The 144,179-nt window shown below is 40.8% G+C and overlaps 1 protein-coding gene, 1 non-coding gene and 1 pseudogene across 2 annotated transcripts; 2 read left to right on the forward strand and 1 right to left on the reverse strand.

Moving 5' to 3' along the window:
- Positions 1 to 14,776: 14,776 nt before the first annotated feature.
- TRNAD-GUC (transfer RNA aspartic acid (anticodon GUC)) lies at positions 14,777 to 14,848 on the forward strand. Its single transcript has one exon. It is a non-coding gene; the product is annotated as a tRNA-Asp (tRNA).
- Positions 14,849 to 29,751: 14,903 nt separating this feature from the next.
- ARPC4 (binding protein) lies at positions 29,752 to 91,368 on the reverse strand. Its single transcript, XM_087668320.1, has 8 exons — positions 91,242 to 91,368; positions 62,829 to 62,894; positions 61,560 to 61,612; positions 47,900 to 47,927; positions 47,358 to 47,432; positions 47,164 to 47,268; positions 46,810 to 46,899; positions 29,752 to 30,130 (listed from the first exon to the last, which is right to left on the reverse strand). Exons 1-8 carry the CDS (start codon positions 91,242 to 91,244, stop codon positions 30,041 to 30,043), a joined length of 510 nt encoding a protein of 169 aa, XP_087524446.1. The 5' UTR covers positions 91,245 to 91,368; the 3' UTR covers positions 29,752 to 30,040.
- LOC148013625 (uncharacterized) lies at positions 38,781 to 39,438 on the forward strand (annotated as a pseudogene).
- Positions 91,369 to 144,179: the final 52,811 nt, after the last annotated feature.

Genomic DNA, 144,179 nt, shown 5'->3' on the forward strand with positions numbered 1-144,179 from the left:
TCTATCACCATTCAAATTCAATACTAATTTCTTGATTGAAAAGAAATACATGTAAGGGGTTGTTGAGTCGTGGAAAGTTATTTTAAAGATTGATAGTGTAAGGTGTCAATTGGAGAAAACACATTAAGGCCATAACCACGTCCTCTAAATATTACGGACAAGATAGAGACATGGTTTGATGATTGACATTGACTTGGCATTGCTATGTTGAAATAGTCTTCTTAATCCTCACAATAACATACTTTTGCATATATTACAAATTGTTGAAGGCTATCTGTAAGTGGAAGAGGCTAAGAGAATATTAATTGCCCAAATTCAAGTGAGGGCATTGGGCAATATCTATGGGGGGTCATCCCACAAGTCTTTCTTTCATGTGTTGAAAAACAAGCAATGAAGGGATACCATTATTGCAATTGAGGATGAAGGAGGCAACTAGATCAAGGATGATGAAGGGATTTCCAAGGTGTTCTACAAGCATTTCGCATCAATTGTTGGGAGTAACCCTTTGCTAATTGAGAACTATGAGGAAATGAGTGTCGTTTTTGGGCTCCATGTGGTCTAGGGTGGACCCACCTACATTCATGTAGCTAGAACGTCCCCTTCATAGAGGATCAACCCTACTTTGCTCTGACTAAGATGAGGAAAGGCAGGTTTCTTGTGGATTTTTATTAGCCAGTGTGGAGTTCTTGTGGGAGAGACCTTTGTTGACGAATCAATGCCTTTAGAGTTGACGGAGTCATCCCATCAAAATACAACAAAGTTCTTGTAAAACTCATTCTTAAGAATGATTTGCAGAAGTAACTTAATCATTTTAAGCTCCTTACTCTGTTAGATCTCCCCTATAATCTTATGGCAAAAGCCTTGGTACTCAAGGTGAAATTCTTTTCTAGCTAGAATACTTTCAAAGCAGAAATAGGGATTTGTTCATACAAGGAGGATCCATCTTGTAAAACTCATTCTTAAGAATGATTTGAAGAGGTAACTCAATCATTTCAGGTTCCTTACTCTGTTAGATCTCCCCTATAATCTTATGGCAAAAGCCTTGGTACTCAAGGTGAAATTCTTTACTAGCTAGAATACTTTCAAAGCAGAAATAGGGATTTGTTCATACAAGGAGGATCCATGATGTGATTTGCAACATTCTATTTGGTAGTGATAAGGATATGGAGTTTAGCGGAGGATTTTACTTGATCAACATGGATTTGATAAGGCATATGATAGGATTGCATGGGATTTCATACTAAAAGGTGAAGGCTCATTTCTCAAATGCATTTACAATTATATTAGTATCAATGGAAATTTTATCCCTCCCTTTGACCTAAAGAGGTTTATTTAGCAAGGAAGCCCTTTATACCCTTTGCTATTTGCTAGAGTCACTCAGCCTCAACTAGTTAATGTAAATTTCAAGATACAATGCGATGCAAAGCCTCTTGCATGATGGGAGCATGTTTGTCTCACAAATGTTCACTGACAATAATTTCAACATTGTCAAAGCAAAAAGGGAATTAACATAAGAAGTGATGTTGGTATATGAAGAATTTACACCGCTATTAGGTTCAAAAATTAGCACGGAGCGAACATAATTTCTTATGCTATATTGCATTAGGGGACACTTGAGGTCAAAAAACAACCTTATAAAGGAGTTTGGCCAAAAGATTGCCTAAACAAATGGGGGCAAGGTGGAATTTTCGCAAATGAAGTCGAAACTTGTTGAATATTGCATTTTTAGAACTTACTCTTTAAGTAGGTAAAAATAAATGTTTAGGATAACTCCATTGTTTCACTTACAAACCCTAGCAACCCATATATCAATGGAAAGCTCATAAAGAGTAGGTTTTAAAAATGCAATTTGAGACAAGTTTCAAGTTTATTTGCAAAAATTTTACTGTGCCCCCATGTTTTGAGGGAATGTTTTGGTCAAACTCTCTTGCAAGGGCATTTTTTGACCTCAAGTTTCCCCTAATGGGAGGATGAGGGGAGGCATTCCAAGGCTACAAGATCATTAGGAAAGGGCAAGTCTTTTGATATCTTGGGGCACTTGTTGGACTAATGGTAACCACAACACAATGATTTGAATGGTTGTAGATTCGGAGAGAAATTCTGTGATATGGAAGCACATCTTTGGGTATAGTTAATAGACTCATTGCCCTAAAGTTTTGTATGATGCATATTATGATCTTTAATGCATTTGTTGGTCCTTTGGAGGGAAGAGGGGAATTATAGCCATTTCATGAAAACAATTCACAACTCCTACTGACAAGTTGGGAGAACTTACATGCAAAGGAAATTTGATTTTCTTGTCAATTACTAAAAAGATTGAACGAAGAATAGCCATGGGAATCAATAGTGCATGATTGGAATTGGGGCCACAGGGAATCGATCATCGGGACAAGCTTTTGGGCAAGAAGACTATAATCAAGATTAAGCAATCACAACTTGGACAATTTCTTTGCAATGGGCGACACACTCAGAAGACTCTCATGGAAAGGTGCAACCGATGGGAGAGGTGACACATCACTATTGCAAAATGTGTGGTTGATGTTGGAGGCTTATAGATATGGGTTTTACCCATTCAAAGAAAATTGTAAACTTGTGGCAATTTTCAACAAAGGCATCAACACATGGCTCGACATGTGGAGTTATGCTAATTTGTCATGTAAGTAACTTAATAGTTTTGCAGGGGAACATAATCTCACAGATGTTGAGAGTACAATTGGCTAATTCGAGTCCTTGAGAAAAAGAAAAAACAATGGCCAACATTGGTGCACTATGGGATCAACTGGGACTAATAGGCTAGATGAATCACAGAGGGAAAGATGCAATGAAACTTAGGAAAAGAGAGGATTTTGAATCCTTTGACAATACATTCGTTCTAAAGGCTCAAAAGGATTGGATCATAGATAACTCTAGAGGTATAATAGAGACATGGAAGAGGAGACTCACCAAGCCTTGGAAGGACACATTGTCAACTAAGCTCTGTATGGCCTTATGGAGAGTAGCAACGTATAAGAAGCCCACCAAAGATAGACTGAGCTTTTAGGAAAATACTAGCCCAACCTATATCTGTATAACCATGAAGTCCAATGGTACTCCTGCATCATAGAATAAGGTGTAATTCAATGTGGACTTGGTATAGCGCAATGTACACCACAATGCATCCAAATGTGGCTTCCGTGGAAGCTACAAGAGTAGACTCTTCAAACCAATTGTGTAGTTTAGGTGTGGCTTAGTGATCTTCAAGTAGATAAGGTTGCCCACAATCTTTTGATATATAGTGATGTCCTCAATCAAGTCATCCCCATGTGCACTAAGCTTAGCATTAACATCCAAAGGTATAGAAATAGGCTTGCAATAAGCCATACCATACTTCTTTAACATTGAATGTAATAATACATAATACTTGCATTTTAAAAAAAAGTACACTTTGTTCCACATTACTAAGGCTAAAAGTTCTATAATCTAACTTATAAAGTAAGACAGTTTGAAATACTTAATTCTTGCATGATGTATTGGTTGCAACATTGGGCAGAGCTCTCTAACTACACTTCAAGTGATTAGCATCATAGTTGAGCAAAAGGATAGTGCAATTGCTCGCCTTTGCTCTCATAATTAATTAGAAATAGTACGCTTTGCATGTAATGATGTATGCTTGGTTGGTTTGTAATTGAGTAGTTTCCTTGCAAAGAAAACTTGATTTACTTGCATCTCATTATGAAAGTTGTGCAGTGCACACAATAGAATACAAGATGAAACTTGTTATTTACTAGAAAAACAAAGTGCTACACATTATGTTGTAGGCCTTGCATGGTCTAGATGTTGCTATGGTATAATGCACACTATCTTTTATGGGTTTGGAAACTTCAAATAACATGCAAAGATGGGTTTATATAAATAATAAAAAATTGTGTATACATAAGTCATGCAATGTATAGCCTCTTTTGTAGACTTCATAAGACCATAAAAGCTCACATGTAGGCAATAAAGATAAGGTTTAAGAGAAAATAAAGAAAGAGCTTGCATCTAAGAAGATAGAGCTTAGGTATGAAGGCCATTGCATGCTATGGTCTACAGTCTAGAACAAAAGGAGTCTATGTCCGAAAACAATCATAGTTGGATGTCATTATAGGGATGCATATGTAAGAGTTTCTTCTTGAAGAATAATACTTAGTTGCTTATATGTACATATAAAGAGAGAGGGGGGGAGGTAGGGATAATTTTCCCTAGGGTTTTTGTCTAAGAGTCTTGTAGTCGATGTCATCTTATAGACTAACCATCAATTGCTATTGAGTTGCTCACTCAACAATGAGTCAACAATGATAATAAAAATGTGTGTTGCAACTTATGATGTGACACATATCATGTATATTGAAAGAATATATATAATTGATGATTTGTTAAGTATTTTATTATATGTCAATAAGAAATTGGATGCTTCACTAATAAATATATAGTGATCCACTATGGTGGGTTTAACCATCCTAATATAAGCAATCACAATAACCATATCATTCTCTTTCTATAGTAAAAAAATCAACTTCCTCAAAGTGTACGGCCGCAATGAGTGTTTATTAAAAAAAAAATGGATTTATTTTTGTGATATTCATCACATGATAGTAACTTGTTGCATTTGCATACATGTGACAATGGTGTTAAAAGTGAGGAGAGACAAGGAGGCAAAGGGATAGAGCAAGAGCTAAGAGTAGTGTGCTCTGTGTGTCTCTTCATTCTCGCATTCTTCATTATCAGTCTATCACACTTAGTCTAACTCTATAATAGTGGAAAAGGCTAGGTCAAACTACTTACCATAGGTCTAAATCACCGTCTCACTTATTGACCACACGACATATAGCTAAGCTACAATTGGAGAGTTGGTAGAGAAGAGTGAGCTTGATTCTCAAGACTCCCTCAAGGCCAAGAAAGACATTGTACCCCAAGTGGCTCTCTAAAGCGACTAAAGTTATCTTTACATAGTGACTTGGTAAAGATGTTAGCTACTTGGTCTTCGGTTTTGACATGCAGGAGATCTATCTTCCTTGCAAGTACGATCTCTCGTATGAAGTGGTAGTGTACCTCTATATGTTTTGTTTTGGCATGATACACAAGATTCGTAGCCAGAAGTACACTGCTCATATTGTCACAATACAATGTAACTAGAGCATCTATCTGCATACCCAAGTCTATCAACAACTTTAGCAACTAAGCAATCTCACAAGCTGCTAATGTGTTACCTCTATACTTTGCCTCAGTACTAGAGAGTGCAACTATTGGTTGCTTCTTGCTACTCTAGCTAATCATTCCACTACCAAGGTTGAATGCATATCCACTACTAGACCATCTATCATATGGACAACCTACCCAATTTGCATTAGTGCATCCCATGACCTTTAAGTGCTTATCATTCTCATAGAAGAGTCCATAGTCTACTATAGCCTTGTCATAACATATAATTCATCTCATTGCATCCAAATGGGGTTTTCTAGGCTTCTGCATGAGAACTGACGAATAAGTCCGACTGAGTAGCTAAGATCGGGCCTAGTAATGGTAACATAGATGAGACTTCCTACCATCTGCTTGTACATAGTAACATCTAAAATTTTATGTCCAGTATTCACATCCACCTTAGAGTTTTGATCCAATAGAGTATCCAAAGGTTTGCAATCTGTCATACCATATTTCTCAAGCATCTCAAGTGCATACTATCTTTGCATCAACCAAAGTCCATTGGCTAAATTCACAACCTCAATGCCTAGAAAAAACTTAAATTCTCCAAATCCTTCATATCAAATTCCATTTTCAGCATAGCCATAACATTCTATATCCTAGTGTTATCATCTCCTATAATGATCGGATCATCGACATAGATGACTACCACAAGAGCTACATCATAAAGAGTTTATGATCAACCTTTCCAAGTGCCAATCCAAGACTCTACAACCAAGTAAGTATTAATCCAGGTATGCTACGCTGTAGGAGCTTGTTTTAGCCCATATAGTGCTTTATTTAGCTTGCAGACATCATTTAGATATCGATGGTGCACGTACCCTGTTGGTTGATCCATAAACCCCTCTTTTGCCAAGTATCCATTCAAAAATGCATTGTGCACATCCATTTTCTGTAATTTCTGCAATCACTATTTATCCTAATAGTTGTCATTTGGCAATGGGGCTAAATGTCTCTTCATACTCCAAGGCATACTGTTGTGTATATTCTTTTGCCACTAACTTGGCTTTGTACCTTTCAATGTTGCCATCAGACTTGCACTTAACTTTATGAACCCATTTGCAACTAATTGACTTCTTACCATCAGGCAATGCAACCGATTTCCAACTCTGATTTTCAACTAGTGCATTCATCTCCTCATCCATTGCTTTGCACCAATTTTTGTCCATGACAACTTCACTAAATGTACTAGGCTCTTTGTGTTCCATGACCTTTGTCATGTATACATAATGCTTTGTTGAAAATCCATTGTACATAAGCTTGTCAACATCGTATCTCACCCTTTGCGACCTTCTCGACTAAGGCGGACTACTTGATTCCCCTCTCTCATGAGGTGGTACATATCTAGTTTGCCTAAACCCATGCATGTAAATAGACGGAATCCCAAATTCACTGTCCAAGTGATCAATTGAGTCATGTCCTAAAGTCATCATCCCAGGAGCATCATCAAGAACATTATCTTTGCTTTTGCCTTCTGCTTCATTTCTCCCCCTCATTGACATAGTGCTGTTAGTGGATGGTAATGCATGAATGCGTAACTTGCCAGCCCAAGACGAAATACTCAGAGATACATCACTTGTAGGTCCAAACATAGTAGTACTTTGCTGTGGGATAGCAATAGGTACATGATCTGAAGGCTAATCATGAGGAATAACATCATATGATCCATACCACAAAGCCAACTCATCAAATATAACATCTCTTGTTGATTACCGTTTCCTTGGTAGATAGATCAATGCATTTTGTAAACCTTCCACTCTTGAGCATAGCCAATAAATACACACTTCTATGCCTAAGGATCCATCTTTTTCCTCTTCTCATCTGGAATGTGTACATATGCAATGTAGCCAAAGACTTTTAGATGGTTTATGTATGGCTTATGTCCTTATAACTTCTAATAAGGTGTCATGTCATGAATTCCTGCAGTAGTACGATTCAACAAATACATAGCTGTCATTATAGCTTCAACCCAATAATACAATGGCATATTCTTTTCATTAAGCTTTGCACTAGTTCCATAAGAACCCTATTCTTGCTTTCGGCTACTCTATTCTGCTGTGGAGTGTAGCTACAAATAAGCTGCCTATGAATGCCATTCTTTGCCATGAAGCTATCAAATTCATTGGATACATATTCACCGCCATTGTTGGATCTTAGACAAGAGATAGAGCAATCAAATTCTTTCTCAACTTGTTGCTTATAAGTCCTTAAAAAAGAAAGCACCTCATCTTTATGCTTCAAGATATACACCCATGTATATCTATTGAAATCATTAATGAATGTTATATAATATCTAGATCCACCAAGAGTAACATTATGGGCTGATCCCCAAACATCTGAGCGAATCAACTATAAAGGCTTGAGCTGTTTCGAACATGCTCATAAACGAAAATTGAGATTGCTTGCCAAATTGACATGCATCACAAACATGACCTAAATCCGAATAGGCAAGCCTGTAATCAACTGCTTTCTTTGCATAGTTTGCAACATTTGAACATTCACATGTCCAATCCTCTTATGCTAGATCTCAAGATCTCAAATTGCACCCTATTCATGTGCGGAATACTAGCATCCAAGATGAACATATGACCATGTTTTCTACTTTTAGCAATCAACTTATAACCATTTTCGAAATCCTCAATAAAATGGCCACGCTTATTGAAGTGCACTTGCAGATTTTGCTCCCAACTGGTAGCAGATTCTTAGTAATAGAGGGGACATGCAATACATCATGTAGATTCTCCTTCTAATATCATATATAACCAAGGGAACTACACCCTTATTCTCAATGTTATGTTGTGTATAATCAACTATACAAACATAACCATGCTTATTAGAAACCATGTCAGTGAACCATTATGGAGTCATATGATTGGATGCCCTAGAGTCAATGTACCATACATCATTTGACTTATTTTCTTTAATAGCATGGTTACAAACATATGTCATATCAAACAACCTATTAGTAGTAGCAGCATCCTTAGCATGACTAGATGAAGTATAATGACCTTATTGCTTGCCTTTATTATTTTCTTGTTTCTTCCATCATTCCTTAGCAATATGCCCATATTTTCCATAGTAGTGGCAGTCCTTATCCTTATTTGCATTCTCATGCGTACTCTGTGATTGCCATGAACCTCTGCCTCTTGAGTTGGATCTCCCCCTTGCTCGGAAGTATCCAGCACCTCTAGCATTTTGCACTTGCCTGCTGATTATTCACATTTTGAGGTGCATTCTAATTAGTCCCTCGGCCACGAAAAAAACCCTCTACCATGGTTGCCTTGGCCTCTTTGATTTGAACAAAAAAATACATCTCTACCCTTTAAGCCATTAGAATTGGGTAGCGAATCCAAGCTTAACCTCTTTATGAATAAGTAATGAAACCAACTCATTAAAATTAGGCATCTTCAATTACACTGAGATAGATGTATCAAATGACTTATACTCAGGTCCAAGACCATTTAATGTCACTGCAACCAAATCTTCATCATCTACTTTAGCTTCAATAGAGGCTAGTTGATCAGCAATTGTCTTGATCTTCGTGACTGTCCTTTTCTATCCATAGTGTTAAACTTTTGTTTCAGCTGATTTTTTTGTGCACTAGTAGTAGTGCCATAATAACACATCAAGATGTCTCATGCATCTTTCAATGACTTGCAATTCATGATCTACATGACCGTTGCATCAAAATACACAGAGAGAGACAATGCAAGACTTTGTGAGCTCATTCAAGCCAAGCACGATGTGCTCTTTGCTATTCGACAATGGGATTTCTTTCTAGAAGCTTTGGTTTAGCCTCATCACTTGTAATAAGATCCCAATATCCTTTCCCAATATCAAGAAGTTCTCCATGCAAAATTTCCATATTGCATAGTTGTTATTATTCAACTTATCATCGACAATGTGAGTGATGTTGTTTGATCTATCTGCATGTGCCATATTTGCACCTGAAAGTGTTTACACCTTGGGCAACTACTTTGCATCTAGTTCAGTCCAGCAGTTCATTCCATACATAAAGTAGACATTAATACATTAGACAGAATCCCAAAAGATCTCAACTAAACGACATATGTATACACCTTCCAAAACATGACAATTTTAGTCCTACAATGACCCACTGATATCTTTGCAACAACCAATGGTATTTCAACTAAATAACATGCCAAACATCTCCAAAAATTTGCCAAAACATCTAAGTGTAGTAGCATATCCATATAGACATAATTGACTGCATAGACCTCATACATGCATGGAAAAAAGCTTTCCAAAAAGTAGTGATTATTCAAGGGACTATTATACCAACAGTAGATCAATTCAAAACTGAGCATTTAATGCTCATAGCAACTCAAGGACCATCCCATAAAGATGAAGTATCATCCAAGCATACAGAAACATCAACACAAGCTTCAATGAGTTCAAAAATGTCAAGGTGCAAGCTGTCCCAAACTTATTACATCACCCTGTTTTGCAATATACACCTTCAATCCACTTTGTGTGATCCCAGATGCATGAATATGATGCCAAGTTCATTGCCAAACATCCCTTGATGTCTAAGTGTGTCATTATCAAGCATTAGATGGTTGGAAATGTTTGATTAACACTATTAAAAAAATATGTGCATTTTCCCACAACTCATGTTGGTCAGATTATGAGTTTGGTGCTGTTAATTATAACTGTAGTCAACACTCAATAGTACCCAAGATGCTCTAGAAAAGATAGACAATATAACTACCACTCAATAGCTACTAATGAAGGTATCAACCATTGCTCTATTGGCTATCCACATTGTTAGGCTAAAAATAGGCGCAACCTTGTACTTCATGTTGAATACCCGTCTTGATTGCTGGTCACAAAACTCGCCTCCCATAGGTCCACTAAAAGCCAATGAATCACCTTGAAAGCCTCAATAGGCCTGTCTTGATTGCTGGTCACAAAAATCACCTCCCGTAGGTCCACTGAAAGCCCAATGAATCACCTTGAATGCCTCAATAGACCTTATGCAGCAAATACATCAAGTTCACACCTTTCCGTCGTCTATAGGGGTCTTTTTGTCACACCTCTTGCGTTTTTATTCAAGCTCCTCTAGACACGACTGTGGTACCATGTCAAAAACGATGAGAGACAAGGAGGTTAAGGGATAGAGCAAGAGCTAACAGCAGTGTGCTCTCTGTGTCTCTTCATTCTCACATTCTTCATTATCACTCTATCACACATAGTCTAACTCTATAATACTAAAAAAAGGCTAGGTCTAACTGCTGACCATAGGTCTAACCTCACTTATTGACCACACATGACATATAGCTAAGCTAGAGCTAGAGAGTCGATAGAGTAGATTCTCAACAACAGGGTGCATTATGCTAGGTGGATGGGTGAGATTTAATAAATTTGAAAGTTTGTGATGAGTAGATTAGTAGTTGGAGTGATGTAGATACAATGTTTTGTATTTTTACTAGTGTGTGGTGCCTAATTAACAAGACTATTTACTATTTTCACCCTGTTTATACTATTGCTAGACTATTGCCTTTTTGCAACAAGACAGATATTTTGTACGGTTAGAAGCACAATTAAGTTGTAGAAATTATTAGAGAAAGAAAGACATTTTAAGTCAAGAAAGCAAAAGGTCCACAATGAGGCAAACTTGAATGAGTGCAAAATTGTCAAAGAGAGCAAAAGATAAGCTTGCTTTATTCCACCTCATCCAAGAAATAGAATTTAGAGCTTTAAGAGTTTTTTTGGGCGATTTCACAAATTCTAGAATGGACTATGATGCTAAAACATCAATATTCATCACACATAAATCTTTGTAACTATTACAACCACCTTTAGCAGACCTTCTAAGACATTGCAACGTTGTCTTTTGATTAGTATTTATATCTCTTTTGCACAAAAGCATGATGTATGAATGTATATATCTACAATACTTAATATTTCCATAATGGAGGATGATGATCATGACTTTATTCACGGGGGAGGTTAGGATCTCACGTGCGAATTCTTTATTCTTTCTGGGTTAACTCATGCAAAATTTTTGATGTTTTATGAGGTTGCATGTTTTTGTTTAGGTGCTAGGTTCATCGCATGATTCGCTTTTTAGCACAAACCCATCAATGACATTATCGAAAAATCATATGGAAATTAGAATCAAAATTCAAGCAACTCAAACGTCAACAAAAGCATCAATATTATCTATGATATAAGATTTGGATGGATTAGGATCCATATCCAAATAGCTCCACTTCACATGTCTACGATGCATGGTCCAAAAAGTATCTTAGTACTTCAATATCGTTATATCAAGCACTTGAATATATTGTTGTAGAATAAAATGTCAAATTCTAGCCAAGACACAAGAGGATAATCTTCTCTTGATAGTGAGAAGCACATAAAGAGAGTAGGGTATGTTTTGGATGTTTTGCCAATTGAAATGACAAGTATAGTTAGGAGACACATCAATATGTAAAGTAGGAAAACCAGTTGTTGAAGCAAGGCTCAAGTCCTTTGTAAATATTTTAATGCATTTTAGATGTGATGCTACATGAACCATCCTTATGGCAATAATCCATAGAAGGGTTGTGTGATTACAAGACGGTAAAACTAGCTATTTCCATCCACATTTAATATTGAAGAGAATGAAAATAAGATGCTTATGGGGGAGTTACTTCTCTTATTCCTTGCGATCAATGGAACAACTAATATATGCAATGCTATATCATGCAATTTGTTCCATTTAATGTGATGCTACATGAACCAGCGGTTTGGCAATGATCCATACGAGGGTTGTGCAAATACAAGGTAGTGACTACATCTCTCCATCCACATTTAACATCGACGAGAATGATAATAACACACATATGGAGGAGTTACATTTCTTATTCCTCGTGCTCAATGGAAGAAATTGCTAATATGTGCAATGCTATACCATGCAACTTGTATACTCAAAAGCTCCATCTAAAGGAAAAATCTTGCTTGATCAAGTTACAATAGTGCTAGAAATTGGGACGATAAGAATGAGTGGTGGTATAAATTATAGTTTTTTCACACAAAACATGCAGTCTCTTGCAACCAAATAAAAGTGAAAAGGATCCAAATTGATAATTGCATTGTAGGCATTCTTTAAAAGGATGTTCATAACATTTCCAACATGAAGCTAACCTAGTTGATTGGACTAGCTAAGAGGTTGGGTTGTAAGAGAAAGACCAGCATGAATTTAGAATTTTCAGAGGAATTTGTGGAGAGATTGCTACATCCACATGGATTGGAACAATGCCATATAAATACATGCTAAATTCAACATTCCTAACAAGCATGCTTGTGATATGAGACAAATGGACCTTCAAAGTTTCATACAAAATGCACATTATAATAATGATGATGTTAATAAGTCTCTATGCACTTTTGTATGCAACTATCAATAGATCCCAACATTCTCAAATGGCAACTAAATAACTGGAGATCCCTCCAAATCACAAAGATGACCCATTTTCCTTATCTACCTACTTCATTAATATGATTGATTAATGATAATATTGGCATTGGACAAAATTCGTTCCTTATATGTTCACTCTACATGTCTGATTCTTGAATATTTTTGATGAGTGATTAAGATTATTGTTATTGCAATAAATGATTTCTTATGTCACAGTAATTTAATTATGTTAAATTTCATAGTTATGCTTGTATGCACTTAATTTTCTGGAGCTATTGCTTGCATATAAGTTCAACGATTAAAAGTATATATGTGCATTGGCAACCCTAGCATCTTATATTATAGTTGTACTTGCATTCATTTAATTTTTCATGTATAATTTGTATAGTTCTATAGTTATACTTCCATTCATCTAATTTTGTATGTATAATTTATATATAGTTTGCTTTTGTTAAACTACGAAAACAAAAATGCACGCTTTCATTTTTATACCAAATAATATCATGTCAACTCCAAATCATGTTTTTGAACCATATTGGTGGAGATAAATGATGTAGATGTATGAATGATATTTGCGTTGAGTGAATATAATGTGAACCATTGATATCTAAGAATAGGTCCAATTCACACTCAATATCCTCACATCTTTAAGGTACCAACAAGAACTAATGCTTTGTCAATGTGAATTCGAATTGAAATACAAAGGTATTCCCTTTAAGTTGAATGTACATGAGATGATGCGACATTGCATTTGTTAAGCAATCACAATTAAAGTATGATCATAAAGATGTTAGCACATTGAAGGCACAAAATCTCATCAATTTCAAAAGACTCATCGAGTCCATGAATCATACTTTGCAAAAGACTATGGTCTATTGATTGCTTAAGGATTTTTTGTTCCCTAACTTTAACTAGATGCATATACATCGACCACTTTATAGAAGAGTTAATGAAGTCTAAGAAATTTTTGGCATCTATTGATTGTTTTTAGTCCATTGAGAATAGAGTCATTATATCAATGAACACTCTATTCTAAGGGAGCTTTGACAACTCACTATAAATCAACAAGGCCCCCATCATCCCAAAATCCCTTCTCACAATAATACTCACTTGCTGTCAATCTATACTCATGGCTCTAGGATATACAAATATATTTAATGTAGCTTTCAATTGTCAATTTCAAAGTGTCGATTTAATGAAGAGACTTGACATATATTCCTTATTTTATATTAAAAGCTTTGAAACTATCACATAGTCACATAAGCCAAATATAAAAATACAAAATCTTGCTATCTTTAGAACTTTCCCCATGAGTTTTGAATGTCATGGTCCATAGTTCTTTCATTTAAACATTGTAAAATTGATGCATTAGTATTCATCAAAACATAGAAATATGATTTTTCATACCAGCCATATCTATTGTTGTTTGTCATGGCTAATGGAAAATTGTACCCATATTCGAAAGGAGTAAGTCTTTTTTGCACTTGTCATCTGTTATGTCAATATGGAAAATGTCAAAGTCCATTATATTGTTAATAAACCTTTCTAAAAGATGCCATGGACCTCCTACATATAGCACACATAGATAACCTCACACATTAGCTCATTGTTGATGTAGATCCTTTCCTAATCATCTCAGAGTCATTAGATTGGCCCTATGGCAATGATCACATTGCCCATCAGGCACTACCATATATCTCACAACAACATGCTTGGGTCAACTCATTCATATAAAGCCTTTTTCATCATAGTGACATTATCTTGTCCCTTTGGCCATGCTCAGGTAAGCTATACTCTAAGCTAGTATGTGAATGAGTAGTCTCAGGCTATGAGTTTGATTCCATAGCATACAAAGGCATGGTGCCGAGTTTTAAGGCTCGATAGACGATGTTTTCACAAATTTTATTTGCTGAAATTTCAACCAAACAAGGAAAAATGCATGCATGATTCAAGAGACAAAACACGTAATCTTCAATTAAAAAGGAACAGGTGTAATGTCTTCTCTAGCGTACTTTACAACCGCATTGTGGTTATCAACGTTTTCTCAATCAATGAATATATGTGTGTTTTTGCGTCCCAACACTAATGTATAAAGAGATCAGAATAAAGAGATAAGCTGTTGCCACCAATGTCGTTGTAGTATAGTGGTGAGTATTTCCGCCTGTCACGCGGACGACCCGGGTTCGATCCCCGGCAACGGCGAATTTTTCTATCCCATCCTTTGTTTTTTGGCTTCTGTTTTCTGCTCGTCGTATGGCGTGTGCACTTGTTTTTCTGACACACACAATCATCCTACTGGACCTTACAAACATCGCCTTGTAAATTGTAATAGCAAAATCAATAAATGATCATCTTCATGGAGCGGACAGCTTTCTTTATTTGCCTTTGGAGAAGGTTAAACGTGGATGCTAGCCTATGTGGTCTTCATGCCTTTGAATAAATAGATATGCTGTCTTTTTCATTGCCTCACAAATTCGACATGTAAAAATTACAAACTTTTCAAATTGTTAACCTCTCATAATGTAAAATCTCGCATATTGTAAAAACCAATCTTGACAAAATCTATACATCTCTCTCTCTCTCTCTCTCTTTCTCTCTGTGCTTTACGCGTGTCCATCCTTGAAAATAATGTGCCCAAATTTATTTTTCACACATTACACACCTTGATTTGAGGCGCACTTCGCCTTTGCTTGGCTTGATTTGTCTTCACTTTTCTTGGACTTTATTGTTTTTTATTAACATTAGCCCCCTCCTAGATGACTGCCAACTCCTTGGCACTCTATATTGCAGGTAGCATGCTTCAAATTGCACCATAGATGTAGAATGCCAAGGATGGTCGTGTAGAGATAGTAGGGATGTGCAATGGTTGTTGGTGAGTTGCTGACAATGTGGTAGACGGTCGTTGGTGTTGTTAATGGTGACCAGGCTAGTAAGGGATTGATAGTTTGTAGTGGGTTGTCTCCATAACGGATGTGATTGGGATTCGTATAGGGAATGCTTAGAGATGGCATAACAAGTGAAAGGTTTTTATTCTTGGATTTGCATTGGTAGCTCTTCACATGTCCTTTGTAGGTTAAACCTTGCATGCATTCACTTCCTAAGGGAGTGCTAGCCTATTTTCTGTGTATAGGAAATTTTGGCAGGATTGTAGATGGATCGAGGCAAGTCTGGAGTGTTATCCCACACTTGAGAAGCCCAATCCTTATATAGGTTACTATGCGGTTACTCTATGAGTGCACGTGCTTACATAGGCCATAGTTCAATGATTCCTTCTTGTCAACAGTTCAATGAAGTGAGGTGCTTGTGGGTTTATGAAGATGGAAATTGTTGCCATTACAGAATGGACAAAATGTTTCAAAGAGAATCCTGAAGAGAACGTCAAGATGTGATGGTAGCTTAGATATCGGCCTCATAAGATAGAGAGACAATGTTCTCTTTGGGTAGTAGTTACTAGGAGTTGTAGGGCTTGATAACTCTCCTTTGATATGCCTAGTTGACCTTACATTTCCGATGGTGGATGGTACTAGTGCAAGGAAGGAGAAGAAGAGAATAGTGCATGTGTCTCAAGGAGACACGTCTAGAGTTGAAACTCCCTATCTGTATCTTGCACTTGATGGATCATGAACTATTGTGGGGGGACAAAGAGAGGCTAAGGGGTTAGAAATGAAGTCAATTGACCAACACTGTTGGCCATGCCTAACTTGAGGACTTGTAGGTGTAGTGTTCTGCTCGTGGGCGCATATTTTCATGCTTTCTTTTCTTTTCTTTTCTTTTCGCTCTTGGTTTTTTTTTTCTCTTTTAGAGTCGCTAATAGATTTGTGTCTATCCTTTCATGTTCGCCCATTCTAATTTCTTGCCTCCCATATTTGTGGAATGGCATTTTTTTAGTCATATTTATACTTAGTTCTTGTTCAAGTACAGTCAGTGTTGATTTCCCCTTGACCCTATGTAGGTGGGAGAAGTTGGTGAGGCTCATAGGCATCAGTTCATGTAGTTCATTATCCAATACTACTTCTTATATCTTGGAGATAAACTTGTGCCTCTCTTGCCCAACTTCTCACTTTGTCTACTATCTCCAGCTATTGCAATGGATCGGGGTACTCTCTAACTCTGGCACTTCCTTACTCTTTCGTTTTTAGGGCAGAAGTCTCTGCTTCTACCTCGTTTACTCATTTTCCCTTAGTCCATGTTGTGGCACTACTTGTCTTCAAGGTTATCTTTGCTTTTGCCCTCTTTTTCCAAATTTCCCCCTATTGAATGATGCATCTAGATTGCTAAGTCTAGGCATTGATATGCCAACTTGCTTTGCTTGAACTATACTTATGTTTAGTGATACCAATGTAGAATCATCATCTAGGGCTTTTATGCCAAACAATCCAAACGGCACTAAGGGCATGATTGCTAAACTAGTGGAGGATTTTCATCTAGGGCAATTGTCATATAGATGTGTGACACCACTTTCACAACACTGTAAATCAACCTTGTCCTTGTTGGTTGATTCTCTCTCTAAACATCTTGATGAAATGTGCCTTGAGTGGCCACAAGTCCAATAGGTGAAGTTATTGGGGTTGGGCTCCACCCATGCCTTGACCTCGTCCTTTGGCCAAAGCCATCATTGAAACCAATCTAAAATCCATGAAAATTAGATACCTCTTCTCATCATTGGTGACATAAGGGCTCACATACTTTTTTTCTTCTAGTGGCTCTTCTACAAAGTATAGAGGTGCATTGCTAGGTGGATGAGTGTCGATGGGTCCAAGTGGTCTAGGTATTCCTATTGAATTTATATGGAAACCTCCTAGATAATCAATAGTGCATGGCCTCATGTCCAAATCTTCCACAATTTGTACAAGTGTGTGATCTCGAATCAAGGCATTCTGATGGGAGGTGGTTTTTGCCACAATTAATGCACTTCATATGTGCTCTTACAGGTCGTTTCAATGCTTCCTGAAGCTTTGAAAGCTCCAGTTTAAGTCTAGCCACATCTTGAGTGAGGTCCACACCTTTCCCCTTGTCTTGAATGTAGAGATAGATTACTCATTGTGAATGGCTAATCTCTCATTATGGATGGTTATAATGCATGTTGGTTGAAAAGCCTTGATATTCCTCTCCTTTAGTAGGTCATCAACACGTATCACTTCTTTGAAAATTTTGGTGAGTATGTCCCTTTTCTAGACTTGAATTATTATCTAACATTGTGTAAATATCCTAATGGTATGATTATAGGCTAGTGAACTTTCTTGCTAATCTAAGAGAAATTCCATGTCCTCCCAAATAGTCTTCATCTCATCCTCCCAAGTACCATAGGATTCTCCCTTCCCATCTCTGCTTTGACTATGGCATTGGCAACTTACTCTAGATCATCTAGTAGATCACCATCACTAGGGGCTTCTCCATCTACTCCCATCCTGCACAAAAGCAAATGCCACAAAATAACAATCAAGAAAAAGAGCGACAAAGAGGCCTAAGCACTATAGATGATGGAGCATCAAACAAGTATGATACATAAGACATGGTTTTGCCCACCAAGGCTATTATGAAGACACTTGCACCCTTTCTTCCAAATAGAACCCCTCAAATGATTGATCATATAGTCAAAAAACGATTGATCCTATAGTCGAAAATTGAAAGAAGCTATAAAGGCATCCATTGAAGCAATAGAGTATAGAAAGGTGGCTTTCCCATGTAATACCAAAGTTAACATTGGTTGCTAGTATCAAACCTCAAAGAGGATGCCACAATAGCAACAATTGGTATGCAAGACTAAACCTTACCTACAATACTACCATCCTCACAACAAATAAAGGAACTAAAGAAGCCATAACGACTCAAAGAAAGACCCTTAAGGAGCCAACTAAGGATGCTATCACAACTCAAAAACAACTTAGTAGATTGAGAGTTACAAATGGCAAGACAACCAACAAGCTAGCTCTAAGTTGAGCCCGTATTTGATTAGGCCCAATACAAAAAAGATCTACATTTAGCATGGCTAATCTAGTTTAAAAACCAATGTTTGGGTGCTTTAAAGAAATTGATAATTTGATTTACTTGCTTGCATAAACCTGTAAATGGATGGGCTAGACGAGATAATGCAACCTATGAAAGAGAAGCACAATCATATTGATGCAAGGCACCCACAAATAACAAAATATTTGCTCATGGATCTACTTATGGAGTTGGCCCAAAGACTTGGATTTTTACCATCTATCTAAACACACTTCAACCAAGGAAGAGATGAGCCCACTCAAGGGGAAGATGGAATCCAAGCATCCACCCTTGAAACTATGGTATGCATATAAACTAAAGTTAACACAAATAGCTAGTGGGATTATAGAATAGAAGAGCAAAAAGTATTTTAGATAATGAATCTCTTTAGATAGCTCCAACCTGCCTCTTAGATGAACTATTAAACCACGTCCTTATGGAAGAAAAGCTATGTTTTCCAAGTCCTATTTCTAGTCCAATAATAATAGCAGATGTGGTCATGTACATCATTATGTTGTGCACTAGGCTAGGCATTTTACTAAAATTGGAGAGCTTCAATACAATTCCAATTTCCAATGGTGGTAAATCTTAGAGGAAATGTTATATACATATTTAAAAAACCATGAAATCCATGTAAATTAATAGATTGGTACATTAAATACATAAAAAAAGTACTCATACCCAAGACCTGAGTTAGACAGAAAATGATAAACAGTAATCTTGACACTAATAAATTCCTTCAATCAAGATATATAACTGCATGTTGTACATAAATTTTAATTTAGTAATTGAAGATAATAAGAGTGGGTGGTGACAAGATTATAAACTATCATTTCAACATCCTCTCTCTCTTCTCTCTCTCTCTCTCTCTCTCTCTCTCAAGAATATTTAAAAAAAAGTTACAACTGAGAGAGATCAATTAAGAGAGAGGATATCATAAGGGATCATAAATGGAGGGGATAATCTCTATCCATGGCACAACCACCTTTGTGAAATACAAGCTTGTAGATTAAAATCGTCTAGCACGGTTACTTGTCTTGGCAATGTATCTAAAATATATCCATTGAATTGTCCAGTCAATTATTATGAAATGCAAAGTACAAATTATGATGGCTACTCAATGGATGATTTCATGATGCCACACTTTGTAGGTCAAGATATTTAAGATTACTTTTAATTTAAACATACTTAATAAGGCTTTCTTTTTTAAAACCACGTACTTGATCTTTTTTAAATAACCACACACACACACACACACACACGCACGCACACGCACACACACACACACACACACACACACACACACACACACACTCTCTCTCTCTCTCTCTCTCTCTCTCTCTCTCTCTCTCTCTCTCTCTCAATTTTTCTATATAACTTGAACACTAAACTTGGCAAGGATGCCAAATAAAGCATGAGGAGAGCTTGATGCATTTTGAAAAGGAAGGCTTCTAACTTTATGGGAGGTGAAAAAAGGTGCTTCACCAAATTTCCCTCTATTTTTGCCTCTCACCTTGCAAAGAAGACAAAGGGGAACACCTTGCAAAGAAGACCAAGGGGAATATTGAAATTGAAATGACAATTTTGGTAGTGTATATTGAGCCACAACTAAATATATAAATGAAGTAAGATGGGAAGAATAAGGATTTAGTGTGTAAATAATATTGATGCCATGTCACACTAACATTGGTATAAAAGGAGGGGACATGTAATTTTAATAATCTTTTGACACATTAATGCATTATTGTCCTTCTTCTCATTACCTTGCTCTCAGCTTCAATGGCTTCTTTCTCTTTCTTGTCTTTCTTCCACCTATTCTAGTCTTTCTCTCTCCTCTTCACTCTCTTTCTCTCTTTTGCACTTCTTCTCTCTCTTCTGCAGCATTCTCTCTCCTCGTCACTCTCTTTCTCTCTCTTCAACACTTCTCTCTCTCTATTGCAGTATTCTCTCTCCTCTTTCTCTCTCTCCAGTTCACTTTGTGACAAATGATATCTGAGCATTGGTCTTTGATCCATTTTTCTTCTATTTTAGTCTAAATTTTCACCATAAAAACCAATTTTAAACAAGTACTACATGTACTCGACATAGATAGTGACAGGTAGAGGTTTGTAGGGCACCTACAGTTAGTAGGAGACTATATCTGGAAATCTTCAAGGGTATATATGACTGTGGAAGGCTAAAATAGCAAGTCGTCACTAAATTTTCATGCAATCTGAAGGTAACTAGGTTAAATGGGAGTTAACTAGGCTTAGAAGGGAAATAAATTGTGGTTACTTTTCAAGTGGAGCTTCTCTTTCTCTCTTCAAAGCTTTTGGATGAAGCTTCAATGGTGGTTGCCAAGAAATCCTTCAAGCTTGTTCTCCGGTGAATTTCTTCCAACCAAACCATGATGCAATGATTTCTCATATCTTCTAGATCAGATCGAGCACCATTCTCACACAACTTATGTAGTGATTGGACCAGTAGTCAACCCGAAAATCGCATTGCAATTTGCACTGATTTTATTGGTCAAATCTCATCCTTCTTTTGCTGCACATATTTTCTAGATTGGTTGCTTATCCTTGGCGTACTCAGAGCAAGCTCCTTCAAGAATTTTAAGCAAGAATTGGAGCCCTGATTTTCATTCCCTTTGCTGAAAACCCTAAAACACAGCAGGGTAGCCATAGCCACAAACTTGGAAGCTCGAATTTCTTCAATCTTTGGACCTTCCTGACCTCCAAGACTTCTCTACCATTATTTTGAAGTTGAATATTATTCTATCATAGATATCATTTACAAAGTTTTGATGCATAATCTTGATTTGATTGGATGATTTCTTTTACCCAAGCTTGAAATATTGTGAAGGGTAAGTACTAGTAATCAACGAGTCACTAAATTGCATTAGTAAGACCCTCTTTCCATCCAATCTTTCAAAATTTCCATCCTATTGCATTCCATGAAAGGGGCTGAATGAATATTTTAGAAATGCATTTCACGTTGATCGAATAGAGTAGTATGTCACTACCATGTTAATATACCCACCGAGGAAAAAGGTGGATACCGGGGGAGATAGTGGGATAAAAGAGAGGCGACCCTCCCTTGCTATCGAAGATCCCGAAGGGGTGCAACCAACCGACCCGGAGGGAGCTTTGCCTATCTCCTAGTGATTCGCAACCCGTGAAGGGAGCCTATCTTGCCGTTTTATCCCTCACACAGGTACAATGAGTGGAGAATGGAAGATTGAAGTGTCTTCAAAGACTCAAGTACCTTCAAGAGCAAAACAAGGTAAAATAGGGACTTTATAGGGTACTATAGGGTATTTATAGGTCCTTACAGGTACCAAATTTATTATTGAAGTACAGGTGTAGGTACTATAGGGTGCCCACAAGTCCTATTCAGCCTCCTAAAGGGTTTGGTAGCCATTTGGAACCATAATTTTACCCTTACATATGAAAACATGGCATTTACAGGTTGAAACAGGGTGCATGCCTAGACAGTTCAGATTCAAAAATTGAATTGCAAAATTTTCTATCCTAAACTTGTTATGACGTGCTATAGCTCATCTTAAAGAGGACATTGTTGGCTTCGATTTGAATCAAAGATTTTGGGAATCGGAGCTTCCTAGCTCAAGTTATAGCCAATTTTATGACAAGGAGTACTACAGGATTGCACTATTATGGAAGGGCATAAATGAAAAAATAAGGCCCATGATGAGTATGCTTAGTAAATAAGAGATTCTATGTTGGAATATATCCCAAGAGAGCCCTCAAGAGCCTCAAGTGCACAGAGAAATCAGTGCACTTAACAATATCATGTGTAAACATGAAAGTTAGCATGCCCAATGTTATATGGAGCTATTATCAAGAGTGGAGCAGATGGTCTTGTCTACTAGTCGAACAAAGTTTTCCATTGAGAAGTTAGTGGATTCACCTACCCAGACAAAGGCTTCCATTGACAAGTTAGTAGAATCTAATGCTCAAATAATGGCTCAATTCTCCCAATGGATGCAAATGCAAATGGGATCCAAAGAAGCAAAGGAGAAAGCTTATTCAAACAGTGAACCCTCAGTCCCACTTCAGCCACCTAACCAAAATGGTCAAGGTCATGGAATCATTGGACGAAGGGGTATCCCAAATAGACAATATGAAGTAGGTCAAACTTCACAAAGACATGATGAGTATTTAGGCAGTTTGAATGGTGCCAACTCCCAAGATTTTGGGCTAAATACCCAACTTGCTAGAGGTCCTCTACCAACGGGGAGGTTTCATACTAGTTCTCAGCCACCTATTGGGAGAGTTTCATCTCATTTTGGGGGCTCAATGCCTAACACTCATGACCAGTCAGTCTATTTTGGGATAACAACCCTTCCATGAAAGAGAGCTAAAAGATAGGATCATCTTGGCCAAGTTCAATGGTCAATCATCTTCACCATTTGATCTAGAGGAATGGATTTTCAAATTCGAATCTTACTTTGATATATTCCCTAGAATTGATGATATGAAGATTCATTTTGCTTCCTTGCATTTGGAGGGATTTGCGCATACTTGCTAAAAGTATATTAAAAAGGAAAACATACTTATAGAGAATCGGGAAGCTTTCAAGACACTTATGGCTAAGGTCTTTGTCTCTCCTCTTGAAAAAGAGAAATTGTCATAGAGATGGTATGGTTTAGAGCAAAGTGTAAGGGAGTATACCGACCAATTCCTCAATCTTACCATATATGTAGAGAGTATCAGTGATGAAGCTAATCTCCACAAGTACATGTATGGTTTAGAGCCATCCTTATTAGTTGATGTCATGGCACAAAACCTTACCACTCTTTTCAAAGCTATTGAGCTTGTGGAGCGCTACAAAAGGAAATATAGAAGAGAGTCTTCATTTCAGTCTAGTTATGGACAACTAAGGATTGTTTTCAAACAGGGACAAGTTGGCAATGTTTATGGCAGTAATCATTCGCCAAGTGGGGGCTTAAGAGTGCTACCTTATCCACCATTTAATGCTTCAATATCTCAAAGCAATTTCAAGACAACAAACAGTCCTAGAGTTGATTTCAAACAAGGGGATAGCAAGCCTAAATCTATTTTAGTCAATATGAATCTCAAGTCTATTTCTATGGACCTCTACAAAGAAAGAAAGGAAAAAGGCTTATGCTTCAAATATGGGGAAAAGTATACACTTGATCATGCCACAAAGTGTGTACACAAAAATGCAAAAGCCAAGGTTCATAGTATGTTAGTCTTTGAGGATTTTGAAGATGACATTGATGAGACTAATGCAATTGCACCTACTGCTAAAAATGATGATCTTGAGCAAGAAGTTGGGCAAGAGTATTTTTATGATTCGGCTGACTCTTTTCCTTTTGATCCAGGTGGGAGTGTTCCTTTTGACCTAGGTGGGACTTATGATGAGCCACTAGTTGTTCCATTTCCATGGATGCTTGGATAGGTTCTAAGAGCCCTAATACACTCTGTATGAAGGGTAACATTCATGTCAGACCGTATTCATATTGATAGATAGTGGCAGTACACAGAATTTTGTGAATAAGTCCATTATGGACAAGCTGAATTGTCTTCCCACTGACTAGACTTTAAGTGGCCAATGGTGAAGAAGAAATCAACACCCAAATATGTCCACAAGTTTCTTTATAGCTGGCTGAAAATTATGAAGCAAAAGTAAACTTGATTACCTTGGAAATGGGCCCCCATAGATATTAGACAAAATCACTATGGATTTCTCATAGATGTATATGGAGTTTTATCTTTGATGGACAACTCATCCATTTACAATGGATTTCTAGTAGATCATATTTTAAGCTTATCACCATTCAACAACTCAAAAAGGAGTACAATGAGGCACTCACAAATATTTGTTACACTTGAATAAGATATTGAAGATCAGTCCATAAACTCAGCAAGTCACCCATCCTTGAAAGCTTTTCTAAAAGACTACATAGACTTATTTGAGATACCTACTTTATTGCCTCCCAAGAGAGCAATAGATCACCCCATTGATTTGGAACCCAACTAAAAGCCAATCAATAGGCCACCCTACAGATTGTCCAAGTGTGAGCAGGAAGAAGTAGCCAAGCAAATCAAGGAGCTTCTTGAGATGGGATTCATTGAATCTAATTCTTTACCCTATATGCATCTCTGGTCTTGTTAGTTAAAAAGAAAGATGAATCTTTCAGGATGTGTATTGACTACAGGGACCTTAACAAGATCACAGTGAAGAACATGTGTCCAATACCTAGGATTGATGATATGCTTGATGAGCTCAAGGGGGCTAGATTCTTTACGAAGATTAACTTGAGGTCAAGGTATCATGAGATCTGCAAGAGGGTGATGAAATCAAGACTGCTTTTAGGATAGATCGAGGATTCTATCATTTTCTATGATGCCATTTGGGCTTATAAATGCTCTAGCTACCTTTCATAGTCTGATGAACAAGATTTTGTAGCCTTTCCTCTTTCAGTTTATCTTCGTCTTCTTTAATGACATTCTGATTTGTAGTAAGATCCTTCATGACCATCTATCACACATGAGGAAGGTTTTTGATATATTAAGATATTACAAACTCTTTGCTAAGGAGAAGAAATGCTCTTTCATGTAGACTGAAGTGAAATACTTGGGACATATTGTTAGTGAAAAAGGGATCCACGCGGATCCCAAGAAGGTGCAGTGTATTAAAGATTGACCAACACCTACTACCACTACTTCACTTAGATTATGTGGCTATTGCAGCTCCTTTGATTGATAGGCTGAAGAAGGAAGCTTTCTTTAAGGATGCTCTTGTAGATAATAGCTTCAACCAGTTAAAGTAACTCCTTACTTCTATTCCTATTCTAGTATGCCTGAATTTTTTGAAGGAGTTTACCATATAGTGTGATGCCAGTGACTGAGGCATTGGGGTTGTTTTGCTACAGGAGCATGAAATGATTGCCTTTGAAAGCCGTAAGCTTACATATAAGAAAATGGCTATGAATGTTTATGACCAGGAGACGTTGGCTATCTTGCATGAAATAAAGAAATGGCACCATTATTTGTATGGTAGCCGCTTCAGAGTTCAAAATGATCACAGGGTTCTTAAGTATATTCTCACCCAATCCAATCTGACTTCTACGCAGTGTACGTGGGTAGCTACACTGCAAAATTATGATTTTGACATCACTCATAGGAGGAGCAAAAACAAAGCAGTGGTTTATTCTCTTTCTCGTATGTGGGCTTGCAAAGTTTCAGCAATGACTGAGCTACATAGTGACTGGATTGAATAACTACAGGAGGCTTATCTTTTGGATGAAGAGCTCAGCCACATTTTTCAAAAATTATAGCAAGGTCTCATGGAAGATAACTCACATTATCATCTTTAAAATGGCCTCATCTAGTTAAATGGCAAGATTATCAATCCCTCCACTTCTTCTTTTACACGGAAAATTATAGAGGAGTTGCATTCTTTGCCTTTAGCTGGACACCTTGGAGTTTTCAAAACCTATAATAGAATTAACAAAAGCTTCTATTGGAAAGAGATGTGGAAAGACGTCAAAGACTTCGTCATGAAGTGTATGCCTTGTCAACAGAATAAGGACCACCCATTACCCATTTCTACAAGCAAATGGATGCACATTACCATGGATTTCATTATTGGCTTGCCTACTACCAAAAAGGGATGGAATGGTTTATATGTGGTGGTGAATAGACTCACAAAGGTAGCCCATTTCATTCCAACCAAGACCCAGTTTATTGCTTATGAAGTGGCCAATCAGTTCATAGAGCGGATTTTTAGACTACATGGATTATCACAGCAAAGTGATTGTTCATGATAGAGATTCAAAGTTTATGGATAACTTTTGGCAAGCGATTTTTACATCCATGGGCACTAAAGTGGCTCCCTCTATGACCTATCATCCACAGACTGATGGACAAACAGAAAGGGTAAATAAGTGATTAGAGACTTATCTTTGCCATTTATGTTATGTTGTCCACAATTCATGGGATTCTTGGTTACACTTGGCTGAGTTTGCCTACAATAACTCCGTTCATACTGCTAGCATTGGAGTTTCACCCTTTTATGTATGGCTATAAGGTGCCCTTACCCACAGCCATCTTTAATGAAAGAATCAATCCTCATGGGAAAGAATAATTGAAAAGAATGCAGATAGACCCTTCTTCAACAGTGCAAGATGAATCTTACGAAAGCTCAAGACCAAATGAAGATGTATGTAGATGAGAAAAGGCAATCTTTAGAGTTCCAAGAAGAAGAATTGGTTTTGTTGAAGATACCAAGTCTCGGTACTCTACTTTGAAAGATGGATCAAGTAACAAGCTTGCTCACAAATTTTATGGCCCTTACCGGATCTTGAAGTGTATTGGAGACTTGGCATATAGATTGGAGCTACCCTCTTCCACTAAGATTCATAATGTATTCCATATTAGTCAGCTCAAGCCTTTCTACGGTGATCCTATTGATATAGTTGATGAAATGCTACCTATTGATGATGAAGATCTTATTCAGTACATCCTAGAGGCTGTCATGGGTCAGCGTGAGAAGAAGCTTCAATCTCATTCCATCATTGAATACTTGATCAAATGGAGAGGTCTACCATTTGAGGAAACTTCTTGGAGGCTTGATTCCATATTAGAGGAGTTTTCTTTCCTAAGGGACACATTGATGGCTCACGCTTACTAACTATGGAACCATTTATAGTGCAGACAGGGACTTGACAACAAATTGTTTTAGAATAGTTTTTATTCTCCATAATTTTCAAAATTATGCCACCTACATAAAACCAAAGTACTCTTCAAGAGCTACATTTTGACATGTGGCACATCTCATTTTGATACTTTAACTAGAAGTTATGGCAAATTTGGTTCAACATGATCTGTTTATACAATAAGTTGTCTACTTCATTTTGAGCTCATCAATTGAAAACTTTTAAAGCTCCAAGTACCTTCGAAGCATTCCTGATCGTGTATATAGCTACAACCTACTCTTATTCTTCCATCTTAGTCCATAGGTCTTTTATCTTTCATTTATTTTTTCATTTGTAAAGTTAAAAACAGAATAACACTTTATTCTATTCATCCTTTTCCAGTCTTTGTAAGTTTATTTTTGAGGTCAAAAACCTTTGGAACGAGATGGATTGTAAGAAGATGAGAAGAACAATGATTTAGTGTGCAAATAATATTGATGCCATGTCACACCAACAGTATAAAAGGAGGAAACATGTAAATTTTATCATCTTTTGACACATTAATACATTACTCTCTTTCTTCTCATTACCTTGCTCTCAACTTCAATGGCTTCTCTCTCTTTCCTATCTTTCTCTCTCCTTGTCACTCTCTTTCTCTCTTTTGCAATATCTCTCTTCTCTTTCTCCCTCTCCAATTTACTTCTTGACAACATCAAGCTCAAAATTCACATTGTCTATGTATATAGATAGTGGTATCATTTAAATTTATAGTCAATTTTAGGAATCCTAGCTATTTTGGGCACCAAATGAAACTTAGAATTTTGGAGAAGGTATCAAAGGTGAAATGTAAAAACATACGAAGTTGTGTGGAGGATATCCTAGTATGTACATTTATATGGATATATGTATACTTGTTAGTAATATGTGACAATTTTTATCTTGTGTAAATCTCTACAAAGTCTAAAATCTTCAAGATTGAAATTCTTTTGTAGGTGAGCTAAATTAAGATAATTATGCTTACAAATATATATAAACTTTCCCTAAATCAAAAGTATTAAGTCAAAGTTTACAAGTTTTACACCGTAGAAATGGTGTTCAAAGAATCATGGAAGTTTTATTGAAGCCCAATGTTTGAAGTATGGATAGTTGCATTAAATTATTTTGCTAACAATACTCAACCAAGCATCTCATAGTCTTCTCTAATGTTGTTGGGGAATCGTGATAGGTGCTAACAAGAAGTCAAGTGAACGAGAGAAAAATTGTAGCATTGGTTCTTTGGAGCAAAGCTATGTTTTCATATACTTTTGAATAAAGGTAGAAGTTTGTTAATTATCATCTACAATTCTCTACTTACATGCAAATATGCTCTACACATGGGTATTTGATGTTTGTGCATGATAGAATACAAATATACTTCACAAATGAGCATTTGAGAATTTTAAGAGTCATAATGAAAGAACATTGTATTAATGTCCTTTTAGATGGCTCAAAGGCATATAAGACAAAGAAGTACACATTAAGATTTTAGTTATAAACCATTTCAAGGTTGCCATTTGGCATAAAAGAAATTCAAGACACTATTGGGACAAAAATAAAACAAATTGCAAAAGCTATAAAAGTTGCTAAATTTATTTGGAGCCTAAATCAATTTAGGGCATACGCTTTTCACACTTATATTTGATGATTTAGACACCTCAATAAATTGGCCATTCTTTGCTGTGCTTCCCTAAAGCAACTCAGTGCTCAAGCTCTCTAAGCTACTCATATCATATAAACTTCCCATTTTCCTTCTTTTCTAGCTACTTTCTTCTTGATGATTTCACTTGGTTGTGCTTTGAGCTATGCTAGTGTAAGTTCATTTGTGATTAAGGAATGAAAAAGCTGTTGGCATCAAGGAAAGTTGCAAGGAGTGGAAGCATCAATGCCCATAAACAATGGAGAGTGAATCCACATCAAATGGATGAACATATCTAATATGAAGGTTGCCTTATATTGTCTCCCTAACCAGCCCTTTTTGCTCATAAGCCAAACCAAGAAGGAAACAAGCGCCACAAGGCAAATGCTCTTATGCATAGATGTGCTCTCCTTTAGATGTAGGGTTCAAAGGAACTCCAAATTCTCCAAACCATTTGCTTAATGAGCATTTCTTACAGCACTTTCTTCCCCAGACTATTTGCTTAATGGGAATTTCTTACATTCTCATGTTTTCGTTTCTGAATTTATTGCATCCATGGGAGAATGAGTGGAAGAAGTTTGATTGAAGGTACTCTTTGTTGGAGGGCTTGTAGGGTTGGGGTCTTGGTCAATGAAGATTGAGGGAAGTGAGTGGGGGTTTTACCCCTCTTGCTACAACCGACTTAGAAATAATAGTCCTTTTATTCCTTTTCCTTTAAAATTTTCTACAAACCCAGATAATTTCACAAATTTGTGGATAGACTTTAAAACAGGTCCATAAGGCAGGCTGAAAAAAAAGGAGCTGCTGAAACACATTAAATGAGGACGCATGTTTTTATCTTCAGCCCAACATTTTGGACTTAAAAATTTGAGAGTATGTAGACCTTTATCCATCATTTATAAGAGATATCTTGTAAAGATATGGTTTACAGTTGAAAGAGAAGTTGGCCAACTAACTTTGATGTACTTTGCATGAAGTATCAAATTGTATATCTCAAATCTGTATATCTCAAATCTGAAATACCTAAGTTGCAGCAATACAGCCAGGCACTGCTGTTCAAGCTAGGTCCTCAAGTGAATTGTCTCAAAAACTCCGTTGCCACTAGCCGTCCTCGTGTATTCACAGATAGCTTGAGCTCATTAATCTCTTTGTCTATGTCCTGGTCAATAAAGCAGTTCCATTAGAATTTCAGTAGGCAGACCCCCATTCTGTCATAGATGTAACAAGCACCTATATCATGGGAAGAAGGCAGCATATTCAAACCTCTAGAGCAAACACTAACAAGAAAGAAGCATCTAAAGAACCCATGATAAAACCATGTTACAAAGATGACGTGCATAATTATCACTTACATCACAAGTTGATTGACAAGAGCAACAGAGAAAAGAGACAACACACAAATATTAACATTGGGTGAGAAGTGGGGCCCCACCCTTTCACTACCTTCCTTAATTAAAGGGACATTGATGCAATATAGAAGGCTCACAAACTCTCTATCGGCCAGGCTCCCCATGTCACAACGACAGCCTGAGAGGAGAGCTCCCCACAAAACCTCCTAGACCCTAGGACAGACTCAAACACAATGTCTCTGCGTCTCCTGGATCACACACATTTTGAACATACCACAAGTACTTTTCCATAACCAACAAATTATCTTTGATGATAAAAACATAAAATAAGCTTAGTCCCCAAAGTCTGAAAAAATGCTAAACCGCTTGTTTTGAAACCTCTGTGGGCATTCTATACATTGAATCCCTCAATCAGAAAAATTCTCCCCACCTATACTGCCTTGAATCTCTTCCTCGCTAAAAAGAAATGGGCAAATCTTTTTCAAAGTGAACCATAAAACATGATTCCTTTTTTACTTTCGTAGCCATGCTACCCAAGGTTCATTTTTCTGATTAAATTTGAAGGGAAACATGACCAGTATAAGCCAGTTCACTTACTCCCTCAAGCTTGCAGAAGGTATGTTTTTGGAGGAGATTGTGGGGCTTTTTCGAGAGAGAGTTTAAGACCAGCCTTTTGAGTTGATTCCGGGATTGGATCTGAGTCTAAAGGGTTGGAAATTAGACAGGCACTAGTAGCAATATTACTCCCTTGTAAAAATATATGAAAGGTGGGAAAGAGTACTTAGCCAGCTTTGAAAGAACAAGTAACCCTTCCACAACAAGTCTCTTTGGGTACTTTTCAGGGTGCTGGCGAAAGGATTATCGCACATGCCCCAAATTTTAAATCATTGACACATCCTTTTGTTTTGCTCTTCTCTTGAGGCACAAGTTTTTAGCAACATGATTGGAAATTTAGTACACTTTGGCCGCATTACCTAGAGTAAGATTTGAGTATGTATCAAGTATCAAGCTCCTTAAGCTGTTTCTTTTTATGCATTTACCTTCTTTCTCTAGGCTATGCAATCACCCTTGATGATTGCTAATATTGTGAGGAAATTGTTTAATCCATTTTGTACCACTCATAAATCTCTGTACTTTCAAGTCTTCCTTTGCTAGAGAGGTGAAATTTTGATGCTTTCCTTAGCACTATCAAGTATTAATCAAATATGCAGATGTGAAGTGCACATGTGATGTGTAAGGTTGTGTAAGATGGTTATTTCACATTGATGAGCCAAGGACCCAAAGAAATCAATGGGTGCAATTAATGTCAATGGTGACATTAGGAACTAGGCATTAATTAATTAACTTATGCCGGTTTAGGGGCTAATAAATGCTCTAGTATGCTTGAGTGACAAATTGGCCTAGCCAATTTAATTGTTGGCTGGTCTTTTTTTTTAGGGGAGAGCGCAAATTAATTATTAAATTGATTTTTAGAATTAGTAATCTTAAGTTTTAAAGATTGGAAATTGCTAGAAAATGGAAGGAAGGCTGCTACTTAACAAAGCTTTCTATTCAAAGTTCGGGAAGTCTGAATTGGTGCTGAAAGAGAAGGAAATCTTGTTTTTGCAATTGAAACCTATTGGGGAGAGGTGTTGGACTACTGCTGCTTGCTTTTGGGGCTGTTGGAGACCATTTTGGTCAAGGTGATTGCATACTCGGGAAGCTAACAATTGTTGCTGATGCATTTTTTCTTGAAGATTACAACCTTTGATGCTCCTATTGCTGCTAATAAATCCATTTGGAATTGGAGAACAAGGACAACAACTCAATTTCACCAATTTCTCGTCGACAAATCTATGAATTTCCTCTCTATAGCTTCCTCTCTATTCTCTCAACCACTTTACAACTTGCCTTAAAAGATCTCAGCCATATTCAATCTTAGAAGGATGCAATTGAATAATTGTTGCTCTAATTTTATAGTAGAAATTAGGATTTGGTAACCAACTTGGAATTCCATAGCTACAATTTGGAATTTCAAGGAATTTCAAGAGGCCAAGCTAAAGAAATACCACAAGGGGCACCAATTTTGGGGCCACCAAGGTGTCCAATGTCCAAGAACTAATCGGTAATATTTGACTTTCAATTTATGTGAATTTCGTACTTGCTTTAATTAGTCTTTAATCAAGTCATTACTACCCTTTATCTTGAGGAAGGGTGGTTTCATGTTTCCTTTGCTAAGTCTCTCTTGAATTGGTAGGCCCACAGTACTTGATTGAAAGTTAGAGGCATTGCTTAAGTACTGAAATTGTTTTCAGCTGAGTATTACAAAAAACGCCTTCATATCCTAAGAATGAATCGAGTAGTGATGATGCTTGTCGGTTTGAAAATTCACAAAATGAAGGGGTAAATGCATTGGCTGATCTTGGAGAAGACCAACAACATGGGCAACAAACTGAAAATGTTGGTGTTGACCAAAATGCAAGTCCTTCTAGGCCTCTTGATATTGATAATCAGCAAGAAAGTGAAGGATATGATAACAAATTCAAAGTTCATTGAGGACAGCGATTAATATGTCTGCTCTATTGTTGGCAAAGGATCCTCAATTTGCTTAGTTTTTGAACTCATCGAAGAAGAACAATGAAACACAATCAATTTGATAAAAATCAATATGATTTTTGATAAACAATTACAAAGGAGAGAGAGAGAGAGAGAGATTTATATTATAATATGATGGAGACAAAGGAGCAGCAGCCAATAGCATGATCAAAATATGCACTCTGATCAGGAGCTCATTCCACCCCAAGCTTATGTCATGTACATGAAAGGGATCCCAATCTCACTCTCATTCACAATTACAATTATAATCATATTCATAATCACAATCTCGAATTTCTAGAAGATGCGAAAGAAGAATTGTTTTGATCAGTTGTTTACAAAATGACTCCATGCGTCTGGAAGAGGCTTTTTCATGAATGGTGCGTTTTTCAAGAAAAACACACACCAACAATGATGCGATTTTTCCAAATTGGTACTCGCATGCGAACTTACCAAACGGAAAGAAAGTTCAAATAACACGACATATAGACTATGTATTTATTACATGGGTCTCAATAAGCAAACCATAAGAAACAAATATCCCCTTCTACACCTTGATGATTTATTGAGCTAGCTAAGTGGTGCAAAGGTGTTTTTCAAAGATAGACTTATGATCAGGTTACCATCAAATCCATATAAAGTTTGAAGATATTCCCAAGACTTCTTTTTGAACTGGGTATAGTCAGTACAAATTTATAGTTTTAGCCTTTCGATTAACCAATGCATTGGCCACATTTATGTGTTTGATAAATAACATTTTCTATCCGCATCTTGATGAATTCATTCTTGCATTCTTGGATGATATCTTTGTATATTCTAAAGATCATCAGGAACATGAGATACATCTTAGGAAAACTCTTCAGATTTTGAGGGAACATAAGCTTTATGTTAAACGGAGTAAATGTTTCTTTGCAAAAGATAAGATTGTTGATCTAGGAAAAGTTATTTCTAAAGAAGGTCTCAAGATTAGCTCAGTATGAGAAAATCCATATTTGAGACTTTTCTAAGATAGTGAGTCCTTTGACTGAATTGACTAAGAAGACTAAATCTTTTGTTTGGACATATCATGTTAGGAAGCCTTTGAAACATTGAAACAAAAAGTGGCTGAAAATTGTACTTAAAAATTTCTTGAGATGGAAAAACCTTTTGTATTATCTTGTGATATCAATGGAGAGTAATTGGGATATGTGTTGGCACAAAAGGGAAGAGTAGTGGCTTATGAATCTCAGAAATTTAGGAGGAATGAGCTGAACTATCCTATATATGACTTAGAACTTACAGTTGTAGTTCATTCTTTAAATACATTGGAGGCATTTGTCACCAAGAACAAGCCACCCAGGTCACAAAAGACCAGCCAGTATAAAAACACAACAAAAGTATGAGTCTGTCCACCTGTAAATAGGTCATTCAGCCTGTGTGACAGCTTCCCAGCAGAGAGAAAACAGCCCACATGCAAAACGCAAATGGTGATAGGTCTGATCCGTAAGATCCTGCTGAAAACACAGGTAACTGCAGAGAAAACAGCTACCTAAGAGGGTAGGAACCTGTGGAACACTCTTGTGCATGAAATGCAACAAATATGGAGGTCTGTCCTCCTGCTGAACAGCTTGCTCAGCCTGTACTAGCGACCAAAATGGCTGGTACATATAGAGTGCTCCTCTTCAAAGATCTCCAGCTCCCAACGCATGGCTCTGATACCAGTGAGAGTGCACAATGGAAACAGGAAAGTGAACACGGAGAGGAGGAGACAAAGGAAGAATGCAAGAGAGAGAAGGAACAATGTGACTGCAATGGCTGAAGTTACAAGGCTACAATCCCAAATTGTGTTGTCATGGGTCTGGGTCCTTTTGATAGGTGCGTTGCATTTTTCCTATAGATTTAGTGCATCGGTCTAATGATTTTGCAAGAAGAATGGAAGCTCCACAAGGGATTGGCCATCCTCTCGTGGAAAAGGACATGGAGTACAAACCATTAATCTCTCTACTTCTCTCATCTCCACCTAAACCATTCACTTCTCTACTGCTCTCATCTATGCCAATCACATCTCCTACCCTTGTATATACCCATGGCAGGTCCTGGAAAAGACAGGCATTTGTTTTTGAACTCTAAGTAAGATGAAGAGTAGAAAAGGTTAATTCCTCCACCTGTAAGTCTTTTAATCTTTTTAATCTCCTACCAATCCCTCTTTTTCCACTGCACCTCCTCCATATATCCATTAAGCATATCTCAAATGTCTTCACATATCACATCAAAAGATCCTTCACCCTTAGGCACAACCTTTAGGACCTTTTATTTCCCTCAGTCGGGTGGTGTACCTATGATGGAGACTTGTCCTCCCTTCCACACACTTTTGGGCTTATCACGGCTTGGAATTCCCTTCCACCCATTATCAAGTGTAGATCAGCTAGTACTATAGTGTGTCTCCATGGCATTATCTAGAAGGCCTTTTAGGCATTTTGTTGTGCCCTGGCCGACATTTGGACAAGGCTCACATATCCTAATGCCTCAATCTCCACTAGCACCTTCTAGAAACATTCATGTTCTAGTGCCTCTGCATCAATCGGCACCTTTTGGACACTCACAACCTATTTCTTTCTACCTACCTCCACCTCCTCCTCCTTATCCCCCTTGACCACCACCTCCTTATCCACTTTATCCTTCTTTTTCCACACCTATCTGACACCTCATGGTTCTTCCTCATCAACCAAGCATGCTTTCACTAACAAGACTCATTTTAATAAGTATAGCTATGCTATTTGATCCAATCTAATGAGACATGTCCTTGACTCATAGAACCTATGGGATATTGTAGAGGGGTTAGAACCCCAACTCGATCCCACACTTGTTCCATACAAGGTTATCCGCTCATGGAAGGCTAGAAATGCCTCTAATATTGTTGAGCTTATGCAAGGCTTATTGCTTGAGTTTCATTCTCAACTTCAATATTTTGACCTAGTGTCAAAGCCTCGGGCATAGTTGACTAACCACTATACAGCTCAAGTTAGGACCCATGGCATAAATCTTGGCCATGAGCTTCAAAACTATAAAATCATTGATTGGATGACTTGAAATGGCTTGGGCTTGTTTATAGTCTCTTTTCAATTCCATTTTTGGACCAAAGAGGGGTTTTGAGCTAAATTATCATTAGCCTTAATTAAGTAGTTGAAAAACTCAAGCTAATTAATGAATTTTAACCATTTTTTTAAAACTGATGCGGTTTGAGAAAGTTTCAGTGTCCCATGTGTAAACCCTAATTTAGAAGGCCCCAAACTTACTATAAATAGACAGCTTTCCCTCCCACTTAGTCTAATCTTATATTTGCAAGTTTCAAGTGCTAAAGCTTCGCTACCCACACCCCATTCATAGAGGAAATCTCAGCCGAAACTGCCCCACATTGTCTATACCCATCTGGCGCCAGTTTTCAACCTTCTCTTGGCTATCCTCATCATCTTCTCCAACTACTAGCTAACACCAACACCTAGAGGCTGCATTTACAGCCTGGTGACTGCTTTGAGGCTGCTGCATTTAGTGCATCTACACCTCACAAACATCTCCTTGACTATGTTTGGCTTCATGTTGCCACCTGGCACTCTTTTGACCCTTTGTAGGCTATGTTTAGTCCCATCCATTGCCGCCTAGGCTGTTGCCCATCTCCAAAGGCTGCATTTTCAGCTTTTCTCTCTCCTTGCCTATCTAACACAAATTTGCCATCCATATTGCTGTGTTTGCTACTACCAAACATCTTCAAAGGCCACCTTGTTGCGTTTCACGATCCATTGGAGTATAACACGCTCTCTAGCTCCTTGGTCCTTGAGACAAGACACAAGAGTTTGAGGTTCAATATTCATTCATTGCATAGTGTGTTTGCTGCATGAGCATTGTATTATTCAGATTTAGTCATTCCAAATTATTCACTGTGCTCATTGTCTCTGAGTTGCCCTAGCCATAACTATATTCTATTATCACTTTGTGCTTCGTCGTACAATTGTACTTGTGTTTTTGTGTTAGGGCATTTCTTTATAGAGGTTTGCCATGGGGACATAAAATTTTGATACTCAGCTTAGCATTTGATTAACTCTTAATCAAATGTGTAAATGTGATGTGCAAGGTTGTGTAAGTTAGTTATTTCATATTGACACGCCAAGGACCCGAAGAAGTCAATAGGTGCCAAAGGCAAAAGTTGTAACAAATTGTACTTGATAGATACCAGGTGATAGATACCAGGTGACATCAAGAACTTGACATTAATTAATAAATTAATGCCAGTTCAAGAGCTAATAAATGCTCTAGTATGCTTAGGTAACAAATTGGCCTAGCCAATTTAATTATTGGCTGGTCTGATTTTTTTTGGGTACAAACTAATTATTACATTAATTTTTATATTTTAAAAATTGATTTAATAAGGTTGAAAATTGTCAGAAAATGGGTAAGGAAGGTTGACACTTGGCAAAACTTTCTATTCAAAATTTGGTAAGGCTGAATTGGGGCTGAAGGAGAAAAGGAAATCTCATTTTTGCAATTAGGAGCTCTTGGGGAGAGGCGTTGGACTATTGTTGTCCACTTTTGGGATTGTTTCCCAACCACTGGAGAAAACGACTATATATTCACAACCTTGGGAAGCTCATGATTCTTGTTGATGCACTTTCTCTTGAAGATTACAACCTTTGATGATTCTCTATTGTTGCTAGTGAATCCATTTGGGGCTGGAAAACAAGGACAATAGCTCAATTTATAGTAGCAAGAAATGGCCGGAACGGCCCTCCGACACGCAAAATCGCCGTCCCTGGCATGAAGCTGTCATGGGACGCGTTGTGAACTAGCGGAACGTTCCCTGTCCCGTTTTAGACAGGGAACGCCACGTGGCACCCACTTACCTTCAATCGGCTACTGCTCCCGCCTGGATCATCAACGATAGCGCGTTTCGCCCGGCTCCTACGTGCTGCTCCCGGCCAAGATTGTTTGCCCGTTCTTGTCCCCATGACCACTCCCTCCGCAGCGCCCCCGTTCCGTGTTGCGCCGTGCCAGTCCCCCGTCTCCTCCCGCCTCCAACATCTCTTTTTTCTTCTTTCTTCTTCCTTCTCTTCTTCCTTCTTTCTTCTCTTCACTTCTCCCTTCTCTTATTCCTTCTTCCTTGGACCTTCTCCCTTCTCTTTCTTCTTCTCCTCTTCTCTTGAGTCTTTCTTCTTCTCCAAGTTCCAAGTTCTTCATTCTTCTCCTCTTCTCTTCTTCTTCTCCCTTCTCTCCTTTTCCCTTCTCTCTTGACTCTTGACTCTTGAGCCTTCTCCCTTCTCTCGAGACTCGAGTTTTCACTTCTCTCAAGCCATTTTTATTTCAATTTTCAGCTTAAAATGGCTTCATCTTCCCGCCCTGCTCGTCCGGTTGGTGGTCGAGAAAGAAGGTCCGATAATTGGTCATGGTGGAAAGAAGTAAATGCTAACCGCCCATTGAGTGGTGGAGGATCTTGACCATGGACTTGCAAGCTTTGCCCATACAAGCGAACTAGTGGAGCAAACAAGGTAATCCATTGAGCCGAGCATTTGTATTTCGAATTTTTATTGGTTTTAATTTTTCAAAGTTACTTAAATATTAGAATATGGAATACCAATTGCCACTTGTTCTGTTTTAATATTTATGCATAATCAGGTCCAAGCTCATCTCCTACATGAGCCAAATTCAAAGGCACAATTTTGTCTAAATGTGACCTTCGAGAAGCAAAGAGAGCTTCCTGACCGTGTAGCAGGTCAACAAGCATATCTTGCATCTAGACCACGACATATTGCAGTTGACCCTACAACTTTTGTGACACCATCCCCATCAGATGTATCTAGAGCAGGGTCAGTATCAAGAAGTGCTACCTCCACAACTACTGCAGGCATTGCATCGGCCATGGCATCAATAGGGCCACGTGTTGCACGTAGACAGAGCACACTTGATGCTAGTTGGGATTCCAAGAAGAAGGAAGAGGTGGATACATCATTGGCACACTTTTTTTATCATGACCACGTTCAATTTCGTGCAGCTCGGTCAGAGTTTTTTAAATTGATGTGCAAGAAGATTGGTGAGTATGACCCTTCGTATGTACCTCTATCATCAGAGACCTTACGCACCACTTTGCTCGACAAGGAAAAGCGCCTTGTTGAGCAAGCAACAGTGACTAGAAAGAGCATGTGGGCTAAAAATGGAGTTTCCTTGTTTGCTGATGGTTGGAGTGACACACGCAAGCGATCCATTCATGGTATGGTTGATTATTCTCGTGGGGCAATGTATTTCATATCTTCACATGATGCATCAGGGATAGGAAAGTCAGCAGATGTACTTGCAGCAGAGTGGGTTACAGGTATTGAGCTTATTGGCCTAGAGCATGTTGTGGGATTTGTTGCAAATGGAGAGCCCGCAAATAGGGCAACAGGTGCTATTATCCAAGGATATTATCCGCAATCACAGTTTCATATTGTATGGCTCATTGCTTGAACAACCTACTAAAGGATATTGGTAATCTGTCATGGATTGCACCTGTCATAGAGCAAGAAGCTCAAATGGTTAGCTTTGTTTTGAATCACCAGTTTCTTTGCCATCACTTCTCTTTGCGGTCGAAGAAGACACTTTTAAAATACTCTGATACCAGATTTTCCTTTCACTTCTTGATGCTGGGCAGATTAAGAGAATGCAATGGTGTCTTGAGACAGTTATTTCTTAGTGATGAGTTTACCTCATCAACATTGGCAGATACTCCTATAGGTATCTTATGCTTGGAAAAAGCAAATAACTCCACCTTTTGGGATGATGTAAAGCAGAAAGATGCTATGATATCACCTATTATACATTTATTCACGGTTATGGATGCTATGCAACCTTGCATTGGCAAGGTATATGAGGCTATGGATAGGCTGAATGAAAAGTTACAAGAGTTAGCACCAAATGATGAGGCATATGAGGAGATACACCATTTAGTTGTGACGAGGTGGAACTCCTATAGCTCACCCATGCATGCAGCTGCATTTGTTTTGGATCCTGAGTTCCAGGGTAAGGGTCAGGAGAATGACATTGAGGTGATGGATGCATGGAGACTTATATTGTCTCGTCTAGTGCCTGATCATGGCACTAGACGAAAGATCAGAGATCAGCTTTCATGTTATAGGACCTTTCGGGGTTCTTTTGGTTGTGGGGATGCACAGGAGGATCACTGTAAGATTTGGGCAGCTTTGTGGTGGGAGGACTATGGTTCGGATGGTCCTGAGTTGCAGCAACTAGCCATCAGTATTTTGAGTTAGTCAGTTAGCTCCTCTTGTTTGGAGCAATTGTGGAGTACATATGCTCACATTGCTTCAAAGAAAAGGAACCGTCTTGGTGTGGAGAGGGCAAACGATCTAGTATTCGTTAGTGCTAATTTGAGGATGATATGTAACAATATGACAACAAAGCCCGATCCATTCACAGAGTGGAAGATGCAGTAAGAAAAGAAGACACATACTAATGTTGAGGGAGATGCAGCAATTCATGATATACATGATGATGAGGCCGACACTTCAGGAGTAGCTAGAGCAACCTCAGATCATGATGATGATCTTTGATTTAGTTTACTTATCATGAGTCTTAGACTCTCATGATACATGACACATGTACACTATATATGATGTTATGATCATTGATGCAGTGTGACACTTGGGCTATTGACAGTTATGCCATGCCGATATTATATTTATACTTGAGTCTTGCAGTCTTGCACTTGCCCTTTGGGCTATTTTGACATGCCGCATTTTGCTTCTGTCTTGAGATTAGACTTTATATTTGTAGTCTTTATTGGAACAATGAGTATGTTCTTTCAAAGATTAGACTTCATATTTGTAATGTTTTAAGTTTTTTGGCAATGGAACCATAGGCATGCTCTTTTAGCTTAGACTGTAAAGTTTAGTTTATTGTTCATTGTTTTATCATTTATGACATATGTATTATGCATTTTATTATTTATAATTGAATAGCTTACCTCTTGAGCCTTGTAAGTTGCAATTCAATTTCGAATGAGTAGTTTTAGAATGATGCATGATATCTTAAAGTTAAAACTTAAAATGATTTGTCCTTGTGGATTATATACCTTGGTTTGAAGTTTTAACACTCCAAAGTCCACATGGATTATGAGTGAAATATTAATTTTTTTTCATGAATTTTAATTTTTAAAATGCAATTCCCATTCCCATGTTCGCATTCCCTAGGTTTGGCGTCCTTGTCATTGTCCCCGTCCCCGTTCCCCGTTTCATGTTTCTATGGCTCAGTTTCACCAATTTCTCGCAAAATCTTTGAATTTTCTCTCTTTACAGCTTCCTCTCTTAGGAGGGTGCAATTGAATAATTTCTGTTGCAAGCCCTAGTTTTACAACAGAAATGAGGGTTTGACAGCTACCTTGGGAAGTGTGCTCAAACTTTGGGGTTTAGGACTTGGAATTCAACACCTGAAATTTGGAATTTCAAGGAATTCCAAGAGGCCAGCCAGGCAACATCGAATTTCCGACTGAATTTGTCATACAAGGAGCAAGGTGAAGGCCAATCCCCTATTAGATCAAGGGACAAATTAGACTAAAGACTTGATGTCATTTATAATAGCAAGAGGCTTTTGGATTAGTGGAGATTGAAGGAATCCCACTGTACTCAAATTGCAATACACTGCAAGAGGTGCCAATTTTGGAGCCAACAAGCTATCCAATGTCCAAGGATTAATTGGTAACATTTTAATTTCAGTTTATGTGAACTTAGTACTTGTTGTAATTAGTATTTAATCAAGTCATTACCACCCTTTTCCTTGAGGAAAGCTGGTTTCATCTTCACCTTCCCTAGTTCAAATGACCTTCCACCTTTCCAAGCTAAGGTATCAATCAACCTCCATTTACGGCTTAGACGCTTCACCTCCACTTGGGGCTTAGACTTGAATCAATTTATCTACCACATCTTGCAAGGTTTACAGTTACAATTGGTATAGGTTACTGCTCTAGGCATTCCAACACATTGGTTCAGACAATCATCCTCCGCCACAAACCATCAAAATATTATATAAAGATAAGACATATCTTAACATTCCCAAGGTCTTTTGCACCAACATTCTAGGCACTAGGTGAACCATGGAGTTATGGTTTGGTAGGCAAAACTTTCACAAAATTTATCACATTGTTGGCTCAGCGACTGGCCTTAGGGCTTAGCAAGAAACCCTAGGTACAAACATAGATGCACTTCTAATATGCCAACACTACAAACAACTCAGCGTAAATAATAAAGGATTCACTTCTCACCTCATTGCAAAGCCAATGCATACCAATCACACACAAAGGAGAATCTCAAACATAGCCCAATAGTACCCTTAGATGAGATCATCACATTGCTTAGGGAGGCTTGCATAAAATGATACATCAACCACAGCAGTCTTTCCTCACACATTTGAAAGAGGTGGAGATTAGTCAGGTTACAAATCATCATTCACAAGTTATGTTTCCAAGAGAGCACAATATGACAAGAATGATCCTGCCTATAAGTTCCTAGCGTGCAGATGACGTCAATCGAGGTTTCTCTTATGCTGAGAAGCCTGATACTTCTTCCAAAGGTGAATGAACCTATCTAGCATGCGACAAACTATTTCTTAGTTTACACTAGTGAGAAGGGGAGCTATGAGAAGTTGGGTTTTGAGAGAAGGCATTTATTGCTTCCAGCAGAACTACATTATAATCACACCTTAAGGAATGCCTTGAGATTGGCTTCAACTTGCATGTACATTGCTTTATTTTGTACCCTTGCAAGGGCCATGTACTAGTGCTTGAGATGTACCTTCCTATGTTTTGTATCCTTGCAAAAAAATGTGTTGTATATTAGAAAAGAATCATTACTAGTGAAATTGCTACTTCTAGAAACAAGACGGCTAATTGCTAATACCCTAGAACCCTCAAGCATGAGCTTATAGTCTGTCCATTCAATATGAAGGAACTTTCATGTGCATAGGAGGGTAACATGATCTATGGACTACGGGGAAAATTTTTGGATTCTTTGCTTGCTTGGCAACTCTTCTCTTCCCTAGACTTGGAATGCCCCTAGTAAGATTGAGAAATTAATATCATTTGACATAGCCATATCATTCATTTGCAAGGTCTCCTTCAATGGAAGTTGAGCACCACTGAGTATGCAAGTCATCTTACCATATATGATCTAGCTCCCTGGCATGCTGCCATCTATTTAATCATGTGACCATAAGTATTCTTCGTAATCAATGCAATTACCCGTAATGCAAGCCACAAAGAGAGAGAGGGGGAGGGAGGGAGGGAGGAAGGGTCCCTCAAGAGAGATCCCGAGGGGAGGTAATGTTTTCAAAAACAGATGTCCCGTCTTTCATAACAATAGCAAGTTCGTAACTGATAGGTGCAAATAGGGTAGTATTCCAATAATTCCAACCTGTATTCCAATAAATGATCTCTGGTTCATCACATAAAAATCTGTTTTTCTAGATTTGAATAAAGATATATAACTATGTTTTTTCAAACTCTCATTATCTTCTATCTCATTATCTTCTATATTACCACAAAAAGATCAACCCGTATCACTATAACATTAGGAGGAGATAGCAAAACGTTTGTATTGCTCGTAAAAGAATGATAATTACTCTTCAAGATTAGATGCAAATGTTAGAATAGGGTGCATCAATGGAAGTGTAAGGATCTCTTGTAATAGACTGCATAAACATGAGAGAAGAGAAGCTCTATCAAGAAAGAATAATACAACAAAATAACTCAGAAGATAGATGCTCCAAAGATAGAATCCATATAGCAAGCTAAGAGATAGTACACAATGAGCAGTGAGTCACTAGTTGTGTGGGCACTCGCACCGGCTCCCTCTCTTGAACAGGACCTATAGGTAGTGGTATATACATTGATGATTTGGAGGGAGCAATCAGCCTATAAGTAGGCCCTCATCATGAATTGGTCACCTGACATTAATGGGGCCAAAAAATAAAGTCTGCCACATTAAAATATGCACTTGGACATAAAAAACTAGCACAAAAAATAGGCTTCCCATATCACAATTGGTTAATGGTATCCACCCCACTAGGACATGCATAGACTCACTTGTGAACTAACAATATTTGCTAACACCCTCTCTCAGATCATCTAGCACAATACAATATACAATGATAATGGCTCATCATAGTACATATAACAATGACCATTAGAATGGACCGTGGATACCCAAGCCATGGGTAATCAAGCCACCACCCAGGTGCCTTTGAGAAACCTAATGTTGATGTCAATCATATCAACTCTTGAAAATAGAAATTAGTCATAGCTACCTCTCATGCCTGTCAACAAAGCCTCTACAATAGCATACATCACCATGGATTCTCCACCTTTGGCAAACTGCCAAAGCATCCTCTCATGTGAGTTCGGACTAGGAGCAAATCCCCCTCTTTGTCAAGTAAAACAACTCATCATGAACCTGGATGTCAAACCTAAGTCCAAGGTTTCAAAACCTACCCAAACTTCATCGATGCGGAAGGCAAGTCCCTCTCTAGGTTTTTTACACTTGTATGGAGCACATAAATGAGGCTGAACTGCCCCATCTCTACCAGCCTCTCACATACCCTCTCTTGCACTAGAGAGTCTTGAGGGATGACTACATCACCAAAACTAAAAAGAAGCAAAGGTAGCCACTATGGTCATCCCCTTCAATACAAAAGATGAGCCCTTTTTTATTTTTCCGTGAGAAGATAAGCCCTTTTGCTCCTTGGTTTTTGCTTTTGCAGAGGGTTTGAATTAGAGTCGGACTTCGATAAGGACGAGATTACTTTGAGGAGTCTGTATCCTCCTTCTCCTCCCAATTTTTTTGCAATGTTGGTAGTTACTTGCAATCCTTGCGTAGATGCCTCTTCTTACCATAGTGATAATAATGGGCCTTTTTCTTCTTCTTCCTATCATCCCTCTCTAAAGCTACAAAAGCCTTTTGTTGGCCACCATCTTGAGATGGAAACCTCCCCTATAACTTACAAAGATGCCTCATGCTCGAGTAGCATTGAGGATATATGGGAAAAACCAAGGAGGGGTCGATGATGTCTAGGCCTGTAACACATTGGCCACTCCAATCAAACTCCGAAGGGAGCTTATAAAGCACAATTCCCACAAGGTGAGCTCTTGGAAAGGGAAACTACATGTGCCAAAGTTAAACTTGTACCTATGCAACTCGAAGCAAAAAAGACTAGATCATATCCTTAGGCTCAAAGTGCATAGAGTATGGTTTGGAGTTTACCATAGAGGGTCACAACTTGCATGGTGGAGACGGACCCTCTTATGGCATCTATAACTTCTCCCACATATTTGAAGCAGTCTCGCAGGAGGCAACTGTTGGAAGGATCTCTTTAGAAATGCACCTGAGAAGAATAGATTAAGCATGGGCATCATTTGTCTCCCAAGTAAGAACAGCTTCCTCATAGTTATCACAATGCCAATCTAATGAAATGGGATCTTGAAATCTGGGATACACGATATCCCTCATGAACCACATGCACTTTTGCACTAACCATCCTTTCATTACAGCACTCCAAGTGAGATGACCAGAACTATGAAGCTTATCATCAATTGAACAACAAGGAGGTACCATTGTAGAGAATATGAAGAGAAGACGAAGAAAAGAAGAGATACAAAGAGAGAGTACAGCCCATAAAGCACTTATCGAGAGTTTGCACACAATGTAAAAACGCTAATCACAAGACAACTGCTGAAATGGAATTCAAGGAGATCAGAGACATGAAAAAAGAGCCAACTCAACGAACAAAGGATCAATCACAGAGAAGATGGACCATGTGCAGCCTGAAAGAGTATCGCCCAGCCTGTAGAGAGTCAGAAACCTGAAAATGTAAGGCAGCTGAGCAAAATGCAGAGAAAACCAGGGCTGCAACTGATCGTGGAGGCCTCAAAGAAGTCGTCTAACCCTGCAGCAGACACAAAAGCAGAAAACACGCATTACTGCGGTCAAAATGCAATCAGTACAGGCCATTTCGGTTCAGTAGATGGCCACCCAGGCAGAGAAACAGTTGCAGCAAACCAGAGATAAGTAGATCAACAGCAGACTGCAGAACGCAGACCTGCAGCAGCACAAAACAGCACCATCCTAACATGGACGTCTAATACTATGTTAGAATAGGGTGTAACAATAAAAACGTGAGAATCTGCTATAATAGACTGCACAAACACGAGAGAAACACTGCAAAGAAAGAAGAACACTGCAAAAGAACTCAGAAGATAGATGCTGGGGTCATGGCCAAGGCCCAAAATATGGGCACTCATGCCAACCTGCCCACTGATTAAATGTCCACCCTGCCCAAAATAAAATGCAATGGCAACCTCCACCTAACGCATATAGGACTTATAAAATGACAGACGAACAAAGTGTCAGAGCTCCAAATGTCCTCATCTGATTCAGACCAAGGCTCACATGCAAGAGATGAGGAGACATGACACACATGATTGCTAACGATGAAGCACCACCCCTCTCATGAGCATTAGGCAATGCTACACACTTTCACTCAGTTGAACCTAACTGAGCAATGACCAAAGTTGGCTGTAATTGAAAAGCATCAAGGTAAAGTTATAACAATTGAGGTGAATCTCTGAAGTCACCCTCCATCCGCTTCGCATCAATTGGTCCACAGTTTTGAAACTTCACCAAAGAATGATGGGAAACTTTACCCTTGACCTTCCTTTCCTTGTATACCATGTCAGTCCAGAAAATAACATCTAATCAAGTTCCTCAACCTCTAGTTGTATCTCATCAGTGATAATGTCAGTCGGATATGATGACTATAAAAACTTTTCACCATAATCAGATTATATAATGACATTTCCCTTTCAAGGCACACAGAGAGAGAGAGAACATATTTATGCAGCTGGAATTACCTCCATAAACTGAACAACAAAATCAATCAGCTTGTGCTTGTGCATCTCTTCACAATGGTAATTGGTTATAAGGAAGCTGAGATCATACCCCTGGAACAAGAAGAAATCCAGTCCTCAAACAGCTCAAAAAATATGTCAATTTGAGACTGCAAATACAAGCACCAGAAGAAGAGCTCTGACAATTCTATCTTTTCAATGCAGTTCATATCTAAACTGAAAATATGGAGATCAATGCCCTAGACATACAACTAACTCAACATTAATTCTCACCCTCAATAAGTTTGCCACAAATGACTTTGAAAGAGTTTATAGCAATGACAAAACTTTAAAATTCTCTAGTCTCCATATGCTTACCTGAACAGGCTTACGACGCAGAACCTCAAAGGACTCTGCTCGCATTGACAAAAACCTCAAGAACTTTTTGGCCAAGATATTCTCCAGGTCATCAGCTTGTTTTACCTGTGTAATAATTGTTAGCAGCACACATAGTAAAAGAAATCAGACAGAGAAACTACTACTTAAAAAACTTTAATAATTAATCAGAATACCTTAATGCTTATGCGAAGAGAATTGATTGAAGTTTCTATAAGGCATTTTTCAGCTTCATTTCTGCAGATAAGGACCTGATAATAATCCAGCCTATCACTGCCACTGACAATTTTCCAAATTGGAATAACAAAAGCAGAGTCTTTGGTAACGTGGATGCACTCTTCAAATTCTTTTATTTACACAATTCATCACTTCTAATGTACTGAAATTCTGTGTTCAAATTGTCATAAAAGTTCAGATTCAAATTCTTATTTAAAACTCCTTTTCACATTTGTTCTCCGTTTCTACTGAATTACCTGTTTCTTATGTTGATGAGTAACTGCTTTCCATGCCTATACATGACAAGCTTAAATAGAATTTTAACACATTCATACTTAAGAGTCCATGGTTTCTTTCCAAGACTCAAATAGAGTTTTAACACACTCCTACATACAGTCCATGTTTTCTTTCCAAGATTTGAAAATCCTTTAAAACCTTATAACAGAACCATATCCTTTCTTTGACTAATTCTCTGTCTTTTATGTGAGCAATAGGACCTTACAGGATTTAAGAGCAGCTCAGGGTTTGTCCTGCATCACAAAAAAAAGTATATTAATATAAATGTGCAAGATGGTCTAGAAGTCGACAATATTGACTAGACAGAAAAAACAAAATATTGCCATTAAGATTCACCACAGCAGTGTTACCGTTGAGAGGGGCAGATTAAACAAAAACCATTCAGTTCGCAATCATCTACACACTTTCTCCAAGGGCTAATCAAGTGCCCTAAGGACTACACTAGCTAAGGTAGTAATTGCATCCTCAAGCTCTTGGACTTACGGAGCTACAATGAATTTTTTCTAACTGGAGTTTACTTCTCATCATTGTCATATTATTTGTTTTCTGTATCTAACCTCCCTCTATCCTTTATGATCAAGGGCAATCAATCAATCTCTCCCCCCCCCCCCACACACACATAGAGGTCTCTACCCCATTTATATATCGGACATAAATCATTAAATCCCAGCATGTCACAAAGGTGTACAAAACCTACAATAGGGCAGGGTAGACACGAGCCCTCTTGGCTCCCTACCCCCATGTATGCCATGTTACATCCTGTCCTACCAAGTGGATGGATTTAATGGTGGATTACTCATCAGGATTGTATTATATTGCATGCTAGATAGGGACTAGAAGTGGGAAGCTGACTAGAATAAATTTCATCTTACTAATTTACCAAGTGCCCTGACATCAAACTATCCCTTGGCTATTTATTCATGGGGAAGTCCCATCTTTATGCTGTTGTAATGAAGCAGTGCCGGAGCGGAACACCGCATTGATGAGCATAGAGATAAAACAGCACACATGAATGCATAAAGACAAATAAGAGCAACAAAACTGAACCCACTAGTGTGCCACCAAAGTGAATACAGCAGTCATCACAATGGCAAGGAAGCAATTATGAATCAGCCTCTCTCCACATCCAAAAGCAAGGAGCTCATGCCCAAGGATAGCCACTATCAAATGTTGAAGTACAAGAGATCCTGTAAAAGGGCAAGGGCACATAAATAGAGATACAACTCAAGTGAGTGACCGCCATACAAGAGAAATGCAAAGGCCAAAAGAGTGGCTGCCTGGTCCTCCGAAGGCAGACACACATGAGATGCTAAAATGATATCTAACAACCTCCCATGCCTCACAAGTGGAATACTGAAGAGAGTGTACTCCACCATAGGCCTCACATCAGGCCCACCATCCAAAAAAATTCATTGCAAGAGTAGCAGCAATGAAAGGCTCTCTCTCACTGTAACAACAGCATCAGCATGGTCTCTCTGCACCTCTGCACACGCCCTCTCCGGCCAAAACATAGAGAGGTAAGATCTCAAAGACTAGAAGCAAGTCTCAAGCCCTAAAGCCATTACACTAACATTGACAAAGGAGTTAGAAGATGAATCTGATGAAAATCTGGAAGTGCACTTCTTGGTCTTGCCCTTAACCTTTGAAATATGGCCACACTTTCCACAAGAATAGCAATGAGACTGATTCATTGAAGAACCAAGTAACTGAAAGGGAGAGATGGATCGAAGCTTGGACTCGAGAGCTATGGCGGGAGAGCAAGAGCAAGAAAGAGAGAGACAAGAAATGAGAACTCCAACAGTCACAATGTTTGACCGGGCCTTCCTTTATTCAAACTGTCACTAAAAGAATAAAGAATAAAGTGACGGTGACGGGCGCCCGCCACCTGCAGTGTGCAGTGGCGGTGACTATCAGTGTAGTAATACACGGGCGGCTAGGCAGAGGCGCCTTTACCCCCAACAACCTCCCACTTAAAGGTGAATCGGCCCTAGTGAGGAGTGAAAAGAAAAGGAAAAAGACAGTACAACATGTACACATGTACAACAGGATGAGGAAAGATGCATCTCATCCCACGCCCATCAACCTCCTGAGGAAGGCAAAGCGCTCTGTAGAGAGGCTTTTCGTGAGTAGATCTGTAGGATTCTGATTAGTCGAGATCTTGACAAGATCAACAGACTTGTCCTCAACGACCCCACGTATGAAGTGATACCTCACCTCAATGTGTTTTGTCTTCGCATGAAAGACCGGATTCTTGGCTAACTGAATAGCACTCATAGAATCCAAATGCAGTGTAGGGATAGTATCAATACCATGGTCAGCAACCAAACGACCCAACCAAATGGCCTCCTTAAAAGCCTCAATGGCTGCAACATACTCGACCTTTGTAGTAGAAAGGGCCGTATATTTCTGCACCCTGGACATCCAAGAAACAGCACCTCCAGCATAGGTGAATACATAGCCGGAAGTGGACTTCCTACTATCTACATGTCCTGCATAATCAGAGTCGGTGTACCCCACGATTCCTGTATCCTAGCTGCCATAGCATATGCACATATCTACAGTGCCCTTCAGGTACCTTATGATACCCTTCACAGCATCCTAATGCTTCTTGTCAGGTGTAGCCATATAGCGTGCCACAACACCAACTGCAAAGGCAATATTTGGACGAGTGGCTATCATGGCATACATAAGACTGCCCACTGTGAATGCATAGGGAATCTTGGCCATCTCGGCCCTCTGCTCATCTGTCTGTGGACAATCAGCTTGTGATACCTTCATATAGGAAAGCAATGGACAACCAATAGGCTTTACGTCCTGCATGCGGAAGCGCTCAAGGACTTTATGAATGTATTCTCTCTGTGACAAGTAGAGGAGTCCTTGATGCCTGCCGCGTCTAATACGCATACTAAGTATGTGAGTGGCCTGTCCCAGATCTTTCATCTCAAAGCTCTTCTTGAGCTGAGCCTTAAGAGCATCTAGCTCATCATGAGCTGTCCCTGTTATCAGCATATCATCCACATAGAGTACCAAAATCAATAAAGAACCATCGCGGGCTTTCTTCGTGTAAAGACACGGATCCATAGCACTCCTGTTGTAACCCTATGATTACATAAAGGCTTCAAACTTATGATACCACTCCCTAGGTGCCTGTTTCAAGCCATAAAGACTTTTCTTCAATTTGCACACTAAGTGCTCCCTGCCAGGTTCTGCAAAGCCCTTAGGTTGCTCCATATAAATCTCATCATGCAAGTCTCCATGTAAGAAAGCCATCTTGACATCCATCTGGTATAAATCCAAGTCAAGCTGAGCAACCAAAGCCAAGACTAAGCGTAGGGTGGTCATCTTAACCACAAGAGAAAAGACCTCATCAAAGTCCACACCATGCTCCTGCTTAAAACCCTTTGCTACCAATCTAGCCTTGTATGCCGGCTTGGGGTGTCCAGGGGTACTTTTCAGCTTGTACACCCACTTGCATGGCAAAGTCTTCTTGCCCGTAGGCAAGGAAACCAAATCCCAAGTCTCATTCTTATGCAAGGAGTCTATCTCAGACTGCATAGCCCTCTCCCAAGAGTGACTGTCACCCTTGCGCATAGCCTCATCATAAGTGAAAGGCTCTCCTGCATCTCTAACCAAGACAATGCATCAAGAACTGAAATCTAGCAGGTGGACGTCTATCTCTAGTAGACCGTCTCACAGCAGGCTCTGCTGCTTACCCAGCTGCCTGTCCAATGCCCTGACCATGAGCATTTGCTGCAGCTGTAGGCTGTCTAACTGATTGTGCGGGAGCTCTTGGCTCCTCTTGAAATATGACTCTGCGGATCTCAACAACTCTCTCAGGCTGCCTATGCATCTTGTCTTCATGAATGACTACGGATGACTTTCTGCGCTTGTGGGTCCCAGAGACGGTAACCCATCTCGCCTGCATCCCCATAACCAAGGAAAATGCATTTGACACTCTTAGGATCCAGCTTACTTCTGTTGTCCCTGGGCACATGGCAAAATGCCTCACATCCAAAGACACGGAGATGCGCATAAGAGAGAGGCTTTTCAGTCTATACCTCTGCAACCTGGAAATCCAAACCACTAGAGGGTGATCTGTTTATGACATGCACAGCCGTACTAACTGCCTCGGCCCAAAAGCTCTGTGGTAGGCCTGCATGGCTAAGCATACTGCGTACACGCTCCTGGATGGTTCTATTCATCCGCTCAGCCAAACCATTCTGGAAGGGGGGGTGTAGGGAGCGGTTAACTGACACTTAATACCCCTCTCATCACATAACTGCTCAAAAGCATGTGAGACATACTCACTCCCATTATCTGTCCATAGGCATTTTAGCCTATACCCAGACTAGTTTTCAACCAATGCAAGCCATCTCTGAAACACAGCCAAGACATTGGATTTCAGCTTAATGGGATAAGCCCAAAATTTTCGTGAAAAATCATCTATGAACGTAACAAAATACTTTGCACCACCCATAGACTGACAAGGCATGGACCCACAGACATCCGAATGTACCAATGCCAAGGGCTCACTCATGTGTGGCCTACCAAACTTCTTATGCGTAGACCTAGTCTGTCTGCCATAAAGACAATGCTCACATGAATCAAAACGTGTATAATCAAGGGGCGGTAAGTACTGCCAACCAGAAAGCATTTTCATTCCCTTCAACGACATATGGCCCAAATGGGCATGCCAAAGAGATACATGTGGGATAGAACCCACAGACAAAACATGATCAAGGGAAGAAGGTGATACAATCAGGGGATAGAGACTGCCAACCTTGGCACCTCTCGCAATCACAAGTCTCCCACGAGTAATCTTCCATGCAGAGTCTCCAAAATATACATGATATCCTGTGTCATCAAGTTGTCCAGCTGACATGAGACTCCGTGTCAAAGCAAGTATATGACGTACATCTTGCATAACAAAACTGCATCCCAATAGCAAAAATATTGTCAGCATACAATACCCTAGATGAAACCAAGTACATCTGAGATCCACTACAGAACTGAGCTATCCATCACTAGGGGAGTGGAGGCGCAACCTTCCTATTGAGCATTAGGCAATACTCTAGACCTTTTGTGCTCTGTTGAGACTAAAAGAGCCCAATCCAATATCAGGTCTAACTGAAACACATCAAAGAAAAGTGGATAACTGTGGATGATCTATCAGTCACCCTCCTCCATCCAACTCCATTCTTTCATAGGTGAAATGATCCTAAAACTTTACCAAGAAGCACATGGAAACTTTATCTCTAACCTTACTTGTGTCAAAATCTCCACTAGATTCTAAACCTTTTTCCCTCTTAAGCATTGCGAAGCTTTATACTTACACATTGCAAACAAGAATATCGTCAAGAAGAACAACTATCCACTTTCTAAGATACAAACAAAATAAAGCATTCATCATTTGTTAAAAGGTTGCGAAAGCATTGATCAATCCAAAAGGTTTTTTAAAAAATGATAATATCCATACCACATTCAAAATGCAGTTTTTGGACATCCTCCGAAGCAATCCGCATTTGATGGTATCCAGACCTTAGATCGATTTTGGTAAAGTACCCCACACCATAAAGCCAATAAGGTCATCTATCCTAGTAGACAACAAATATTTATTCTTGATAGTCACCTTATTGGGACCTTTATAATCAAGACAAAAGCACATTATGTCATCTATCACGACGATGTGAAATTTCGAGATGCTTTACTATTGCTAATAACATTTAATTAAGTTATTAATCAAATGTGCAAGGTTGTTTAGCACATGTGATGCACATGGTAGTTATTTTATGGTAACAAGCCAACGACCCCAAGGATGCAGCGTGGGCAAAAGTTGTCATAAGTTATGTCAACTGCGCTTTGGAGTTCAATTAGTATCAGGCTCAAAGTTAGTATTAGTTTTGAGCTTGGGACAATTATTTGGCCAATAAGTATCAGTGGCGATACTAGAGACTAGTATTAATTAATTCATTAATGTCAGTCTAAGGATCAACAAAGGTTGGGGACCACTCCATGTTGCAAATGGCCTAGCCAATTTAATTATGGATAGGCACATTTAATCTGAGGTAGGATCAAAAGTGCTGGAATTAATTTTCAAAATTATTTAATTTTGAAAATTAATTAAATGGCTGGGTAATGCTGAAAAATGGGTTTAGAAGGTTGCCACTTGGCAAAAATGCCCATTAAAGGCTGAAAAATGTCTTTAGAGGCTAGAGAGAGGCATTTTTTGTGCATTCAACCTGCAAGAGAGAGAGAGAGAGAGAGAGAGAAGACATTGCTAGTCTGATCTACAGCCATTGAAGAACCTTCTGAGGAAACGAGGGGCAAGAAAAGACCAATCAACAATAGATGATAGCATCTACATGTTGTTGAGACAAGGCAACAACAGTAAATGACTAATTTTCTTCAGTTCTTCGCAAAGAAAGTCTGAATTTTTTCTCTCCTTAGCATTCTCTCTCATCTCCCAACCTTTCTACAGCCTTGCTTCGAAGATTACAGCATTCAAATCACCAGAGGCTGAGAAATTTCAGATTTCTTTGCTATAAACCCTAATTTGCAACTGAAATTAGGGTTTAGCAGCAGCTTCAGGAAGTGTGCCAAAAATTGAAAGCTCCAAGACTTGGATTCAACAAAGTTGAAGCTATTTTCAATCAAATTCAAGTGGAGGGACTAGCAAATCAATGAATTTGGGGCATTTTTCATCTCCATCAAAGCGAGTGAATGACAATTGACTGCTCGAATCAAGGGGCAATCAGACTTAAGACTTACTAGTCATTTTGGACAATAAGGGGAGTTGGAATACCAAAAGGAATTGGAAAAATCCCATTGTACATCAACTTCTTTTTCAATTAAGGTAAAGAAATACCGAAAGGGGCGCCAGTTTTGGGGCCAATAGAGTATCCATTGTCCAAGATTATAAGTTAATTTGCATTTCTCAGTTTTGTAATAAATGTTGCTGTTATAACTAAGTTGTAATCAGGGAATTATCACCTATCCACAAAAGGAAGACTGGCTTCACCATCCTTCTTTCTAGCAAAAGGGATATACACGCCCCATGGGGATTTACTCGGCTCAATAAAACCCTTAGCTAAATAGTCTTGAAGTTGCCTAGCTATCTCGTTCTCCTCTTTCAAGCTAAACCTGTAAGGTTGTCAAGAGATAGGATGGCTATCAGGGCAATGTTTCAATCCTATGGTCTAAGTTTTTGTAAGATAGCGGGAGACTATCTAGTAGCTCGAATAAGAAAACATCAACATATTCACACTATATCGGATTGAAATACTCACTTACATTTGAAGTTAAATTAAGATTATTATTAAAATAAATTTAATTACATTGAGAATCAAATGATTGAAATCTTTCAATAAAACAAATACAAGTAACACTTAAATCGAAAAAACATTGAGTAGACTCCATTGTTGAAATCATATATATATTGTTTTCTTTAATCTCGAAGGGTAAACAGCTCTCGATCACATAGAAACAACCATCAAGCTCAAAAGAAAGTATATGATTTTTATAATCAATATACAAGGAGGAGCATTTATCAAAGAATCATGAGTTGCCAAGAATAGCATCGACATGGTTTAGGCTTATAAGCTGGAAATCCATAATCTCATGGTATTGTTGGATCAAAAGATCCAAGTTCGGTACCACCTGATCCTAGCCTTCCACAATAGGGCCCTCCCCATATCAGACTCAATAAATTTGGTCAATGTGGTATCATGTGAAGTTGCAGTCCTTGTACCAAACGAGAAAAAATAAAATTATCAGTACAACCATTATCAAATAAAATCATAATTTGCGAAAAAGGCTGAAAATTTATTACTGCCTTACTCAAACATCCATGGAAGCTAACTACTATAGCCTACTAGGACCTCAAAAAGGTTGTTGCCCCCTCCTGTATGCTCACACCTACACCAAAAGGACCTTGGGTGGTTGTCACCTACACCTACAAAGCTCCAAATTATTGTCACCTGCTATAGGACTGGTCCCTAGTGGCTTCAAATTATTGTCATTTATTGTAGAACTGGTCCCTAGTGGCTGCAAATCACATCAGTAGTATCTCCTTGCTCTCTGACAACCTTTTCTTCTCTCACAATGCAATGAATAAACTTCCACCAACCCCAAAAACGTTTTTTCTACTTGCATAGGTAAGTTTTGCCAAGTAGTGACCTTTTAGTCCCATTTTTCAACATTATCCAACTTATTAAATTAATTATTAAAATATTGATTCTGAAAATTAAATATATGATTATTCTAGTGCCCAAAAAAATAATTCGACCAATCAATAGCCAATTTGTCTTTCAAGTATCCCTAAGTAATTATTAGCCCTTAGACCGACATTGATTAATTAACTAATGCGTAGTCTCTAATGTCACCCTTGACATTAGTGGGCAATAAATTTGTCAAGGCCAAAATCTAACACCAAGTACCACCTAGTACCTATTAGATATAACTTATTATAACTTCTACCTTTGGCATCGATTGATATTTCTAGGTCCTAGGCCCCAATGGAAAATAAACTTGCATCTCACATTTGCAAGTCACATCAACACATTTGATTAATTTTTAATCAAATGCTAAGCAAACGGGAGGTGGAGGGCTAGAAACAGACGCTAGACTATAGATGACAGAAGGGACAGCTGAGACTGCGATGTCCTCCGTGAGAGGGGTGTGGGCAGCAAGCTGAAACACTTGAAACCTGCAAAAACGAGATTAAGGGCTGAATGGAGGGCACCATGCTTATTCATAGAAAGTTTGGGCCCTCCCAAGTGTTTTGTGCTTATGGGACACAGACACTCTCCAGGAATGCGTTTCTTTTAAATAAACAAGGTTTCTTCATTAATTAAGCATAAATTGGGGGTATTTTAGTAAAGCTAATGCATTTTTAGCTCAACAAAATGTAGCAGACCTCTTCACAAAGCCTTTGTCTTAGGTTTCTATTCTTCATCATATAAGGTCTTTGGATTCTAAGAGGGGGGTGTTAGCCTATAGTATGTTAGTCTATCATCTCCTCATTGTGAGTCTAACCGAGACATGGGAGCTTTGATTGTTTCAATCCTTTTCTCTGTGTGTTTCTTTTCCAGTGAGTGGAGTGTATTCACACTGGCAAAGGCTAGTTTCCATCCCTTAGCATTTATTTTTCAATGGCTAGAAATCCTATTCACACCACACTAGAGGCAATCTGCATCGCTATGCTGTGATCAGCATTTTATCAGTCCACCTGCATTATTTTATTATTATTATGCAAGTTGGCCAGCATTTTCGCACACTCCCTAATCAGGTTGGCCAATATTTTGGCTCTTTTGCTATTTATAGTTGTCACAATGTTGGCTGCTATCCTACTCCTGCCGCAGATTATTCAGCACACTACGACATTTCAGACTCTCCTCTGCCTCTAGTGCTGCCATTTGTTATCAGCCTAATCAGGTGCTCTTAGTGACCCTTGGACTGCATGCAAGAACTGATCAGTCCACCTTTGTATTTGGCTTTCATTTAGATTCGGTGCAGATTTATCACTTCCATTCTCTTCTTCCATTGCAGTCTTTCTCTTCCCTTCTCTTTCTGTGTTTGTGTTCTTCTTCCATTGCGCACTCTCACAAAGCTCACCTGAGCCACAACAAATGAAACATTGATGTCTCTATGTCTTGTATATGGTGGTACATGATTTTTTATCATACTTTAACCGTTCACTTTGTAACACAAACACAACCATACAACATAACTGCTCATGTCATTGATCCTTAGACAACCCTTGCAAAATCCATCCTCTGCATATTATGGCTTTACCTCATCTAGCTCGTGAGAATATGCTATTTACATTGATAAGTAAGATTTATCTTGAGGGGGTTTTTTTTTCTTGTTTTGGGGGGGGTGGTTTTTTTTAGCCTTAGATAGCATAGTCAGGCCACATATAGCATTAACCTAGTTACAAGTTTAGGCCCCAAAACTACATGTCCATGGGTATAGGGAAATTAGGCCGCTCAAGGCTAGGCTCTCCACACTGTGCCATGGCATGGGGTTGTGATGCTTACACGTGGGCATGGCTTAGGCTCTGCAGCCAAGATTCTAACCCTTGGCGCTTGCGTGAGCCTGAAAGTGCAACATGACACAATGAACTCCCTACCTCTTGGGGGGGATGTCAAGCTGGACTATTAGTCACCCATTGAGGCAGTAGCACTGTCTTGTGAGGTACCTTCTAACCCAAAGGAGGAGCAATGGTTCTCGAGTTGAGATGGCCCATGATGCGTTGCGTGAGGCCAGGACCCACAAGAATCAGCAAAGTAGCAAGTCCACTTGCGAGAGCAAGTAAGTCAAAAGTTGGGCAATCAACTTTTACTTGCCCCTTCTCAAATTTTGTAGAGTTCTTGTAACTTCAAATCAACTTGCACATCTATGTTTGAAAGAGATATCGGCCATCTCGCATGCTATGCATTGATGCCCTTTAACCCATGATCTGGGCTTGGATTCGTTTTGCCAACTTCCCTTAATGAGCAAGTTGGGTGGAGTGGGTTTTTTTTTTTTGGCAGGGGCAGCTGGGGGGGGAGGGTGTTTGCTTTGAGAAACCACTTCTTCAGTATACACACTTCATTTAGGATTTCGCATGGATATCCTCAAAAAGGATTGGTGTCCACATTTTGGCTACTTTTTGAGTGGTGCGCCACCCTAAACAACTTATGCCTATAAATAGACAGTCACCTCATTCATTCTTCACTCGCCACCCCACCTCTCTCTCTTCAATCATTCTTAACCACCTTCTTCGGCCACCACCACCACTTCCCTTCTCTCACCAACCCCTTCCACTGCCCTTATACTCCTTCAAGAGGACATTGCGGTTCGTGGCTCGTGGCTGCCTTCACCCTTCCTCTTCTGTTTCAAGCGCCCTATTCCATCATCAGGCCTTGTGTTTGGAGCATTTTCCACCTGGCATCACCATCATCTGCTTGGATTCAGCACCCTTCTCCTTCAAGCTCCACCTTCACCTACGTTTTTCAGTCTTGAGGCCATCTCCTTGCTTGGCGTTAACATCCTAGCCTTTGGTGGCAGTCTACATCACTGAGCATTAGTGATTTCATCACTCATCTATCACAGGGGCTGCTGGGACCTGCATTTTTGCAACTTGGCTTCTCCTCCATCACCTAGCGCCACTCATCTATCACACGGACTGGTAGGACCTCCTCCTCCATCACTTGGCGTCACTCATCTGTCACAAGTGCTGCTAGGACCTGCGTTTTTACAGCCTGACTCCTCCTACATTACGCGGCGTCACTTGTGTGTCACAGAGGCTACTAGGATCTGCATTTTTGCAGACCGGCTCACCCTCCATCATCTAGCATTATCATTATCCACCTGGCGTCAACATCTTGGCTGCTCTCTCTACGTTTGACAACTTTGACACTCCGAGATTTGTGTTTTGCTGCCCATGTCACTCCTCGGCACTAGAGAACTGCGGTTCGCTCCCTCATGCTCCAACGGCATCAGAGGACTGCGATCCACTCCCTCGACCCAGCTGTCTTTCACCTTCCAATGATTACTTTGAAAGCCCCCTATCCAAAGGATTGCGTTTCGCTCCCTTCACTGTGCTGATTTTCCACGAGTGCTGCCACCTGATTCAAACAAGACATTGTAGTTATCTTTTGAGCTTCGGCTCCGCTATATCAACTTTTCTTCTCATAGCATGATTCAGTGCATCATTACCGTATTCTTCTTGTGTTTTTGAATTTCTCTAATCTCTCAGTGTTTACCGAACACACACTGTATTACTCCCCGCAAACCCTACTGTCTCTCTGCACTATCGCTTATTTTGACATGGTATCAAAGCATACCTATTATTTTTGACAATGCACGTGTGGGGGGGGGGGGGGGGGGGGGCCAGAAGTGTGCCATGTCGTGGGGGAGTTGGGTGGAGTGGGGTTTTCTGGTTGGGGGAGAGGGTGTGTGCCTTGGCATTGGACATGTGCAAGTTGTCTCCATCTAGGGTACTCCTTTGGCATTGCATGATATTCTCTATGTGCCTAGCATCAAGAAGATACTTATTTCCATTTCAGCCATTGCAACTTCAAGGTTTCGTGTCATTTTTTATGACCCCCGATGTGCGGTATATGATGATCAAGTTTCTTCTTCCATTGTCTTGATACTAAATAGGCACCCTCACTAAAGGTTTCTATTTTCTTTATACTTATAATCAACAGCATGATGAAATTTCTCTTGATCATGCTCCTTCAGCGACTGATCTTTTTATGACACACATTTCTTCAGTGCCATATATTTCAGATTTGCTGATTTTATTCCATATATTGATGATTTGCTTATTATTGGGATCAATGCTGTCCAAATTGTAGCATTACAGTATTATTTCCAGCAACCACTTGTTGTCATTTATGTTGGTGTTCTTCACCCACCTATGTTTTCCTGTCCAAATTGCAGTATGACAGCATTATTTCCAGCAAGCACACTTTGTGCCTCATTAGCACATAAGTGTGGCATTATTCAGTTTGATTGCCTTGAGTGTTGTACTCTCTCTCTATCATTCATACACTCCTCATTCATGATCAAGTATCATTGTGCATTGATTAATTCTTTTATTCTCATTCATTTTCTATTAAATTAATCGCATAATTGCTCCACGCCTAGGCCAACAAGACAGCCATAACATTGCTCAGAATCATGAAAACACAAAATAATCAGCAAGATAAGTTTCTTGGGGTAATTTTAACAGGTATCCTTGCCTTTTTCTGAATTGAGGCATGTTTCTAAGAAAGAAAACCATTATCACTGTTTCCGAAAACCTCTTGAGAGGTGCAAAGATCCTTGGAAAAGCTGTTTTGAGTTTATGAGCCATGGGAGGATCCACCCAGCCAAGGTGCTTCGCTGAAAAGCATCAGTTGGAACACTGTACACATTCTATGCTTTAGGAGAAGACTTGCATAGTTGGAGATTCACATCCATTCTTTTTAAGAAGTCTTGGCATGATTATATACATGCTCAGCAAACTCCATTGACATCAGGAATAGCAACACGCACACATGCACACTCAAAGATGTTGCAAGCTGACACAACTGTACAGGGCAGATGCCAAGAAGCTGAATCAAATGAGGTCAGAGATAATCAAATCTGAAGAGAGGATGATGATTGCAGAGGACTGAAAAGGAGTGCAGGCTGTAGATCTGCAGCAAACAGAGGTCCTACACAAAGCAAATAGGGGGACAAACTATTCCAGCATCTTCACCTTGACAGTAGCAGGACTGGAAAACCATTGCAGAAGTTGCGGTCACAGGAGAACAGCCAATGAAATCAAGGAGGGGAAGGCGAGGCCACAGCCAACAAAAATGATCCTAGATATGGTTTTCCCAGGGTGCAGTTGGCCAGCAATCCTAGAAACAGCTTGTCTGACACCCACTCATAATAAATGTTTTCTTTGAAAACAGTGTTCTGATCAAGTTAATGGGCAGCACCACCAAAGATGCATAAAATGTATTGGGAAAACACACATATAAAGGAAATATAAACATCACCAATTGATCAAAAAGTTTAAAACAGAATAGCAGAAATGGAAGAATACATAGTAAAAAATTAACTGTGTCTTTTGAGATTGAAAGTTTTGATTCACTTTCATCCTTAACTCACATACATATTGTAAACCCATGTACCAAGCCAAAACTTTAGATCAATCTTCAGAAGCTAAAATTTATGGCAGACAAACAGCCACAGCCCACGAACAACCCACAGTTCATGTATATAAGCTCCTACTTTATTAGCTAGCAATATATTCTTGAAGAATCCCAACTGATAAGCATTATCCCTTGAAAGATGACAAACTTACGACTTCAACATGTGCAGTTAGTAGTCTCCATAGCACTCACTTGAACTCTACTTCTGGTTTATTGTGTCTTTCCACTTCTTGGCATGGAAAATTCTGGTGCACACACCCCCCCCCCCCCCCCCAAAAAAAAAGACAATTAAAACACATAAATTCATTAATGTATACCTGGCAGCCATGGTTTAGTAAAAACACTACGTGTTGAAGGTAGCTATGACCAAGTAAAACAGTTATTTTCACTCAGCACAAACAGCAACTATACCAGTCTGCCAGACAGGACAACACCTCATACTATTATGCATATGTTTGCAAACATAAATTGTCAGAAACAGGAAAACCACATTTTAGGCTTGTCTAACATGGCCAAACTACTAACAGAAGTTATACTTTATAATTGTGTGCAAGTTTGCAGATTGTTCAAAATACCAGAAGCTGAAAGCTCCAATTGATAATAGTCTAATGTAACCAAATAGTAACAAAGATACTTTCTAGTTCTGTGCCAAATAACAGAAAATACTTTCTAGCTTTATGCCAAATTCAGCCACAGGAGTTCTTTCTAAGATGTCAAACTAGTTGCATTTTATATTTTCTACAGTGCTGTAAGTTCATAATGTTGTGTTTTGCAGGTTTGGAATTCCTGGAACAAAGTGCAAATTTTTGGAGGTACGAGATCTTACATAGCGCTTGTCCCAAAATTTTCAATTAATCACAGCTAGTCTAAAATCAATCACCGGTAATCTTCAATGGGAAATTGAATATGAGTAGTTCTCATTATCTTAAAAACTGTTTGATTGTGAGTGCATCCTATCAGACATAAATGCATTATACAGCTACCTCCCTCCCTCTGTGCTAAAAGCTGGGTACCCAGGAGTGGAGTGGAGAATGGTCATTGTACAATGGCCAGATGAAAAGAATGTACAAGGTTGATAGACATGTGGACGTGGAGCATGCACTAAATGCAAGGGTGGGGGTGGTCCTACAGGTACCTGAATTACTAGCCTAGGAGCAACAACTGCAAAGATGGTGAAATGGAGCTGATATTTCAACACTATCAAGTGGACGTGAAGCATGCACTAAATGCAAGGGTGGGGGTGGTCCTACAGGTACCTGAATTACTAGCCTAGGAGCAACCACTGCAAAGATGGTGAAATGGAGCTGATATTTCGACACTATCGAGTTTCGCACCATGAAATCAACTCAAAAATAATTCCATTGTGCGAAAAATAAAGTCCTTAATACACTGCAAGTAATCCTAATCTACTTTAAAAAATCAGCAGATCTGTTAGAGATAATACAATGGGGCCATGAGCACCTGGAGACACATAGCTGCTGTAAGAGTATTACGTATGCATGTTAGATAGGGCCTTAGAGGATTCGCCTGCAAAGATGCCAAAGAATGGATTAATCACAAAATGTTGATAGTTAGAAGTGGCCTTTCTTATTTATAGTACCAGAAAGTATGCAAAGAACTAGTAGCGTGAGATAACTGCTGCAATAGAATTCCATAATATCAAAGATTCCACTAGATTGCAGTATCTCTAAGTAGTCATATCCAAATGCTGTATATCCAATTAGTCATATAATCATCGATTTCATTCCATTAAAGGCATAATTCATCTGAAATTTGTTTTGTTGCTTGCAATTAACCAGAGCTAAAGTGCACTTTCTAGCAATAAAAAAGGAAGTTCAAAAGTGTAAAATAGAGATCCAAAGCATATGCCATGGCAAAATCCAGCAGATGAAAGACATTCCACTGAAATGGTAGCCTTCAAAGCTGGGCATACCTAGTTATGAGCAACTACACTGCATATGTACCCAATCTTGAGGTAAAGGATGAATACTACTCATAAAATGACTCGCCATTAAAAGAGGCGACAAGAAGTGAAGTTGATTTAGAAAGCTTCCATCCATGATGCAAGTCTCCCCATTGAGGAGAAGGAACAAAATTGGCTTTGGGATAGTGGTGCTTCTAAGCACATACCTTCATGCAGTCATTTATTTGTATTGTTGATCAATGCGCCTGAGGGGAACACTCTATTACTTGCGCCAATAATGCTTCATACACAATTAAATGAATTGGGAAAGTCCACATTACCACACTGAATGGGAACCTTGTTGCTTTGGAAGATGTATTGTTTGTACCTGGCATTAAGAATAGATTGCTTTCAATATCTATCATTGCTACTGTGGCCTTGATGTTTGTTTTGCTAGGCCACAATGTATGGTAAGGGACACTCATGATGCCAATGTTAATGTTATCACTAGCATTTTATGCAAATAATTATATAGACCTGATGTCTATGAGCCACAACCTCATTCAAATGCATTGGCAACGGATGCTTCTACTATGTCCATTTATGAGTTGTGGCATGCACAATTTGGCCACTTGAGCTTTGGGAGGCTAATCCATCTAAATAGACATGATATGGTCCAAGATCTCTCACAAATGCACATTAACGAGCACATTTGTGAGTGACGCTTGCTTGGCAAAGTGCATAGATTCAGTTTTCCCAAATATGGGTCTGTTGGGGCAAGTACCGCACATTATAATTTGTGCATAGGAATGTATATAGCCCTATGTGCACTCCAGTTTGGGGGACGCATCTACTTTGTGACTTTCACCTATGACTATACTTGGCACACATGGGTTGTTCATCTCAAAGCAAAATTAGATGTATTCCTAATTGAGCCACTAAAATTAAGGCAATCACTAAACAGAAATTACTATGGATTAATGCCAATTTTATTCTCCTTAAAACAGCTCCAAAAAGCAATTAATCTAATTACAAAAATAGAAGGCTTTATCTTTTAAACAAAGACAAATGCCCAAAAGTTCTCTATAAATGAAGTCTATTGTGGGCATCCATCACCCTATCCTAATCATAATTATGACCTTCAACGTACAGCCACCTCTCCTTGCATTGCAGCCCAAACCCATCCTGGGTTGCTACCGCCCTAGTTGAGGACATTGCCAACACCTTTCTACAACTGCCCAGCCTATTGCCATCACCGGAGCGGTCACCAGCATTTTGCTCTCATTTCCGACCCACCAAATCTATGTTTCATGTTGCATATCTTGCATTTCCGCTCAACACTAGTTGCCATCTAATGTCATCGATCGTATATGCTATTGTCATCATTGTGACCACCACGTCCATCTGAAATAAGCTGCATCTCACCCCGCGCAGCAATAAACACAGAAGAGCTATCTCCAATGAGAATCTGCCCACGTGAAGGTCGCAAATGGGCAACATCAACGAAAGGAGTCATGTGCCGTGAGTCACCACTGTCCACAATCCACTCTCGAGCTTGAGGAGCTGTCATCGCAGCATCAGAAGTTGTCGGTGTAGAGTCCTCAATGACTGCTAAGTGTAGAAAAGCAGTTGATGAGGGTGCAGCCACCGCTCCAGAGTCCTTCGTGTCCTTCTTCTTGGTATCCTTCTTGTCTTTGTCAGGGCAATCCTTCTTCCAGTGACCAGTCTTACCACAAATATGGCAAGTTGATTCCTTCTCCTTGTCCTTCTTGGATTTGTTGTCCTCCTTCTTCTTCTTTTGGTCCTTCCCCTTCTTCTGAGAGGCTTGACCAACCAATGCCTCCGATTCGGAAGCATTCTGTCCCTTCAATTGTTCCTCCTGGTCCAAGACCATAGGAACCAACTCTTCCCACCGAAGAGTCGACTCATGTCCTGAAGCAATAAGAGCGGAATAAAAAGTACCGAATCGTGGCGGCAACTGGGATAGTAAAGTGATCGCCATGTCTTCCGAAGAAATAGGCTTTCCCGCATTTTTAACTTGCATCCGAAGCTGCCGAAGCTTATTGATGTGTTCCCGAAGCGAAGAAGACTTATTCACGGACAAAGTCCGCATCTGCACCTCCAAAGAAACCCTCTTCATAAGGGTCATCCGGTTGTACATCTGATCGAGCTCCAGCCATATCTTACTAGCCACCGTCAAGTGCTCGATGTGAGCGATCACGGCTGTGGTACAAGACAGAAACAAAAAAGATCGAATCCTGGCATTCAGTTTATCCCAATGAGACTAGGCCTTGGTCAACTCCGCACGAGCATTGGAAGAGAGTTTGGACTCATCTCTCACCGAGGGTCTATTAATCTCCTCCATCACCGATTCCGCCAAATCATAAGACTCTAAAATGGCCAACATCATCACCCGCCAAATGCGGTAATTGTCACCATCAAGCTTTTGATCCGTTGGAAGAGCCGGTAGGACAAGCACCTTCCTGTCCATGATCGCCTGGAACTCCAAATCAGTCTCTGAAGACATGTTAACCTGCAATACATGCACAAACGCAAAAGCAGCCCCCTCTGACTGTGAAAATGCAGCCTTCTAGGACTGATTCCTCCGCTGTCCAAACCTTCTTCACCCGCCGGAGGCGATGAAAAGGTAAGATCTACAATGGAAGGTCTCAAACGCAGCCTTCCTCCCCTTCGAACAGCAATAACCTGCAGCAAATCCACCGATTAGACTCCTTTCTCACACGCCCACACTCGCTTCAGCCTTGATCCGATGCGCAGCCCTCCCGCTCGCCCTCGAAAACTAGAAACGCAGCCTTGTGTCGTGATGAAATCTCCTCTTCAAATAGGTTCAGCCCTCAGTCAGTCCATCCTCACCGCTCTGATACCATGTCAGAGTGCAGCGATGCGGAAGCGTAGGACAAAGACTGAGAGAGAGAGAACACAAAGAGAAGAGAGAGAGAGAAAAGGAGACAGTGTAAACGCAGAAAATCTATGGTGTAGTATGCTGTATAAGAGTGCAGAAATACACAAGGAGGTAGAGGAAATATCTACGTATGTCTCCGACTTAATGACCTCGATCTCCGTTAGCCCAAGCACAGTCTATCTCAGCCAACAGATCTCAAGATCAAAATCTGAATAATGAATGCTGGAATGAGCCACGAAACCGGCTATAAATAGCCGAAAAAATAGGAAATCCCAGCACCAGGTTGGCTGCAGGAAAATTGGCCAACTGCACAGCCCTTCTGACGTGGCATCCTGCCTGCTGCCGTACGCTGCTCGACTGTCCAGGAAATGACATTGACTTACAATATTAAGATTAGGCATTAATTAATTCATTAATGCTAACCTAAGGCCCATTAATGTTGGGAACAACTTAAAGTTCCAAAGGGGTAGCACATTTAATCTTGATGGGCACCAGCCAATTACTGCCTAGGGTCAAAATGGATAATTAATCAATTTCACAAATTTAATTCTGAAATTTAATTTATTGATGCTGAAATTTGCTTTTGAAAGGCTGCCACTTAGCAAACTTGCCCATGCAAGCTGAGCAAAGGCTGTTTAGGGCTCACTGAGTGCGGAGAAAGTCATTCAAGAGGGTGGAGAGCAACTGAGAGAGAGGAACCAACCATCAAGGAACACCCAAAATTAGATGACAACTGATCATGCCATGTGACAAGATAGGGGCAGCAGAATTCCTTCCCCAACTTCGTGAGAGGTGGGGACAAAAAAGGAGGGCTCACTAGTCACCCTATAGTTTTACTTCCCTTTTGAAGCTATTGGCACCATTAGAATCACCATCAGAGCTACAGTTTAAAGGATTCTCCCTCTAGCCGACCCTGTGTGTGTGTGTGTGTGTGTGTGTGTGTGTGTGTGTGTGTGAGAGAGAGAGAGAGAGAGAGAGAGAAATTCTCAACAGTTTACAGCCATTGAAGGTAAACAGCGGAGGTATTTGCTGTCAAAACCCTAATTTACAGCATAAATTAGGGTTTCTCAGCCATCTCAAAGCCCCATTGATTGAAGACTTGGTGATCAGCATAGCAACTCTGATTGAAGAAATCAAAGCTGATCTGAAGGGTTTATCCATTTCCATTTGATTGTACCCACATACAAGAGATTGAAGATCAATTTGTGCCCTAATTGAAGCCTAATCAAGGGGCAAATTGATAATTGTTGCAACAGATCATTTATGACAGCCCATTCTATTGAAGTTTAAAAGATATTGGTCCATATATCGGTGTACTTCAACTTAGTGCAATACAATTTAAAGAAATGTTGTTAGGGACGCCAATTGTTGGGGCCAATCAAATGTTGGCTGTCCAAGATTAATTTGTAAAGTATAAATTTCAAATTTGTGAATTTTATTACTTGCTGTAAGTTGTATTAAATCAGGTCATATACCACCCTATCTAAGAAGGAAGACTGATTTATGGTTCCATTGCCAAGATCACATCCTCTCTCCTAGCTAGGTGGGCATATTACCTATGGCACCTAATTGCTAGCTAGATTTTTTGCATGTGGCTGAATTGTGATCCGCTGAGTGCAACTCAGCAAACATGCCATCATACTCTAGTGAAATGGGTTCAAGTCATAATAATGCTTCATACTCTAAAGGTTCACAAAGCCTTGGGATAAATCGAACACCTAATTTTGAAACAGGCACACAACATGGGAAGAATGTTGAGAATGTTGGTTTTGACAAAGAAATGGGTCCCTCAATGCCTTAGAATGTTGATGACCAGCATGAAGAAGAGGAGGATGATGATCACTTTAAGGCACAGTTGAGGATAGCAACTGATCTCTTTGCACAATGACTTAATTTGTGCAATTCTTGAATGATCCTTTGAAGGACAGCAAGAGCAAGAAGAAGAAGTCATCTTCCAAAGCTTCAAGTCGGTATGAGGATTCTGAAAGAAGAGCCACCGCAACCTCAAGATGCACCAAATGTTGGTAATGACCAAAAGAAAATGATACCAATGGCGCATGTACTGCAAATGCAAGGCCAACTTGGTAGTGCCAATCCAATGAGTTTTCAATAGCAACGCATGCACGCTAATATGGGGCACCCAAGGTAATTTGGAGGTGGGATCTATCTTCCATGCAATGGCTGGTCAAGGACTGCCTATGCAGATGTATGACACAAATCCTTATGGTATGCAGCAAGCAATGCATGAAATGCAAGGCCCAATGTATGTGGGTATGGCAAGTGGAATGCAAAATCACATGTAAAGGAATGTTGGAATTATGCCTAGGGCACAAAGTGGCATGTATGGTAGTGCATCTACTAACACCAATGTGTATGGGGCTCATGGAATGAATGCTAGTCATACAAATGCTTCTTATGCTGTTGGTCATGATGTAAATACAACAAATGTACCCTTTTGCAGCCGCCACTTTATGACAACTTGGTACCAAAAGGCAAAGCAAAAGACTTTGATGAGGGTGGCAAAGGGATGAAGTTCGAAGTGTTCAGTGGTGCACAAGATAGATTGAAAGTCTTGATTTTCATTCAACTACTTGATGTGGGCTATTTGGGAAGCAACTTCACGGAGTCATCAAAGATCCAAAAGGTAGCCACTTTCTTAAAGGGGAATGCATTGCAATGGTGATCAACACTCTTGATGCAAGGTAAATAACTATCAACATGGGTTTAGTTCAAGCAATTGTTCGCTTCAACTTGGTTGACAAGTACTTTTGAGGTAGATGTTATGACCGCTTGGCATAACTTGGATGCATCGGAATGCAAGAATCTTGAGTAATACGACAAAAAGTTTTGAAAGGTATTGTTGCCCATTACTTTGTATCATGTTGTCCTCCTAATTGAGCAAATAGAGAAGCATTGTTGTGGGCTGCCCAAGGAAATTAGGGATCTTTGCATAAAGACCACTGTGACCAACATGTCACAACTCCTTGAGACTGTATGTACGGTAGATGCTTTGCTACATGGAAAGTCTTCAAGCTTCAAAGATGATGATGAAAAGCTAGCCTAGAAGTCTTTTAAGGCTACAAAGAGGGGCAGTCTGAAAATAGGGCTGAAAAGAGGTAAAAAGAGCAAGGAAAGGCTTGGAAAACACTTGCACAATGCAAAGAATTGATGGCTGCAAATAAATATTTTTGGATGTGAGGATGAAGGGCACATGGCACAGGACTATCAAAAAAGGTAGCAAGCTTGTAATGCTGAAAGTAAGGGTGATCCTAAGGGACTAAATCAAAACCAAAATCAAACTCAAAATCATAACAATGAATCACAAGGGAACTCCAAATCTCCTCTAAAATAATAAATTAGGATGGCAAAGGGACTAAATCAAAACCAAAATCAAACTCAAAATCATAACAACACAAGGGAACTCCAAATCTCCTCTAAAATAATAAATTAGGATGGCAAAATATGCCAAGAAAAATAGGTACTACCAAGCTTGTCAAAAGGCTAGCCATTTTGACAAGGAGTGTTGTCCCACCCCTCAATATTAGGGTAACCCCCAACAAGGGAGGTACAGTGGTGGCAACCAAAATCAAGGGCAATGTGATCTCAGATCCACACAACCGCTAATCAATCATCACAATTGGTACCATACTCAATTCCAAAGGGTGTATCTCATTGGTTTACTAGACCATTGATGGACTTTTGTCCTCATGCCCACCTTATCTTTGTAGAGACATTAGAGGATGCACACTTGATCCACATTCACGCGTTGCCTTCTAATGAGGTGACCACACAAGCCTGCTCTACCCAATTAGGTAGTTCTCCTATTGCTTGGATTGTGGATAGTGGAGCCACACATCACATGACCCCCATTCAAGACATTTTTCTCACCAGAGCCCCTAAAGTTGGGAATGTTCAATGCGAGAACAACTCTTCAATCAAGATCCAGGGTCTAGATCGCGTCAAGTTTGATATTAACAACGGCTTGGATCCCACTTCACTGGATGGTGTATATTATGTAGCCCAACTTGGGATGAATCTTTTATCTGTTCAACAGTTTTGCCAATTGAACAAGCGGTTTGTTGCAACTACAGTCAAGATGCTTGATGCCTAGAGTGGTTTAGTGACTACTACGACGAAGTACAATCTATGGCCTCTATATGATGACCAGTTCCTCTCCCTACTAACCGTCAAGAACTCATAACCTAGCTTCCACTAGGGAATCGATGAATAAAGAGCATTTTCACCTGGGACACCTTGGGTATAACTCTCTGCACAAGCTATCACATTGTCAAATGGTTGAGGGCCTTCCACACCTAAATTGTTCAAGGATGTCTATATAGCTTGCTAGCTTAGAAAACAGCACCATATATCTTTCCCTCAATAGACTACTCATAGAGCTAAAAGACCCCTTAGGTTGATTCATGTTGACCTTTGCGGGCTACCATCCACTACCACCATTAATGCCGTGTTATATTCTTTTTATTATGGATGATTATTATTCGAGACATACATTGATTTACTTCTTAAAGTATAATTCCAATGCCTTCACATACTTCTCTACTTGGATGTGACTTGTGCAAAATCATATTTGACTGCGTATACATATTATGAAGAGTGACAAAGGTAGTGAGTTTGTCTCCCAAGAGTTCTCTATGTCACTGGGACCTGAAATTTCTGGATGCTTTGCTTATGCTGGATTGGCATTTGATTAATTTAATATCAGACGTGCAATATTGAGATGCATTTGATGTGCAAGCTAGTATTTCACAATAACAAGCCAAGGACCCTGAGGAAATAGTGGGTGTCAAAAGCAAAAGGTGTAACAAGTTATGTTAGCTCGGTTCTAGGTGAATGTTGGTGTCAGTTTGGCTAGGCCAATTAATTGGCTCATAAGTGTAAGTGGTGACACTAAGGACTATTCATTAATTAATTAATTAATGCATGTCCATGGGTCAATTAAGGCTTGGGACCACTTGGGGTTGCAAATGGCTTGGCCAATTAATTTGTGGATGGGCACATCTAATTTTGGGCAAGGTCAAAAGGGCTAAATTATTTTTCAGAATTATTTAATTCTGGAAATTAATTGAATGGTTGACAATTGCAGGAGGATGGATTAAGAAGACTGCCACTTAGCCAAAACTACCCATACAAGAGGGGAGAAGGCTGTTTGGGGCTGTTGGAGGCTCATTCTTCAATGTAAGCTAAGAGAGAGAGGAAGAAGAGACTACTAGTCTGATTTTCTGCAGTTGGTGTTAGCCAGTCGTTTCCTGGACAGTGCGGACGTCAGTGCCACGTCAGCAGGTGCCACATCAGCACCTGCAGTCGGACAGGTTACTGCAGTCGGACAGTTTTTTACTGCACTCGGCTGCATTTAATGCAGCCGACCTACTGCAGATATTTCCTATTTTTCGGCTATTTATAGTCGGTTTTGTGCAACACTTCAGCATTTTCATCTTTTCAGATTCTGATCTTGAGATCTGTTGGCTGAGACAGACTGTGCTCGGGCTGACGGAGATCAAGGTCATCAAGTTGGAGACATACGCAGATATTTACTCTGCCCCCTTGTGTATTTCTGCACTCTTATACAGCATACTGCACCGCAGATTTTCTGCGTTTACACTATCTCCTTTTCTCTCTCTCTCTCTCTTCTCTCCATGTTCACTCTCTCTCAGTCTTTGTCCTACGCTTCCGCATCACTACACGCTGACATGGTATCAGAGCGGTGAAGATGGACTGACTGAGGGCTGAACCTAACTGAAGAGGAGATTTCAGCATGACACAAGGCTGCGTTTCTAGGATTCGAGGGCGATCGGCTGTGCATCGGATTAAGGCTGAAGCGAGTATGGGCGTGCAAGAAAGGAGTCTAATCGGTGAATTTGCTGCAGGTTATTGCTGTTCGAAGGAGAGGAAGGCTGCGTTTGAGGCCTTCCATTGCAGATTTTACCTTTTCATCGCCTCCAGCGGGTGAAAAAGTTTTGGGAAACGGAGGAATCAGCCCTAGAAGGCTGTGTTTTCACAGTCAGAGGGGGTTGCTTTTGCGTTTGTGCAGGTATTGTAGGTTAACATGTCTACAGAGACTGATTTGGAGTTCCAGGCAATCATGGACAAGAAGGTGCCTGTCCTACCAGCTCTTCCATCGGATCAAAAGCTTGATGGTGACAATTACCGCATCTGGTAGGTGATGATGTTGGCCATTTTGGAGTCTTATGATTTGGCGGAACTGGTGATGGAGGAGATTAACAAGCCCTCTGTGAGGGATGAGTCCAAACTCTCTTCCAATGCTCGTGAGGAGTTGACCAAGGCCCAGTCTCATTGGGACAAACTGAATGCCAGGATTCGATCTTTTCTGTTTCTGTCTTGCACCACAGCCGTGATAGCTCACATCGAGCACTTGATGGTGGCTCATGAGATATGGTTGGAGCTCGACCAGATGTACAACCGAATGACCCTGATGAAGAGGGTTTCTTTGGAGGTGCAGATGCGGACTTTGTCCGTGAATAAGTCTTCTTCGCTTCGGGAACACATTAACAAGCTTCAACAGCTTCAGATGCAGGTTCAAAATGCGGGGAAGCCTATTTCTTCCGAAGACATGGCGATCACTTTACTATCCCAGTTGCCGCCACGATTCGGTACTTTTTATTCTGCTCTTATTGCTTCAGGGTGGGAGTTGACTCTTCAGTGGGAAGAGTTGGTTCCTATGGTCTTGGACCAGGAGGAACGATTGAAGAGACACAATGCTTCCGAATCAGAGGCATTGTTGGTCAAGCCTCTCAGAAGAAGGGGAAGGACCAAAAGAACAAGAAGAAGGCCAACAAATCCAAGAAGGACAAGGAGAAGGAATCGACTTGCCATATTTGTGGAAAGACCGGTCAATGGAGGCAATCCTACTGGAGGAAGGATTGCCCCGACAAAGACAATAAGGATACCAAGAAGAAGAACACGAAGGATTCTGGAGCGGTGGCTACACCCTCATCAACTGCTTTTCTACACTTAGCAGTCATTGAGGACTCTACACCGACAACTTCTGATGCTGCGATGACAGCTCCCCAGGCTCAAGAGTGGATTGTGGACAGTGGTGCCTCACGGCACATGACTCCTTCTGACGTTGGTGTTGCCCATTTGCGACCTTCGCATGGGTAGATTCTCATTGGAGACAGCTCTTCTATGTCTATTGCTGCACGGGGTGAGATGCAGCTTATTCCAAATGGACGTGGTTATACCCACACCTCTGAGGTGTTGCATGTGCCAGATTTGGGGTATCATTTACTTTCGGTCCATAAGATTTGTGCTCTTGGTCTCTTGGTGGAGTTTGACAGTGATACTGTTCGAGTCCTTGATCATGAATCGAGGAAGGTTCTCTTTGCCGGGTATGAGGAGAATGGAGTCTACAAATTGAAGTCTTCTTCAGCTCTTACTTCTCTTCTTCTTACTTCACAGATAGAGTCCGAGTTATGGCATGCTCGGTTTGGCCACCTAAACTACAAGTACCTTCGGAAGGCATCGCAAGGGTCGTTTGTCCGAGTTTTGCCGGACATTGTGGTGAGCCATCAGCCATGTGTCTCCTGCATTCGTGGAAAACTGCATCAGGATGCGATTCCCAACAAATCTTCTAGGCAATCTACTTCACCCATGGAGCTTGTATCTACCGATCTTTGTGGCCCGATAAGGATTGAGTTGCTGAAGGGGAGCTTGTACTTCATGCTGATCGTAGATGACTACAACAGGATGACTTGGGCCTATTTCTTGACTTTGAAGTCGGAGGCTTTCTCTCACTTCAAGGATTGGCTTCTCTTTGAGGAGAACCGTTCTGGCCCGCGACTAAAGACCTTGCATTTAGACAAGGGAGGTGAATTTATGTCTAATGAGTTTGCTCCTTTTTGTGCAAATAGGGGCATTCACCAGGAGTTTGCTAACACCAACACTCCCCAAGAGAATGGCATTTTGGAGCGGAAGAACCGAAGCGTGATTGAGATGGCACGCACCTGATGAAGTATTGATAGATACCTCAGTTTCTGTGGGCCGAGGCAGTGGCTACCGCAGTTCACATCCTTAATCGATCTCCCACTTCGGCCGTTGACAGGATGACACCTTTTGAGGCTTACTTCGAGACTAAGCTTGATGTCTCTTATTTCAGGATCTTTGGATGTGACGCTTATGTGCACATTCCGAAGACGCAGCGTGATAAGTTCAAGGCAGCTTCCCGACGACAGGTTTTTGTTGGCTATAGCTCACAATCCCAAGGTTATCGTTTGTTTGATCCCGTTAAGCGGGATGTCTACACGAGCCGAGATGTGCGTTTCGTGGATGTACCGGCCACAGAGGGGGATGAGGAGCGCCCCGTCCTTGGAGATCCAGGGGAGAGTTGGGCTCCCGAGACAGTTTCTTTGGAGCCAGAGCCTCTTGATGGAGATTCTTCTTCGGATTCAAAGTCTTCTCTTCCATCGGCCATCCCCGAGAAGCTTCCGCCAGTGGATGTTCCTGAGTCTTCAGCAGATGGAGGAGAGCGACGAGGAGAGGTTTGTCCTCCTCCTCATTGGGCCTGTGACACCCTTCGAGATTCAAGGATCGAGGGGTCCCTGAGGAGTGGGAACCGCAGGATGGACCGCGGAGGTCACGGAGGAACCATGCACATTCTTCGAAGTTTGTCTGCTCCAACTATTGTTTACTGACCCGTGTTATGCAGGATCAAGAGCCCACTTCAGTGAAAGAGGCTTTGCAGTCTGATCATTGGCGGAAGGCCATGGAAACCGAGTTGGAGGCTATTGAGAGGAATGGCACTTGGTCTCTTGTGCCTCGTTCCTCTCATAAGAAGGTGATTGGTGTCAAGTGGGCCTTCAAGACCAAGTACCTTAGCGATAGTTCTTTGGACAAGCACAAGGCTCGCCTTGTTGCTAAAGGTTTTGCTCAGCACCCCGGCATTGATTTCCATGATACTTTTGCTCCCACTACTCGTATGGCGACCATTTGAGTTGTTCTTGCCTTGGCTAGCCATATGAGATGGCCTGTTTATCAGTTGGATTTGAAGTCGGCTTTTCTTAATGGCAACTTGCAAGAGGAAATCTATGTTGAGCAACCTCATGGCTTTGGATCCTCGGATGGGAAAGTTTACAGATTGAAGAAGGCCTTGTATGGCCTCAAGCAGGCTCCGCGTGCATGGAACGAGAAGATTGACTCGTTTCTTCAGTCGAAGTTGGGATATCGGTGCTCTACGGCTGATCCGCAGCTTTATGTACACACTTGCGAGGTTGGTCGTGTGTTGTTTGTGTTATATGTTGATGATTTGATTTTGACAGGGGATCGTGCACAGAAGGTCTGAGAGACCAAGACAGCTTTACATCAGGCATTCGAGATGATAGATTTGGGGCTTCTTCATTTCTTCTTGGGTCACGAGATCTATCAGTCTCAGAGGGGGATTTTCATCTCTCAGCAGAGGTACATTCAAGAGCTCTTGGTGACTTTTGAGATGGAGACTTCTTGGCCCATTACTACTCCTATGGATCCGAATTGAAATGCCACTTCTCACTCAGATTCTCCCGTGATGGATGCGTCACGCTACCGTTAGTTGATTGGATCCTTTAATTGGCTTCTCAACACTCGTGTTGATCTGTGTTTTGTTGTGGGTCTTTTGGCAAGGTTTATGACCGAACCCAAACAGGTGCATTGGCAAGCTGCCTTGAGGATTCTTCAGTATTTGAGGGGGACTTCTGACTTAGGGATTTCTTATCCCGCAGGTACAGATGCTTCACATCTGGTTCTTGCAAGTTGGAGTGACTCGGATTGAGCTGGCGATGTGGACCACCGACACTCTACTACAGGCTACTGTTTTATCTTGGGTATAGGTGTTATCTCTTGGAGTAGCAAGAAGCAGCCCATGGTCGCCCTTTCTTCTACTGAGGAGGAGTATCGGGCTGCGTCTTCCACCACATGTGAGGTTGTGTGGCTTTGGAGATTGTTGGAGGAGCTTGGCTGCCCCCAGCCTCGTCCTACTCTTCTGCGGTGCAACAATGAGAGTTGCATTGCCTTGGTACGGAATCCTGTATTCCATGCCCGGACGAAGCACATTGAAATCCAGTATCACTTCATTCGGGAGAAGCTTCTGGATGGAACCATTGATATGGAGTATTGCAAGACAGAGGATAATCTTGCAGATTTATTTACGAAGGCGCTTCCCCAGGCTCTTCTTCAGCAGCATTCCAAATCCCTCGGTCTTTTGACCCGTCCAGGATCTGAGAGGGGGTGTTAGCCAGTCATTTCCTGGACAGTGCGGACGTCAGTGCCACATCAGCACCTACAATCAGACAGGTTACTGCAATCGGACAATTTTTTACTGCAGCCAGCTGCATTTAATGCAGCCAACCTGCTGCAGTTATTTCCTATTTTTCGGCTATTTATAGTCGGCTTTGTGGCACAGTTTAGCATTTTCATCTTTTCAGATTCTGAACTTAAGATCTGTTGGCTGAGACAGACTATGCTCGGGCTGACGGAGATCGAGCTCATCAAGTCGGAGACATACACAGATATTTCCTCTGCCCCCTTGTGTATTTTTGCACTCTCATACAGCATACTACACCGCAGATTTTCTGCGTTTACACTGTCTCCTTTTCTCTCTCTCTCTCTTCTCTCTGTGTTCACTCTCTCTCAATCTTTGACCTACACTTCCACATCGCTACACTCTAACAGTTGGCAACCCTCTAGAGGCTGGCGACAGCAGCAAACCACCCATTTTGGAGCAAGCGACAGCATTCATGATCCCTACAGGAGCTGGCAACAGCATTTAATGGCTGGTGACAGTAGTTTCTGGTCCTCCGGCAATAGGCCACAGCTTCCTAGGCAATTTTGACAAGGCAGCTGCCAATTTGGAGGGTTTCTCCGCAAAGGAGCTCTGAACTTTCTCTCAAAAAAGCACTTTCACCTTCTCCAGCCTACTCTCATCCATTCTCAAAAATTCTCAACCATTTAAAGAGAATCTCCACCAGATTTGGTGAACACCATGAGAATTTTTGCTTAAACCCTATTTACAGCAAAAATTAAGGTTTAGCGGTCATCTTGGGTCCCATGCCAGCTATTAGAGGCATTGAAGACTGAAATCAGCAGCTGGAATTTGAAAGATTGCCAGTGATTTTAGGAGCTAGCCCATCCCAATTGATTTGGGGCAGCATTTGGCCAGCCAAGGGTCAATTTGAGACAAGTCTTGGGTGAAAACCAAGGGGCAAACTGACCAAAAGGCTCGCTAGATATTCGTGATAGCAAGTGGTACTTGGATTAGTAGAGGAGATTGAAGAATCTCGATTGTACTTCATCCAATTGCAATGTAAGATAAAGAAATACAGCAAGGGCTCCAGCTTTGGGGCCAACAAGGTGTCCAATGTTCAAGATTGTATGGTAAAGTTTGTATTTCCAGTTTTGCAAAACCGTTGCTTAATCGGGTCTTCACCACCCTTTCCAATAAGGAAGGTTGGTTTCACTCCAAGTTCTTACACGAACATGGCATCTCTTGCTAACTCATCTCTACCAAGTTCCCCTCTCAGAATGAAATCGTAGAACTAGGAATTAAATAGTAATAATCATAATACGCTCTATGTTATCTGCAACAAAGTTTCCTGAGTGCCTATGGAATGAGGTTGTTAACAATTTGGTGTACCTTCTCAATCAATGCTTGATTGCAATGGTCCCTTAGAAGATCCCCTTTGACACATTCTTTGGTAGTTGGCTTGTCATTTCTCACCTTAGAGTCTTTGGGAGTTGTGCTTATACACACATGATAAGATAGGAAAGCCCAAGCCCCATGCTTATCTCTTGATCTTTGTAGAATACTTGTCTCCCAGGCAAAAGCATGCCACTTGTTTGATCCAAGGATAAACAAAGTCATTACCCATAGACATGCAGTTTTTTATCCAAGGATAAACAAAGATATTTCCCGGAGAGGTAATTTTTTATGAGAAGGATATCATGCAGCCCATTGCACCATTCATCAAGCTGATTCCTCAACCAACATTGTTAAGCTAAAAATGCATTATAACTAATTAGCTCTTTAAAACAAACCCAAAACATGTAAATTACCAAAAGTTTCCTTAAGTGGTGCACCGTCCTAGAGAGTTTCTATGTCCCATAAGCAAAACCCTCATTTGGGAGGATTCTTTTGCATCTATAAATAGACAAGCTACCCACCATTCAATCCATCCTTGTCTTGCAAGTTTCCGCCATTAGCCCTCTTCCACTAGTTGTCCAATCCCCAGCGACTATTGTTAAGTGGTCTACAGCTGTCACCTAGCCTCCCACTGATGCTAGTGATCAGCTGCCATGGTTACCTTGCTGCTTTTACCAGTTCCGCCCTTGAGATTGCTGCATTTAGGTTTCCAACCTGCTGCCCTTCCATTTTCCAATATCGACACCTCCCTCAGCCCACTACCGCGACAGCCACCAATTGTTGGACAACTCTGCCCTTAAGCATTCTGTACATTCTCTCATTCATTTACAGCATTGGTTCAGTCACTTTAGAGTTCTCTTTCTTCTTTGTTTGTATTTGTGTTTTTACATTCTATGTTTTGTGTTTAGGGTTTGTGTTTATTGCATTATTGTTAAAGTTAGTGTTTCAACAATGTTCATACATTCTTTGTTTTCTCTATGCAAACCCTAGCATATCTTCACATGGTTTTGAAAGGTGAGAAGGATAGAAGCTTGCTTGGAAAAGCTATGGTAGGAGAGCAAAAGCAAGAAAGAGAGAGAGACCAAATGGGAACTCCAACAATCACAATGTGTGACAAGGCCTTCCTTTATTCAAATTGTCACTAAAAGAATAAAGAATAAAGTGACGGTGACGGGCACCCGCCACCTACCGTGTGCACTGGCGGGTACTGTTAGTGTAGTAATATACAGGTGGCTAGGCAGAGGCGCCTTTATCCCCAACAACATCCCACTTAAAGGCGAATCTGTCCTAGTGAGGAGTGAAAAGAAAAAGAAAAGACAGTACAATATACACATGTACAACAGGATGAGGAAAAACATCATCTTATCCAACGCCCATTAATCTCTTGAGGAAGGCAAAGCACTCAGTAGTGAAGCTTTTCGTGAGCACATCTGCACGATTTTCGTCAATGGAGATCTTGACAAGGTCAACAAACTTGTCCTCCACGACCCCACCTATGAAGTGATACCTCACCTCAATGTGTTTCGTCTTTGCATGGAAGACCGGATTCTTGGCTATCTGAATAGCACTCATAGAATCCAATTGCAGTGTAGATATAGAATCAAACCCAAGGTCATGAAACAAACGGCCCAACCATATGGCCTCCTTGCAAGCCTCAGTGGCTATAACATACTCGACCTCGGTGGTAGAGAAAGCTATACACTTCTGAATCCTGGGCATCCAAGAGACAGCACCTCCAACATAGGTGAATACATAGCCAGAAGTGGACTTCCTACTATCTGCATATCTTGTATAATTGGAGTCTATGTGTCTCACAACTCCTGTATCCTGGCTACCATAGCAAATACACATATCTACTATGCCTTTCAAGTATATCATGTTACCCTTCACGGCATCCCAATGTTTCTTGCCAGGTGTAGCCATATAGTGTGCCACAACACCAACTGCAAAGGCAATATCTTGTCGAGTGGCTATCATGGCATACATCAAACTGCCCACGGCTGATGCATAAGGGATTTTGGCCATCTCGGCCCTCTGCCCATCTATCTGCGGACAATCGGCCTATGAAATCTTCACATAAGAAGGTAATGGGCAATCAATAGGCTTCATGTCCTACATGCGAAAACGCTCAATGACTTTATGAATGTACTCCCTCTGTGATAGGTAGAGTAGTCCCTGATGCCTATCGCGCTTAATGCACATACCAAGAATGTGAGAGGCCTATCCCAAATCCTTCATCTCAAAGCTCTTCTTCAGCTGAGATTTAAGAGCATCCAGCTCATCATGAGCTTTCCCTGCTATCAACATATCATCCACATAAAGTACCAAAATAAGCAATGAGCCATCACGGGCTATGTTAGTGTAAAGACATAGATCCATAGCGCTCTTGTTGTAGCCCTGTGACTGCATAAAGGCATCAAACTTATGATACCACTCCCTAGGTGCCTACTTCAAGCCATAAAGACTTTTCTTCATCAACTTGCACACTAGGTGCTCCCTGCCAAGTTCTGAAAAGCCCTTAGGCTACTTCATGTAAATCTCATCATGCAAATCCCCATGCAAAAATGCAGTCTTGACATCCATCTGATACATGTCCAAGTCAACCTGCGCGACTAAGGCCAAAATCAAGCGTAGAGTGGTCATCTTGACCACAAGGGAAAAGACTTCATCAAAGTAAACTCCATGCTCCTGTTTAAAACCCTTAGCAACAAGTCTTGCCTTATAAGCCGGCTTGGGGTGCCCAGTATCAAAAGATGGCGTACCAGCGAGACAGTAGGGTTTGCAGGGAGGAACACGGAGTGAACTCGACAAACATAGAGAAGAGAATAGAAGAGAGAAGAAACTCTGATGAATGGAATGATGAAGTTCTAAATCATGGAGTGAATGTGATACAAGGGAACAAGGGTGCCGTAGCACAAGGAAGATGATGAAGACAGCTACGAACCATGAACCGCAATGTCCTCTTGAAGGGGTGTGAGAGTAGTGGAGAGGCTGGAGAGAAGAGGTGACCGACTGAATGAATCAGCCGTAAGGAATGAATGAGAGAGTGGCCTATAAATAGGCATAGTCGGTCTAGGATGGTGCCTCTTTTTGGGGCTGCAAAACCCTAAACGCAAAACGTAGAAACGCAAACTGTAGGTGAAGGGTGAAGGGTTTCTCAACACCCAGGGGTACTTTTCAGCTTGTACACCCATTTGCATGGCAAAGCCTTCTTGCCATTAGGCAATGCAACCAAATCCCAAGTCATATTATTATGCAAGGAGCCCATCTCACACTGCATAGCCCTCTCCCAGGAGTGACTATCACCCCTGCACATAGCCATCATAGGTGAGAGACTCTCCTGCATCTGTAACCAAGACATAATGCATAAAGGGCTCAAATCAATCAGGTGGACATCTAGCTCTAGTAGACCATCTCACTGCAAGCTCTGTTGCATGTCTAGCATCCTATCCAACACCCTAGCCATGTGTACCAAATACTGCTACACGTTGTCCAACAGGCTTTGCAGGAGCATGTGGCTCCTCCTGGAATATAACCCTGCGTATCTCTACCACCTTCTCAGGCTGCCTATGCATCTTGTCTTCATGGAAGACTATATCATGGATGCGGATGACTTTCCGCGCCTACAGATCCTAGAGGCGGTAACCCATCTCATCTGCATCTCCATAGCCAAGGAAAATGCATTTGACACTCTTAGGATCCAACTTAGTCCACTTATCTTTAGGCACATAGCAGAATGCCTCACATCCAAAGACACGTAGATACGCATAAGATGAAGGTTTCCCAGTCCATACCTCCTCAGCAACTTGGAAATCCAAACCACTAGAAGGTAATCTATTGATGACATGCATAGCTGTATTGACTGCCTCAGCCCAAAAGCTCTGTGTGGTAGGCCTACATGGCTAAGCATACTACATACACACTCCTGGATGGTTCTATTCATCCGCTCAGCCAAACCATTCTGGGATAGGGTATAGGGAGCGGTCAGCTGACGCTTAATACCTCTCTCATCACATAGCTGCTCAAAGGCACATTACAAATATTCTCCCCCATTGTCAATCCTAAGGCATTTCAGCCTATGCCTAGTCCGGTTCTCAACCAATGCAAGCTATCTCTGAAACACAGACAAGAAATCTAACTTAAGCTTAATGGGCTAATCCTAGACTTTACGCAAAAAATCGTCAATGAACGTCACAAAATACTTTGCACCACCCATAGACTGACAAAGCATGAATCCATAGACATCCAAATGTACCAATGCTAGGGGCTTACTCATGCGTGTCCTACCAGACTTCTTATGCATATTCCTAGTCTGTCTGCCATAAAGACAATGCTCACATAAATCAAAACATGCATAGTCAAAGGGCGATAAGTACTGCAAATCAAAAAGCATTTTCATTTCCTTCAAGGACATATGGCCCAAACAAGCATGCCAAAGAGATACATGTGGGATGGAACTAACTGACAAAACATGGTCAACAGAGGACCCATCAACTACAAGAGGATAGAGACTGCCAACCTTGGCATCTCTAGCAAGCACAAGTCTACAATGGTTGATCTTCTAAGGAGAATCCCCAAATGAAACATGAAATCCAGCATCATCAAGCTACCCTCTGCTGACATAAGAGTGTAACAGAAAAGTACTATCAGTAGAGAACTGCAACCGTACATCCCCAATGCCAATAATAGCAAGTGACATGTTATCACCCGAGCGAACTGAACCAGAGACAGTGCAGTAGGAATGGAACCACTCACGGCATGGTATAACATGAAATGAAGCACCAGAATCCAAAAGCCAGCACTACGCATACATAGAGTGAACCTCAGTCAACGGCGTAGCATCACAAAAACTAGTTACAAGTATGTATTCCCCAGCGAAGTCATCAGTCTGCATGACATTTACCTCCTCGATTTTCACATTGGATTTCACAGGCATAATGCTCCAATCAGAGGACTTTTCCTATGCTTTGTCTTTCCCCTTCTCTTTGCGCTTCTCATTGTGCAACTCATGACACTGTGGGCATATATGACCCTTCTTGCCACAATGATAACATGTTACATTAGCATTTCTCCCACGAGGCTTGCTGCGCGACTTACCATGCGACTTAGACTTGGACTTCTACGAGTCTCTACCACGTCCATACCCACGGTCATTCTTTCAATTACCATCTCTGCCTCTACAGTCAAAGCATACGACACACGAGAGGCATCTAAGTTCTTATGGTTGATCTCTTCCTGCAAAAGAGCACTCTCTACATCATGCAAGTTCAAAATAATAGCAAGAGCACATAAGGTAGTGCGGAATACATCCCATGACTCACTCAAAGTCCCAAGTAAAAATAATGGAGCAACCACATCATTAAAGGTAATACCTTGCAAAGTCAATTTCTTGAGAATAGAATAAAACTGGCTCAAATGAGCAGACATTGTCATATTCTCCTTCATGCGTAGGTCCATAAGCTGCTTCAGCCAATATATCTAACTTACCGAACTTTTCTTGTCATAGAGGTTCTTAATTTTATCCCAAAGCTGCCAAGCACTCTGTGCTTCCTAAACCACATTGTAATGCACCTCTTTAGTGAGAGACAAGATGAGGGTGGACTTGGTGCCCAAATGGGCCGAGTAGGTGCTCGAGAAGCCGGGGAATGACAGGAGCTCGGAAGAGTTGGCTATGGCTGCCGGGAAGGAGACCCAATGAGTGTAGGTAATCGATAGGAAGCTGAAGACGCCACGAACCAAGCTCGAGTAGTCATGAATCCAGGCTCTGATACCAATTGAAAGGTGAGAAGAATCGAAGCTTGCTTGGAAGAGCTATGGCGAGAGAGCAATAACAAGAAAGAGAGAGACCAAATGGAAACTCCAACAGTCACAATGTGTGACCGGGCCTTCCTTTATTTAAACTGTCACTAAAAGAATAAAGAATAAAGTGACAGTGACGAGAGCCCGCCACCTGCCGTGTGCAATGGCGGGTACTATCGGTGTAATAATACACGGACGGCTAGGCAGAGGCACCTTTACCCCCAGCAAGTTTTTATGTGAGATACACAAACGACACATAAACGATTTGCGATGGTTAAAACAACTCAAACTTCGAATCCTTTGATGCTTACTCCAACTACTCCTTCAATGGAGGCTTGAGAAGGCATTATGGTCTTGATTTGAAGTAAAAAGGCTCCTACTACCCTTTTTTGTAGGGATCACTCATGGAGACCCAACTCTTCTTCGTCTCATACACCATCACAAGGTGCATCTCAACTAGAGCATTGTGCTAACGAGACTGATCACCTCTCAGTTGAGGAAAGACTATCCACTCGGGACACAACCGAAAGTTTAAACTCTTCACAATCAAGCCCAGTGGCAAGAGTACAATCCATTTTTGTGTGAGTCTAATTTTTTCTATACTACTCTTGTTATGCACAAACCAATTGTAAGTCACCATGGAGACCCAGATTGGTACTGGGATGGTTTTGAAGCAAACTCTATGTTCAAAGATGTTCCACAAGGTAATCATTTATCCTCTCTTTCATTTAAGTACAAGTTTCATGGTTCCGTTCACCTTCACATTTCCCACCCTTCCCTCCCATATTCACTTCCTCTTTAGATTCCTTTTATTTCAATCTAGATCCTTACTTTAGATCCTACAATAGGTTATCCGATCTGAGCACACATTGTCTTTGATGCACATCAAGGTTTTAGGCCATCACTAGATTCTTAGAAGCATACTATCCTTCACCTTGATACATCATTAGCGGGAACGCCACCCTTTAACACTATGCCTTATACACACCTACAAGTGCATTAGTCTATCCTCCAGTCCTGTTGTGTGGGAAATCCCCCTCCTACACACTATCCCATCCTCCTCAGTTACTCACACGCATGAGTCACCTCCTTTGAAGAAAGCAAGCAAAAAGGAATCACCTCCACTTTCAGATCCAATTTTGCCTCCCCCGATTGACCCTAAACACGGACCACGTTCCAATGCCAATGGTTAGTCTTCTTCTTTGAATGAAAAAGGCAGCAGTACACTCACACCCTCACAAAAACCTTCCTTGCACTTCTTTCCTAAAAAGAATAGGTTTTGTACATTTTGCCAAAAAATGAGCCATATAGATGGCAATTCTCGCTCAAAGGCCAAGGGTCTTAGATCCACACCCAAAATCACCTCATCCCCAACTAAGGATCTTCTACCCACACCAAAGTTGAATCTAATCCCCATTTCTCGACCAATCTCAGCCCCTTCTGGCAGTGGTAGTGCCACTCCAAGGAGGTTGAGAAGGGATCTTCCCCAAGGAGGTTGCACAATTTCTCCCACCCCTGCTATCCTTGTTCATCAATGGCTACCCACTGATTGGTGAATCCTAGATCTCCCCCTCAATCAGTGCCTTGTAGTATCAATTGACTACTTTGGTTCTCCTAGATTATCCTTCGGCATGTTACACTAGTTAGGTTACATTTACTTTAAGGCTTAGTCATATTTTTTCAAGTCTTCCACTACATTCTACACTCACTTAAGCTTTCTTTTAGCACAACATCCAAAACATTATGAAACATCTGGTGTCATGAGGACATGTATTTTCTAAATCTCACTTAACATATGGATTAATTTTTAATCACATGATTAAGTAAATGTTGCACATGTGAGGTGCAACTAGGGTTAGAGTAAATTTACAAACCGGGACCCGAGAAAATCCCGGGATATCAAAGGCAAAAGTTGCTATAAGTTATGTTACTCAGGTACTTGGTGGTATCTAGTGTCAATTGTTGGCCATATGTGTCAGTTGGTAACACTAGAGATGTGGCATTTAATGGTACCTAACGTTGATCTAATGATCAAAGATGGCATAGAGAGACTCGCGAGTGAAAGATGCCTAGCCAATTTAATTATTGGCCACTTAGATTATTTTTTTGGGCACCAAAATAATTACTAGATTAATTTTCAGCAATTAAAGACTGAAAACTAATATTTAATGATGGATAATGTTGAAAAAACCATTTGGAAAGGCTGCCACTTGGCAAACTTGACCATACAGGCTGGTAAAAGGCTGAAGAAGAGGAAAAACGAGATCATTCTTGCTATAGCAAAGGTAGGAGAGCTATGAGCAGCCATGGCCAACCTATTTTCAGCCATTGCAGCTAGTCACGAGTGAGTTTTGAGGAGGCGATTGCAAATTCAGACCCTCCACAGTTGGGCGATCGCATCTAGGTTCAAGGTGACTATTGATTTGGATGTCTCGGCTGTAGGCGACAGTATTTAATGCTGTTGTGAAGTTTGGCAATGCATATATACAATCACTATGTTTGGGACTCATGGTATTAATGTGGTCATGCAAATGCTCCCCGTATAATGTTGGTCATGAGGTAAATGCAGTTATTAATGCATGCAATGTATGGAAAAATGTATCTTGGTATAGCTGATAAAATGCATATTCCCATGTAATAATCAAGTCATCCACATAGATGACTATGATAACCAAACATGCATCTCCCTTTCTCACATGAAGTGAGTGATCAGCATCAAAAGCATTAAAGCCAATGTTAACAAGATACTCTCCAATCTTATCAGACCATGCGCTAGGTGCTTGCTTCAACCCATAGGCCGTGTTCGTATATTCCGTGTTACATTCTATGTTTTCTATGCACAAACCCTAGCATATCTACGCATACACTACCTGAGATAGTGCCATCTAAGCTAGGCCTACTACTTACTCTCGACCCATTGTAGAGTCTTCAACTCCAAGGCCCCCTCCCAAGGACCCATTACCCCCCTAGTACTAGCAAACCATGCAAGATTCAAGGATCCTTCTATCAATTTCTATTCATGATGGCCTAGAGTACTCCTTCCATGATATGCATAGAGATAGGCTAGACTCTGGGAAGAAGGGTCACATGTAGAGTGCAAACCTATTGTCAACCATATCTTGTAAAAGTGATCTACTGTCTCATTTGCATCTATCTTAATGTCAAATTACGTAGCACCTTCTATACGGAAAAATTGGCAATATGCTCTAAAGCATCCCCAACAGCGGTGAGAGGCCATGAAAAAGAAGCTTGAGAGTATCAACCGGAATGGAACTTGGACCTTGGTGGATCATTCAAGCCACATGAAGGTCAATGGGACTAAGTGGATCTTTAGGACTAAACTAAAAGCTAACAAAATCTTCGGTAAGTACAAGACTTCCCTCGTGGTGCAAGGGTTTCGAAAGAGACCCATGTTGACTATAAAGAGATCTTTGCTCCAACTTCGCACTTGACATCATTCTACCTATTCCTTGCACAAGATGCTTACCACAGTTGACCACTCTACCACATCTTTATATCTCAGTAGAAATACATCCTTCAATTAGTTGAGGTATATTGTACTGATCAAACCTATGGCCATGCCTCTTAATCATATTGTGAAACTGTCTAAGGATCCCCATGGTCAACTCTTCAATGAGCATACCTATAGGTCTGTGGTAGGGAAACTACTCTAGCTAATTCACACTAGGCCTGACTTAGCTTACTCAAGTTTATTTCTCAATTAATTTTTCAATGCACCTAAAATGTCACATTGGATTGCTTGCATGTGTGTGTTGAGATAAGTTCGGTGTGAGAGGAGACGGCTTCTTCTCTTAGTGTTTACAAGATTTTGATTACTTTTTGCTTCAAAGACTATTATTTATGCACTTTGTATCATTATCCCTATCGTCAAGATAACTATGATTATTGAGCAAGTGAATAATTCCACTACAAGGGCACTATCCAAGTGACACTGTTCTATAGCATTTTGCTTGGGCATGACATATTGCATTGCCCTTTACATTACCCCATGCATTGGTATTTTGTTCTTATAAACATGCATCTATGCATACTTATCCCTTTTTTATCACAAAGTGGTTGACTCTAGATCCACCATATTCGTGGCAACTTACACAACAATCTCTATGGCAGCGTTCCACATGTACGCCACATACTTTTCTTCTTCACGCGGCTTCTAGATGACCAAAGGAGCCCAAGAAACTTGTCTCTACAAATTTATGTAGACCAATGAGGATAAGAGCCACTCAAGCAGTGTCTTTACTTTATGTCGATTATGGATGATTACAGTAAGATGACATGGACATATTTTCTTGCACTAAAATCCAAAGTTTTCTCACATTTTAAGGATTGTCTCATTTTTTAGAAAAACTATTTAGGCAAGAAGCTTAAGACAGTGAGATCTGATAAAGGTGGAGAGATACCAATGAATTATCTCGGTTTGTACAAATCAAGGATCCATCAAGAATATATTAACACAAACACTCCTCAAGAGAATGGTATTTGAGAGCGGAAGAATAGGAGTGTGATCAGTAAACTATGATAGAGCATCGGTAAACACCTTAGTGTATTTGGGCCAAAGAAGTGGCCACCACAGTTCATATTCTAAAACGGTCCCCTACTTCTGTTGTTATAGATACAACTCCTTTTGAGGCGTATCTTGGGCTAAAGTCAACTATTTCCTATTTCAAGATGTTTGGATGTGATGCCTATATTCACATTCCAAAGAAACAAAGGAATAAGTTCGAGCCAGCTTCCAAGAGACAGTTGTTTATTGGCTACAACTCTCAGTCACGAAAGTACAAGATAAATGATCCCATCTCACAAGATGTCTATATGAGCCAAGATGTGCAGTTCGTGAAGTTTCACAGTTTAGAGGGGTGTCAGAAGCACCCTATTCTTGGAGATCCATGTGATAGTTGGACACCTGAGCCAATTCTAGTGAAACCTGTGCCTCTTGAGACTCCATCTACAAGTGAGGAGATTGCTTCTCTATTTGGAAGAGGCAAAGCAGCGAGAGGAGTATCTGCTTCCTTCACATCGGGCTCATGATACACTCCATGATGTAGGGATTGAGGGGCTTCCCGGAGGAGTGGTAATGGCAAGATGGCCTGCGGCAATCTCAAAGAAACTAGGCACATTCCACCAAGCTTGTTTGTACTAACTACGGTTTGATGACCCATGCCATGCAAGATAGAAAGCCAACATCAGTAAAGGAAGCATTACAATCTAACCATTGGCGGAAGGCCATGGAGCAAGAGTTGGAGTCTATTGAATGGAATGGCACTCAATATCTCATGCCTCCGCCCATTCATTGCAAGGCGATTGGAGTCAAGTAGGCCAAGTATCTCAATGATGGCATGCTTGACAAGCACAAGGCATGGCTGGTTGCCAAGAGTTTTGCATAGTGGCTACGTGTTGACTTCCATGATATTTTTGTACCTACAACTCATATGGCCACCATTCAAACAATATTAGCTCTTGCAAGCCATTGCAGATGGTTGATTTACTAGTTGGATGTCAAGTCTACATTCTTGAACAATGACTTAAAGGAGGAGATCTATGTGGAGCACCCTCCTTGCTTTTCTTCCTCAAATGGTAAGATATATAGATTAAAGAAGGCCTTTTGTGGCCTCAAACAGGCTCATCATGCTTGGAATGAGAAGATAAGACTCGTTTCCTTGAGATAGGTTAGAGTATCACAGACCTACATCTGATCAAAATTTGTACATCCACACATCAACTAGAGAGCACACAGTATTTGTGCTTTATGTGGACGATCTCATCTTGACAGTATTTGAAGGTTGTTGAAGGAGCTTGGTTGTTCATAGCCAAGAGCTACTACACTTCTATGCAACAATGAGATTTGCATAGTTTTGGCATGGAATTCCGTTTCCCATACTAGGATGAAGCACATAGAGACACAAGATCACAATATTCGTGAGAAGCTCTTAGACGAAACCATAGATGTGGAGTATTCTAAGACAAAAGTATAATATGGCTGATTTGTTTACCAAAGCACTTCCTTAGGCCGTTCTTCCTTAGCATTCCAAATCCCTAAGCCTAATACCACACGTAGGATTTAAGAGCGGGTATTAGAGATTTGGTCATCCCCAAGACCGATTCAAAGCAAGTCGCCGAACAGTTTTGAAGTAATCACCAGCATTTATTATGCAGTTTGGGCAGACCAAGCAAGGCAGACAAATGCCACATGGCAATCAAGCAGCAATTGCAGCATTTTCTTGATGTTCATTATTATTTTATGCAGTTTACTGCAATTGGCCAAGCCAACGTGCTATATTTTATTATTTTATTTTGGGCTATTTATAGCTAGTCTAGCTAGGTCACATACACATTTAGATTTCAATCTAAGTAAGAAGGAGAGCTCTAGCTAGTGATACTCTGACAGCCTATTGTAAATATTTATTTCAATCTTTAGCATTCATACTTTGCAGTCCACTTAATATTTATTTCATCTCACAACCTACTATGCCCACTTAATATAAGTTCAAGTACCACCTACTACTACAATACGCACAATTGTTTGACCAATTTCATAAGAATGCCTCTCTCACACCTTCAAAGGGGGCCCTTATTTCCACTTCTCAAAAGGGAGGAAAGGGAAGGGTAAGAAGGACCAAAAATCAAGATCAAAAATCTAGTGAGTCACGAGGGAATACCCAATCACAACTCAAATTGGGATGGCAATATGTACCCAAGAAAAATAGATACTTTCAAACTATCAAAAGGCTGCCGTTTTCACAACAAGTGTTGATCAAAGAGACAAAGGGCACACAACCCAAGAAACCTTACAATCACAAGATGAACCCCCACAATGGAGACGGAGTAGTGACAACAAACAAAATCAGAGGCAGTGGAGATCTCACAATCACTTTGTCATTAGTCATCATACATCACAATTTGGAGCTTTCTAGACTCCCAAAGGGATATCAAACTAGTCCCCTGGACCTTTTGTTATCGGTACTCATATTATTGATCTAGTTTTAGTATGAAAAGCTCCAATTGAGCTTGTTTTGGTCCTCATTGATAGTTTGGCATTGATGTGGAAAGCTCCCACGGACAGGAATAGTAATCACCGCAATAAAGTGAATTCTCTGTACCATTTTTCAGACAAGGAATCACACAACTGACCCCTCTTCACTGCAGATAGCAGAAGTCAAATGCACTTGTAGCAAGACTTGTACGTTCTAAGAGATCCCGCTAACAGACCAAAACTAGTAAATTTGCTCTCGTTTTTGAGCCACGCATCTATGTCTTAGACTCGAAAAAATACGCTTGTGGTTTTGATTTTCAATAGGTCTGATTCACTTGAAGCAGGATTATCAGCGGTGTCGAGCGGGCAGTCTATTACCGCAAACACCAACAAATCAAGCATAGACAGACTACTCTGACTTCTTCCGCCATAATCATAAGCCTGAAGGCAAGTAAGACCTTCTTTCTAGAGAGAAACTTTAGGAGACCAAGAGCCTTTCTTGCTTGATCTCCCCTTCCGGATGATGCATTGAGCGATAAGAACCACATGATGGAGCTTTAAACAATGGAACGGAGCAACCAGAAGCTCTGAGAGCACGAGAGGGGTCTCACCATGGGAAGGCCGCGATGCTGCAGCGGCACTCTAAAGCATGAGCCGCCCCTTCCGGAAACTTCTAACACTGGCGTCTCAAGAGAATTGCCAGCAGCTGCTTTGGCATGTTTCGACAGACAAGTTATAAGGCCACGATGGAAATATTAGAGTCAGGTCACGCCTAAGGCCTTGTCCGGTACATTAAGGTCGGGCATGTATATCTTTGCGCGGAAGTCGGGCATGTATATCTTTGCACGGAAATCATCTTGACGAATCCCTTTTCAACACGTCAGCATCACGAGCCTGTACTTATGTGGCCGTCCACACAGTCTGAACCGGGCCTAAGTCGATCGACTTGAGCAAGTCCACCAAGTAGCTAGCTCAATGCATGTGTCCGCGGACCGCGATGCTATGCACTCGCAAGAACTTGAAGGCCCACTATCAGCCCATTTCATGGACTTGAGGCCATCCGATCAAGTCCATCTAAAAATGGAGAAACTCTACCAACTACAGACAGTTTGTGACACTTGCCAACTACTATGTATTCATTAAAACCACATACAATTGATAGATCTCACTCCATTTCCAGAAAAAATGACCACCACTTCTCTCTCATTGATTCTACTTATCGCTCCTCTCTGACCTTGTAGTTTGGACTTGCATGTGTCAACAAGATGTTCACTTGACAAGGTTGCCTGCTCGAGTCTATACACGGCTCTTAGGCTATTGTAGTGTGACCTAAAAGCCTTGCTTTCATCTTTTCTTTGAGATAAAATTTTAAGCTATTTTTTTCCTCTCGATTTTGCCCCCCCCCCCCATTACAAGAAAGCAAAGGCATGATAGGCCTAATCTTTTAACACAGTGTTATTTTCGTGTGTGTGGGTGTGTGTGCGCGCGCGCATAAGAGTGTTCATCCAACCTAGATTCTACAGGATTTTACCCCCTCTTTTGGAGCCAACAAAACCATTAGATTTGTGATTTGAGTAGCAAAGAAAAAGCTAATGTTTGGTATACGTTTTTGGTCTACTAGGGAGCTCCAGGAGATCTAATGCTTGGAGATTGCTTCTGAGTAGACAAAGATTTGTTTATCTTCTCAAGTTCTATCAATACATAGTACTTTGATTCATTGAGCTTTGTCTTTATCTTGTGTATCTCTTCTATCTCATATTCTCTACTTCCTTCTCTCTACAAGTTTTTTTGTCATATTAACTAAAATTATCATAGTTTATGAAATTGAGAAACATGTTATTCACTGCTTCAACTTTTTTCCCAATGTTGACGATCCTTTTAACATTAAATTTTGGGTTTATGTTGATAATGTATGAGTTTACAAAGGTCATGGGTTTAGACCATCCACTATGCAACTCCATAGTGCCTTATCTTTGTATGAAAATGTTGCATTAAAGAAACCTCCAACTATAGAGCTTCATGATGCCTTATCATTGGGAGTCTTACCTTTGCATGAAAATGTTACTTGAAGCTCAATCGTTTAAATAAATACTTTAAATGCCCTCAACTAGGTGACTTCACAATGAATTGCCTTTGAGAGAAAAATGTCAAGATGAAGCCCAATCATCTATATCAGTACTTATCAAATTTTCTTAAAATCACTTACCTTGTAATATTTGATCAATTGTGAGGTAGATATCAATGCTTTTAAGAATTTGGTGCCCCCCTTGTAAAGGCCTCTAATTGTATTGTTTAGGTAGTTTATTCATCATTACATAATGATGCTCCTATTTTGTCTTCTCATATAGTCATTTCATTCATTACTTTTGAATACGTTTGCTTCTTCAACTTCTATTTTCATTTTTTAGATCATAACTCTTTTTCGATGCTAACAAAAAATTGCATTTTAGTGTATTAGTACCTATTGGAATTTTGTTATGCCCTTAGAAATACTACTAGATTTTTTGAGTATTTTGGTTATGAAACCGGCATTTCATATAGATCTTAAATATCAAAATCGATTTTCTTGGGAGCTTGTCTTTATTTTTATAGGTTGAGGAAAAAAATTTCTATGAGCATTACTATTGCTCACATGGTATCTTGTTTTCTTTTAAAAGAGTGAGAGACATTATATCAAAGGTCAAAATGAGGATATTCCTATACTTACTCTGTATATCCCTCTCTATTTGGGTTTTAGTACCATTACATGTAAGAGCATGTTGTTGTAATTGATGTGTGCTTTTGGGTATAACTAGTACAAGTGACAATTCACTATCACTTTTTGTGCACTAAACTCTAGCAAGGGGACACATTGTGCTTACTTTCTACTTATGAGCTAATTAGATGAAATGTTTTCAAAAAAAACTCATGTACGAGCATACATGCACACACACATCTCTCTCTCTCTCTCTCTCTCTCTCTCTCTCTCTCTCTCTCTCTCTCTCTCTCTCTCTCTCTCTCTCTCTCTCTCTCTCTCTCTCTCGTTCATATGAAAGTTCAAAATGAGCCTTTATCATTGTGTTCCACATGAAATTTTTGTTGTTGTTTAGTTCATCTTAGGACACCTATGTGATCTTTTTCACAATTGTCCAAATTTGGGCCAAATTCCCCTCTAATACTTTGTTCCACTCAGAATAGCACATGAGCACACTTTACAACCAAAAGCAAGCCAAGCCTCACCTACGTCTCATGGATGAAATGAATACCATTAAAAGTAGTGGTAGTTCAATGTGCCAAACACCTTGTTGATTATTCCAAGAATTTATGTTTCTCATCTCAGGGAATTCAAACTTATGTTGAACTATTTATCTTCTATCACTCAAATAACCCCTCTTAGTTTTAATGTGTTTTTATGCTAGTGTCATACATATCCAAACATTCAAGTTTGATTTGTGCTTTTCTCATTCTCAACTACCCAAATCTCCTAGGGAAAAATCACTATTTCTGCAACAATAAATTCACCAATAAAATATTGTTATAATCTCAACACATGAGGTTTAAAGGGAGGTTCTATTGGCTTGATCAGCAAACTATAAAGGGAATAGTCTAGTTTTACTAGATAGAAACCTTTGAGAAAAAGCCAAAGTGTCTACTTTCTTAACCTTGACAATGATCAACCTTCCCTTGCTCATGAGCATTTTTGCTCGTAGTGACATTTTTTTGTGTTAAGTCAATGCATTCACTTCTTTAGAGGAGGTATTTGTGGCTTACCTCTTTAGAGGCTTAAGCATTGCTTCTACTTTATTTGGGAGACTCTTTGGAGGAGGTATTTGTGGCTTACTTCTTTGGAGGCTTGAGCATTGCTTCCACTTTATTTGGGAGACTCTTTTAAAGATAAGAAAAAGTGCATAAATATTTGTAAAGCATCTTTAAAAGACTTGACATGCAATGACATGATGTAGACCATCAGTTGATCCTCTTTTGCATTCCTATGTTAGTAATGTGAGAAAACATGGATTTTGGACATGGCTATGGAGGCTTAAACACAAAGAACAACCTCGTGGGGACATAGACTAGAGCAATGACAAGCACACAAGTGAATGAAGTTCCAAGATTAAGTGCTTGGACTCATAACCACAGACTTGTGTGCATAGATATTGACATTGACTCTTGTCTAAAGAACAAAAGTACAATAGCATTGCATTGAAAAGTGAACCAAGTACATGCTTTTATAGCTTTCCAACTTCTCCACTCTCCTCACTATGCTTATGGGATACAAGTCTCCTCATCCTGTAGCATACATCTTTTGACCTATTTTCCAACACCCCCCCTCAAATGATGAATTCCTACACTTGCTGGCTTTTGCCTCCCCCCCCCCCCACATGATGACATGACTTGGGAGACTAGCTCATGGGTAGCCTAGTCAAGTCAAGCTTGAAATTTTACATTTTTGGCAAGGGTTTTTTCAATAAAAATCCACTAAGGGAAAGAAAACATCCACTATGGGAAAGATACAATTAAAATTTCTTAAGAATAATCTGTCAGAGTTTTTGATGGTGGCGAAAGCATCTTCTTCTTCTTCTTCATTCATAAACTGACCTTGGTGGTGATCATCTTGCACGTGTTGTGCTCTCTTCTTGTGGAAACATTCACTGGCTACATGGCCAGTCTTGCCACAATAATGACAAATAATTCGGTCCTTGTTGTTGTTGGTGGTGAATCCTCGACCATGTCCTTTTGCTGCATAAGCACCCTTGGTGTACAAGAGGTTATTCCTTGAGCTCATTTCTTTTACATCCTTGTTTTTAAATTTGCTTTCTCCATCAAGCAGTGAGTGCTCAATGTCTTTGAGTGAGAGATTGGGAACATTATTTAGTGTAGACACAAGATTCTCATATGGTTCATGATTAACACTAGCAAGTAGCACTGCTATTGCCTCATCCTCATCAATGTTCTTTTTAAGAGTTGCAAATTGAGTTTTAAGCCTCTTGAACTTATTGATGTGTATAGTCATAGACGAACTATCTTTAACATCCAACTTATAAAACTACATGAGTGATTTTACCTTTGAGTTATTTGCTTGTGTACTAAATATCCTGTTAAACATGGATCTTGGGCACGGCTATGGAGGTTGAAACATAAAGAACAACCTCATGGAGACATAGACTAGAGCAATGACAAACACACAAGTGAATGAAGTTCCAAGGTTAAGTGCTTGGACTCATAACCACAGTCTTGTGTGTATAAATACTGACATTGACTCTTGACTAAAGAACAAAAGTACAATAGCATTACATTGAAAAGTGAACCAAGTACATGCTTTTATAGCTTTCTAGCTTCTCCACTCTCCTCACTCTGCATAAATCATTTGACCTGTTTTTCAACAAGTAACAATGATGATAACCCTCACACACACACACACACACACACACACACACACACACACACACACACACACATCACATCACATTGTAAGCTCTACCATTGAATAGAGTAAAATCTTTCTCTTCTTTAGATGTGGGGACTATCCATGCCTTTCCACTTCTTCCCTTTGATAACTCAAAATAAATCCATCACAACAAATGAACTTTAGAATGGAACTTTCATCACAAATGTTTCATTAAATTAAAGTGAAGTGAATTGTGCAACATCTCCACCTTCTTCACTAAGAGAAACTAATAGAAGAGCTAAATATTGGATATTGTCTTGCCATATGGATAGAGAGACATGAAATGCATAAGAATTTTATGGAAATAAGACCTACAATCCTTTCAAGATGTGGAAATAAGAAGTACATGAAAAAAGTTTGAGTGAATGAAAAATAAATTAAATACATCCAATGACAAAATAGGCAAACAATAAGACAAAGTAAGCTCTACACATTAAGATCATTGAAGGTGTTAGACCTCGACTATTAATGAAAATAAGATCCTATATCTCTTTTGTTGTCTATTTGGAGTTTTTGTTTGTTAAGATTGTGCTTTTATTAAGCAATCATAGTCATGTATTTATCTCACTAGAAAATCAAGACCATACCCAATATATAAGACCATACCCAATATATATGATTGTGCTTTTATTAAGCAATCATAGTCATGTATTTATCTCACTAGAAAACATTATTCTATATAAGACCATACCCAATATATGATATGAGAGAGAGAGAGAGAGAGAGAGAGAGAGAGAGAGAGAGAGAGAGAGAGAGAGAGAGAGAGAGAGAGAGAGAGAGAGAACATTTTTCAAAGAAATGAGTAGTGAACAATGGCATGACATCATGTCATTATTGTATGCCAAGACTTGAAGGAAAAGACTTTAATTATTAAAGAGTGGTATTTGCCTTGTTGCTCTATTGTAAACTCTAGAGATAGGCCTTATGTGCCTTTTATATAGGATGTGTATTAGTCTTCAACCTTACAAGGCAATAGTTGGTTTCTTATGAGGCACATTAGAGTATGTGTTAAGATTTGTGAATCTTACTTTTGTGGGCCTTTCATGAGCTCCTTTTTAACGTATTACCATATCACTAGCCACTTAATACCATGTGCAGTAACTATTAGTCCTACCTTTAGAGGTCTTATATTAACATGATGGCTAGAATCATTTGAATTTATGATCATATGGTTTATACCAAAACGACTTCAAGTCTTACTATTCAAACAAACAACACTAATCTATGTGTGGACAAAAAATAAAACATTTAAATCTACATAGTTACATAAAGGAAATTAGCGTTCCGTGCGTGCTTTGTGTGCACGAAATGCTAGGCCGCAAAGCGACAAGCGAAGTTGTCGTGTGATGCCCATTTCTCATATTTCTCTCTCCTCTTTTCCCTCTATGTTTCTATTTTTTTATTTACTCTCTCTCTCTCTCTCCACAAATTCCCTACATCTAATTTTTTCTCTCTCTCTCACTCTTTCTTTGCCTTCTATTTTAGTTTATTTTTCTCATCTCCTGGTTCTCTTTGTCTCTCTCCTTTTTTTCTCTCCCTGCTTTTCTTCTCTCTCTTTCTCTCCCCCCTTTTATTCTCCCCTCTCTCCTCTCTCTTCCTTTTCTCTCCCTCTCCTCTTTTTTCCTTTTTCTTTCTTCTTCTTCTTCTCTCTCTCTCTTCATTCTCTTTTTAATTTTTTTTTCTCTCTCTCTCTCTCTTTCTCCACTCTTTTCCTTCTCACTTACTCTCCTCTATTTTTTATTCTCTCTTTTTAAATTTTATTTTTCTCTCTCCATGTTCCCTCTTTCTCTCTCTCTCTTCTTCTTCTTCTTCTTTCACTTTCTTCCCCCCCTCAGTCTATGTTAAAGTATGTAAATTATATCTTTTCCTTATATATAATTCTCTCTCTTCTCCTCTCTCTCTGCCCCTTTTCTTCTCCTCCCCTTTCTCCTAATTTTTCTTTTTTCTTCTCTCTCTCCCTCTCCCTCTCTCCTTCTTCTCTCTCCCTTCCCCCTCTCTTAAACAATATTTAAATTTAAAAAATACATTTCTCTTTTCTAAATTTCCCCATCTCTCTTCCTCTTTCTTCTTCTTCTTCTTCTCTCTCTCCCCCTCTCCTTTCTTTTCCTTCTCTCTTCTCTTTTTTCCTTTTTTTCTTCTCTCTCTTCATTCTCTCTTTAAATTTTTTATTTTTTTAAATTTAACTTTTCTCTCTCTAAAATTCTTTCTATCTATGTTCAAATTCTCTCTCTTCTTCTTTTCTCTCTCTATTTTTCTTCTCTCCTTGCTTTTCTTCTCCTTGTCTCCCCCCCCTTGTCTTCTCCTCCCTCTCCTCTCTTTTCCTTTTTTATTTTCCTCTCTCTCTCTCACTCTCTTAAATTTTATATTTCCTCTCTCTATAATTCATTTTCTCTCTGTTCCCCCTCTCTCATTCTCTCTCTCTCTCTCCCATATTTTCTCTCTCTTTCTAATTATATATTTCCTCTCTGTCTCTCTCTCTAAGTCAAAAACTATATAAAAAAGGTTTAATTTAAAAAAGACAATTCTCTTTTCTTTTTTCCCCTCTTTCCATCTTTGTCTCTTTCTTCTTCTTCTTCTTTTTAATCCTTATTCTTCTTCTTCTATCTTCCTCTCAAAGTGTGTGAAAAACTATGTCAAAAAAACTTTAGATTAAAAAATAATTTTAAAAATATTTAATTTAAAAAAGTTTAAATTAAAAAGTTTAATCTAACTCAGAGAGAGAGAGAGAGAGAGAACCTAGACCTTACACATGGGAGAGAGGGGGGAGGGGGAGAAGAAAAAGGTTTAATTTAAAAAAGACTATTCTCTTTCCTCTTCCCCCCCCTCTGTCTTTTTCTCTTTTTTAAAAATCATTATTCTTCTCTCTCTCTCTCTCTCTCTCTCTCTCTCTCTCTCTCAAAGTGTAAAAAACTATGTTTGAAAAAAATTAAATTAAAAGACTTTTAAAATATTTAATTAAAAGAAAAGTTTAATATAACACACACACACACACACACAGAACCTAGGCCCTACACATGAGAGACCGAGAGGGGGGGAGGGGGGAAGAGTTTAATTAAAAAGGGGAGGGGAAAAAGAAAGAGAGAGATTATAAGTAAGAGAGAGGGGAAAAAACTTTTAAAAATATTTAATTAAAAAGAAATTTTAAATTAAAAAGTTTAATCTAATTGAGTGAGAGTGAGAGAGAGAGAGAGAGAGAGAGAGAGAGAGAGAGAGAGAGAGAGAGAGAAAGAGAGAGGGAAAACTTAGGCTCGACACATGAGAGAGAGAGGGGGGAGAGGGAGAAGAAAAATGTTTAATTTAAAAAAGACTATTCTCTTTACTCTTTTCCCCCTCTTCGTCTTTTTCTCTTTCTTCTTCTTCTTCTTCTTCTTCTCAAAGTGTGTGAAAAACTATGTTTGAAAAACTTTAAATTGAAAAAACTTTTAAAAATATTTGATTAAAAAGTTCAAATTAAAATTTTTAATCTAATTGAGAGAGAGAGAGAGGGAGACCTTTGATTTAAAAAGAAGCTTGATTTGAGAGAGAGAGAGAGAGAGAGAGAGAGAGAGAGAGAGAGAGAGAACTTAGGCCCTACACATGAGAGAGAGAGGGGGGGAATAATTTAATTAAAAAGAGGAGGGTGTTTTAATTTTGAAAAGGGAGGTGAGAGAGGGGGGGGAAGGGGGGAGGGAAGGGGCTTTTAATTAAAAAAAGGGAGGGGGGAGAGAAAAGGAGAGATTACATATGAGAAAGAAGGGAGGGGAGGGGGTTTTGATTGAAAAAGGAAGGTTTGGAAAACGGGGTAGGTTCGGGAAGGCCTTTAGAGGTTCAGGGCTTTTTGAACCTACAATGAAAATAATATAGTAGTAATATTATAGGTGTTAACAGCATATATGTGTACACAAAAAATAAAACATCTACATCTATATAGCTATATAAAGCAAAGGTTTCAATGTTATATAGGTGTTAACAACATATAGTCTTGGAGAAAAATAACAATGCAAGTTGTGCATGTGAGCATTGCCCTTTGGGATGTTTGGCAAGATGCTACAAGAGGTAGAGTGTGAGGAGTACAACTCTTTATCATATAACTAGAGCATTGTTTAAGCTCCTTTTTAAGTGCTTCATAGACAAGACTATTTCATCAATAATTTAAGCCAATGCTTGACTACTGTTTTGTTTAATGCTTCTAGTTTATGTGAACATCCACATGCACAAATGATGCAAGCAAGGCAACATTTCACATGATACTTACTATTTGACTAAGACTTTAGATTCAAACCTTTTAGAGAGCCTGCTAACTTGCTCAAAAAGTGGTTGTACTTTTTCTCCTCATTGATTCAAACAACCTCTTTCATGGATCTCTACCCACTTGTGTAGTTGTTCTAATGATTAATTTGCTTCAAATTATGTTAGTGTGGCTCTCATTTCTATAGTCTCAAGCATACAACATTCAACTTATCTTTTGTGCATGTTACCCCTAATACAACAACTAGGCGCTCCGCGCCTAGACTTGACCCGGTGCTTCGCGCCGAGGCAGGCGCGATTTTTGCCGGGGTGTGGTACCCGCCCTTGCATTCTCTTTTTTTTTTGTGGGGGAGGTGGGGGCTACCACGTGGCACCCGCCCCCCACCTCTCCTTAACTAATAGTATAGATGTCATTTTACATCAACTATACTGCTCATTGTTAGTAGAGAGGAGGAGAGAGAATGCTTGATGTTGGAGAAGAGGGGGAAGACTAAGCATGCTTTACAAATGTGGATGTGGCCGCTACTTTATGTTTTATCCTAGGAGGGAAGTATAGTATTTTGCATGTGCTACATTCACCCATTTTTATGGTTTACCTTATGATTATCCAATGGTGAAGCTCTACTTTGGCACATGAAACCATAAAGGGCATGATTACACTATTGTATTATGTGTGTGCATTATGTAAATTTGAGATACTATGATGAGTTTCGATAGTGAATGTGTTCATTGTTGCATATTTTGATCATTTTCATGACCTTATAGAAGTAGGGAAGAGGCCACTGGGGTGTCTTTGTGTGGGTGGCTAGGTATATATTAATAGTATTTTGTGAAGGCTAAAGTCCAAGAAGATCAAAGCAAAGTGAAAGCTAAAGTGCTGGATTTATTTGATGGTGGATTATATTTTGGAGAATTTTGTACTCCATGGATATCAAATTATCATGTTTGTATTATTTTTGAGAGCCGGGCTCACTCTCATACACATTGTATTTATCTCCCATTTTGTATTTGTTGCACCCATAACTGTCGTATGGGTTCCACACATGTATTTGTCATTGCATTATGTAGGCATGGTAATTAGGCTAAGTATGAACCATGATTTGAGGAATGATCAACCTAGAGCCCTGTTGAGAGTGAGGGAGAGAGAGAATGAGAGGTGTGTTAAGCGAGGGACCGAGTGAAGTGAAGCTCTACATCTTCTTCTTCTTCCCATTCATGGTAAGAGAGTCGAGTTTGGAGTTGTATATGAGGTTGTGATATTGCAAGAGAGTGAGGGATCCAGTGAGGTGAAGCTCCTCTCCATTTTATTTCTCTTATTCTTTTCCTTCATCTTCTTCTCTCATTGTTGGTATACTTGGTGGTGGATGTGAAGGAGTGACAGTATTGGATTGTGTTTCTTGGGTCATGGAATATCTTTGAGCCTTCAAGCTTTTGAATTACAATGTGGGAAGATATGTTGGTGAGTTTACTACATCTCAAAGCTAGTCTTATATTCTCACTTTCTTGGTTTGGAGAGAAGGATTTATGGTTACTAAGACTGGAGTGTTGAGAGACAAGGTGAGAGATTGTTTTGCTGAAGTGACTCATAGCTTCTAAAATAATGTAAGTCCATCCAATGTCGTAACTGTTGTGTGTTTAGCCCAACATTTTGATTCCATTGTTGGGACTAAGGACAGTGCAAGCACCAAGGTTCTCATACTCCTATCGTGTGGCAGAATAGGAGGCTTGTCTACTTGAGTGGATGGGATTGATAAGGTATTGATTGTCCACACTTGCAACTTGCATACTTTAAAAACACATGTAGCTAGTTTAGGAAAGCAAAATTGGGAGAAATTAGTTCATTGGATTGAGATTGCAAAGATTGAATTTGTCTAACTAGACAAAAACACAAAACTCAAACTCAAAAACATAATAAAACTTAAAAAAAAAACATAAAAATGCAAACTCAAAACTCAAAACTCAAACTTTTTTTCTTAAGCAAACCATGTGACATGATTGTGGATGGAAGGAATACCATGATTGTCATGTTTTTTGGGTTTGTGTGCATTGAAGTAAAAACATCACAAAAATGCAAAACACAAAATTCAAAACTCAACTCTTTTTACTTGAACAATCCATATATTGTAGTTGCAACTGTCTATTATGGAGGATTGATAGTGTGAGCATTGAAGATAGAAGAGTGAGTAAAACTCAAAAAACTCAAAATTCAAAACAAAAAAGACAATATAAAAACTTAAAACTCAAACTTGTCTTATGTGAATAATTTGTATCACACCATTATGGATGTACTTTTGCCATAATTATTAGGTTGTATTTGCATTGAAGAAAGGGAAGCGATCAAAACTTATAAAACTCAAAACTCACAATGGAAGAATCAAATAATATGCAAGGCATCTAGTAGCACCCTAACTAGGTCTATTGTGCCTAATATCCAAAAGGTCAAAGCCACCACGATTGATTTAGAAGATGAAGAGCTAATGCAAGGTTCCAATTACAACATCCTAACTTAAGATGTATGGATTGAGATTGGTCAATCTAAACTAGTTTCAACAAATGTAATCATCAAACCTTATGGAGGATCACTTTATCCCCTCCTAGGATGATGCAAGATTCTTCTAACTATAGAGACTAAGAGCCGACCCGTTATTTTCTATGTGCGTCTATACCAAGAAGATATGGGCAAGGAAGTCCTGCTTGGAAGACCTTTCAAGTGTGCTACCAAATGCGATGTGGATTATGATACACGCATAATAGAGTTGAGCTTACCAGATGTCCAGATTACGACTACACTCAGTAAAGGTTATCTTATCTATTCTCTTGAGAAGAGTAAGAATAATATCTTATAATTAGACCAAAGCCATAGAGAGGATGGATAGAGAGTTCTAAAGGAAGTGCGCAAGGCACACTCCAAGTAGAAAGAGCTCGTGAGTAAGACTCCTCTTGGAGCTCAAGGAAAGTCCAAAGCTATTAGAAATACTACAATACCTTCTCAAGATGTTAGAAAGATCATCTCATCTAGAAGAAAGAGGAGATCTAGGGCATATCCTCGCATGTGTTAGTGGAGAGTTAGCACAATATTGTGATGGGTTCCTAAAGCGTTGCTACATATTCAAGGGTTTTATGCAAGAAATTGTTGGATTTGGTTGTTGAAACCACCCACAAAGCCACCTCCATTGACCATAGCCCAAGTGCCATCAAAATCAAAATAAAAGAGAAAGAGACCAAAATGTAGATCTAAGTCCAGGACCAAGATGCTTGAGGAGCCAAAAATAGACAAGTGAATGATCGACAAAAAGCTCACTCTTGTAACACTAGCATCCACAATTTTCGAATATAAAACACTTGAGATAGTTTCTAATTCACATGAGGAATTAGTAGTATCTGAGAAGTCATCAAAACAATAGCAAGAAAGAAACTAGCCACTTCCTAGTGATGTTTCTCATGCTAAACAACTAATCCAAAGAAGGAGAAGATAGAGCCCTTAAGTGTTGGCAAGAAATAATCCTTAGTTGTTGTTGGTCCTTCAAAATAGCTAGAGCCTCCCAATAATTAAAAAACCTTTCTCACCCAAGCTCTAGTAGCCTAGAGCAGTTGCTCGATCCCAAAAAATGAATCCACATGGGACAACCAAGAAAATGTCAAAGGATTGACAACCTCCCTTTGAGAGCATTGTCAAAAACAAATATGGAGATTCCAAGACCAAGAATACTTCCCACCATCAGTCCAGGGATCCTAATGGACAATCATCTTTGACTAATAAGATTGACCAATCCACTGCATTAGAAGTTAATGCTTCTAATTCCAAGGTGGAACCCACACAATCATAGCCTTCGTCTGTGCACAATGAATCAAATGATTCCCAAGTCTTGTTCTTCTCGACCAAGGGCTATAGTGCATTTAAAGGTAGTTAAGAGATTTCTCATGGAGGCTTTTAAAAATATGGGGCAATAAAAAAATCCAAGGTTATGAGTTCCAAGAACTAGATGAAACACTATTGACTTTGCCCACTGGTACACATGTTCATGCCGACATTGGAATTCAAACTATTGAGGATGAGAAGCTCTTAGAAAGGCCTCTAAAATGGTCAGAGCAATCATAAATTTGTTGGTATTATTCAATAATTGTGAGAGAAGTCATGAAGAAAATGACCAAGGCAAAGTCAGAGAAGCATTGCTTGATTCTTGTATTCCACCTTGGGCAATGTCAAGCAAGTAGGGGGAAAGTTGCAACATTGGCCCGAAAAGCAGAAGGTCAAAGTGAGTTTGAAAGGAAATGGTATTCTAGTTGAGATTTAGATGTAAGGTATGGCAGTTGTCTAATGACTATTCATGGGCAAAGAAAGGTACTCTGGACTTCTCTACATGATCCAACATATATAGCCCTTGCATCTTTGAGAGTTCTCATGATTATATATGGTGTCAACATTTTTAACCTTGCTGAAAAAGATTCCTTACGTGACAAACTCCTTTCAGAGGATGAAAGTAGCCCTCCCACAAAAACAGAAATAGACACAATCGATGACAAAGCATACAAAATCTATGTGTATGGCTTTGCATTAATCTCAAAACTGAAAAGAAACCATAAATCTCTTTCTCTATTAATAATGAATAAATTTGTCATCTTCATCATCTTCATCCATAGGTTCAACCATTATGCACAAAAGAAAGAGCAAAGGGAAAAGAAGAATTTCAGCACAAGAGACAGAGGAGAGAGGAAAGAGAAAGATTGGCACCATCAAAGGAGAATGTGGGAATCTTGGAAGAAAGGGAAGAAAGAGGCACATAATTAGCCGCTCCACCCCACCTTTTTCCCAAAAGACACACAATCCTTTGTATTTTTTATTATTTCTTTAAAATTTTGATCCATTTGTATTCGTAAGGCTTTAGCCTTCACATTTCAATTCTTTCTAACCTTTTAGAGATGCATGCACATACACTTTTGTGTAAACCATTTATCAATCATGGATGTGGATGTGGCCCCCTCTCTCATGTGTAAGGGTGTATTTTAGTGATTTTGCAATAAAATAAATATTATTCCCTTTATAAAAACTAGAAATATGATGTAAGCAACATGAATATTTTTATCCACTATTTTTGTGCTTGTTTAGGTGGCATCATTTTTTCCCACACGAAATGTGAAGCGTCCTCACGAGCCTTGTCAAAGAAAACATGGAGCCCCAAGAGAAACACCAATAAATCGGGGGAATCTATTGCAAGAAAGTCTATATCATATCATCAACAAGCATGTTCTTGATATTGTATATGACCACAACAAGAAAAAGAACACTAGGAATAAGAAATCTTCACACAGGTTCATAGAAATAGTTCTCCCACAGCTTTAACTTGAACAAAATTGATTATGCTCTTCATATTCTTCATAGAATTCATTAAGAGACCACAAAGACACAAGAGAATACACCACTTGGAATGGAAATCATCACATTGTATTCTTCTTCAAAGGTTCCATATGTTGGGGGTAAAGGTGTCTCTGTCTAGCCGGCCATGTATTATTACACTGACAGTACCCACGCTTGCACACTGTAGAGCAGTGAGCACCTATCACTGTTACTTCATTCTTTATTATTTTAGTGACATTTTGAATAAAAGGGAAGGCCGGTCACACATTGTGACTATAGGAGTTCCCACATTGTGTGTCTCTCTCTCTTGTTATTGCTCCTTCCACCATAGCTCTTACTCTCGCTTGTGCTTCAACTTCAGGGCTCACCTCCCTTCACCATAGCTTTCTCTCACAATCTCTCACTCATAAATACATTGTTTTGCATAGATTCGACTATCACACACACACACACACACACACACACACACACACACACACACACACACACACACACACACACACACACTCACTCACTCACTCACTCACTCACTCACTCACTCACTCACTCTCTCTCATACATGCTCTCTCTCAATAATACAATGGAATAATCAAGAATAATAATTCATAACCCCTCTTTGGTCGTGGGTGGATACCCCTCCCAAGAGGTATGTTTGGTATGAAAGGTCCCCAGGACCACTACAGTGTCCCTTCGTAGCTTAACATTGTCATTGTTACTTCAGTCTTTACTTGAGTCTTCAGCAGCTACTTCTTCAACTTCTTTGAGCTATTTTGAACTTGTATTCATCTCTTTCCAAGGTTGGAAAAATTCCCCAAGCTACACATTCATCTCACATAACACTTATAAAGGCATACATAACAAAACAAAATAGAGACAAAGGCTTTACATAAGCTCAACACTTAATCAGGGAGCATCCTCACGAACCTTATCAAAGAAGAACCACTGTCTAACACAAAACACTTCCAAAATTGTTAGTGAAACTACTTCGATTACAAGGCCTAGCCATGGTAGGGTATGGGGATTCCAAATGCATGACCACCATAGTAAGGGAACTCCTGCCTCAAATATACTCCTACATTGAAAAACTTGCATACTCTTCAATGGATAGGGTTCAATCTTCCACAAGGACTCACAAGCACAACTCCTCCATCCAAATGGAGGAAGAAATAAGAGTCCATCATGTAAAAAGCACTTTGTTAAGATGAGAATGTTGTGAAAATTTGGTAGGGGAAAGTAGAAAGTATGGAAACATTCCCTCTTAATGGTATGCTTTTAATGTTATGTTTCCAAGAAAAACATTTATGTTTTAGCTATTATGTTTTAAATTTGTTTGTTTTCTTAAACCTACATATAGTGGTGTGAGATAAGGTAAGGGAAAGGTGGAAATGAAGGAGGGCAATGAGATTAGAAGACAAAGGGGTAATTGAAGGGGGGTGAGGGTGCAACATGAGAGGGTTTCCAATGGAGGAGGTGAGTGAAGCCGAATAAAGAGGGTTGTGAAGAGGGAACATATGAGGAGAAGGAATGATCGATGTAGGAACAAGACTTTGCTTAAATACTTTATTTTCCTTTTAAGGTTTTTTATTGTGTTTTAAATGTTTTTAAAAATGGGATTGACTAGGGTGCACCTATTGTGGGTATTTCTAATAATTAATAGGGGTAGATGATAATCTAGATCAGGTTTTGATGAGGTCATTAGAGGTGGTAGAGTATGGGATAGTGGAGAAGTAGGTGGCTTGAGAGGGCCAACTTGGCCTTTGGTAGGAGGAAGCGGTTATGTGATGGGAAAATGCAGCCAAAAGTCAATTTGCATAGAACAAGCCTTGCATAAAAGAATAAAGGGAGATACAAATAATAGAGGGGGGTTGAGGCTTTCTTAGCTTTGGACAATTTTTGCAAGGTTTGTTTTTGCTTCTCACTTTCAAAATCCCTGTGCAGAGGATAGGTTGCCATAGGATATGAGGACCTGAGTACACCTGATGTCAGCATCAACCGATACTGCTCTTACATCATCGCTTCTCCTTCTTCTTTCGTAGCACAGAGCTGGTCTCCTCCTCCATGGCGAAGGGAAAGGGGGTGGAAGTAGATAAACATATATAATTAGGAGCAAAACCCTGTACTGCTGCCACATATTCTCTTTCTCTTGTCTTGTCTTCTTCTTCTTCCTTTTCACAAGAAGCCTATAGCCTCCTCTTGCTTCTTCTTCTTTGTCTTCACAAAAAGACTTGTATCGTTTTCTTCTTCTCCTTCTTCACAAAAAATATGTCCTCTTCTTCTTCCTGATACTACCTTCAAAGACCACATTTGATCCTTTGCTGAGAGACATGCAAACAAGGGATGTGAAAGGGATTCCATTATTGATGGAGGCGAGATTCTGAAGGATGTTGTCTTTGAGGGTTCGTAGCATAGAGGATTTGCTATGCCCTAATTGTGTGGTCCAAACGGTGCTTTGGCTTCTTCTTTTTCTCTATGTTCACTTGCTTGCTTGCTTTTCATCCTCTCTTTTAGCATCCTATTGCCCCTGCCTCTCTCTATTTTGCACCATCTTATGTTTCAATTGTGCTTTGGACATTCTTTCGCTCCTACTGATGTCAAGTTCCTTCCACATGAGTGAATAGAGGATTGTGAGATTGGTCACCATCATCTTACTTGGCATGTTTGAAACCGCATGGATAGAGGTGCTCCAATATACAATGGATTATGATATCCTCCAAGCCAATCTAAGCAACGACCTGGAGCATTTTCTTCTTCTTATACTTCTTTAATTTCTACTTTTTCTCTCTACCTCTTTCGCATAGGAGCCAAGTTTAGAGTGAGGAGGGGAAGACAATGATTATGATGACAAACATATCAATTGCCATCTTTCTTTGTCTCTCTGTCTTTGTCTTGTGCTCTTTGTCCCTTTGACATGGCAATAGGGTACTCTCCATATCCTCTCTCTTTCTTCTTCATTTGGCTCACCTTATAGATGTTATAGTGAATGGCTATGATCTTGAATGCAACATTAAAAAGAATCTAATCGTTGTGGCTATTTGATTGTTGAAGGTAAGGAAAGGGCATTTGATTTTCTTATTCTTCTTCTCTTCTTTTGCTTCCACTTATCTTATCCTCAATTTGACTCATCAATTCATCCCTAATTTGTAGTGACTCATTCATTGCTATTGATGATGATCGTCTTCTTCTTCTTTTTGATTCCTTATTCTGATTCTGGATTTATGAGAGGGTTGATTATGGGAGATGTTGGGAAATGGAGAGAATGAGCTGCTAGAGGATAGGTGAGAAGGGTGACTACTGGGTAGAGCCATTTGCCTATGTGGTGGAAAGGGGTAGAGAGGAGGAGGAGGAGGCTAGAACCGTAGTTGAAGGAGATCACTATCACTTTCTCTCTTTTTGTTTTCTCTCCAACCAAAATAGTCATCTTTTGCTTCTTCTTTGATGTCAAAACACCAATAGCTATAATTGTAAGGGAAATCTTGTTGTTGCTGTAGATTCACTTTTTGTCCCTATTTCCTTGCTATGCTTTGCCAATTTACCTCTTTTAAAGAAGTAAATATGATGTTTTCTTGTAGCAAAATCCTAGTGGTCTTCTTCAAAATAACCCACATGGATGCTTGCAGCATTACTTATGCCAACTATTTTTTGTTCTTCTTCTCTACATTATTGGTGTGCACCGTTGCAGAAGGACTTTTCATCACCATATAATTACCCTAATGTTATAGTTGTTGAGATTAGCTTCTTCCTCGACTGTGCATCAAAATGAAAGCATCCCTCCCATGAACAGCAACAGACACAAAACCGAGGACAAAGCATACAAAATCTATGTGTATGTCTTTGCCATTAATCTCAAAACTGAAAAGAAACCATAAATCTCTTTCTCTCTTAATAATGAATAAATTCGTCACCTTCATCATCTTCATCCATAGCTTCAACCATTATGCACAAAAGAAAGAGCAAAGGGAAAAGAGGAATTTTTGCACAAAAGACAAAGGAGAGAGGAAAGAGAAAGATTGGAACCATCAAGGGAGAATGCGGGAATCTTGGAAGAAAGGGAAGAAAGAGACACATAATCAACCATGCACTCCACCCCACATTTTTTCCAAAAGGCACACAAGCCTTCATATTTTTAATTATTTCTTTGAATTTTTGATACATTTGTATTCATAAGGCTTTAGCCTTCACATTTCAATTCTTTCTAACCTTTTAGAAATACAAGCATGTACACTTTTGTGTATACCATTTATTAATCATGGATGTGGAGGTGCCCCCCTTTCTTATGTAAGGGTGTATTTTAGTGATTTTGCAACAAAATGAATATTATTCCCTTTATAAAAACTAGAAATATGATGTATGCATAAACAATTTAATTCATTAGTTTTGTGCTTGTTTAGCTTGTGGACTAGCTACCAAACCAAATGACTTACATGCTTTTACTAAATTGGAGTACAACCCAAATTTCTACAATTGGTGGATTCCTAAAACTCCAAAATCCTAACCCTTGTATATTGTTAATCTTATTTGCTTTGTACATAGTTATTTTTTTAGATCAATTTGTTGAACTAACAAGAACCAAAGACTCTCTAACTTTTGGAACAATGCTACATCTTATATGAGGGCAACAAGGTACGGGATCTAACTTTGTTTTAGGTAAAGTGGCACAAAGAAGCAAAGTTGTCATTAATTCTTTCTATCTTTTGCTTTTGAATCCACTACATGGTATTCTTAAGGTTTTACCAAGTGAATGCAAGCAAATAATAGGTGACATTTCAACTATCACTTCAACAACACCATGGCAATGGGCTTTCCATGTCCCGACTCACTATTTAATCTTCATTATGCACACTCCTATGCATAGCTCCATTCATGTGAGCCATGCTTACTTTAGTATGAGGAGTTGTAGCTTGCTTTATCCACCAATACATAATTCTTCATAAAAATTTCATTCTCCTTCAACCATCACTTCAAAAATGACACAAAAATGGGCTCTCCATGTCCCAACTCACTACTTAATCTACTCCTATGCATAGCTCAATTCTTGTGAGCCATCTTTACTATCTTGTTATTAGCCTTTAGATCTCATACTTCCATTTCGATTTTGTAAGGCTCCTAGCTAGGTTGTCTAACATTGTATTATTCATTAAGAAAGAGAGTAGAAGAAAAAAACATACAAAAGGCAAAGAAAAACAAAAAAGAAGAAAAAAAGAAAAAGAAAAAGAGAGAAAAATCTCCACAATTAGTTAGGTGTACTCACATTCCACCACATCTAGGGGTTCTTAAGCTAGGTGTATCCAATGGCTTTGGTCAATTGGCTCCGTCTCTAACTCCCTAGCCTTTCCCTCTTTACATAGTCTTAGTACACATCAAGGGTGAGACACCTCGGCTTACTCAAACTACATGTCACCTTGAGTTTAGCACTGTACACTAAGTGTTCACGAGCTGGGTCCTCAAGAGTGTGGGACAACACTTCAAGTTTGCATGACTTTTCTCCTAGTTTCATTTGCACATGTACACATCATTGTGTAAGTAAGTTCAACACACCCCTTAAGAAAAGCACAAGTTGGCTTGCACAATTTTTGTGTAAAAGACCATTTGAAGTACTAAAGACCCCTCAACATCGGTGGCCTCTACATCCTTCTCAGTCCATGATTCATTTCTCTTCTTTGCTAGTGCCCTCAGTGATCCAACATACAACTACCTTCTTTCATTTGCTAGCACATCTTTTTGAACATCATATTTATGAGCAAGAGCATCATCTTGTTCAGTATTAGTTTTTCATCAGTAGGTATGTTATTATTATAATCTATGTTTCTCCATCAATAGCATGTATTTCACTCCATTAGGGCTACTATTTCATTAACTCTTTCCAACATTCTACATCTGCATGTGATGTGGGCGCCATGGGACTAGCACCACCTTGGAGGGAGATGTTGTTAACACTATTTTGTGAAGGCTAAAATCAAAGAAGATCAAAGGCAAAGTGAAAGCTAAAGTCTCATATTTATTTAATTTAATGGTGGATTTGATTTTAGAGCACTTTGGTGTACTATTTAGGATACTTGTATTATTTTGTACTTCATGTACATCAAATTATCATGGTTGCATTATTTTGTGAGAGCTGAGCTCAGTCTTGTGTACATTCTATTTATCTCCCATATTATGTTTGTTGCACTCATAATTGTTGTGTTTATTGCACACATGTATTTGTCATTGTATTAGTGTAGGCATGGTCCAAATAGGCCAAGGATGAAGCATGCTTGGTCTCCACAAAGGGTTTAGGATGCCTAAAAGAGAGCACAAACCCTAAAACTCAAACAAGATGCCATCCTAGAGAAGTGACATAACCCTAACGCTAATCTTGGTCTCAGTTGTATTTACCCTTTTGGCACATCCTTGCTACGAAAGCTCTATTAGTACAACCATTCAATCCTTTTATTCTATCATTTTGCCTCCATTGTAGAGAGTAAGGGGGAGAGAGAGTTAGAGGTGTGTTGAGCTAGGACTGAGGGAAAGTGAAGCTCTACATAGTCTTCGTGCTTTTCGTTTTCTTTTTGCCATTCATGGTAAGAGGGTTGAGTTTGGAGTTGTATATGAGGTTGTGAGATTGTAAAAGAGTGAGGGATCTATCTTCTTCTCTCCTTCTTCTCCATATTATTCATTCATTGTTGGTGTGCTTGGTGATGGATACAAAGGAGTGGTGGTATCAAATTGTGTTTCTTAGGTTGTGGAACCATATTCGAGCCTTCAAGATTTTTGACTACAATGTGGGAAGGTAAGTTGGTGAGTTTACTACACCTCAAAGCTAGTGTTATATTATTTCTTTCTTGTTTTGGAGAGAGGGATGCATGATTAGTTAGAGTAAAGTGTTGAGAGACAAGATGAGAGATTGTCCATCGAAGTGAGCTATAGCTTCTAAAACAATGAAAGTCTGTCTAATGTCTTGATTGTTGTGCATTTAACCCAACAATATGTGCATGTGTGTAAGTAAATTCACTTTTCCTTACACACATAATTAGAATTATGAGATCAAGAGGAGGTGATACAGTTAATAATTAGCCACCAACTTTGATTCCTAGTATAACCTTGCAACAAGTGACATATCAAACCAGTAGTAGCTATATTAAAAAATTAGAATTTTTTACTTCGAAATGTATACCTTAAGTGCCATTGCTAGCCTTAATTGATTGCTTTGTGTGTGCGTGCGTGTATACATGATATGAGAGAGAGAGAGAGAGAGAGAGAGAGAGAGAGAGAGAGAGAGAGAGAGAGAGAGAGAGAGAGAGAGAGAGAGAGAGAGAGAGAGAGAGAGAGAGAGAGAGAGAGAGAGAGAGAGAGAGAGAGAGAGAGAGAGAGAGAGAGAGCGAGTGTGTGTGTGTGTGTGTGTGTGAGTGTGTGTGTGTGTGTGAGAGTGAGTGAGAGAGACAATGAGGAGAATCAAAGAGCCTTTTGGAACAATTGACTCCCACAACCTAGCAAAATAGAGGGGGGGAGGAACATTCAAATATTAAAAGCAAAACAAATTTGTAATTATAGCTTATATAAGCCCCTAATAAAAGCTAAATTCAAAGAAGCTTGTATGAGAAACAAGTCTTGCCATACTCCTTAAGGACATCCCATCTTCTTATACTCGTAAAATTCTTGTATCTGCAATTGAAATCACTTTAGCTTGAGTTCAATGTTTGAGTACTATAGATGCCCACAGCTTGCCCTCTCTAAGAATGTAACTACTTGATAGTCTTATTGCATGTAAAATATGGGAAAAATCAATCCACACAACCACTAATCATCATTATATAGCATCATAACTCAAGGACCTCATGTGTACCCTTCCACCCCATTAGAAGATGCAACATGATTTCTATATTCACATTGATGCTTTATTGGCCACATGGATGGTCAAAAGGCATTCTAATAGTGTATGCACACATATACTTGTGCACACACATGCACATACACACATTGATACACATGCACACATGCAAATATTTACAAAGTCCATTATCCTTGAGTCACAAATAATACATTATTGACAATATCAAAGCAAATATTCAATAGAAGGAATGCATTATTCTTGATCAAAAAAGGCTTATCTTTATGTTTGCAATTAAGGAACTTGAGAAAATGGACAAGAATAAGAGCTTATTCCAACAATGTGATGTTTGATTCATGGAATCAAATTGCTAGGGAGAGAGAGGATTCTACAAATTATTTTTAGCCCAAAATAATGAGAGATCTACCTCTATGGCATGCATGCGCAACAACATGTGCATACACACTCAAACAATGAGAGAGAGAGAGAGAGAGAGAGAGAGAGAGAGAGAGAGAGAGAGAGAGAGAGAGAGAGAGAGAGAGAGAGAGAGAGAGAGAGAGAGAGAGAGAGAGAGAGAGAGAGAGAGAGAGAGAGAGAGAGAGAGAGAGAGAGAGAGAGAGAGAGAGAGAGAGAGAAAGTTATATTAATGTCTTCTAAAGACCAAAACTGGCCTATGAGACAAACTATGATACAACTGATGAGGTCCAGCTATCCAAAATAAAAGTGCTGAATGAAAAGCTAAAAACTGGAAACTGAAAATACGGTGCTGTGAGTGTGATAAGTGTCATGTATGTGTATGTGCGTATGTAGCTCTGGTACTCCAGATAATGGCTACAAAAGGGGAACAAATGTCGGCTGTGATAGGGGAACAACTGTCGGCTGTGATAAAGTGGTGCGATGTGTATATGTAACAGATGCAGGGAGATATACTATCCTGGGATGTAGTAGCAGTCGTCAAAGTCGCTAATAGCAAGTGATCCCTCCTGGATGTAGGATGTGGTACATCGGCGGTAGAGAAAGAGCAAACTGGAGATCTGAGATCCAATGTGTAGAGAGAGAGAGAGAGAGAGAGAGAGAGAGAGAGAGAGAGAGAGAGAGAGAGAGAGAGAGAGAGAGAGAGAGAGAGAGAGAGAGAGAGAGAGAGAGAGAGAGAGAGAGAGAGAGAGAGAGAGAGAGTGTGTGTGTGTGTGTGTGTGTGTGTGTGTGTGTATGTGTGTGATATTGACATCTATTAGAGGCCAAAATGATCTATATGACACAAGCATAATAAATATGATTGATCCATGATATATCTCATCATGGATGAAACAAACACAATCATATAATTAATGCACTACTCAAGGTGATGATGCCATTAGAGTGTACAAGGGTACTTGGCTCTTCGTTAAATATAATGTCCATTACAAGATTATGCTAAAGGTATTTCAACTCCTTTATAATAGAGTTTGATGAATTGAGTCCCTTGAAGAAAATTTATGGCTTTGGGAGGGCTCTTGCAAGATATGATAGCTTGGATCCTATAAAAAATATTGTGATTGCCACCTAACTCAGGGATGAGGACTTGCTCTACATAGCTTGATGCTTCTATCTAGGGTCACCCTAGGGAGCCCCATATTGGGTGGAGTTGATGTTGTGTTAGGTGTTGAACAAACTAGTTACCAAAACGTCATGGGATAAAGATGTGCTTGGATTGTAAATATATGTACATGTGAATCCACCATGCATGCATGGACCATGCATGTTGATGTAGAGTGTAACTATTTGATATCTGAGTTATTCATGTAATGCACTAGATGTACCCGAACCTATTCATCATTCAATATACATTATTCTATATTTTTTGTCTCTAAGAAATTGCCTCTCCACATTATTTCTTGTTTACTTTCTATTTGTATACTAGATCATGCATAGTATGTTTAATTACATCACACCTTGTGTTAGCTATAGATGCTAGATTCTATGGCATTCCAATAAGATGTTTCTACTTGATTACACTTGGTGACCATGATGATGCTTCCCTCGCTAATGGGTATGCATGCACACAACTTGTAAGGTGCACCTCTATCATTGCTTACCCTAGTTTGTGAGTGGTGTCGTAGGTATGAGCGGCATCATTTGGCATCATAGGAGTTTGTGACATCTTTAGGTTCATTGAGCATAGGAGGTCATGTTCCTGGTCCTGATGAATCTTCTCAGTGAACTTCAACCTCTCACTCAACTCAGTTGCATTTGTAACATCTTGATTAGGATGTGGGTCTAGAGTAGTTGATTACACCAACTACACTGTTGATTCTACCTTGCAAACTCTTCCAATCCTAGGATCATGTGGTGGTTCCACCTATCCCCCCTTTTAAGACCCTGACTCTCCCAAGAGAGAGGATTTCATTGGGATATTCATATTTAATATGGTAGGCACTAACGGATTTTTTGACAGGATTATTTAAGTTTCAATCTATACTTTATAGCTCTTAGGTTTGATGTTCCCCACAACTTTAGGGAGCCTCAAGGAGGTTCGGAGGTCCTCAAGGATCCAATCAAAATAATAAAGTATAGATTTGAAATACTACGATGAGTTTTGATATGGAAGATGTTCCTTGTTGCATATTTTGATCATTTTTCTGACCTTACAAAAGTAATAAAGATGCCACTAGGGTGTGCATGTGTGTGTGTGTGTGTGTGTGTGTGTGTGTGTGTGTGTGTGTGTGTGTGTGTGTGTGTGTGTGTGTGTGTGTGTGTGTGTGTGTGTGTGTGTGTGTGTGTGTGTGTGTGTGTGTGTGTGTGTGTGTGTGTGTGTGTGTGTGTGTGTGTGTGTGTGTGTGTGTGTGTGTGTGTGTGTGTGTGTGTGTGTGTGTGTGTGTGTGTGTGTGTGTGTGTGTGTGTGTGTGTGTGTGTGTGTGTGTGTGTGTGAACTCACTTTTCCTTCCACAGTCAACATTAATGAGATCAACAGGGGGTGATATACTTAACAATTAGCCACCAACTTTCATTCCTAGTAGAGCCATCCAATAAGCAATGCATTGAATGAGTAGTGAAAATATTAAACATTAGAAATTACGACTAAGAATCATAGTCAACATTGCACATGTTAGTTAAATGTTTGGCCTAATAGATTTCATTTCCTAACTCTTTCTACTTGGCATGCCCTACTAATAGATTTCGTTTCCTAAATCATTCTTCCTTTGGTGGCACATGAAAGATCGTATGGGAGGCTTTTAGTCGTGATGCTAGTAAGGTGCATGGTCTGCCCCTATATGGGCTAAATTTGGCATTTTTGGGATCAATTGAGATTGCTTGACTTGCATCCAAGTGCCATGCATTAGAATGTTGTAATCCATCCCTCATAAATGAGAGCATCTAGGGTATGCTCCCATGTTACTATTGTGTTGATAGGAAAGTGGCACTAGATCCTTGTCTTTGGGGTTAGATTTTATAGTGCTCACTTCCTCAATGAGAAAAGTATTAGCCTCATCTAGTTTAGCATCAATATCAAGGCTTAAAAAAATTTATTTGGTGATGGAGGCTTTATCCTTGGGTTTTTCATTGACAAGTTTATCTTTTGAGTCTCCTTTGGATGATTCACTATCAACATGTTAATCCTTGGCTAGAGCATCATCTTTGTTTAGGAGGGCATAGTTATACCTCAAGTTTATGTCAAGCACCTTCATCCACTTCCATTTGCAAGCTTTTAAGAGTTCTTCTAGGGGCTTCAAAGTTGTGGTAGGGTTGCTTTTGAGGGCTCCACTAAGAAACTCAAGGACTTTCATAAACCCTAGCTTACATGTTAGAAATTTGTATTAAGAGTTTGTCCACTGTTTGCATTGCCTACTATTGTACACAATGATACTATGGGTAGAGCTTTATTTAAGGCTATATCCACAGTCATGACCTTACTTTTACTTCCTCAACTATTTTCTTGCACTCTTTCTCATCATCTGAGAATTGCAAGCCGACTGTTGCAAAGAACATGCATCCAATCATACTCATCCTATAGGTAAGGTATATATTTAGTGAGTGGTCCATAATTAGGCACATTGCATGAATCTTCCTTTAGCATTGCATAGATGCAATCTAGGTTGATTGGCGAGGTCTTCCACATTTCCATTTCTGTGTGGACTACTTCAATTTGGTTTTCAAGTAATAGTAGTCCATTACCCCAGTCTTCGACTATTTGTATGTTTTGCATCCAAGGTTTTCCTAGTAGGATATGATAGTCTACTCCCTTCACAACAATAAAGTTCATAGAGAATTGGGTGACTACAGTTTTCACTGGCCAATCCTTTGAAACTTTAAAAGGTTTCACTTCCCATTGGCTAATGTCACCTTGAAGTGAGTGTGAATCATGCTTGCAAGACCACATGGCTTAAAATACTCACACATGCTCCAATATCAATCATCCCATGTCAAGTTGTGTCCCTTAAGGCTACTATTGATACAAATGTCTACATTTCAATTCCTTCCTTGATGTGAAAGGTTTTAAGTACTATACTAAGCAATAAGTCAATGTGTGTGTTTTTGAGTTGGGTTTCTACATGTTTGCATTAGTCATTGGCTCAATAGTTTTGTTTATCCATGCTTTAAAATCTTGCCAAGAACATTGTGTAAGAAGTTGGAAAGAATAAGGATTTAGTGTGTAAATAATATTGATGCCATGTCACATTGACATTGGTATAAAAGGAGGGGACATGCAATTTTTCTCATCTTTTGACACATTAATACATTACTGTCCTTCTCCTCTTCACCTTGCACTTCTTCTTCTCTCTCCTCATCACTCTCTTTCTCTCTCTTTTGCACTTCTTCTTCTCTCTCTTGTACAATCTTCCCTCTCCTCTTTCTCTCTCTCCAGTTCACTTCTTGACAAGTGGCATTAAAGCATTGGTCTTTGATCTATTTTTTCCTTCTATTTTAGTCCAAATTTTCACCATAAAAACCGATTTTAGACAAGTACCACAGGTACTTGACATAGATAGTGACTAGCAGAGGTTTGCAAGTCATCCATACTTAGCAAGAGACTATATCTGGAGATCTTCAAGGACATATATGGTGGTGGAAGGCTAAAATAGCAAGTTGTCACCAAATTTTCATGCAATCTGGAGGTAACTAGGTCAAATGGGAGTTAATAGGGCTTAGAAGGAAAATAAATTGTGGTTACTTTTTGGAGCAAGACTCTTCTTCTTCTTCTTGCAAGTTTCCTTCAGCTTCCATGGTGGATTTTCTTCAAGATCTTTCTTCTCAAGCATCAAGAGCATCAAGCCTTCCTCTCTCTTGATTCTTCTCACTTTAGAGGTTACATTGATAACCAATGTTGTAGAGGATTGTTGCCACATGGACATTAGACTGCTGGAGAAATTTGCACTAATTTTCAACCTTGATTCCTTGCTGTGATACTGCTCTTATTCTTCCTGCCCCATTCTATTCAATATTTGCCACTTGCCACTTTCTTTTGGAAGTCACTTTGATCTAGATAGTTGCCTATTCTTCATCCTTTCATTCTCTTGAAACCCTAGATGAACGTCCATGGGCAGCCATGAAAGCTTCACCCAAGCTTCACCCAAGCTTTCAATTCTCATCAATTTCTTGAAGATTCTTAATCATTTCATCATATGGGATCATTTCAGTAAGGATTCTTGAAGAAATTGCAAGGATTAAGCATGAATAGTCAAAGATTGAAGCTCAAGAGCTTCCATGGAGCCAAATTTGGGGGAAATGGGTTTAATGCTTCAATCTTAAGCATATGAAGCTTCAAGATTGTTCCCAAGCATTAAATACACAATCCTTGAAGATTATTTTGGCAACATTGGACCACAAGAGGCTTGATCAAGCATTTGGGGATTAATCAAGTCATCATCAACCATGTCAAAGGTACTCTTCTTTAATTCTTAATTTCTATCATTAATCCATTTGTTGACTTTAATCCACTTGATTGAGAGATTAAAGAATTGAATATTTTCCATCAAATCTCAATTAACCATTGCTTGAACCAATCCATTTATGCAATGCAATGTTTGCTTGATGGATATTGGTTCTAATCAATGAATTAGAGGCTTCAAATTGCAATTTCTAGCATTACATTTAATCCGATTGATTAAGCCTATTGATTGATAAGAATGCTCACTATAATCCATTGATTGCCCGATTTCTTTTACCCAAGCTTGAAATATTGTAAAAGGGTAAGTACTAGAGACTTGAACCATCAAGTTGCTTAGGGAGAAACAGTGACATGCACGATTAGGGACACAACTCTACCTGACTTGATCAATCTGATCGATGCGCTAGTTGCTCAAGAAGTCAGTAATATGTCAGGAGCCAACACAATCCCTGCCGTTAAATGACGAGTTTAACTTGGGAGAATTCTCAATCGACATCCATCAAAATTGATGACCCGCTACGACCTACAAACCAAAATGGAGCATCACAAGAGACCAATTGACGACATCATGGCCAATCTAGAGGAGGAGAGAAGGTTGGCAAGGGAAGCGTTGCAAAGCATGGCCACCTACAACCAAGAGCAATGAGCTCAAAAGCTGAGGCTAGATATAGAAATGCACGAGGTCCAATGCGTCTTAGCGCTCACCAACCGAAATAGGATAGGATCCAATGCTGAGAGAAAGAGAGCATTAGAAGCCAATCTTATGCTGTGTGTGAGCTTTTCACTAAGTGACTCTTAGACAACATAGCAATAGATTAGAGTAGAGCAGCCCTAACAACTTCATTGCTAGCAGGACTAGGAATCACCCCAAATTCTAGGAGCCAGACCAAGGTACATGTGGTTGTTAAGCAACTCGACAAGTATGAGCCTGAGAATGACCTGCATAGCTTTGTGGAGCAGTTTTAGCAAGTATGTGAGGCTAACAACATCATTAACCTTAATGCAGACAAGCTTTTGGACTTTGCTTAGGAGACAAAGGACGAATGTTGTGCACTAGTCTAGACAATACTGAATGCAATGACTTCAATAACATCAAGAGTCTATTCATTAATAGACTCTCTAAGGTATTTTGATAACCTCACAGTTGGGTTGATGAATGTTAGTTAAAAGGACAAGGAGGATATCTGAGACTATGTCACCCATGTGTAAAGTCTCTTTAAGAGAATCCGAGCCGTAGGGTGATCTAGCGAATGAGCAGTCTCCATTGTGTTCATAAGAAAAATCCAAAGCAAAGAGCTTTACAAGGCCTTGGTGAGCAACTCAACCCTACAAAGGGATATGCTAGCTAGGGTCTTTGAAGAAGCCATACGAGTGGGTGACCTACTCAAATAGAGGAGCTCAAGACCCATAATCTGAGACAACACTGCCTGTAGAATCTCAAAAAGAGCTATGATTGTTAGTGAAAAATCCAACCAAAGTACCCAAGATAGGGGAAAGAGTGTTGACTAGAGCCAAGATTTGGCAGACATGAAGCTAGAGTTAGCTAGGCTTCAAGAGATGATGAGAAGGCCCACACGACCTTAGATGCAATACATGCATTGTAGAGAAAACCAGCTTTTGACTGAGTGCATGGATCCTAGATTTGTGCCAATTGTGGTAGGTTTGGTCATGATGCAATGCATTGCCGATTACCAAGGCAGTTGCCATACCCACATCCATACAATTAGCCTTACTACCAAGGAAATAAACCACCACATTATGGAAAGAGAGATCTACTAGCTCTCCCAGCACCCAATGATTCAAAGTGAGCTATCCCTAGGATGGATATAAACCCCATGGGGATATTTAGACCACATGGACCCATCGTGGCCCATCCGCCGAGTGACACTTCTATACATTATGTAGAGGAGACAAATGAGGACAAAGCATACATAAATCTTACATCTCATACAATAAAGAGGGTAATCCCACCTTGATGGATTTTAGACCAGTGCTAGTGATGGTGTTGGGTAGGGGGAGAGGTAGAGGTCTAGGAGAACAAAACCAAGAACCCATCACATGCTAGACTTGTGATCACGCATGACACATCTCATCTCGATACCCCAAAAGGGAGCAAGCCAATCGAGAGAAGACCGACCTAAGATGCCTTGAGTGTGGGATCACACACTTATATACCAAATGTCCTAGGTGGAAACCTTCCACTAGTTTAGCTATTGTGCCATCTATACTATTGGGACTATTTGGAGTTGAAACATGTGATGGCGAAGCCATGCCGATTAGCTGAATATCATGACTCGAGCACAGGCAAAATAGGATGATATTTCATTACCAAGACCTAGCAGCCTCGACGTAGTTTCAATAGGGAAGAGAAGCCATGTAGAAGGAGGAAAAAGAGGGCTGAGACAAAGATCACACTTAAGACAGATAGTGCCACCATGTTATCAAAGGGGAAGCAAGTCATGGATGAAAAAGCAAAGAAGTCTGCTCCTAAGACAATAGAAAATGAAAGTGTCAAGATTGGAGAATATCCTGACCGAAGGCACCAATAAGAAGTGGTTGATAAGGTCAAGGAGTGGGTAAAAGAAGCCCAAGTACACCTAAAGGATGCAGAATCCATTATCAAAGATGAGATCGATGAGCTATTTAGTGCGAGCACACTCATCTCGCCTCCTTTGTTCTAATCAAGAAATGCATCTACACCCCACATAACATCACATAGACAGAGCCTAGACGCCATAAGTGGGTAGACTTCCCAAGATCATTGGCAAAAGAGTGTAGAGCCTAATGAAAAGAAAGTAGTTGGAAACATGCTCACAATGTTGATATCGGGCCCCCCTGTGACTCTACCTGTGGGAGAGCTGCTCAGGTAGAATCCAATGTTATGGCAAGGGTTGAAGTAGTGGGTAGAATGACATGATGAGCTTGGAGTGACCGACTTGACCATGACACAGTAAGGCACATACTAAGCTTAACCTTGAAATCAATGCATAGTCATTGCACATAAATGCCTTTTGGAAAGGCACATATATACATGCAGTCTCGCTTGTCAACATATTAAGATATGTTACAAGAAAGGGAATTGTAGATATGGAAGCTGGAGTTAGTGTGCTTAGCCATGCAATCGTGTAGCCTTGGGGTGACCCCCTTGTGGAGACTGTAAGGTTTAATATCACGTTGGCAAATGGAATGAAGGTCAGATCATATGGAGTGCTAAAAGATTGGCCCTTTAAGATAACATGAGTTTAGTTCTCAGTGAACTTCATAGTTATGAAGGGAGTGGACTATGACATCTTGCTAGGCCAACCCTAGATGTGAAACACATGAGTGATAGAAGATTGGGGCATTGGTCTAATGTTCTTAGGCAACAGAGCCATGGGAGTCAAGATGGATACTTGGAAGGCCACTCCCGATGACCTAGATGCCATCTTTGCTATGTTGAAAGGAGACTCACAAGTCAGCAATTCCTATGGGAAACTAACGAAGTATATCCATTGCCTTGAGGATGAGGGAGATTGGATACATGTGCTGGCCACCATTGATTTTTCGTTCTTAGATGAAGAGGAGGATTATAAGGAGACTACCATGGTGTTTGATGAGTCCCAAAAGGTCATACCATCTCAACTACCATCAAAGAGTAGGATCCCACCATTAGTGCTACTCTACATGATGGCCAAGAGCTCTAGCAATTGACCAACACCACTACATCCACCTTATGAGCCTCTAATGCTAAACCTCCCTATGAATGTAAGAGTATCCACCATCCCTGAGATTGAGGAAGAAGTGGAACTTGCATACCTACGCAATCGATCACTGGTTACACAAGATATGCCTATGATGCACTCATTGATGAGGGAGCTGACTTTAGTATCCTTACACACATGATCATTGGACCCTCATTAGTTAGCCCCAACTGCAACCTACTAATGCTAAGCTCAACCCATTAGGGGGACATGAAAGGGAGCGACGGATCGAAGGTTGGACTTGAGAGCTATGGCAGGAGAGCAAGAGCAAGAAAGGGAGAGACTAGAAATGGGAACTCCAACAGACACAATGTGTAATCGGGCCTTCCTTTATTCAATCTGTCACTGAAAGAATAAAGAATAAAGTGACGGTGACGGGCACCCGCCACCTGCAGTGTGCAGTGGCGGTGACTGTCAGTGTATTAATACACGGGCGGCTAGGCAGAGGCGCCTTTATCCCCAACAACCTCCCACTTAAAGGCGAATCTGCCCCAGTGAGAAGTGAAAAGAAAAAGAAAAAATATAGTACAACATGTACACATGTACAACAGGATGAGGAAAGACGTCATCTCATCCCACGCCCATCAACGTCCTGAGGAAGGCAAAGCGCTCTGTAGAGAGGCTTTTTGTGAGCAGATCTGCACGATTCTGGTCAGTCGCGAGATCTTGACAAGATCAATAGACTTGTCCTCAACGACCCCACATATGAAGTGATACCTCACCTCAATGTGTTTCGTCTTCGCATGGAAGACCAGATTCTTAGCTAACTGAATAGCACTCATAGAATCCGAATGCAGTGTAGGGATAGCATCAATACCAAGGTCAGCAACAACCAACGACCCAACTAAATGGCCTCCTTGCAAGCCTTAGTGGCTGCAACATACTCGGCCTCTATAGTAGAAAGGACCGTGCATTTCTGCATCCTGGACATCCAAGAAACAGCACCTCCAACATATGTGAATACATAGCCGGAAGTCGACTTCCTACTATTTGCATGTCCTACATAATCAGAGTCAGTGTACTCCACAACTCCTATATCCTAGTTGCCATAGCATATGCACATATCTGCAATGCCCTTCAGGTACCTCATGATACCCTTCATGGCATCCCAATGCTTCTTGCCATGTGTAGCCATATAGCGTGCCACAACACCAACTGCAAAGGCAATATCTAGACGAGTGGCTATCATGGCATACATAAGACTGCCCATTGTGGACGCATAGGGAATCTTGGCCATCTCGGCCTTCTGCTCTTCTGTCTGTGGACAATCAGCCTGTGATACCTTCACATAAGAAGGCAATGGACAGCCAATAGGCTTTACGTCCTGCATGCGGAAGCGCTCAAGGACTTTATGACAAGTAGAGAAGTCCCTGATGCCTGTCGCGTGTAATGCACATACCAAGTATGTGAGCGGCCTGTCCCAGATCTTTAATCTCAAAGCTCTTCTTGAGCTGAGCCTTAAGAGCATCTAGCTTATCATGAGCTTTCCCTGATATCAATATATCATCCACATAGAGTACCGAAATCAATAAAGAACCATCACGAGCTTTCTTCGTATAAAGACACGGATCCATAGCACTTCGACTGTAGCCCTGTGACTGCATAAAGGCATCAAACTTATGATACCACTCCCTAGGTGCTTGTTTCAAGCCATAAAGACTTTTCTTCAATTTGCACACTAGATGTTGCCTGCCAGGTTCTGCAAAGCCCTTAGGCTGCTCCATATAAATCTCATCATGCAAGTCCCCATGTAAGAAAGCCATCTTGACATCCATCTGGTATAAATCCAAGTCAAGCTGAGCAACCAAAGCCAAGACTAAGCGCAGGGTGGTCATCTTAACCACATGAGAAAAGACCTCGTCAAAGTCCACACCATGCTCCTGCTTAAAACCCTTTGCTACCAATCTAGCCTTGTATGCTGGCTTGGGGTGTCTAGGGGTACTTTTTAGCTTGTACACCCACTTGCATGGCAAAGCCTTCTTGCCTGTAGTGTCATTCTTATGCAGGGAGTCTATCTCAGACTGCATAGCCCTCTTCGAGGAGTGATTGTCACCCCTGCACATAGCCTCATCATAAGTGAAAGGCTCTCCTGCATCTGTAACCAAGACATAATGCATCAAGGGCTGAAATCTATCTGGTAGACGTCTATCTCTAGTAGACCGTTTCATGGCAGGCTCTGCTACTTGTCCAACACCCTGACCATGAGCATCTACTGCAGCTGTAGGCTGTCCAACTGACTGTGTGGGAGCTCTCGGCTCCTCTTGAAATATGACCCTGCGGATCTCAACAACTCTCTCAGGCTGCTGCCTATGCATCTTGTCTTCATGGAATACTACATCATGACTACGAATGACTTTCCGCGCTTGCGGATCCCAGAGACGGTAACCCATCTCGCCTACATCTCCATAACCAAGGAAAATGCATTTGACACTCTTGGGATCCAGCTTACTTCTCTTGTCCCTAGGCACATGGCAAAATGCCTCACATCCAAAGACATGGAGATGCGCATAAGAGGGGGGTTTTTCACTCCATACCTCCTCTGCAACCTGGAAATCCAAACCACTAGAAGGTGATCTGTTTATGACATGCACAACTGTACTAACTGCCTCAGCCCAAAAGCTCTGTGGTAGGCCTGCATAACTAAGTATACTGCTACACGCTCCTGGATGGTTCTATTCATCCGCTTAGTCAAACCATTCTGGGGGGGGGGGGTGTAGGGGTTGGTCAACTGACGCTTAATATCCCTCTCATCACATAACTGCTCAAAAGCACGTGAGACATACTCACCCCCATTACCTGTCCTTAGGCATTTTAGCCTATACCCAGACTGGTTCTCAACCAATGCAAGCCATCTCTGAAACACAGCCAAGACATCACATTTCAGCTTAACGAGATAAGCCCAAACTTTCCATGAAAAATCATCTATGAACGTAACAAAATACTTTGCAGCACCCATAGACTAACAAGGTATGGGCCGACAGACATCCAAATGTACCAATGCCAAGGGCTCACTCATGTGTGGCCTACCACACTTCTTATGCGTAGACCTAGTCTGCTAGCCATAAAGACAATGCTCACATGAATCAAAACATGCACAATCAAGGGGCGGTAAGTACTGCAAACTAGAAAGCATTTTCATTCCCTTCAAAGACATATGGCCCAAACGGGCATGCCAAAGAGATACATGTGGGATAGAACCCAGAGACAAAACATGATCAAGGGAAGAAGTTGATATAATCAAGGGGTAGAGACTGCCAGCCTTGGCACCTCTCGCATTCACAAGTTTGCCACAAGTGATCTTCCATGCAGAGTCTCTCGCAATCACCAAAATCGAGGGAAAATGGCGAGGAAAGTGGAACCAAAGTTGTTGCCTACCAAGTACTAGTGAAAGTATATCATTTCAGAGTGTTTCAGCATGATAAATCCATGTCAGTCCATAGATATATGCTTGCTATAATAAATTTCAGATTTCAATAAAAGAGAGCTAACAGTGCCAAAATCAGATCCCAAGGCAATCAGATATTGCCAAGACCAAAGCTGGCATCATGCGGGCATATCATAAGCATATGACGGTCGATAAGCATGAATCCAACACCCAAGTATGTCATACAAACATCTGCCAGCGAGTAGGCACACCCCCCAGTCAACAGGGCAAAGTGTTCCTACCACTACCAAAACTTGACACAAGTAGGTGTCAATTCACAAAGATACAGATCCAAAATTGAGACTTAGCTCATAAGCATACAGTGAACCAAGACATATGATGTATCATCCCAAAATGTTAGAAGTCCCAAAGTCTTAAGTGTTTGTAAAACTGCTCAATGGCATGTGACGGCTCAATGCATCAAAGTACCACTTGCTCAATGTCTGATAAGCATTCAAGAATGCTCCCATTGGCACAAAAGTTGTATGTACGAGCTCAAGAGCTCAAGCCAAGGCAAGACACAGTGCCAATGACATAAGTCCAAGACAATACATCAATAGCACATCTCGAACATGTAGGCGGTAGAGCATCCGTATGTAGCATCCGTAAGCATGTAAGACATCAAATACATCCCAATCCAAACTCTGACAAGCCAAGTAACATCCAAGACTACTTGAGATAATCCAAAATGCATCCAAGGTGGAGCTTCAATGAGCACTCAAGCTGTAGGCAACGGGTATGCATAAACCCAAGAAGCATCACTGTCAAAGCATATACCAATGTCAATAAGTGCAGGCTGAAATAAGCTCAAGCTTCCAAAAGCATCTAGATTCAATGACAAGCTAAAAGTCATCCCTCGATGATCAATACATCATAGCATAACCCAAGACATACATCCGGAACCAATAGGCATATGTCAAAAGCATGAAAGATAGCTTCGGCCCAAGAGTATTCAGCATGCATTTATGTTATAAACTATGTATTTCCAGCCCCAAAGTCAGGCCAAAATCATAGCATTACATGTAGCTTCAATCCCCCAATCAATCGGGATGCAATAGGCATCAAACTGGTTATGTAGTCATGCCCAAACAAGCATAGGCATACAAATACATGCTATCTCATACCTGAAATCTGTTGCAGAAGATTCTGATCAGTATTTGGCAAATTTGACATCACCATCGTGTTTGGAGCGTGTCAAAACCCCAACTTAGACTCTTATCTTGCTTGAATCGGGTTCCGAATGCCCGAGATATGACAAAAAGAGTGATTTTTGGGCCAGATTTTGAAACAGGCGCAAAAAAAAACTTGAGCTGGCTGGGGGGGTCTGCTGTCCCATGTGTCAACAATGGGGCCCAAAGGGGGCACAAATGAGGGCCAAAGAAGGCTTACACCAAGCCTCAGCAAGCCTTGATAGGCTAAAAGCAAAATCCAGGTGAAGGAAGCTCCAAGAGGTGTGAGCTATGGCTGCCCACAACTTGTTTACAGCCTATGAGACCTGAGAACTGAAGTAAAACTCTAAAGTAAATGATCAAATACCTATGATGTAATGCCTTAAAGGTACCCAACAATGCCGGAAAGGTGCTCGGGAAGCCGGGGAGTGACGGGAGCTCGAAGGAGTCGGATATGGCTACCGGGAAGGAGACCCAATGCAAGTAGGGAGTCGATGGGATGCTGAGAATGCCACGAACCAAGCTCAAGAGTCAGAAAGCAAAGATCTGATACCAGTTGAAAGGGAGCGATAGATCGAAGGTTGGAGTCGAGAGCTATGGCGGGAGAGCAAGAGCAAGAAAGGGAGAGACTAGAAATGGGAACTCCAACAGTCACAATGTGTGACCGGGCCTTCCTTTATTCAAATTGTCACTAAAAGAATAAAGAATAAAGTGATGGTGATAGGCGCCTGCCACTTGCAGTGTGCAGTGGCGGTGACTGTCAGTGTAGTAATACACGGGCGGTTAGGCAGAGGCGCCTTTACCCCCAACATGACAATCCTACTCATTGTTGGAAAAGTGAAAAATAGCGGTCTCTATCAAGACTCAAAGCCTACCTATGATCTTCTATGTGATGCCTAACACTAAGGCCGCTGGTAAGGAATCACTTCTAGGATGCGCATTCAAGAAATAAGCACAATCAATGTCAACTATGACTTGTAGCGCATTCACCTTGCCATTGGCAATGTTTGGATAGTGATGGCTTTTACCAAGGGTAGTGTGGCTCCATCGCAGCTTGCAATGCCCTCGGTTGAAGAACTAAGTGCAAGGTCTAAGGAGGGGGGTCGTAACTTGTCCCACCTTGCCAAGACAAGCCACCCGCCACTTGAAGGAGCCACACCTAAGACCACTGAGCAACAACTCAAATGGGTGCCTAAACTCTAACCGCAGCCACCTAAAAGCCAAACCATGCAAACTTATAACCACGAAACATCATGTCCCAGGCCTAGGAGACAAAGCTAGTGATACATAAACAGACGAAGGTCAAGTGGTGATGGGTGCCCAAAGATCTATTGCATGCTCAAGGCTACTACAAAGGCAACAACTAGATTTGGTTGCCTAAGACTACCAGCAGCCTGCGTGCCCCTCAGTCCATGTGCTCCAGCCCATCTCCACAAAATGGTAAGCCAGCCAGAAATGAGAAACCAATTGACTCAACAAGCACCAAATCCATAGAGCCCCAATAGGTATATCGACCAAAACTGTAGTCCCTTGCATCCAAATCAACTCAATCTAACACTTCTATCATTCCAACTTCTCCACAAGCATAGAGTAGCACATCAACTGAGTCGCAAGACCAATCCATTGCACAAGTGGTTGACAAATACTCCATGAAATAGATCAGGAGAGGCAAGCATTAGTAGGTTGAGCTATCCAGCTCAACCAAACCCCAAACCACCAACCTTCCGCATGCCTTAGACCCTCCTATAAGTAGAGAGTCATCCTTACATTAGCCTCAAACCTAGCCATGAATACGGGGGATGACCTCATCACATGTATCAGATGCTTGGATGCCAGATTCACCATGCTAGCTAGGAGCTATGAATGATGGACTTAGGCCTTCTCTATGAGACATTATCAATGGAAGTATGCTCCTTGACATGCTCTTGGGAGGAATATGAGTTCATATTCATTAAGATTCTTGAAATGGACAAAGCCTTGATTGACAATGAGATCTCTCAAGAGTAAGCTGGCACAAAACAGCTGATCACATCCTATCATAGGAGCAAGGTCTCTACAAGGCTAAGAGCTAGAAGAGCTAACAAAGCTAGCCAATTTTGACTCTTCATTTTTGCAAAAATGGTATGCTCTGCATCTCTAATGGGAACAAGAGGGTTGCCAAATCACGACCAACACTGAGTAGAGACATGCAATCAAAATTATTGAGTACAACCCTATCTATGTGGCTCCTACCTCATTCAGAGTCTTGGCCATCATGCACAAATGACCTTTAGAGGAATATGTCATGGCCCATTTCTATTTTGATTGAATCGAGGAAGAATTGCATATTGCTCGTAGGATGAACTCTGGTTTGTTCCTCACTAATGTTTAGACCTACATTATACACGTAGGCATTAGACCTCATGACATGGACTATCATGCCCACTTAGAGTATAACCCAAACTTCTATGATTGGCTCATTGTGGGAGCTCTTCAAGCTCTACCCCGAGACCTACGGACCACTTATTGCTCAAGTGTTTCGAACCGAGCAGCCATGGCTACCTCTCACATAGCCGACACGCAATGCCTACCTTACGGGTGTAGTGAGCTTACCTTGATGCTCGATCGAGTACCCTCCTCTCTCTTGAACACCTGCAGCTCCACGATCCTTGAGGCAAGCTCAAGCAACCTCAATCCCTCTCCCATGAGCTTCATCCTCCATAGCCACATATGAGACAAGAGAAGAGAAGAGAGGAGGAGATGAAGAGAGAAGATGGAGAGCTTCTTCTCCAAGATCCCTCACCCTCACACGATCACTCCCTCACTCCCTCACACTCTCTCAATCCCTCTCTCAAGCACAAGCAAGAAGGCAAGAAACAAGAGGAGAAGAAGAAGAAGCTTTCTGCCACCCCCCAAGAATGAGCTTCTCATTCACTTTTTAACTTTATATACATGCCCTAATTTCCATGGGTGGTCATCCCCCTTTTTTTTTACATGGCCGGCCATTAGCCTAGGCCCCTTTTCTCATTGTCCATCTATCCTCCTAGCTTCCTTTCCACCGCCTGTCTACATTTACAAATTGCATGGGTGAGAGCCCGGCGCTCTTTTACAAGATTTCAGGGTGCGCCTTTTTAATTTTAAAATGCACCTTTCCCTTTCTGCATTTGCCTTGGACTTTTAAGGCTGCCCTTGCGCTTTTGGTCTTTTTTCCTCTTCTTTCTTCAGTCGGACTACCTTTTTTCCACCTTTGCTCTGCTTCTTTTCCGCTTTCTTTTGCTTTCTTCATGTTGGGGTTAACATTACCCCCCTCCTAGATGAGTGCCAGTCCCATGTCACTGTGATGGGAAGTAGTGGGATAGATGATGCTATTGCTAGGTGTAATGGGTGGGTAGAGGACGCTGAGGCTTGTGAATGAGAGGTGATGGAGTTTGATGACGATGACCAGGAGAGATTCCAGCGTGCTTTAGTCTTCCTGACAATTCTCGGCATCTTTCTCACTGTTCTGGCACCCCTATGGAGCTGGTCGTCTTTTGAGGATCCGAAACGCTTGAAACAATAAGCAGTCCCTTAGGAGGATGGTATTGGAGGGATTTATTCTGGAGAAACCCTCCGAACGCTGTTTGCCTTGAAAAGCCGTGGCCTAGGCTGAAAACCCTTGTCTGGGAGCAGAGGATCTTCAATTTTGAGTTGAAAGTCTTCAGGCTTGTGGTGCTAATAAGCGATCCGTAGATCTTGAGGCAGTGGGCATGGATCATCGGACGGTGAGGTTCCAAGATCTATGCCAATGGCAGCCCATCCGAAGGTGGATGGTTGTCAACATGAAATCTGTTGAGCCATTGAAACCTTTGCAGGGAAGCTCCTGAAGTTGCAGTAATGGGGTCATGTCCGTCTGCTGGAAAAATTCCTTGTCATTGGAGGATGTAGTAGATGATCGCCTTCAGCTAAGCAGCTCGTTCTTGAAGCATGAACATAACCTGCAAGAAAAGTGGTGCACTTCCTAGGTCCTAGGATTAGCACAGGAAGGGCGAGGTAAGCACTGTTTCGCATGGGTTGACTTACCTAGCTAATAGCCAATCATAGAAGTTTGGATTGTATTCAAGTTGGGCATGAAATCCATAGTAGATGGTTGGATGGAGACTTGGGAAATGTAGGTCAAAACGTCGTGGAAGAGATCTCCGGTACTGAGGCGACTGGCAACATGTAATTCCTCTTTGGTGAGGAATTGGTCAATGTAGGGGTGGGTGAGCACATGGTCATCCAAATGCTGATCACGGGTGATGGCCAAGACCCTAAACGAGATAGGTGCCACGTAAGTGGGGTCATATTCGATAGTTTTGATTGCCCTGCATTGCTCAGCATTGGTCATTATGCGACAACCTTTTTTCTCCCATTGGATCCTTAGCATAAACCACTGCTGCAAGAATGTGGAAGGTGAGCTTGCCATCCGCGTGAGCTCTTGCAGCTCCTGTTCAGGAGCAGAACGCGGAGGCTTACGATAAGAAGTGATAAGTCTTTTGAGTGCAGCTTGATCCTTCGAGATTTCATCGTTTGCTATCAGTTCGGTAGCAATTTTGGGAACTTTAGTGGTCATAAGTTCGTATTCCTCCCAAGTACATGGTAATGCACGAACATCTGAAGCAAGCATTTCGTCAAGAAGACCTAGGTCTAGCCTCTCGTAGCTTCTAGAAAATGTAGTGAAAGTTTCATCTAACATTTTAATGCAGGTTATTAAATCATCCCTAGAAGTTGCGGCAAGGTCCTTAGCCAAAGAGAGGAAAGGTCGTAATGCGTATGAAGGTTTAAGAACCTCTAGTGGCGCTGGTGCAACTGGACTAGATAGTTGTGACTTCCTCATCGGTGTCACGGGTCGGGCCTCACAATGGGAAGCACTTTGAGATGCTATAGGAAGCTCTAGAGGCATGGGGGTTGTACTCGGTTCTGAGTGAGCAGTCATCGTGGTTTGTAAGTTCTCAGGATTAGGTAGGTTTAAGGCCTGGGGCATTTGCATTGATAGATGAGCTGAGGCTTGTTAGCCACCGTTGGCCCTAGCCTGTTAATTGTGTTCTGGGCACCACTTGTGCAAACCTTTCTCGTTAGGGTGAGATTGCTTGTAGATGAGCTTCTTAGCTGGCCCTTTTTAGGCACCCAAATCCAGGGATTGCCCTCGTGGTATTCTTGTGCTCGCAAGAGGTCTTTGGGAATCTAGCGCGGCGTGGTTGTGCGTCTACAGCGATAGCGCCTAGACTGCCTCTTGGGTCGGGACGGTTGATAATTTGGACGTTTAGGATCATACTTGGGTGGTTTACCCGAATGTGGTTTTTGCCGTTTCGGCACCCATAGAAACTTGGACTCTTTGGCCTTGTGAGTGCTCTTGGTGGGCGTGGGTCTGGGGTTGAGAATTCGGCACGAGGCCGTAGTTTCCCTCGGTTTAGACTCGGGCTGAAGCGTGGTTGTAGGGGTTTCTATCGGCGGCTTCATAAAAGTGGGGGAGTTAGGGCAGCCCTTGCTGAAAGTCGTCACTATGCGCACATTGCTGATAGCAAGATGTATGTGATTTAGGTTGTAATCCACATTACAGCTGGTTTGTTTCTTGAAAGTGCGACCTAATAGTGCTACATTACCAGTGTCCTTAGTGTCAGGCAACACATGGAAGAAGGCTGGTAAAATTTCAGACTCGATGGAAATGACCACCTTGCATTTCCCTAGGAGTGGGTAAGTGGTATCCCCAAACGGGGTGAGTTGAGCGTTAGTGGGCTGTAGTTGCGGTTGACCAATGCGTGTCCAATGGTCATGTGTTAGGATGTTGTAGTCAGCACCTTCATCAATCAAGGCGTCGAAAGAATACACCGCTCCTGCTGCAACTGTGATCCGCAGGTATGCCGGTGCCACTACTTCTTCATCCTGATCTGTCAGGTCAGTTACAGTGCCATGCGGACGTTCAGTGGGGGTTCTAGCATGGGTGGCTCGTGTAACGAATGTGAAGGAGGATAGTACTTTTTAATGTGGCTGCCATTAAAAAAGCCTATTCCCTCATCGTTAAGTGTCTCCAGCTCAACATTTCCAGTCCTATTGATCACGCGTACCCTGAAAGGCCCTAGCCCCCAAAACTTCATCTTCTGTTTATGTCCTTTTACCGAGTACAGCAGAACAATGTCCCCTTGTTCGAAGTCTCGCTGCGTGACATGCTTGTCAAACCACATCTTTCGTCAAGCCTTTTCACAAATCAGAGAGTGAGTGGCGAGGAGTCGGGTCTCCGTTAAGCGCTCAAGTTCTACTATGCGGTTGGTCCAAGCCTCTCTTCCCTCCCAACGTTCCTAGACTGCTAGCCTCAAACTAGGGATGAAGAATTCTACGGGCAAAATGGCTTCAGTTTCGTAAGTCAGCCTAAAGGGGGTCTGTCCTATAGCCATTTTATAAGCTGTGCGATAGGCCCACAAGGCCGCCATTAGCTTGTTGTCCCAGTCACTTCTCAAAGTAGACACGACTTTTGTAAGCACATTGACTAGAATTTTGTTTGTGGATTCGGCTTGGCCATTAGCTTGAGGGTAATAGGGAGAGGACTTCCGATGAATTATTAGGAAGGTAGAGAGCAAGTGGGCAATCACTTCATTAATGAAGTGTGTGCCTTGGTCGCTTATAAGTTCGATTGGACAACCGAGCCGTGAAATGACCTGCTCCCACAAGAATTTTGCGGTGGTCCTAGCATCGCTCTTCCTCGTGGCTCGTGCCTCTGCCCATTTCATTTAATAGTTGGTTGCCACTATGATGTATTGAGCTTGGGAATATTGTGCTGCAGGACTGACAGGCCCAATAAAATCGATGCCCCATTTTTCAAAGGGTTGTCGGGCTATGACAGAGGTCAATTCTATCTTGTCCTTTCACACAGGCACTTTGATCCTTTGGCACTCATCGCAGTGCTTTACAAATTTAGCTGCATCGCGGAATAGGGTGGGCCATCGTAGCTGGGATTGTAGCACCTTTCGGGCTGTTGTGTCCCCACTAAAGTGTCCTCCAGCGATTCCGCCATGTGCTTCGTTTAATGCGTCATGCATCTCGTGCTCACACACACATCTGCGCAATAAACCGTCTTGTCCCAGCCTGTAGAGTTGGCTAGCTATCAGTTGGTAGGGCTGAATTTTCAGGATAAGTCTCTTCAGCCTAGCCTTCTCAATGGTTCACTCTGGTAGTTCATTTTCTAGCACTTGCACTATGTCATCGGCCTAATATGGCGTCAGATCCGCTCTAAACAATTCTCGTTCACTAGACAAGTTAAAAAGATGGGCGTCCAGTAAATCATTAGGTACGCCTTGTCCGGCGGCTTCTCCTGTGGGTATGCGGGACATGTGGTCAGCCATGTAGTGCTGCTTTCCTTTGCGTACAACCACAGAGAAGTCAAACTCCAGTAAAAGGAGTAACCATCTAGCTATGCGCCCCGTAGTGCAAGGCTTGTTCACAAGATACAGTAGGGCTTGATGGTCAACGAAGAAGACAAAGGGAGTGGCCAACAGGTAATGCCTAAATTTCTTTACCGCAAATACCATGGCCAACCCCTCCCTTTCTGTCATGGAATAGTTTATCTCGGTTTCTGTGAGCTGCCTGGTGGCAAAACTCACCGGGTAATCCAAGTTATGCTCACCAAGCTGGCATAGCACGGCTCCAATAGCGAACTTAGAGGCGTCTATGTGCACATGGAATGTTACGTTCCAGTTTAGGGCTCTCAAGATTGGTGTAGTTGTAAGAGCCTTTTTCAATTCTTCATATGCGCACTGGCATTCCTCCGTCCACTCAAACACTATCAACAGCTTGTACAAAGGTCTAGCTATTAATGCATAATTTAGCACAAATCGTCGATAATATCCAGTGTGTCCCAAGAAGCATTGAACTCCCTTGTAGTTGTCGGGTGGCGGTAGGTCAACGATGACTCTGACTTTGGAAAAGTCAGTGGCAATGCCGTTCCTTGACACTACATGCCCCAAGATGCATCCGTGTTTTACCCAGAACTGGCACTTTAAGGGGTTTAGCGAAAGGTGGTACAGCCTACACCTTTCAAAGACATTTCTCAATTTCTTCAAGTGTTCGTCCCAACTAGAGTGTAAACATAGGTCGTCTACGAACACTTCCAGTTCGCGCCTAAGCATGTCTTTAAAGATAGTGCACTTTAGGCGCTGGAAAGTTGCGGGTGCATTCATTAGCCCAAAAGGCATGACAATGTAGGCGAATACGCCCCATTCCGTGGCAAAGGTAGTCTTGTGCCTGTCGTTAGGGTGCATTGCACCTGATTGTAACCCGAGAAACCATCCAAAAAACTGTAGGCTTTCTTCCTTGCTACCCTCTCCAGCATGTGCTCGGTGTAAGGTAAAGGATAATTATCCCTTTTCGTAGCGGCATTCACTTTTTTGTAGTTTACACACACTCGGATTTTTCCATTTTTCTTCATGACAATCACGATAGGGGACACCCAGTCCGTGTGCTCGATCTCATATATGAAACCTGCCGTCATGAGTTTATCAATCTCCTCCTTTACTGCATGGGCCTGTTTAGGATTCATGGGGTAAGGTCGTTGTTTTGTTGGCACTGCATCTGGAATCATTGGGATGTTATGAGTCACGACCCTAGGGTCGACTCCCTTAAGTTCGTCCAATGTCTAGGCAAACACGTCAATGTACTCTTGCAGGAGTGCAACAAGTTTGGTCTCTTCCTCCTCCACCAAGTCATCTGTGACGAACACCGGTCTTGGTTTTTTGCCTTTCCTAGCCAAGTTAATATCTTTGACTTTGGCGGGTCCCTCTATTGGTTCACTAGTCCGACCTTGTCTTTTTGCACCTAGCAAGACCACCACCATGTCACCCTTTTTAAATTTCGTAAACCGTTTGGGTAGATCCTGTGGTTTCCTCTGCGTTTTCACTTCCGAGCCTCTTGCTTGCTTCCTGGCCTCTGCTTTTAGCCTCCTGCGCCTCAGGTGGACTGGTAAGTCTCCCTTGGTGCGTTTTACCCCAGAGGGTTGCGGTATCTTGGGATCACTCTCAGTGCTAACTTCCAACTCTGAGTTGAACTCACATCCTTCACTTGAGGAAGGTGTTTCCCCAGGGGATCTTAGTTCCGTAGATGAATCTGTCTTGAGCACTGGGACTACCCATCGGTGTGCTACTCCAGCTTGCTCATAATCTATGGCTTCTATTCGTTCCAGCCAGGATCTGTCACACTCTATTAGTATGACTCCTTTTTCATTTCGATTGAGCCCTTCTTTCCTAGGCCTTAAGTCTGCCCTGATGTGCTCTATCGCTTTTCCCTCCGTGTCCTTGTTGTCAGTAACTAAAGCCCAGTTATATAACAAGTTCAGGTCATGGACTTTGTTTCATTTCCATTCTGGTTTAGCTAAAAGCTCACGTAGAGGTTTTAAGTTAGTGGCCAAATTGCCGTTCAATTTATCGGTCAGATACTCTACGATCTCCTGAAGCTCTAGTTTATTGTTGGGGATGCGGGATGAGGCCGGTTTGCCTGGGTTGAGCGAGCCTCCTACCATCATGCAAAGCGGCACAACTAACTCCTCAGTTGGCACGGTAGCGGTTTTAGCAGCCTGCTGATGTGGTCCTTCCTCATTCGAGAATGGTAGGTCAATGGTTGCCAGCACGTGCATCCAATCCCTCTCATCCTCAGGGCAAGGAATATATCTAGCTAGCGATCCATAGGGCTTGGTCGTTTGAGTATTGCCTTTTAGCATGGCTGAGATGGCAGCCAGGTCAACATGCGTCGTCGTCCAAGTTCCCATCTCTACCCTCATTGCACTAGTTCTGTTCCCTAGGAAAATCAATCCATTGCCCCAATCCTCTATGACTCGTGCATTCCTAATCCAAGGTCGGCCTAATAGTATGTCGTAATCCACTCCCTTCATGACTATGAAGTTTACTGAGAATTGCACACCGGTAATCTTTACCGGCCAATTCTTTAAGACCCCAAATGGTCTTACCTTCATTCCGTTTGCTAGCGTGACATTGAATCTAGTAGTCTCTATGGGAGGGTTTCCCCATGCCTCTAGGACCGCATGGTTTAGCACACTAACACCGGCGCCTGTGTCTACAATTCCTTTCCGAGTCATGTCTCCTAAGGCCAGGACAGGCAAAACTGCGTGCATTTCAGTGCCTTCCCAAAAAGCATTGATGTGCAGAGGCTTAGGATCTGCGTGTAGAGTCAGACTTGGGATCCGTGTAACTGCGTCGTGATCTTGCGGATCAGTACCCGCAAGTTCCGCGTGTCCCTCGATCGAGTCTTTTAACTCCTGCCACAAGGAGTGATTTTGCCTAAGCAGATCCTCCAGGCTTAGAGTTACTAGGGTGGACAGCAGAGTTGTGAGGAGGCTATTGGACCCTTGTCTTCCTCTGAGGCTGGCAGTTCTAGGCCATGCTTCCTGTCTGCCCTGGTAAGCTTCCCCCCGGCCTTGTTGTTGAGTCGCTCCTAGTGGTGCAGGCATGCTCCCAGCCTGTGGTTTTGAGGGTGAGACTGGTGTGCTAACACTGGAGAAGTCATCGGTAGGGTCTTCCAATATGGGTTCAGCATCTTCGAGGTGCTTTTGGGCGTCCTTGACCCACTCCTTGACCTTGGCTATAGCTTCGAGTTGCCGTTTGGGATGGGGATATTCCCCTACCTTGGCACTCCCTAGCTCTGCTGTCTTAGGAGCCGAGGTCTCTGCCTCTGCGTCTGTGACCCTCTTTCCCATCACCAGCGTAGTCGTTTCCTCGGTTTTAAAGGTTACCTTCGCATCAGTTCTCTTTTTCCGTCTCCTCCGGCTTTTCTTCCCTATTGAGGTTGCATCAAGGTTACTTGGCCATGGCAAGAAGATGCCTGCTTGTTTCGTTTGAGCTCGCGTCATAGCATGTAATGGGATGGACATATCCTCACTCCCAAAAGTTTCAACTCCAAAGAGCCCCAAAGGCACCGATGGCATGTTGGCAGCACTCGTTGATGGCTTCTGCCTAGGACAGTCAGGAAACAGATGTGTGATTCCACACTCTGTACATCGGAGATCCACGTTGTCCTTGTTAGCTTGTTCTCGCTCTGGGCAGCGTGATGAAATGTGGCCTGGGTGGCCGCAAGTCCAGCATGTGACTGGATCTTGGCTTGGCCCTCCAAAGCCTTTGCCTCGTCCTCTTCCTAAAGCCATCACTAGCACTGGCCGATAGTCCATCAGGACTGGGTTGCCCTCCTTGTCATAGGATACATAAGGATTGACATATGCCTCTTCCTCATTAGGCTCCTCCACAAAGTGAACAGGAGCATCGCTAGGTGGGTGAGTCACAAAAGGCCCTGGTGGCCTAGGATACCAGTTGGGTTCATCTCCAGCCTAGGCACGACAGGTCTTGGGTCAGTTGGTGTTGGAAGAGCTAACTGGGTTCCCTTGCCAAAGAAATTAGGTGGCCTATTACCTAAGTATGGAGGGTTGTACTGCTGTGTATATGGGAGTCTCCTCAGCATTCTGCAATGCATTGAATCATGTCCGAATATACCACAATTTGAGCATAGCCGAGATCTAGGATCTTGGCACTCCACTGGGACGTGATTGCCACCGCAGTACACACATTGTACATGCGATCTCACTGGCTTTCTAACGAGCTCTTGCAATCGCGCAATCTCTAGTATCATCTTTGCCATGCCTTGGTCGTGGTCTACACTCTTTCCCTTGTCCTGCGCGCTAGCAGTTACTTTTTCCCCTAAGATGGTTGATCTCTCAGGGTCTCTCTGGGTCACACTATCTCGGTTTGTAGTCCTCATGCTACGTTCCCTGAGTTGGTCATCTACGCGTATTGCCTCCTCGAAGACTCGAGCTAGCATGTCTCGTTGTAAGGTGGAGTTACTGGCCAAAGCCTTGTAGAGCTCCTCTCTTCGAATCCCGTTCATGAATATTGTAGACACTACCCTCTCGGTAGGTCGCTCATTGGCAGGGATTCTCTTATAGAGACTGCGCACCTGGGTAACGTAATCCCTAACATCCTCCTTTTCCCTTTGACTGATATTCATCAACCTAACAATGAGGTTGTCCGAATACCCTACCTCCGAAAACCTCTTAATGAAGAGGCCCTTAAGACGAGCGAAGTTTGTACATTCTGCGTCATCCAGACTAGAGTACCAGGTCCTCCCCTTGTCGCCTAAGCACAGGCCGAAGGCTTGAGCTCGCTACGTAGGGTCAGTAAGACCGTTCGCCTCACATACTTGCTCGAACTGCTCCATGAAACTGTACGGGTCACTGCTAGGTTCGTATCGAGCTAGTTGTTTCGCTACTATGGGGATTCTAGCCTACCTTTAGCCCCTTGCGTGACTCCCAATCCTGACAGTAACGCGGTGGCTAGGGCAGTAGCACTTTGCTCCACAGATGTATTGTCCATGAGTCGCTTTGCCACCAGTTCACTCAACGTCATGCCAGCCTCTGCTACCCGTTCCCTCTCTACATTCGGTCCGGACTTGGCTGTCCCAGCTAGGTCTAGTACTCGTCTAGCCTCATACACATCCACGTCCTGCTGGAGCCTTCTAGCCCTTTGCTCATGGTTGTAGGCAATTATGCCTTCCAATGCTCTTTTGATAGCTCTTCTCTCTTCTTCCAGGTTAGCCACCACTTCCTCTACAGGTCTACCTTGGATCTCATTCCTGGTGGTGAGTAGATCGTAGTCGTGTACCAGTTCTTGGACCGAAGTTGGAAATTCTCCTAAGTCTAATTGGTCTTCCTCTTGATTGCCTCTTGATCCCGACATTGTTTCTGCCTCCAGCTCCACGAGATTGTCGATGAATCCAATCAGCTCCAGTAGCTTCCACTCCTCTATCTTGTTGCTTCCCGTGTCTTTGTGTTTTCTCCAGGTACTACTAGTCGGGTGCTCAGGCACCTCTCTAATTCTTGGGGTCTCCTCCTACTAGTGGGTTCCTTAATGTTATTAGGTATCCAGATGTGTTCCTTATTATTTGAAAGCAACGTCGATCCTTACTCACACGTTGTGCTTAGTGCTTTCATGGTGCTTGGTGCGAAAACATGCTTTTCTCTTTTCTTGCTGTGCAGGTTTAGTGGAGCACAAAAGTGAAATGCAGATGCAGAAAGAGTTTAATGCAAACTCCACCTTGTTTCTACCCACGTTCTTAGCCTAATTTGAGTTTTCAACTCGGTTCCCGGCTATTGTATGGTCTTTCCGCACCTTGAGTTCGATTAATCTCTGAGGTTCTAATGGCCAAATTGGGTTCTGGGGGTGTTCAGGGTTGCGTCCTGGGGTCAGGTCAGCAAAAGATCCTTATCTTTGTGTTCTGGCAAGATGGTCCGACTCTGAGAGTCGGACGGTCCGATTCTGGCAATCGGACCAGTCTGGTTCGACTCTAACAGTTGGGTCGGATTCTGGACAAGGGTGGGTCCGATTTCTTCGATCGGACGAGGTGTCTGATTGGACAGGTTGGTCCGAGTGGTTCGAGTGGTCCGATTCTAAGGGCAGTCCGAGTGCCATGTGGCACGTCCGATCGGGTTTGTCCGATTCTGGCAATCGGACCAGGCTGGTCCAACTCTCTCTCAGTCGGACAATCCGATTTTGGAAGTTGGACGGTCCCGACTCCAGAACTCGGGTGGTCAGATTCTGGGGATCGGACCACTGTAGGTTGGTCCGACTGCGTCGGCGGCGGCAGGGGCGATTCCGGGGCGTTTGAATCCTTCCTAATGCCTGCTGCACTCAATCATCACAAACATCCCATAATCGATTAGAGCGCCAATGGAACACACAATGGACTCACCTAAAGTAGCACGAATCGAATGCGCCTAGAATCGGGGTTGCATTTCCTCGTCCTGTGAACCAGAAACTCTCTCTCTCTCTCTCTCTCACAAACAAAGCCAACTAAGAAAATGAGGCCTGTCCTGGCCTCCCACGTCTCTTAAGGTTCTTTCCCAGCACTGCAACACCTTATAGCCAGTTCCCTGTCCCTGCTTCACCCAGAAACTTGAATCTAGTCCCCTATTTTCTTGTTTCCAGCAGCAGCCAGAACCTCTGTTTTCTCTGGTTTTACCCTAATCTAACCTTAATCTAGTGCAGCCAATATGAAGAACATAAATGCAGAACAGTAGTCCTAATCTAATGCTTCCAACAAACCCAAATACTTACCTGTTCCTCAGATTAAAACCTCCTAAGTCTCCTAGTTATCTCGAGCACTGGTTCAGGCTGCAAACCCTACTTCCATGCTCGATCTGATGCGCGCGGCGCTCAAGGCTCGATTCTGTCGGTCCTGGCAACGGAACCAAAATGTGGGAGCTCTTCAAGCTCTACCCTGAGACCTACAGACCACTTATTGCTCAAGTGTTTCAAACCGAGCAGCCATGGCTACCTCTCACATAGCCGACGCGCAATGCCTACCTTACGGGTGTAGTGAGCTTACCTTGATGCTCGATTGAGTACCCTCCTCTCTCTTGCACACCTGTAGCTCCACGATCCTTGAGGCAAGCTCGAGCAACCTCAATCCCTCTCCCATGAACTTCATCCTCCATAGCCACGTATGAGACAAGAGAAGAGAAGAGAGGAGGAGAAGATGAAGAGAGAAGATGGAGAGCTTCTTCTCCAAGATCCCTCACCCTCACACGATCACTCCCTCACTCCCTCACACTCTCTCAATCCCTCTCTCAAGAACAAGCAAGAAGGAAATAAACAAGAGGAGAAGAAGAAGAAGCTTTCTGCCACCCCCGAGAATTAGCTTCTCATTCACTTTTTAACTTTATATACATGCCCTAATTTCCATGGGCGGTCATCCCCCTTTTTTTTTACATGGCCGGCCATTAGCCTAGGCCCCTTTTCTCATTGTCCGTCTATCCTCCTAGCTTCCTTTCCACCGCCTGTCTACATTTACAAATTGCACGGGTGAGAGCTCGGCGCTCTTTTACAAGATTTCAGGGTGTGCCTTTTTTATTTTAAAATGCGGCTTTCCCTTTCTGCATTTGCCTTGGACTTTTAAGGCTGCCCTTGCGCTTTTAGTCTTTTTTCCTCTTCTTTCTTCAGTCGGGCTACCTTTTTTCTGCCTTTGCCCTGTGTCTTTTTCGCTTTCTTTTGCTTTCTTTGTGTTGGGGTTAACACTCATGATTAAGTAAAGCGCAACACACATGCACTTCATGCCCCTAACCCTTCATTCTCCAATCCTAGGAAGGATCTTCATCATTCAGGGAGGAGGGGGTAAGGTGGAAAAGAAAACATGACTTGAACTTCAGAATTTCAAATAAAAAAGAGGTTCAAAAGCAAAAGAGGATGAATAAGGGAAACTTATACTTGAAGAAGATCTTTTATGGAATTCATGCTTGGAATGTGTGAATTGCTTGAAGTAAAAAAAGGTTCCATTCCTTACTGGAACATCGCACTATTTTATAATGTTTGATCTTAAACTTTTCATTTTTTGCAAAAAGTACTATCTAAGGAGCTAATTTTAAATTGTTGTGCCATAACAGGAACTTGAGATGGCATGCCAACCTTTGTTCTCAAAGGAAGAGTACAATAGGTACCAGCTAGCCACTAAAACACAAGTCTACAACCAAGTGAAGTACTATAGAATCAAAAATTTGGAAGAGCTGGTAAACAAGGAAGGAGCGGTGATACAAATAGTCAACCAGTGCAATCTCTGTAAAATAGATACGTAGAGAAGGTGGGCCAGAAGATCAACCACGGCAGATGCACGAAATTCTTGAGAACCTTCAACACAAGGAAGAGCAATGGCATGGTATCTGTCAAGAAGAAAGGCTCCCCTAAAAGGATGCTCACCTAATCTCAATTGACTTAACCACATAGGAACTCTCCTTGCTAGGGCTTGGGGAGCCATAATAGCAAATGTAGCCATCTCAATAGGAGGCACTTGAGTTTGTCTAGGAAGAAGGGCTTGATTCTGAATCAGACCAACAAGAGAAAGAATGAGTGCAGGAACAAGTCCCCCTTTGTGGCCACAAGTACAATCAGAATCATAAAGGGCTACATACAGAGCCATGCTTGCCTTAGCAAATCTTTTAGGCTGCCTCAAAATGTAACTACTGAAGAGCATTATTATGATGTATAATGTGCTCTCTCCCAATATATCTCACAAGAAAAAGAAAAAGAAAGGAGAAAATAAAGAAAAGACCCACACAAAGCAAAGGGAAAGGAACAACAAGCTTTTCCATGTAATATTAGAGTGCCACAAACATTGCACCTAGGGGTTCTCAAGTTAGATGCATCCAGTGGCCTCGGTCGATCAGCTCTGTGCCTAACCCCCTAGCCCTGCCTATTCCCCCACTTCACACTTAGGGCACATCAAGGACATGACACACCTAGGGAGTTTATGATCACCTATGGTTAGACTTGTCCCCCTAAGTCAAACCCACAGCACCTCCCCTATACACAAACTGGGTCCTTAAGTGTGGAACAATACCATATGCTTCCTTGAGGTTCGATCTTACTCCCAATTTCACTTGCACATGGATACCCTGCAACACTGCACGGTGAGGTAAACACATCCCTAAGTAGTGCACTTTGTCTTTTTTAGGTACACTCAACAATTGCGATCAACCACTAACATCGAAGGCCCCCGTTACC

The sequence above is a fragment of the Lygodium microphyllum genome, chromosome 26, assembly GCF_053477565.2.
Source record: "Lygodium microphyllum isolate KBCC chromosome 26, Lygodium_microphyllum_v1.1.10, whole genome shotgun sequence".
Classification (NCBI taxonomy): Eukaryota; Viridiplantae; Streptophyta; class Polypodiopsida; order Schizaeales; family Lygodiaceae; genus Lygodium; species Lygodium microphyllum.

Bases quoted from the DNA above. Each gene is read 5' to 3' on its own strand.
- ARPC4 (XM_087668320.1), bottom strand. The intron at 61,613-62,828 runs GTGCTCATGGCC...TGTGTGCACCAG, and splicing joins CAGCAGCTATGTGTCTCCAG to AATTTTCCATGCCAAGAAGT. The intron at 47,928-61,559 runs GTGAGTGCTATG...TTTGTGATGCAG, and splicing joins AAACCAGAAGTAGAGTTCAA to GACAAACCCTGAGCTGCTCT.